We start from the raw sequence: 141,170 nt of genomic DNA, 5'->3' as shown, positions 1-141,170 counted from the left end.
ACTAATATGACTTCAGCTGAGAGCAATGACGTCTAGTAATAAGGTCTCAGAATTAACAGCAGCTCCAGAGATGCAGCACAGTTTACATGATGTGTTTTATGCTGTCAGGAGAAACAGTTCCTCTGCCTGTCCTGATTTTGCGACGGAGTTTAACCTTTAGTTAATCCTCCAGTGTGTTGTGTAATGCAGCAACATTTATATGGGTGGGAGACTTCACGTAAACATGTTAAGTTACTTAGCACTTAGCTTGTGTTTAGCTGGTACATTTAAAAAATACTTTTCACATTGGAATCTGGTGATAATAATGTCATAATCCCTTATCTGTGCCACAGCATCAGTACATTTATTAGTTTAGACCAGGGGTGTCAAACTCCTTCTAATTCAAATCAAGATCAAATCAACTTTATTTATATGGTACTTTTCATATGACATTAACACAAAGTGCCTCACAGAGGTCAAAAACAACAAAGATCCAANAGCTATCACTAAAGAGACATGGCCGAGCACCGAGACCCGAGGCAAGGAAAAAGCCACCTCGGGGGGCCGTCCACACTGAGAGGGCTCATGGTTCACGGCCACAGGGAGCGCCGCCATAGAGACCACCCCGACCCGGGCAGACAGGAGGCTCCACACCGAGGTGCAGTGCTTTCAGCCACCCAGGTCAGAGCGGTCTCCTGACGGCACCCCCATCGGGAGACCAGGAACAACTCTGTGTGGTAGGCCCCCATGAGGAAACACTGGAGCTAAAAACTGAGGGACTAAAACAATAAGATAGGATAAAAGGTATAAAAAGAATCAAATAAACAAAAATTGAGTTAAGAGCTAGGTAAGAATGATCTAAAACAGAGACATAAAATGCATCAAAACTAAAACCTATAACTAAAATAACAAAAGATAAAGGTTAATGAGATAAGAACGTAAAAAGAGGAAGGGTAAGAACATAATAAATAAAATAAATAAATAAATAAAAAAAATAAAAAAAATAGATGATAGCTAGATAAATTGGTTATAAAAGGAATTTAAAATAGATAAATGGGCAACATACAGCCCAATTTGATCACAGATAGGCCCGACCAATAAAACCATTGCACAATAATGAATAAGTACCATCAGCTCCAATATTCCGCCCTTTTTTGTGTTAAGAAGTACAGGTGCATTCTGTAGACATTCATCCTTTCACAAAACAGATGAACAGCTGTAGATGTCTTAAGAAAAATAAGTGCAACTTCAACAGTATGTCTCAGTTTTCCACATTCAGTCAGCCTACGTCTCACTGTCATTACATGTGCATTCATCAACACATTTCCTGATACAGATTCTTTTGAACTGAAGCTGTTGGTTGACAATATTTTGCACAATATTAAGTATCTTTAAACATGGCCACAGTAAGTATTCATTATTGCACCACTGTATCAACTGTATTCTGGTCAGAGGGGAAAGGCCTCTGAAGCAGAATGTGAAACCTGGCAAGTCTTGGTCTAGTCATCTAGTAGGCCGGATTGGACCCTTACGAGAGCCTGTTCTGGCCCACGGGTCGTATGTTTGACACCCCTGGTTAAGACACTGTATAAATGTATGAATGATTTTTTAAAGAGCATTCTCTTGCTCTATCTTCATCTGACTCTACAGTGATGTAGTGTTTGGTTATCATGAAATATTCCCATGGACTTTCTGTCCTGTTATTCTTTATATTATGTTTCCTGTAGAGACAGTCATGATCTAACTGCTTTAGTCACAATCACCTCATTGGCCAAGTCTGTGCACACATAGAAGAAATCCATATCAGTTTTTTTGCATTGTTCTCATGTAGGCTGCTTGCACAAGTATGGGCATAACCGTAAGAACAAGGACAACAAAGCTGGAAGAATAAAGGCAAAGAATATACAGGACTATTGTGTACAAAAGTATGTGGGAAAAAACAGATGCATATGTAAACATTATATGAATTAAAAAGCACCAATTACCAACAATATAATAAAAATAAATTATAAATATACAAGACAAGTGTACCATAAGTTGTAAACTATACAATTAGTGCAGTGAATCAATATGGACTGGATGATTATGTACAGTATGTACATTAATACATGTCAATATACTGTTTATACTGCATGCATAATCTATAATGGTGACAGTGATTTAACTGTTCATCGGCCTGTGGGAAGAAACTGTTCCTGTGCCTGGTTGTTTTGGCTTTCAGTGTTCTGTAGCTCCTCCCAGAGGGGACAAGCTGAAACGGGTTGTATCCGGGGTGCAAAGGGTCTGCATTGACACTTCCTGCCTGTTTCCTGACTGTGGAGGTGTATAAATCCTGAATGGAGGGCAGGTTGGCACCAGTGATTCTTTCAACAGTCCTGACTGCCCGTTGTTTTCTGTTCCTGTTTGGCGGCTGATCTGAACCACACAGGGATGGACATGCAGAGAACAGACCAAAAGATTGCAGTGTAGAACTGCTTTTCAATCTGTAAAACTTTTTTTAAACACATAAACACTAGTTGGCACTCTGTTTATGGATATTACACTAGTTCCCATTAAAAGCTTGTAAAAATAACTTTTACTGCTAAAAATATCCATTCATCTTCACTGTGTCATAATAACAACAAATCCTTTGTGTTGTTTGGTTGAACTGACCTTTCACAGGAAATTAGTGAAGCCAGGTTAAAGTGACAAAAAGGAAATGAAAGTTTTCTGTCCTCAGGCCTTTAAATGGGGAAGTGTCCTAAAACAGCAGATTCCGGCTCAGACTGCCCAAATTAAAAAACAGCATGTGGTTGTGTGGCCACTGTGGTGTTAAAAAAAAAGATGTTTGAAGAAGTTGTTCCTGAGTTAAAGATGACCATTGTTTGCACCATGAAGAAGGACACACAGCAGTAATGTAGCAGATGTGTGAAATGGAGCAGCACAAAGCAGGTATTCATCCACACGAGGAAGTTATGTAGCAATGCAAATTTACACATTTGCAACAGCACACACATCTGACTGTTATGTCTTCATGCCATGATGAATGAGAAACATTTGAGTTGAGAACAGGAAGCTGCACGCGTACTGTTAGAAAGAAGTATCTAGGTCAGTGTGGCAGTGACCACGTGATGTCTTTTACCTTGGGAGCAATCATTTTATTGGTTCTTGGAGCGCTGCTGAGCTCTCTGTGGACCAGAGACAGTCAAACTGACATGTTAAACATTGGTCGTCCAGCGCTCTTGGCTGGATGGATGGAAATGTTTTCAGGGTTTACTGTTACCTGGTCTTTTGGAAGGGAGTTCAGTTCCCTAAAGGCACAAGTAAAGACATTTGTCAGTTTCTGACATGCTCCATCTATCTAAGATGACTCTTGTGACTCCAGCCTGACCCATTTAAATATCACAAGCAGAGTAAGCTGGAAACGGCAAAGGGTCAAACAGAACAGCAGGGTACACATGTAGGAACATTAGATGCTTCAAAATTAGCCTGAGAGTTGGAGGAGTAACCACACTGATTTGATGCCTTTATAATTCCTCTGTGCAAAAATATAGTTTCCCAGTAGGTCTTTAAATCTCTGACGGACAAGTGTTAACAGGAATAAGTAACCATGAGGCACATGATGGCAGAGATCTGTCATGAGCATCAGCGGGACATCTTGTGAAAGGTACTGTTTTTTCTGGTTTGTGATTGCAGCACAGCCAAGTGGAAAATCCTGACCCTGGTCTTTGTTTAAGAATCTTAAGCATTTTTAAGTCTCCCATTGCTGCCTCTGAATATAGAAAACCACAAGATTATTATTATCATTATTTTCCTGGGAGAAATTCAGAGATGCCCTAAAGCTCTCATTTACGGTACTATATTATTATTTATTTTCACTGTTTGCTACAGAGGAAACAGTTTTTCATGCAAACTCTCCCCATAAAGTTTCCGAAAGAGGCTCTCTGTTTAGTCGGTCTCATATTTTATCATTAGTTAAAAGTTCCCTGACTAATAGCTCTGTAATGGTCCATCTTCTGTTAAAAATGTATCTATCCCGAGGGAGATTGCTGTGCAGCCATTGCAATAAAAGTAAGAAGCATGCAAATGTAAACTCTAAGATAAAAATAGGGTGCAAATCCAAATCAGGTTACCAGTGTTGATTATAGAAATAGTTAACAGCAGGGAGCAGTCTAGGTGGGTTGCATAGATATATACTGTATGTACAGTATTAGATCTAAAGTATAGGCAAGTACATAGTAGATACAGAATGCTCATGATTATGCCCCTTATATTGCATCAAATGTCACATTATACGCCCATAAGCGTGGGCGTATAATGAGACAATAGACAAAATCCAAAAGGCCCCACCACCTCTCCTACACGGGGGCAAGACCAACACATTCTCACTCCGACCTAGTCACATTTTGACGTTTAGTCACGAACCTTCCATGTCCGGATATGACATGCAAGGTACTCTGAGTGCGTTGGTTGTTGACGTTCTCGTACGCCAAAGTTCTGCCTATTACATGCATTGTTTTCTTTCAAAATACACTTGGGTTTTCACAGGAAATTTACTGTTTACATACGGTCTCTTTCAAAATAAATGCGACGTGAACTGACTTTTTTTTTTTTTTTCCAACAACAACTAACTCACATGGTTGGGTTCAGGCAACAAAAGAACAGGGTTTGGCTGTAAAACCTTATGAGACGCGAACACCGCTCTCCCTGGTGAAAGTTGTTGTTTGTTGGACCCATTCACCTTTCCGCCTGCCCTACTTGGATTCTCGCTGCCTTAATTTTCGTTCTTGTCCCGCCACATTTCCCCCTGATGCCGCCAGGTGCCATTAATCTATAATGGCGACCCGCCACGTATCATGCCGACGTTAAAGGACAACTTTTTACGTCAGTGTCTGATGCCAAAGTGTTGGATTTCAAGGACTTTGGAGTGAGACCACTTTGGCAAGACGCACAGACTTTGTGGTGGTTTTGCCTTTTCTTTTTTTCTTTCACATGTTTTTGTAGTCATTATGTGTCTCTTTGTGACTGTTGTTGTCCTTTCTATAGTTATTTTATGCATCTATTTTCCCCTTTTTCCACCAAAGTAGCTCCGGTACTTTAACTGGTTCAGTTCAGGGCCCCAGGAACGTTGTTGCTATCTGGCAATCCAGCCCACAGTTTAGAGCGAAACCATTGTAGTGAAGGAAGTCACCAACGTAGGATGTTACACAACGCACAACAGAAGTAAACAGTAGTAGCAAGATGTTGGGACCCATTTCCTGCGAGCTTGTGTTCTGTTATTACAGATAGTGTATTTATTTTCATCCGCAAATCAAGGTTGGCCCGACTATTACATGCTGCATGCTCTTTTCATGATGATTTCTCAGCTGACTTCTCTATTGCTGCCTTCTCCAGCCTCTCTGTTCCACCTGACGAATATGACACACCCACTGATATTGTCACAGTTTGCACTCCAGCTCAAGAAAAACCTGCTATTTTTCAGTTACAGCTGGGAAACAGCAGGTTCTGAACAAGATTATTTTTGGTTGAAATACTCCAGATGGTTCAAAATTTGGTATAGGAACCAAAACAAAACCTGTTCCATGTTGGTGGAAAGGGGGTATTTGTGTTTTTTTGTTTGTCTTTGTGGTCATTTTAACAATTGTTCTGGTCACCATGTGTTAATTTGAGTGACATTTTGCAGCTAAAGACCAGGGGGAACCCTGATACTCTTGGACCCGTTCAGTAATCCATCCCTGCCTGTGAGTTTGTCGTAAGGAGTTGGCTGTAACAATAAAAAATCTGATTTAGTAACAGTACTTTTTCTTAACTTTTATCCAAAGTTTTAGGGACAATAACTTCCTCTTAGTGCTCTGCTTGAATGAATGAGAGTATCTTTGAGCAACTGTAAAGGGCCAACCCAGGGTGGTCCACAGGGATCAGTGGGAGTTTTTTGCTTCTGCTCATACTACCCACAGGAAGCCTACACTTACCCACAGTGAGCTCTCGGGACCACCATGAAAAATCCTGTTTTTGAGATTTAATAACTGTTTGTAACTCCCGAGATACATTTTGTCCAACAGTACAGCAAACAACATCTGTAACACAGCTTGACATTTACACTCAGGCAAACTGACACAGGAGGCAGTGAGGAGGAAGTGGATGTTTCTGTGCCTTGCAGATTATCTGGCGAGTGTCCCTCTCAGTGTATCATCACTGCTGTAACATTGTCCAGAGCCATAACAGACAGGCAGAGGGATAGAGACATCCAGCCAAACAGAAAGACAGGCAGCATGACCCGGAAACTGTTTCTACAGTCTTCACTTCAGCAGTAATTATAACTAAATATAATGCTTTGGGCCATAATTTATGTGCACAGGCTACACAAGGTGAACACTTAAGAAGAATAAGAACTGAAAGTAAGTTAATCACACTTACCAACACTGGCTCATACCAGTGTCTAGCACTTGGCAGTTTTATAATTAGAAACAACAGACTGGCAGGGCAAAAGTCACAAAGCATTGGACAAATAAGATGACGGCAGTAGACAAATGTCAGGGTCATCAGCTTTATTACAATTCCTCCATGAATGATGTTACGAGATTCTGGGAAATTGATCCAATAGTTGAGATGTTTCCCATTAAAAAACTACACTGTAGGGAGAAGTTTCTGCCAGAAACAGATTTCTTGATTAAGGTTAAAATATTAAAATCAAAAAGTGCTGTTTTGATCAAAATGAATAGATTTCTACCAGGAAAGTTTTTCTGGCAGGAGGCCCCGAAGGCGACTTCTCCCATGTGCAAAAACTAGAGCATGGTCTCACTCTGAAGTCATCAAAATCCGGTGCTTGGGCAGTGATTAGCGGCGTCAGAAACCAACTAAAAAGGCATCCTTTGATATCAGTATGATACACGGCTGGTTGAGGTCGTCGTCTAACGGTGCCCGGCGGCGTCAGGGGGAAATGTTGCAGGACAAGGACAAAACTTAAGGCGGCGGAAGTCCGATTGGGGCGGCTGGGAGGGGTGGTGGAGAGCGGTGTTCGCGTCCTGTAAGATTCTAAAGCCAAACCCTGTCATTTTTCCTAAACCTAACCACGTGCATTTGTTGTTGAAGGGAAAAAAAATACTCAATTCACGGTGTTTTACCGAGGTTGTACGTTTATTTTGAAAGAGACTGTATGTAAACCTTACATTTCCTGTGAAAACAGAAGTGTATTTTGGAAGAAGACAATGCATGTAACAGGCAGAACTTAACACGGTGTCCCAGAACGTAAAAAACCAGTGCACCCAGGGTACCTTGCATGTTGTATGTGGATGTGGAAAGTCCATGACCAAATGTCTATATGTGTCGAGGTCAGAGTGAGAATATGTTGGCTTGTTGCAGAGCAGAAAAAGACAAGGAATAATGACATTAGGATCCATCCTCTGGGGGACACAAATGTCTGTGGAAAACTTCAAGGCAACTAAGTCTGAACCGAAGTGATGGACTGAAAAACCAAATAGATACATTTCCATCCTCTGAAAAAAAAAGGCCAGATTATTTGGATCCAGACCGGAGGTGCTTCAGTGCTTTTGTATATACATGAAGATAAGCAGTCTTGATATTTATGAAAACAGAACCAGACCCAGCAGGTCACAGTGTGAAGGTAATTCTTTGTCCAGTATCAGTTCCTGACAGGAAATACTGTTCTGTTGGACCATTGCACAAAAGACAAAAACAATGTAGTCTCTTATCATTTACAAATGGCATTACAGCTTAAATTAAAATGGCATTAGTAACAGTCTCACAGACACTTTTCTCCACATCTTGCCCTTTCAGACAGCCCTGAGAGGGAGGGAGGGAGGAGAGGTTGCACTTCTTGTGAAAGGAAGCCCACTGCAGCCACAGCAGGGGAGGAGGATGATCTCTCTCTTCCTCTCTGTTCCCTGCAGCTGATTGATGCTGGCAGCCTTTTACCTTTTAGTTTACCGGCACAGTGTAAGGCTCAGCTTTGTCACAGGGAGCTGCAGCAATCTCCGGCCTGCTGCTGGGCGCTGAGAGCAGCTCAGCTGAGACTGGCGACATTTACACCCTCCCTCTACCCAGCAAACTACACAGAGCAGACAGGGAGACAGAGCTTTATGGTCAGACGCCCTGACATTGGTGGAGACAGATAACCTGACCCCCGGAGGATCACAGATTTTAATCTGTGTGTCTGCAGCTGGGTTTTAACATTCACCCCCTTCCTGGCAGAGAGCATGACATGCAACTTTCAAGTGTTTCAAAAGCACGGAAGTTGCATGCAAATGCCAAAACGATAAAGGAAATCAAGACAAAGCTGCTTGTGGTTTGTTTTGTTGTTGATATCCAATGATGTGCTGTTAAAATGGTAAGTGTTATAAGCTGTAGCTTCAGCCTACACCTTTTATGGACTGCAGAAGTGTCTGAGTTATGCTGAATTACTTTATTTTGCACTGCAGTATTTAGATATCTGCCATTGTCTGTGAGAGGCCTATACATGAACTTGTAGATTAATACATGACTTTCTTATTTCTATTTGCAGACTGAAATAAATTCTAATTCCTAAATTCTAAAGAAAAAGCTTTGTATGTTTTTTTAAGTACCAAATCTCACTCGAGTGTTCATGGTACTTTCATGCATTCCTTTAAAGCATCAACCTGTGTAGCTGAAAAATTGGGCCTTTAAAGTGCCAAAACAGCAGTTCCTTGAATGACCACTTGAGGCAAAAGAGTGTCTTCCACTCCTCGCTCCTCCATAACTCCACCCTCTTGTCCAAATATGGTCACTTCTGATGGCCAAACTATCAAAATCAAAGCATTAAAATGGGAGTCAATGGATGATGTTGTGTTTATGTCCAGTCTGTAATTACTATTTGTGAATTGATTTCTCGTTATTAAAGGTCAGTTTTTAGGTCTCAGGTCTTGTTTTCTTAAGATCATTTTTTGGGTGTTTTTGCCTTTAATCGATAGGACAGATTAGCATGAAAGAGGGAGAGAAGGAGTAACATGCAGCAAAGGGCTGCAGGCTGGAATTGAATTCAGACCACTGCAGCAAGGATGAAGCCTTTGTACATGGAGTGCATGCTCTATCAACTAAGCCACCGACACCCCAGTTGATGTGTTTTCATTACTTTATGTCTACAATTCATGTCTACATAGGGAGCAGGGCCTTGTCCGCGGAGTCCACCATGTTGCACTGCCATGTTTCTAGAGTGGCTCAGAATGGACAAACCAAACACTGGCTCCAGAGAGTGAAACTTCTTTATTCAGTGTTTTTACTGGTTTTAATTACCAGATCCATTTGTTATTTGCTGCTGTTATTTGTTGAATTATCCACAGAGATAATTCAGCTCCTGGTAAAAACCTCCTGAACGTCTGGATCTTAAATTATCAGAGGAAAAAGGTGAGCACACATTAGCAGCTACTAGGGTAGTGGTCTGTCTGTGACAAGCCAAAAAACTAAAGAGAAGTACTGATTTATAACGTGAAACTACTTTATTCAGGGGTTTCAATCACTGGGTTCAGTTATTTTGGAGAGGAAGAGACCTTTGTGGATAATCAGGCGCCTGGTAAAAACCTCCTGAACAATGAACAGTGAAGGAATTCTAACCAGGAGAAGTTTCAACTGGATGCAGTCTGCATCGTCACTGCTAGATGCCACTAAATCCCCCTAAAATCTTACATACCGGACATTTTAAATACCTCATTAAAGAATAATCTCTTAATGGTTTTGTTGACTTATCAGGGCAAGAAAACTAATTTAAAACACAATAAAAAAATACAAAAGACAGCAGTGCACATGGACTGTACATTGTCCATTTTTGTTTTATAAGTAGGCCTATTAAAACAAGTCAAAGTGTATATTAAAACATATGTGTTTTTAATAGCGTCTTGAACAAAGCCAGTTGTGAAAAAGTAAACTTTCTTTATTTGATAAAAGTAATTTGCAGTTACAAAATTCTGACAGCTTGATTCCTTCACTAAAATCTATTGAGCTGCTGTGATTTGAAAATGCAGCTAACGCCCTATTCAGAGCTCAGTTGCTGGCAGCTTTAGTGTTGCTGCAAGCAATAAAACAAGGCTGTGCTGTATAAAGGTTTCATCTTTACTGTGATGCTGTCATGACTAATTCTGACACATAGATAGATAGATACATGGGGTTTGTTTTTTAATTTCAGTTGCATTGCTGTGCCATCAGCTACAAGACAGAGGACAGTAAAAGAACTAAAGCTTGTTGTGTGTCTGTCTTATTTGATGGGATTTCACTTTCTAAGCTGAAACAGGCTGATATCAGATTGCCCTTTACAGAGTCATACTGGGGGGCAAAGTTCTGACTATGTTTTATTATTGCTTTCATTTCCTGCTTCTTACCTTTTCTCCTGCACAGTGCTTGACGTCATGCTGTGCTCGGACATAAATCTGGACACACATAATAAAGAAACATTAACTCCAGAGTGTACCGCCCTGCCAATGCATCACTGCTTGTGACTGAGGAGGAAATGAGATATTAATAAAGCTGCGATCCCTTACGACGACAAGCAAACTGTCAGATTGTAAAACAGAATGAAAGATGTTTGCATCAAATTGCTTTGGATTAGAGCGTCATAATACAAGAGCATTGGCTGCACTTTAATGGACTGTGGCTTTAAACACTCTTTTAATGGCTGCTGCTCCACAGAAGAATTTGTGTAAGAGGATATTTGTTTTCTTGTGAAAGTCACTGACACATCATATTCACAACAACATTATTAGTTGAACATATATCTGAGACTTGTTAATGATTTAAGGAATGTCTGGACCCTTAATGGGTTCACTGCTTGGCAACACAAACACTTTAATAGCTAAGCGTGTGTTTAAACACTAAGAGTCTGCGTCTGCAGTGATGGACGCCTGTGATATTTGTCACCATATGTGTATTTTACATTAGAAGTCAATGGCTGCAAATCTTCCCAGGGTTTATTCAAACAGTGAAGTGTTTGCTGTAATAACTGAGGAGATTAAAGCGCTATTAAAAAGTAAGTGGAGCTTGAGTTGAGATTGTTTTGTCAACTGCTGTTTCCAAAGTCAACACTGAAGCGTCAAGTTCAAGTTTGAAGTTCACATGGATGAGAAGTCCTAAAGGTGTGTGGAAACATGATAAGTTTATGACAACTGAGCAGCTTCAGTGATATCATCAAAACATCCAGAACAAGTGAGTCAGTGGATGATAAATTGAGATTCTTTGTTAGCTACTGCTTCCAAACATTTAATTAGAAACTTAAACCACATATTTAAAGAGACAGTCCATATTTTTTTAACTCCAAATATTTAAGGGCTGTATAAATGAGTTTTAGTAATAAATGAAATATCAGCCAATCAACTTATCAAAGAAAATGATTACAGGGTGTTGTGTTGAAATTTTTTTTTATCATTTCATTTGGATGAGTGATTCTTCCTCTAAAGGTCCAGTGTGTGGGATTTATGAGCGTCTATTGGCAAAGATGATACATAATATTCATAAATATGTTTTCATTAGACTGTAATCTCACTGCTAGATGCCACTAAATCCCACTGGACCGCTAAAGGAACAGCCCAGCATTTTGAGGGATACACGTATTAACTTATTTGCTAAGTTAAATGAGAAAAGTGATACCAATGAAATGAAATAAAAAAAACAAGTCGTGCTTTTATATGTGTCATCAGTGCATCGTACCCTTATACAAAGGTTCATATGATATCTGAAGAAATGCATGTATAATGGTCTGTATGATCACTAATGAATTAGCGAACCACAAAGGGCTGGCTCATGATTACTTGGGCTAGATACAAATTCTGGCGCATTACTTTTTTTAGGTGTACGCACAAACGGTACATGAAAACAACCTGATCAGTGAGCTGGGGTTGAATTTAGTTACCTCAAGACAGAGCCAGGCTAGCTGTTTCCAGTCTTTGTGCTAAGCTAAGCTAAGCTAAGCTAAGCTGCTGGCTGTAGCCTCATACAGGCATATATTCACAAGGCACTTTATTAGGTACACCTTGCTAGTACCAGGTTGGACACCTTTTGCCTTCAGAACTACCTTAATAATTTGTGGTATGAATTCAACAAGGTGCTGGAAACATTCCTCAGAGATGTTGGTCCATATTGACATGATAGCATCACACAGTTGCTGCAGATTTGTCGGCCATGATGTGAATCTCCCGTTCCACCACATCCCAAAGGTGCTCTATTGGATTGAGATCTGGTGACTGTGGAGGCCATTGGAGTACAGTGAACTCATTGTCATGTTCAAGAAACCAGTTTGAGATGATTTGAGCTTTGTGACATGGTGCGTTATCCTGCTGGAAGTAGCCATCAGAAGATGGGTACACTGTGGTCATAAAGGGATGGACACGGTCAGCAACAATACTCAGGTAGGCTGTGGTGTTTAAACCATGCTCAGTTGGTACTAAGGGGCCCAAAGTGTGCCAAGAAAATATCCCCCACACCATTACACCACCACCACCCGCCTGAACTGTTGATACAAGGCAGGATGGATCCATGCTTTCATGTTGTTTACACCAAATTCTGACCCTACCAACTGAATGTGGCAGCAGAAATCCAGACTCATCAGACCAGCAACGTTTTTCCAATCTTCTATTGTCCAGTTTTGGTGAGCCTGTGTGAATTGTTAGCTGACAGGAGTGGCACCTGGTGTGGTCTTCTGCTGCTGTAGCCCATCTGCCTCAAGGTTGGACGTGTTGTTGGTTCAGAGATGGTCTTCTGCACACCTTGGTTGTAACGAGTAGAGATGGTTGTGTGTGAGAATCCCAGTAGATCAGTAGTTTCTGAGATACTCAGACCAGCCTGTCTGGCACCAACAACCATGCCACGTTCAATGTCACCTTTCTTCCTCGTTCTGATGCTCACTTTAAACTTCAGCAGGTCGTCTACATGCCTAAATGCATTGAGTTGCTGCCATGTGATTGGCTGACTAGATATCTGCGGTAATGAGTAGTTAAACAGGTGTACCTTTTAAAGTGGCTTGTGAGTGTATATGAAGGATGTATTAATCATCTCATATCTTTTAGCAAGAAAGCAAACACACACATTTCTCAAAATGTTGAACTATTCCTTTAAAAGGTAAGTTTTGTTTGTCATGTAAAAATGCATGTATGGCCCAGACAGATGCACTACGCTGACGTATATGAAAAAAATATGTCCACACTGCAAATGAAAACAGCTTTGCATTGTTTCATGTTTACTGCAGTCCTTGTTTAATCAATAGACGTATTGCTGTTTGAAGCAGGTTTAATGTGACTTATGAATTGTGAAATGTTTTGCAGTTGCCTTGCTGGTTCTCAGTTACAATATGAGCTTCACCAATGCTGCCACTGTTTGTCAGATGATTATCAGAGAGCCAAGCTAAACTGTTTCACAGTTTCACCCATCTGAAAACATCATGTGGAAAAACCACACCCCCACTTCTTTATCTGACTTCTATGAGGTTCTCAGTCCTTTTTGTTATTGTTAAACCTGATTGTTGAGTTATTTCTGCAAGTCTGCAAGGTTCCCTCATGCTTGCATTTTTCATGCTTATGCTCCACAGTGAAATCCCACAGTATACACAATACTGATAAACGCAAATGTTATGGCACAGCCACCGCTGTCCTTACACCCTGTGAAAGAGCCCTGTTGTAAATGGGACATCTCAGATAACATGGGAATGGAAGGAGAATGTTCGTACGTTTAAAGGCCTTCGAATTTTATTTTCTGCTCTCACACCTAAACAAAGAGAAACACATCTTGTTAATTAATTATTCATGTGTTGTTCTCCCTGTGAACAGTGTGATGTGTCTGTATCAGAGAAGCTGGAGAAGGAATAAAAAAAACATTACTAAAGACATGCAGGTTGCATTGAGCTCGACGCAGACACTGTGAGAGAAAGTGTGAAAGATTTAGCACATAGAGGCTGATATGAAGAAAACTGTGTTATCTCCAGCTCTGCAAATTGGCTAATTTGGCTCTCTTTATCTCCCTCCTGCACTCTGTGTGGTTATTTGTATGTGTGTGTGTGCGTGTGTGCATTTTGAGCACTTGGCTGGCAGAGTTTTCTTGCAGAAAAAAAAAAAGGCATGCATCAAGCAAAATGTGTTTTGGAGGTGGTTTTTATCAAGGACTCACACACACACACACGCACACACACAAGGTCTGTATTAGAAATAGCTGCTTGGCAGAGAAACTCCTCCTCCAAGAGGAACCAAAAAAGGATATTTAAATTTAATAAAGTGTTTTATGCGTCTTTTAACCAACGTTTGTGTCATCATTTCACATGGTCTGAATCTAATGCAGGAGACAGAAGGTACTAAATGGCGTCTTTGCCTTTTAGAGCAGTTTAAAGTGCTCACCCATCATTGTTTTCTCATGATAATTCATGCAACATGAAACACACTGTGAGGACAAATGTGTCTGATTTTGCTGAGCCCCAGTTGCTGTATTTTTTGTCGAGGCCAGTGGAGCAACTACATCCTGTTTCTGGAGATCTCACCAGAGGAAGAGTCGCGGTCGATCCTTCCTTTTTCCTGTCCAGATGGCAGCATCAGCTGACAGCAGATACGAGGTCTCTTGCAAAGACAAGTCTATCTTTGAAGTAGCTCATTGGTGGCAGAAGCGTGTGTGGGCGGCTTGGTTGTTGGGGGGGGTACGCGGGTGTATGTGTGTGCATCTTTGTGTGTATGTGCGTGTATGTCTTCACATGAATTTGTGTGCCTATAGCGAGTCAAGGAACAAATCAACCACAATGTCTTTTTTACAGTAACAGCTTCAGTGCTGCGGGACATCTGACAAATAAATGATTCATTTTGCAGATTTTTTTGTTACACATTTGTTTCTGAGCACACTCGAACAGCCCACACAAAGCCCTTTTCTGTATTAGACTTGATCCTAGGGATAGTTTGGATTTGTGCCCCAGGATCCCACAAGGGAACAGACATTTGATTACTGTACTTGTCAGCCAAAGAGAAATCCCCCCTCCTCCTTCCCATCCTGCCCAGGGGAGATAACAGAGCTCTTCTGTGCTGCAGAGAAAGACAAGCTCTGCCAGATGGGCTACCAAATTCTACTTTTGACTACAATTTATTGGCATTTATCTTAATCTTAGCATGAAATGGACATAAAGTATCACCCTTATGTAAAAAGAGAAGTCTTTGAAACGGCAGAGAACTTGTATAAAGCTCAGAGTACTTTGCATGATCTACATGGAGGGGAAATGACAATGTTCACTCTTCCTAAAGTTGGTTTCAGTATGATCAGTATCTAATAAAAAAGCAAATTCTCGACGGAGTTTTGAACTGAGTCAACGTGTCTGCATTTGGTGTTTTTTAATACCATGACTGATGGAAGCCTTTACTAGGAAACACATGACTTGACAGATTGCGACTGATAAAATGTGGCTACCGTGAAGTTAAGTTGATGCTACACTTCTGCAGTAACAAAGTTATTTAAAATCATTTCTCTCCCTCCTCTTGATTTGGTGACCTCTGAATTTATAATGTGATAAATGTCAGGTTTAATGTTAATAACAACATGATGTGACTTAATTCAGGTCAGATTCTCATCAAACCCTTTTTTGGAGGCATTTTAGTCCACTGAGGTCGTTTCTCATTCAGCAGGAGGTGGATTTGATGTCTAATGTGTCCAAACTTGCAAAAGTATCCCTGAGTGAGGTCAGAAGTGCCAAAAATAGGACAAGAGGATGTCTTCAGGGGATCAGACAACCATGCAAGGGCCTAGGTTTTATTTTAACACTGGGGAGGACACATGTGACTCTCCTCCAGGAAATTTGGAGCATCAAATGCTTAATTTTCTGCGTGCTGGTGAATTTGTATGCACTAATTTGTGCCTTTTGAGCATCAATTTACGATAGAAATGTCCCAAATGAAAAAAAGTCCACGGCTACTTTGATGCTTTTATTTGGGGCGGATGCACATGATCTTAATATTGAAGCATTAAAAAAAGGACAAAGCACTCCGTCTTTGGGTGAAATAATCTCATATATTTATCCTTTGAGCACAGGCAATCTAACAGACCAATGCACATCTACTCCTAAAGGTCTCGACACTACGCCTTCGATACACATTAGTCTGTTAGATTGCCTGTGCTCAGCGAATATATTTATGAGGTCATTTCACCTGAAGACAGAGCGCCTTGGGTGTGTTTCTCATGGTTGCCTGCACCATTTTAAGACTTTCTGGATCCTGTTTTTTGTACTTTTCATCAAAGAGCACCTGTTGAACCAGCCGTCAGAGCCAAGCTTTGCTTCCTCCTTGCATTTCGAACTATCTAAATTTAATTTTTGATGAATCATTTAGTCTATAAAAGGTCAAAAAATGTTGACAAATGCACATAATAATCACCCAGAACCCAAAGTGACGTCTTGAAATAGTGTCTTTAGTCCTACTAACAGTCCAAAACCCAAAGACTCTTCATTTACTGTCATAAATGACTGCAAATAACAGCATATTCTCATATTCAAGAAGCTGTAACCAGTAAATTTCTGCTTGAATAATGACTGAAATGACTACAAAATTATCAAAATAGCTCGCAACTGGGGGGACCATTAGCTCACCTGGTAGAGCAGGGGCCTCATGTACAAAGGCTGAGTCCGTCCTGCAGCATCCATGGGTTCAACTCCAACTCACAGCCATTTGCTGAATGCACACCCCCCTTAATGCTGTAACTGTCTTGTCAAATAAAGGCAGAATGCCCAAAAAACATCGTCAAAAAAATGCTGGCAATTAATTTTAATATTTTCTTGACTGAAAACTGATTAATCGACTAATTGTTGCAGCTCTACTAGTGACCGGAGAAAAAATAAAGTATGTTTGTGCTTACTTGCATGAAAATAACTGACAATATCTCAAGAAAAACAGATGTTAAGAAAGTTTCCACAGTGAACTCAAGGGGACAATGAGATGGATAGTGTTACAAAGTCACACTTTATTTGCTGTAGCTTTATATCTAAAAAGAAAACAATGACAACAGCTCATAGATGGCACATAACAATGAAGCACGGTGGAAAAAGTCCCAATGTGTAATCCTCTAAAGCAGCGATGCGGTGTGTGCGTTTATATAAGTGAATTAAACATATAAAGTACTGTATGGAAAATGCAACTTACTGTCTCCATCAATCCCCCAAATTAAAGACACGAGAAGCAATTAAAACATCTATTTACAGCACACATGTCCTGGTTAATGTGTTCAGAGCCTCAGTAGCCTCTCCACTATGACATGACAATGCAAGCACAGCCCAGTGAGGATCAGAAGAAACCAGCCTCTAACATTTCTGCCATGTTGGGTAACCACTTAAGTCATTTACTTAAAAACAAAGCATTCTCTGTTACAGATTTAAAGGCAGTGGAGCCAGCAGGGAGACTAAAATAACCCCTGTAACATGTCAAAAAAATTCTTCTCACTAACCAATGAGATTTATGTTGGGAGTCTGGAGTCCTTTTGCAGGGGAGAGAGGAAAATGGCAGAAAAGTTACACAGTGGCTGATCCAATACAAGAAAATGAAACTACACAAGGGTGAAAACTGCCAGTTTGGGATGTTGATTAAAGTAAGAACTATTATGACTGATGTTTGCTCCAAGTGTTAATTATAGTAAGAGGTGAGCAGGGAGCAGTCCTGCAGATTTCAGTCATCGGGAGAAGACATACTCGGTGTAACTGGTCCACAGTTTGTCTTCCCCAGGGTCGTTACTGGCGTATGAGCAGGTCCCAGTAGAGTTGCAGGCCACCATGTGGAAACCAGCCTCTGCCAGGCGGTCAAACGCCTGCTCCAGAAAGTTATACTTGAGGTAATACCTGGCGGTGTATTTGTCCGGCGGGCGGTCCGGGTCTCGGCTCTCATTCAGGGTGTCTCCAAACACCTCTTTAGCCAGAGAGATCTTGCTGCACACGGTTATTCTGGCCACCCTGCGGAATTTTGCGTCCGCCTGGATGTCCCTCCCGATGGTGTAGCTGCCTCTGTACCCGATGGTGATGTAGCCGGCGCTGGCCCCAGGAGAGCGCAGCGTCCTGTCCGAGGAGGAGGTGGTGGTGGCCGGGCTGGTGAGCTCAGCCTCCTCGCTGTCCTCCGTGTCCGTGTCTTTGCTGACGGCTGCCAGGCGCCTCGACAGCTCCGGCAGCTGGAAGAAGTCCGCTTCTCTCTGCAGCCTCCTCCTCTCTTTGAAAAACTCGGGCAGGAAAAGCTCAGAGTCCCGCAGATAGTCCAGAATGTAGCGGAAGAGAAAGCCGTCCCGGTCGAAGAAGAAGCGGCCCTTGCTGTCTTTTGGCAGGTCGCCCGGGGAGCTCTGGGTGAACTTGGTCCACAGCAGGGAGTTGGGCACGGTCGTGAGAGTCTCAAGTCGGGTCACATACACCTGTCCACCCACGTTTAACTCCACTATCTCAGGGAAAGTTGAACTTTGGCTGCCGGTTTGTGCCATGTCTGTGTGTCCCTGGAGGTGCCCTAACAAGGACGGGGAGTTGTTGGAGAGACTCCTCACTGTACTGAAATGTTTGTATTGGTTTGGCTGTGTGGGAGGAGAAGGAAAAGGACGGCCAACAGACACATTAACTGTTCACTGGAAAGCCCTGAGAAAACACAATGATGCCTTCAAGGGCTCTATGTAAGCCTCAACTTCCTCCTGCTACACTGATAAACAATCTTTATGTCATGCATGTGTGAAAGTGACAAATAGGCTACGCCTGTTTTACTCATGTAGGCTATTGTGCTCAGAGACCAAAATTTAGATGAGAAGATTAAAAACACTCAAATATTTGAACTCTAAGGTTAGTTTAGCTTCACATTAAAGGTCCAGCGTGTAGGATTTAGGCGGATATAACAGCATAACAGTGTTGGGGAGTAACTAGTTACATGTAACTGAGTTACTTAATAAGATTACACAGTTGATATAATTTCAATCCATTACAGTGACTGAGAAAGACTGTGTAATTAAATTTACAGTTACAAATCAAGATGTTGGTGATTACATGGGGGTTACATCCAAATATATTCTGTCAGTAAAAAGCTTAAATGTAGAAAATAATCCTCATTATACTGAAAAACTTTTAATAGAAGTTTGACAGTGCTGAGTACTGTTGTACCTGGTTTAAAATTTACAGTACATTTTTTAGTAGTTTTCAGTTTTATTGCCCAGGTTAAAACATTTAAAGTAATCAAGAAGTAATGAAATATAACAAGTGATATTACTTTGATGTAGTAATTAAAATAGTTATATTTCTTATTACATTTTTAACAAGGGTCTCCAGAAGCCTAATCTGTCACCAATTATATTTCAAAAGTAACCTTCTCAACACTGTAAATGAAATATAACATTCATACCTTTGTTTTTATTACTTTATAATCACCTTAAACTAAAGGTGCTTTCACACCTGCCCTGTTTGGTTCGGTTCAGTCGAACTGAAGTTTGCTTGCTCCCTAAGTGCGGTTCATTTGGGCAGGTGTGAACACAGCAATAGCACTTGGGTGCGCACCAAAACAACCAGATCAAGACCTTCTTGAAGAGGTGGTCTCGGTCCCGTTACAAATGAACTCTGGTGCGGTTCATTTGTGGTGAGAACGTGTTCCGACCTCGATCCGAACCAACAGCAGTCACATGACACATTGTTTGGGTTAAACATGAGCATGTTACAGTCCTGGAGGATTATTAATGTGCACCTCCTCCTGTACTGCCTTAATATGCACATTCAGCACATCCAATGCATCAAAACATTGTTTTCTAGTTGGAGCCGCGCCTCGTTTTCAAACTGTATGGTTTGTTTACTTCCTGGATTTTTCCCACATGGAAATTCTGACCAATCAAGAGCAGCTTTCTCATGCAAGGCATTTGATCTGGTCCGTGTTTAAATGCTGCCGTGAGAACATGAACCAACTCTAGGTAATTATGCAACTTTGTAACAAAATTAGTCCCTGATTGGACCAAAGCACGTGTTGGGACATACCAACACATCAGTGGAGATGATGTGTTGAATTAAATCATGTGGCTAATAAACTGCTCTTGTAGTTGGAAGAAGTCATCTCAATATTAGTTATATGTGGCAATATTCCCAAACATGGGGCAAAGGCATTTTTCTTTCATAGTACTCCTGTAACGTTATCCCCATCACTTGCAGTCACCATGTTTCTCATCTCAGCTGCCTGTTCCATCAGTAGAGACTGACCCCTGGTGGTGCATGCTGTGCACTGCATCGCCTAAATACAGCATCTCTGTGTAACTTTAATTGAAAGAGGTGCGTTTGTATTTTTGACAGTATTCAAAATAATTTCTAAACACCCCAGTATACTGTAATACTGCACAAGCCCATTACACATCAGCGATATAATAAAGCACTCACAGGGAGCACTCTGCTGCCTGATGAGTACTTTGCCCTGCTTGTTCTTTGGTGCTTCAGTCAAAATATAATCGCAGGACCTAAACTTGTGATGAGGTTTCAATTATGTGTGGTTAACAAAAGTACAGATCACACCTTCTGTGAAACCCACTCATGTAATGACGCCTGTAAAGTGCACTGTAAACTCACTTTTCATGACAAGTGAAGATTTGGAAACACTGTGGAGTTTTTTTAAGCTATGATGGATGGTTAATGTCTTTATTGCCTGCCCTTATGCCTTTACGACAGGTCAGGTAAGGATCTGTTTATCTCTATAGCAGGATGTTCGTGTCTTATTGCAGCACAATACATAACACGTAAAAAGGTCAAGGTGTAATGTTCATTTGCATGTATCCCATCAGGCTGCAGAAACAGATACAGTGTGGTCTGTTCAAGTTTTATCAATACACTCATTATGTTTACACAAAGCGCTGTGATGTTAACAACACATCATAACCTGTCACATAAAATGAGTGGAGTCATGGTCACTAAATGTGGGATTCAATGGTTGTTCTTGACTTTGGAAACAGCAGCTTCACCTCATGATCAATTTAGTGCTGCAGATGTTCTGGGGCTTTTAAAAATAGGCTATAATATGATCCTCTTCAGCAGGAGTCTCTCCAGGTGTCATGACATTGTAGTTGTTTAAATGTACTTTTTATTGAGGCCTGAAAGGACTTCTCGACTATGTTGGCTTAAACCTTGTTCCCAGAAAACAAAACCCCCCTCAAAACAACTGGTTACACTCCATCTGTCAGAAGACTGATAATATGTTTAAAAGCTGTACAGCTACTTAATGGACTCTGCGATTGTTTTGTCAACATAATGTCCGATGGCTGTTATTATAGGTCTGTATTCATTCATTCCTTATCTGTTACGGCCTTTCTTGGTGCAGGGTTGCAGGGGGGTGGCATTCCCAGCTGACACTGGGTGAGAGGCGGGTACACTCCGGACAGCTGCATTATAGATGCTAACTTTTTGAATGCATTATTTGTGTGGTGTTATGTGTTATCGGCTTCAAAGTGTGCGATTTTATTTCATGAATCAAGAAGTTAGGCTGCATGCTAAAGTTTTAGGGGAGCAGGGGCGTTACAGTATTTGTCATATTTGCCCTGAAACATTTTTCCTTACGGGCCCTCCAGGAATCAAACTCATCCTCAGGCCTCCCACATCTTAGTTGAGAATACACTACACTGCTGGCTTTTCTCATTTCACAATCTGGACAACCTCAATTCCTTTCCCTATCTCCTCTCCTCATGTCTTAGTCCCTTTCACCAGAGGTATGAGCTGAAGAGGCAAGATGGAGGCACAAAGAAAAAGGAGTTGAGAAAACAGGCAATTAACTGCCATTTTATTAAATATGAGTTGTGTGTCACGCTGGTCACGGCTCTTTTATAAATCACAAAGGAATCACCTATGCATCCATGCTTGTAGCTCCTCTGGCAAGCCTCCTTTCTTCTCGCTCCTCCCTCCTCCAGATGCATTTTAGGAACTGAGACATCCTTCAGCGTGGCTCTCTGAGATTGATTTCCAGATCACAGGCAGGAGTACGGAGGAGAGAGAAGTAGAGGAGACAAAATATAAAGAAAAGCCCCGACTTTGACAAGAATACTCAAATTCTGTTTTCATGTGATGAAGGTTGAAAACATCACCTTGGCTGAGAATCAATCCTTTGTTTCCCAGGTGAAACGCAAGAGCCAAACTTTACTGTACAACTGAGAGAGAGGAGAGGTAGTATAAATGTGTCTTTGGTCTCCCTGCACTAAAAAATAGAGTTACAGCGAAGGTCAGTCACACAATGTAGCAAAAACCTCCACTTTAAAAGGTAGGATAAAGCTGGTCGGACTGATGTGTGATGTCTCCGAAAATCCCTTCCAAATACTTTTCCTCAAATCCACAAAAGTCTTAACCCAAGATCGATTTCAGCTTAACACCAAAGAGCTCTTTGATCTAGTCTTGATGTGCAGTGCTGGCTGTATTCATATTTCAGTCCACACACACACACACACACACACACACACACACACACACACACACACCAGTTTTTTTCTGCTAAGGAGGACCACTGAGATTATCACAGATCATCTGTGTGAGATGTAATTGGTCTGTTATCTCAGATGTTTGATTTTGTTTGATGCATCAAAAGCATCAGTTATTTGTAAGAGAGACTGCGGATTTAGATCCATCTGTGTTGTGGAAAACAACAGAGTACATTTATAAATACAGCTGCAGCCTGCAGAGATGATACAGTATGTAAAAAACAAACATCAGAGTGGCATTGCAGTAAAATGGTTGTTGATTTTGCTCAAGAAGTGTCATTATGGAACAAATATTGCAGAAAATTAGCAATTCTGATTGGAAAAGCAAGTGTTACTTCAAGTATAACACAAAAACATAGATGGATTACTGACCACGCACAGGCTCAGGGGCCCAAAGTGTCAGGGGCCCCTTGGCTTTAACCTGCAAAATGTCACTCAAATTAACATGCACTGACCAGGAAGGGACACAAAAGACCACAAAGAGGTGCAAAGGAACTAGAAAGAGACAAAAAACCCTACAAAAACAGGACAAAAAAAGTCCACAAAGTCTGCGTGTCTTGCTCCAATGTAGGAGAGGTGTTGGGGCTTTTTGAATATGTGTACCCAGGGGCCCATTGTATCATAATTTACTCATGCACACAAATAGTATGCAACAGTGGAAATGCTGACAAAAAGTTTTGATGAAGCAAAAACATCTGGATATTGACTCCAAATCCTGGAATAATGTAGGTTTTATTAAAGCCTGTGTATACAAAAAATAAATAAATAAAACAATAACATAAAATAAAATAGAATAGGATAAAATAAAATAAAATAAAATAAAATAAAATAAATAAATACATAAATATAAATGCATTTTGATAAAAAAAAATTAAAACAAACAAACAAACAAACAAAAAAAACACTTAAGGCCCCACTGGGATAATGGTAACTTTTATGCTTTTGTCTTTCTTTCCTCTGCACATCGAACCCTCCATCATGTTAGGCATTGTAATGATTACTGGTGGTTATAACATCATGTCAAACTTTTGCAGCTTTAACCACACCACCTTGTTGCATGCCAGACACTTGGTTCTTGTTTTAGAGCACAAACTGTGTCATGACTGTAGCACCCAGCATTTCCTGCTGGAGACATTTCAATGTGTGGATTAGGGCGACATCTAGTGGACAGTCAATGAAAAAGCAGTTTGATGTGATACTGTGCTGATAATGTTTACTAAAAGTCACATTATCTCCCACTTTTTTTATGACCCACCTTTAAGATGACAGGTCATTGTTTGCAACTTATGAAAGAAATTGTTTACAGAATTAATTATTCATAAATTGAAAACACAAATGGAAAAGCAACTGTTTGTTTACTGGAGAGTAAACCGGAGTTTCCATATTCATAACACTAAAAAACAGATGTATCACAAACACTTTGTGATAATAAGATAAAATCTCTGCCTCCCTCTCTCTCTGTCTGCAAACCACACACACCTAACAGTCGTCCTCTGTCCAGTCTCATGACCTCATGTCATTGTTATCGCCGTTAAAGGTTACCATTTTTCTTACAGTCTGGCAGAAGATAATTGGATAGGGAAGTTATAAAGTTGAGCTTTTCAGCCATTTCCTCGAGAATATGAAGGTTAAGAGACAGTGTGGCTCCTTTACTCATCATGTGTGCTCCCCTCTGAGACAGTTCATGTGTTTATCTGCAGCTTTGGCTCATATTTTTACGACATGCATCATGTTGTGTTGAGGGTTGTTGATCCTGACAGAAAGACATTATAGGCTTTATGTTGATGTGACACATTAGAGTTGGATTTTTATTGTTTGGGTTGTTTGAAAGGTGGAAATGGCGGGGCAGCAACAACTTTGCACAGATGTAAAATCAGAATATGACATCATTTTACGAAGTCAAACACACGATAATGCCACTGGGTATATGCCTGTTCTCCAAAACTTGCTGTTATACTGCTCAACGACCCACTTATATGCAGTTAACATTTACCATTTTGCTTGTGGAGAACCACTCAAGGTTAAATCTAATAATCTAGTTTACAACAATATTCCTCAGCTGGCAGGCACCAAGGTCTTCAAACTGAAGCTTAAACTTCAGTGTTTTAAAGGGTTAGTTAAGTGTAAGCAGGTGGTGAAAACAGTAGACAAAAACTAAAACAATATACCTCACCAACACAGGGAGAAATAGTCATACAATAGAAATGTCATACTGGCACAACAATATACAAGTACAAGTTGTCAAAAAAATAAAAAGGCGTTCTTGAAGAAATTAAAATAGAGGCCAGTCCCTGTTTTAAGTTAGGCCACATATCTTTTCTCACCATCCCTCAGCTTCAATAAACTTTAATAACCTTGGTTATATGTATAATAACTTTCCAAAATAATCAGTTTTGGATTCTTTGTTCACTGTGGAGGCATGGGAGGAACAAAAAGTATTCTCACGGGGGGTGTAATTGATAAACAAATGTTCATCTGGGGGGTGAAATAAAAAATGTACATAGTTATTTTCTACAGGAAAGTTTCCACAGTGCAACTCATTGAGGTGACAATCTATGAGCTCATTGGAGAAAAAACCCCAAACTAAACTCAAGTTTAAGAAACGTACACGTAGATACCGCTTTAGAATTTACAACACAGAAGTTTCTTTTTTGCATAAAAACTCAAATACAAATGTACAAGCCTATTTTCAGTTCACCTGGCACCACCCAGTGGTCAGAAGATAAACTATTTTTTTTCTTTTCATACAAAGTATATCCACAGGAAAACAAAAGAGAGTAGTTATTAGACACCATCACATATTTACTTCTAGTTTCCACTTTTAAATCCTGTCTGAAAACACACCTTTTCAAGCTGGCATATTGATGCATACTGATTTAATGGTGACACACATGGCGGTGACACATTATTATGTGTCAGTGTTTGTAATACTGAGACCCTTAATAGGAAAAACTATCCATTTGCTTTATGCCGAGGTCAGAGCAGCTGTGAATGAGCAGCCTTCCAAAAACAAGTCAAGGATGGCTGAAAATATTTCGAAGTGCTGTTAGATTGTTGTGACTTTGCTTTCAATGCTCTTTCTCCATGTGTTTTTATATGTGTGTGTGTGTGTGTAGTGCTGTTTTAAGACTCTGAGCAATCATGTGACCTGCTTGTGACATGAGGCAGCTTCCTGATGTGACACACAGCCAAACACTGTCACTCTGCAGCTTGCTGGAGTGTGACCTCCTCAACACTGCCTCTGTGCTCCCTACAGCACCCGGCCCATCATCCACGTGGTGTCACCCCTCTCTCGCCCTCACTCAGCTCCTCTCCAGTGATCCTCTCCCTGCTCCCGTCTGACACAGCGACAGAGACAAGAGGCAAAAACCTTCTTTTCTTCTCTGTCAACAGAGAAACACTCGTCCTCACAGTTATTCTCCAAAACATATTTTGACTTATTGAGCATGTTCTTTCTTAACCCCCAGTGCACACACATCTAGACTTCACCATATCTCATACACATCTAGTCTCATTCCTCTCTCTGTAATTTACTTGTTTCCCTTTTTCTGAATAGGGATGATTGCTTATACTGTACTTTAAGTGTATTTTGGCATACTACATTTGACATACTATATATTGGGACATACTAAGTCTAGTCCCACTCTACTGTTCTATGATTGGCTAATAGCCTATTAACCCTAACCATGACCATTTTGCTCTAAACCATACACATATATATTAGCTTATTTTAGCATTGTGATCCTATGATTCAGATACTATAGCAAATAGCTGCTGTTAATGTAGTGTTAGCCCTTCACCTATTATAATGATATCTGAATCATGTGATCACAATGAGGGGTAGCTGATTCAAATAAATTCATAAGCCACAAACCATGGCAACACCAAGCGTATCCCAGTCATGTGCATCACATTTTAATGTCCCCTGGAAACAGTTTCCATCATGTTGTGAGTGTCTTGTATCACTTTGTGTCATCAAATTGATATTTTCATGTGTCATCAAAATCGGTAAAGTTGTTACTCCATTTGCTTGTCTTGTGTCTATTTGCACGTGTGTTCCTCATTTGGGGTGTGTTGAGCTCTCACAGTTTACTGTATGTAACTGAGTATTGTCTCTGCAAGGCTTGACACAGACTCTCCTTGAGTTCACACCCCGTTGTCAGAGCCTGAAATATAAAATGTTTAGTGAACACATGCCAAATGAAACATTAACACTCCTTGTACAACTAAAAGCTAACGCAGGAGGAGACTGGGGAGGTGGGACTGACTGAGTGCCAAATGTTTATATTGAGATACTGGGGATAGACATATGTGATTGGAGGAGGTGGCTGTAAAATGACTTCAGAGCCTGTCTGAATTACATTGAGGCTCCATACATTTATGTGCAATGAACTTCATTACATTGCATTATAATGGTGGGCAACCTGCTGGCTGTGCTCAAATGCTGAATTTATCTCCCACTGTTTAAAGTTACAAACCAGAGGATAAAACATAATAAACTCTCAATAAAAACACAGTTTAAAGTTAATAAGCCACTCCTTTAGAGTAAATTAAACTGCCTTAAAGAGTAACTGAAGAGCTGTAAAGCAGGGTTTCACTGCCCTCTCTGGGTACTTCACTGCCCTCAGTAATGTTACAGGATCCTGGAGTCCACCTGCAACAATATGAGAAGTTAATGTAAGTGAAAACAAAATTTTCAGGGGACATTAAGTTGCCCTCTAAACCTGCAACTGTTTTTTTTGGCCACATAGGGGCAGTGGTAACGAGCTGTAAACACAACACTGACAAATCATCACTTTACTCTATGTTGTTAATTGGTGATCTCATTAGTTACAATTACTTGTTTACACATCTGACAGAAGTCGAGTGTGTGGCCAGTATTTGCTCTCTTTATCCTCTGTTTTGGTCTCCACCAACTCCTGAGATAAATATCTGGCTATTTAGCTGCTAAAAGCTTCAGTATGTTCACCAGTTGCTAACTGTCTGTCTGTGAGTAAATGCCCTAGTATAAATAAGTTCACAAAGGGGGTGCGGACAGGAAGGTGGATGGGTCAGATGGACTCTGGACTTTCACCCAAGAGGCCACTGTTTGTGTCTCATGTGAAACCAAATATCAACTGAGATATTTTCATGACAGCATAGTGAATTAGTAGGTGTAGCATACCACTCTAGTGAGGAATGTAACGTGATGCTTTACGTTACTAACAAACAGTGGTGTAGTGGTGGTTGAGAAGGTGGGTGTACTACTAGGTAGAGGGGTAGGTTACAGAGGAGGAAGTGGGTACACTGTTCTATATATTCTAATGGCTTTTCATCTGTTAGGTGGGTATACTGTAAATGGCCAAAGAAAGAGGTGGGAAAACCCTCCATAACACCACTGCTAACAAACATACTTACTTATTTTAAGCCAAACCATGATGTTTTTTTTCTAAACCTAATCACATTCTTTTGTGGCCTAAACCCCAGGAAGTAAACCTAAAGACTAAGCTTTTTACCCTCATCTAAGTTTATCTGGAAAAGAGACTGTACAGAATCTACAGAAAGATTTTGGCCTCTGTATCTAATTTACCTTTTCATGACAACTGCACAGGGGTGAACTTTTATATAACTCACCCGTTTGATAGTGTCCTCTGCTTCTCAGTCAGATCCACTCCTCGCTCCTACACAGTGTCAGTTTGTTGTTGTTGTTTTTTAAAGGTTTTTTTTTTACCCCAGAATAAGATAATTATCCAAAACCTAACTGAAGATCATACAGCCAAGCAAACTGTACAGAGCATGACAAGTGGAGCCAGCGGTCCTTTTTTTCACAGAGGACATTTTGACACAGGTGTAAAGAATAACATTCATGATAGCTGAATTTAGCTAATTCAGCTGCTGTTACGCGAGCTGTTTCAGGGTCCTGGTAGTGTGCAGAGCCACCGTTATGATTGTTAATGTTATTAGTAACACCTCTGCTTTTCCTACCATGACAAACCATAATGAAAAATGACTGTTTAGAGATTGAAAGCCCTTGAACTCTGTCATTAGGCTTCCTTTTGTTTTGTTATCTCTCATATTTCACACACACACACACACACACACACACACACACACACACACACACACACACACACACACACACACACACCAGTCCTCTTACTTCCTTATTGTGGTTCAATTGCAAATTCATCCCGCCCTTATTTCTATTCATGTGTGTGCGTGTGTATACAGTTTGTGTGTGTGTGCTTGTGTGTGTGTGTGTGTGTGTGTGTGTGTGGCGTGGTGGTCTTGACTGTGCATGTCTTTGTGCATGTTTAAATGCATTGACATGGTGGATACGGCCGTTATTGTGGGCATTTCTGTGCTTGTGTGTGTCTTTATATGCCTGTGACATACAGTTGTTGCTTATGGCTATAGTTTGACTCATCTTTTATGTGGCTGGACGGTGTGTGTGTGTGTGAGTGTGTGTGTGTGTGTTCTTGTCACCTTCTCTCAGGGTTACGTCTGCACCCTTGTGCTCCTCAATCAGCTCTAATGGATCCTCTGGCTCAGACTCAGCCAGGGCACTGATTGTGATACTAAAGACGCTCAAACACACACACACACACACACACACACACACACACGCATACAAAGACACTTACACACATGGGATAGGACAGGGCGGGGCTGAAGGATGTGCGCGTCGTGATGAGCTAAGAGGTATGACGACCCGACTAACATTTTCTTCCTGTCTTTGTCCTTTGTTTCTTCTCTTGTGCTTCACCATTACTGCCCCGTAATGCTGCACCTCATGCAGTCAGTTTGATGTAACACTGTCATAATACAGAATGAAATTATGCAAAATAAAACAAAATTTAGAATGTGTTTTGGCCTTAGAATAAAAAAAACTTCTTCCTTGTCTCAAATCTTAGAGCTATAAATATGAGATTGTGTAACATACAAACTGCATTTTTACATCTTTCCCCCTGTGTCTTTGTGTCATCCACCCCCACCCATCACCACCACCACCAGGGCCCTTGTGTGTGTGTGTGTGTGTGTGTGTGTGTGTGTGTGTGTGTGTGTGTATGTGAAGAGTTCACATGAATCCCATCCACCCTCCCTCCCTCAACGTCTTCATTCAGAGAGTGAACAGGTCCCCTGGGGCCAATGTGTGCTATTGTATGTGTGTGTGTGTGTGTGTGTGTGTGTGTGGTGGCTACATTATTCTCCCCACTGACTTTCTATGGGATGAAAAAAAAAATGACTGTCCATCCAGTGTCCCCCTTCCCAGCTGTCTTTAGAAAAGACATGTGCTGAGGGGAACATGTTGTACAGCAGGGCAGCCCTCATACAAATAAAGACACACAAGTCAGAATATGACGATTAAAGAGATACGACTCTCCATAGTTCTGAATTTGGCCTTAAAATCTTACATATCACATAAAATGAAAACATCTGTATCAAACTGGATGTTTATTTTTTAAAAAAAATCACATTTTATATGTTCAACGCTGAATTTTAAACATAAATCAGTCAAAAATAAAATAATTCTGCCAGACAGTAACTAATTCACATGAAAGCTGATTTTGCAACAGTAAATTCAGAGATTATACAAATAGCAATAAGAAAAAAAATCTGCAGAAGTCAGTATTCAAACAGGAATCACTTTTGAAAACCTTCATTTTATTCATTAAATATGCTGTAAATATAGATAAAGCGGTCTAGAGCCTAACTTTACACCTCAGTAAATTGTGCACTCATACAACAAAATGATTATTTCGACTTTAAAGCCTCAGTGTGTAAAAATGGTGAGTAAAGGCCCGAACATACTCGGGCGGAGCGTACGCGGAACGGACTCCGCGGAGGTCCGCGCGGACTCAAAGCGGATGTCTGCAAGCCCTGTGCGCGCAAAGCTCAGATTTTACGACCGCGCGGACTCCGCTCCGCGCACCAGTGACTGCTCAGCATGTATTTTTCACATCGCGGGGATTTTTCACGGACATTTTTACAGGAAACTACAACGCGGAAGTGCGCTCGACTATGGAAGCCCGAATGACTGCGGACATTCCTCGCGGAGTCCGCTCTGCGTATGTTCCGCCCGAGTATGTTTGGGCCTTGACAGTGACATCAGGGGGCAAATTCTAGATTGCAGCGCTCACTCGTGCTCACTCACTCACCCCTCCCGTCGGGTAAGTGACGGTGGCCTCGTAGGACAAAAAGCCATGCGCAGACAGCTGAGTTTTTCAAGTTTTTCAGGAGTATCTAGCGACGAGGTGAATATTTATTCAGGAATCTAGACCATGTTACGATATGTTATAGCTTACCAGTGAGATATAGGTTATCTGTGAGATATATGTTAGGAGTGTTTTATTTCTAATTGTTTTGGTAACACGAGCATTAGCACAGTAATGCTAAAATAACACGTTTTATGTGATAGTCACGGCACAGTGCGGCAAATATAGGTTGGTACGATTATAATATATGCGTTTCCAGAGTGTTCTTCCACAGGACACAGGGAGATGAGGACAAGGGAGAGGATGAGGAAGAGGGAGAGGGGGAGGAGGAAGACCAGGGAGAGGAAGGGAGCGAGGGTGTAGAGGCGGTGCAGGAACGGCCAGGCGAAGAGGTGTGTCTCGGCTACCCAGAGGGAAGAGGAGGAGGACAGGCTGACAGCCTTCGCAGCAACGCGAGAGGAATCAACAGATTAGGCTGTAGGCTAGGCTAACCATTTAGCTGTAGCTCTGGGATAACGTTAGCCAAGGCTAGGATAACGTTACCACGTAAACGTAACGTTAGCCGTCACTCGAACTTAGACAAGAGGGAAAAGCAGTTACAAACATGAAGCCAAAATTATTTTAAAATATCAGATTGAATTACCTGTCTAGCAGAAAGCAGGCAACCTCTGCATCCCTTGTGAAATCCTTCTCCTTCAGGATTTCTTTCCACCTGAAATAAGCAACGCCGATATTCACTCGCGTTTTGTCCCGTCCTCGCTTATCTGATTTTTTTCTTTTATTTGGTGGCGTGGTTTCCCTCTTACGGGGCAAAACACGTGTGTTGCTCCTCCATTTAAAGTGCGACAGAATCATAAAAGTACAAAGCAGGTTCATGCAAAAGCGCTCCGGATTGATCTTCACCTTCTCTGTCTCCAGTGACGGCAAGTTCTATGTAAACGTGAAAGGTGAAGCGCGTATATCTCTTTCGGCCACTGTATTCAAATATGGCGACGCAAGAAGGCAGCCTCCAGCAGACCGCGCCCTGCCTGTGTATATATAGAGAAATCATTCTAAGCCTATGAGAAAGCTTCCATTTGTATGTGAATTGCATTACACTTTAGTAAATATATATTTATGAAAGCAATAGTTGATATTTGCTAATAAACAACCATGTAGATTACACATTGTAACTTTAACTTACCTGATCTGTATCAACCACAATGGCCCAGTCGTCACCAAACCACAGATATGTTGTGGCACCAAACCAGGTATTTTAAGCTAAAATATAATGTTTTCCTAACCATGCCAATTCTTTTGTGTGCTTAAACATAGACAAATGTTAACCATAGAGTTGTTGAAAGATAAAGTTTTAACATATCCGCTACATGATAATGTACAAATGTTACATTATCTGTGGTTTGCAGGAATATAAAATGCCAACTTTTATTCTGGGGAATTGGGTTAACCATAAAGTTTGTCTCAAAAACGTCAATTTAATTCAGTTCAATTCAGTTCAATAGAACTTTATTTATCCTGAAGGAATTTGTTGTGCCAGAGAATGCTTCAAATTACAGTAAAACTAAGTACAGTAACCACAATTTATCATTCACAACCAGTACCAACCAGACAACCAGTGGGTTCCCCAGATCAGGGTCACTCACCGGGCCCAGTTTTAGAACAATAGAGTGCAACCGCACTACCTGCACTGTCTATATTTACGCCCCTGGGAAGAGTCACTGGCAGTAATGTTCCAGTGCTACTCACCAGGGCAATGTTGTTAATATAAGGACAAACTTTTGTAACCTTAAAGTTCCGTATTTGGCTTTTTGCATTAAAAAGTTTGCACATTGAAACTCTTGTTAAAACTGAGCCAAATTTATTGTAAAATACTGTAAGAGTGATTTATTGTGCATCTTTGGAAAACTATAAAAATCAATTAATGTATTCGACCAAAACCCAAATTAAGAGAGAGGAAAAAAAACAGAGATAAACATTGTGATACACTGACATGACTGTTGGAAGACATTTGGATTTCACATGGTTTCCCGTCCTCAGTCTCTGCACCACTGACTCTCCATACATGCAGGTCCAATAGAACAATTAGATTGTCATTGATCCATTGGAGCTGACGGCTCTCCACCACTTGTAAAATCTAGTCTCGGAGGATCTGAGTAACTGTTTGACTCACAGCTCTAATTCCATATCAGTGAAGCTGATTCATGGCTCTGACTCATTAGGAATCAGAGGGGTTTGCTGATGGTAGAGCGGTCGCCTCATTCTTGTGGCGAGCTCCAGACGGTTCTACCTGCAGCCTTCCCGAGTGGAACAAAGCTGGTTCTATAATTAAGTTCTCGTGGATGATTCGATTTGAGCAGCCGCTACATTCATTTTGCTAAAGATGCTCCTCAGCTGCTTGGAGGGACTAATGGAGGAGATGGAGAGATATATGGGAAACAATTAGACATGACATTATCGTATGGTGTGTGTGTGTGTGTGTTTGTGCATGTGTCTGTAGTCGTGTATAAAAAAAGCTGTATGTTTCTACCAATGAATCAATAACCCTTTTTCCTCAACACTTATGTTGATACACCACACACATACTCTCTCATCTCAGACCTACATCTTTCTCTTCTCTCCTTCTCCGTCCCTCGCCCTCTTCCGATGTTTCAATTAGCTAACTTGCAATTAAATTACAGGGCACATTACTTAAAAGGGACATAAATAGTGGCCAGCCGACATGATGGTGCCTCAGCCACAGATGAGATATGAGTTGCCTTGTGTCACGCTATCTGGACATGAGACGGTATGATCCTGAAATCTTGTTTGATGCTCTGCAACATGTTCAATCACATATTTTCACCTTTGTCTGTGCTGACATTAAAAAACATTAAAGCCTCCCTCCACCTAAAAATGTGTTAATACATCATTACTTCACTTTAATATTTGACCTTCACCATGCAGAATGAAGGGGGAAGTTTCTCTGTGCTCAACGTAAACCTGAAAACAAATACGTACAAGCATCATTTTATGACATCACAACATGCCTGGAAGCCAATCATGATCCAGTATGCAGCTTACATAGACTCTTACGGCCATCCTGATGTCGTGAGCTCAATATTCTGATTCTCTCTGTATCAGTCTGGCCCCGCTGCCGCCCCAAACACTTTCCAGAAATTAAAATCCAACAGGGGCTAGTCAGGGATCTGCACCGTGGTTGACAATGTAAGCAGCCAATCAGGGGCTGCGTTGTAGTTAATGACACAAAATGCTGGCTGCAGCTTGCAGCAATAGTGGCAGCTCCCACTCCTTAGTAAAGTAAACACAACAGTAAGGACAGTTATTGCAGAAATAGAGTCAATTACAACAATCAAGCAAGAACAAGAGTAGGTACTTGTTTGTTGCTGTTCTTCCAACTCGATTTGGCAAAAGCTTGGTTTATCAACTGGGTCCGTTGGTGATGAAGATGTTCCCCGGTGTTTTGTTATGCTGATTGGCTGAAGGAGTTTCTGTCAACGTGAGTTCTCACGCCCACTGAAAGTGTTTGAGGTTGCAGCAGGGCCAGACTGATGTATAAATACACTTTTATAACTCTTATTTAAAGCAGATTATTTCTCATTTCACTGTGTTTAATGTGTGGTTATGTTTAGGCACAAAAACCATTTGGTTATGGATGTTAGGAGGAGATAATTTTTTTGACTAAATACCTGAAACTGGCCACAATTATGGCTGAAAATGCCATCGATGTTAGTTATCTGCAGCTTGGCAGCCATCTTGCCTGCCATCCAGGATCCCCTCCACCTCCTGGTGATAACTTGAGGACATACACATGTAATCAGAGGGTCATTTAAGAAATGGTAGGTGAGAAACGTACAAAGGTAATGTCTCCGTAGTCTGCAGAAACATACACCGCCGACATTTTCTTCTGCTGACTGCGCTGATGTCTTATAGCGTCTGAAGTTTTCTTGGCAAACAATAAGAAATATTAACGCTGCTTTCCAACCTGCGTTTCACGCTGAAACACTCCTGACAGGACGGTGTTCAGGAGCAGGGGCTGTTTGGAGCTTCAGTCACATGAAAACTGTCTGAAGTCTGAGGTTGAAGGCGCTGCCCCACTCAAGTGCAACTCTGTATTTCACAAAGCTGGGCGACTTGTGACAGACAGATTAAAAAAGAAAACGGAGGCAGCAGAGACTAAGTTTTATGTGCTGTTATGAGTCAAGCTCCAAAAACGTGGGATCCTAAAATACTCTTAATGGATTTCAATAGACCGGATCACTGTGACGTCACTCTAACAACAACAGTCACTCCTGGGTAGACTAGCAAATAATTACAATTGTGGAGATATGTGAAATCGGCAAACTTGCTTATTTCTGTAGTCATTTTCAGCCGTAACTGTTACGTTTAAAGATATAATTAAACACTAGGATCTGACCTATCTAACGTTTCTGCTGTGCTTCTTTCTTGTACTTTGTTGCTTTGCAAGCATCTTTGATAAACCAAATCTACCAGCACGGAAGCTAAACAAAGTACTGCTGTAGATGGGGTCAGAGCAAGACATATTTTAGCCACTTAAAAAAAACAATATCAGTGTAAGTGTACACTATACTTTAATATTTGCTCTACTTTGCCTTACACACTGACTGATCGAAGCAGAGGTAGACCACCAACTCAGTATTCTGACTTCTGAATCTGGTGATAAAACAGCTTCAATTCCCCATCTGACAAAGTAAAGTGGTGAAAATATTCTAAATATAAGATAAACATTGATTTTTTTGGGTGAAGGGCCTTTTTTAGGTGGCTAAAAAAAATGATTTTATCTATCTAAGATTTTCTACCCAAAAGTTATTGTAAATAAACACTGTGATTTGGTCTATAGTGTCTTTCTTTAGATGGTCCCTGTCAGTTAAGGGCCCATCTTTAAAATTCCTCACCCCCAGTTGGTATTGCAGACATTTAGCTGTTGTCACAGGCAATCCTTATGGTGAGTACACTGATTTATATGTATATAATTGGTGGAGTGTCCCTTTAAACTAAACATGCAACCATCATGATATTGTTGAAAAGGGGTCTTTATGAAATGTGTCGTCTTTAAATTAATCTAAATGTTTAAGTTTTGTTGTGACACAGGGATGTTGACTTTTTGGTGATGTTTGAGGCCAATTACATTATATGAAATGAGATAAAATTAACCAAACATTAGGCTATGCAAATTTGGGTCTGACCCCAACCTCCTAAATGTTAAACAAAAAACATTCCATATCACAAATAACATTTCCGGCGAGCAGTGTGATACCTGGACAGTCTCCTCGCTGTGACTCGTCTCTCTAAAGTTATGCAAGATATCTATCTGAACGCACCGTCTGCTCGCTGTAATCTCATCTCCTCATGTCCACGTCGAGGGAAAGTGCCCTAATGGGACCTTGATTCCCAGAATTCCCTTTTTATCTCCTCAGGTTGGTCTGGGAAAATGAGGCAGACAGCTGTAGCAGATAAAATGTAGTGAAGGAAAAATGGCTCAATTTAACATTTTGAAACATGTTGTCTGTCCAACAGCCAAAGTTAAAGTCTGCCGCTCCGCCTTCTGGGACCTAATTAGATACTCAAAGAATCTTCCACCAAGAAGAGCAAGAAGGAAAGACTGCAGCTGTATGAGGGGTTCTCAGTTTGTGACTAGTTGATCGAGTCCTCAGGGGTCTTAAGAAATAGGGAAGCAAGAAGTTAATATGAGCTTTCATAGAAGAGAAGGGAAGAAATATATGTCTAAAAATGTGTCAATTGGAGATTATTACAAATGCAGGACAAAAATCTGCACTGGCATAATATCAATGACACCTGGAAAGTCATCACAGGACGTTCTAAATATAACCAGTCGTGATAAACGAATGAATCTGTTTTGGTTTACATCCAAATGCTCTCTGGACGACAGCAGAAACCATCCCCCAACCTTCTCCTCCTCACCCGTAAAGCCTTAAATAAATGGATTGACTTTTGGACAAGCGACAGTTTTCCGTCATAATTGTTAATTATCATGAGTGCTCTCTGAGGTACTTTCGATGAATGGAGATGGGACGCTCTCTCTCCTCCTCCACCCTCTGTTTTTTTTAATGGGATTGGTCTTAGTTCTCAAGGACGTCAAAAAGGACGCTGGCGATGGAGGGAGGAGGTGCGACGGATGGGTGGGGCACCTGCGTCACTCCTGCGCATCAGGGGTTGGTGGATTTTATGGCAACAGGCGCCAGGAAGCTACACCCCCTCTAACCTCCCCCCACCCCTCAAGTCCATCTCCCCTGCCTGACCACCAGCAGCCCCACCCACTCCCTGAGTGGCTCCTCCCTGAGTCCGAGACAAGAGAGAGTACAGCACTTAAGGTAATGTAAATAACCAGAGAGTGAGAGCTATTTTAAGACACTCTCTTTCACTGTGGCCGCGGAGGGGGACAAAGATGCAAGCCAAGCGATTGTAATTTCAGTCACGTTTTCGGACATGTTCTCTTTCTCCGTCTACCAGCCAGCTAGCTGAAGGGCCTGACTGCTAAGAAAGAGCTTGGGCTGGCTTCACTCTCAATGCGAGCCTTTTTCTACAGAGAGAGACGTTTTTTAAAATATAGATTTTACAGTAACAGACAGCTGAAGGTCTGAAGCCTGAGATATCTCATTTGAACTTAAAATTTCACACAAAATGTAGAAATTCTATAAATTAGATCCTATAAATAAGCCATCTTCCAAAAGGGAACGTAAGAAAATCTGAGGTTCACAGAAACATGTACAGAATTGAAAATAATGACAATTTCAGCACACAAAAGTGTACTCTTGCTTTTCTTCTGATCTTTGTTTTTTTCTTTTTTCTTTTTGTAAATAAATCAGTTAGGTTACATCTTTAAGCCTCTAAAATGATAAACACAACAGTGAAAAATTACTTTTTGGTTGAACCCTGGTCAACATACTGTAGCTCTGTTTAAGAAATCACATGCCAAGGAACCTCGACCCTGGAGGACCATGATGCTCTTCATGATTCAGCATCATGACCAACAAAAAAACAAACAATTAAACAAAGAACAACGACAACAACCCCCCAAAACAGCTTAAAAGACCCAACTGTGTATACTACAATCTAATTTAGTAAAAATTCGTAAAGAAAATTTGTTTTTCTCACATGCCTCCATGAAAAACAGCCAACATATTGATTCATATTGACTGACTGGGGACCACCTTTATCAACAGCAAAATTATATCAAACTCACACAATTTTTGCAGCATAATCCAAGTCTCATTTATCCAGTCGTATACTCAGTACTTCCCAAACATTTTCACTAAAACCTTAAAACTGAACTGAAGGTGAAACTTATCCATGCTCTCTTTAAAGTCAGACTCCACTGCTGAGGATTTTTAGATGAAATGCATGTGTTTGCTTGTGCCAGAGAATGCTTCAAATTACAGTAACCACAATTTTAACCATTTACAACCAGTAAAAACCAGACAACCAGTGTTTTCCCCGGGTCATGGTCACTCACTGGGCCCAGTTTTACAATAACAGAGGGTTAAACATCTGGCAGAATATACAAATATACAAGATAGAAGTGTTTTACTGGATAGTGACACTTGGATTATATTATGTGAGAGGTTTTTTTTCTCTGATACAGTTTTGCTGTTGTTAAATGTGGACCCCAATCAATCAGTAAATCAATATGTTTGCTGTTTGTTGTGGAGGCATGTTAGAAAAACAAAGAGTTTATGTCATGAATTCAAAGGTAACCCTGCATGACTAACTGATTTACAAATGGTCGTTTTGTGGGTGAACTATTCCTTTAAGTAGAACCACATTTTTAGTACCCTCAGAGTGTCTTGTTGGACATGAGTCGGCAAACAAAAAATGTGAAATACCAATTTAATCTTCTTCCAAAAGTAGAATTTATATATCTTCCTGAAATAATAGTTTCTTTTTTTATTGTTTGATCTTTTATGACATCAAAAATAAATAAACATTTAGACAGCATCTTTTCTATCTTATATCAACAATATTTAACCAGCATGATTTGTTACCTGTGTACATATATTTTTTTCCTCCATATTTATACAAACATACACATCACAGAGAAAATAATCTGTACACTGCTGTCGACAACAAACGAAAGAACAGACCTGTGAAGCAGAACCTGCCGCCACCTTGTTCTGCAACTGTTACTGTTTGACTTTGCGAAAATCACAAACAAAAACATACACAAACAGCAGTAGAAGTACACTACTTGATATAATCAGATCTTTTTTTTGTAGAGGTTACATTCATATTCAAGTCTTTGTTCGCTGCAGTCTGACCACAGTCCGGTCGCAGCTGTGGAAATTAAACTGTTTTCATGAGCTTCATTAAGGCAGTTGAATACAAGATCATTTTAAACACTAATTTACACTGATTTTTATGATTAAAACGGCTTCTACACCTGACGTTAAAGAGAATATTAGCTAATGCTTCAAGTCAACTACCGTCACTACAGCTTGTATATTTCCTAGTCAGCATGATACATGGATTGTTTCTTTCTTGATTCACAGTCATGATGTGTTCATAACAAGAGACGTGATTGCCTGTCAAAACCTGTATGAAACTAAATCAGGTCTGGGTGTTGGTTAACATGTCGATGACATCACAGTTTATTTAATGTCTTAAATCATGAATCAAAACCTGATTATTTCAGTGCTGCAAATGTTCATCACACATAACATAAATTTATTGGCTTGATATGACTTAATAAAGCTTCTCCATCATTTCTTCTTGTTGATGTTTTTTACTTTCTCACAACCAGATATTTGTAATAATTGCTGTACAGGTGTTTGTGTATGTGTTATTGCTTTCATCTATTTGATACTACAGTAATGTCTTCTTCCAGACTATGGTTGTGCTGTCAGTCGCATCTTATAAAGTGTTACCTGTTTCATTCCTTCTCATATTTCTGATAAAATATGTCACCACTCAGTAGATGTTTGCAGCATCTCTTATCTTCACTCATCTGTTTTTTGTTCTGCTTTTTCATTAGTGATAAAAAATAAAATTTAATCAAATTAAAGCTGGGGCAGGCAGAAATCGCACGCTCCTCCTGCAGCTCTCCCCTCTCTGTCTTGAGCTCCTCCTACCAGACGACCACAGGCATATACACGCTCTTCATACAGTCACCAAGTGTTTCCCGTACATTGATTTATTTCATTCTACAGTTGTGTGCTGCGCATTAGCTCAGCCCCTCCTTGTTCCTCTGTTTCTCTGTTTATCGAACCACAAATGAGACAAGAATTAGCAGCCTTTGTCCCACTCCCTGCCACTATGGACTGCTTCCGTCATGAGGAGAACAGGCAGCCAGCGCAAACCCTTCCAGCGCAGGGTGTCACAGCGCCATGATGGCCAGCAGCGGCACTGGGTCTGACTGTGTAACCAACATATTCTCACTCTGACCTCGTCACATATGGATGTTTGGTCATGGACTTTCCATGTAGAGATATGACGTGCAAGATACCCTGGGTGTGTTGGTTGTTGACATTCTGAGACACCATGTCACCTTCAACCTGTTACATGCATTGTCTGTTTTCAAAATACACTTCCATTTTCACAGGAAAGTTTTCATACAGTCTCTTTCAAAATAAACGCACTACGTCAGTACAACACCGCAAATTAACGTCTTTTTTTTCCTTCAACAACTAATGCACGTGGTTAGGTTTAGGAAAAGACAGGGTTTGGCGTACTCTTACAGGAAGCAAACACCGGCATCCCAGGTGAAAGTCGGTGGCTGGTGGACCCATCGACCACCTCTCTCGCATGCCCTACTCGGACTTTCGCCGCCTTAACTTTCATTCTTGTCCCTTCACATTTCCCTGATGCCACCGGCTGCATATCATACCGACGTGAAAGGACAGCTTTTTTTGTCAATGTCTGACGCCGGAAGTCACTGCCCAAGTGCCGGTTTTCGACGACTTCCAAGTGAGACCGGGGCTGGGGCTGTCTGGTTCCCTGGATCTAAGGTTTGTGCTGGCTGGATTCAGGTTGCTGTGGCTACTGACAGTCTAGTGGTCTTCTGAGCTGCTGCCCACTCTCCTCCCAGAAGGCTGGTTTGTAGTGGTGAGGAATGAGGCAGAGGACACACAGTGATTCGAGGCTCTAGCTAATGTTAGCTACATAAGCATAAACTTAGAGCTGCAGCTCTGAGCCTTTGGCTTCGGTTGGCATAAAGCTAAACTATTAGCAACATTTTCTCTCCATCTCTGAAATACTTTGCAGATATTAACACTTGTTTTATTTCATTTATTGTCACACTCTCTTTTAGACTCTTTTTGATAAGCCCTGCTTCCTTTTTTGGGTTGCTTTGCATTGTCGGTAGTTGTTGTCAGTGCTGAATTAGCAACCTCTCTGCAGGATTCTCTGCCATTGAATCGGGCACATGCATCTGTATTTCTAGAACAGCCAGTGGGAACACCCTCTCTCTGAAATGACCTGTGATTGGCCAAAGTCTCCCATCACAACCTAGATTTTCCAAAGCCTGAAAACAGAACCAAGAGGAGGTGCAGACGTCTATCTTTCCCTCAGACCTTTCGAAATACAATATGCTCAGAGTTTAGGATGAGATTTTTAACCAGTGACGCCAAAATTAAACTGCCTACCCCAGCTTTAAGTCTGTGAACACAGTTTTCTTTAAGTAGATCTCCAAAGCAGTTCGTAAAAGGATGAATATACAGTACACCCAGCTATCTATAAGTACTACATGAGTGAATGTTTGATGTACGTCACAGAAAGAACTTCATGTCCGGACAATCAGCAAGCTGCTACACTATATATCCCAACATGTGGCTGTTATCCAGTCACCACATGCTGGATGTGGTACTTTTGTAGTCCCAAGGGAGGATGTTTGCTCGTAGTCTCTTACGTCTTTTTGCAGGATCTGACAGAGTAACCAGTTCTCTGGCTGTTCACTCACATGTTCTTTTTTTTTTTTTAAAATCACATCCTGAGTTTGTTATTCGTCATCATGGTGAGAGGAATCGGGGCTGGACTCCTCCTCCTCCTCCTCCACTGTTTCTTTTGGCAACGTGTCACGGCGTGTGAAGGCGGTCGCCAAGGTCACGCTCAGCCGCGATTTGACAGGCGCCATCTCCGACAGCCCGATGTTGTTTCCACGAGTCACAAGTGTCGTCTTATCCATAATCTCCCCACTGTGCTTGGACACCACTGCGTCGAGAAAGTCATATTTGTGTGAAATCTTGCCGCTTTCAAACAGGTACTTTGCCAGGTAGGAGAACGCAACGTTGCCCAAAAAGGAGGCGATCATGGAGACGGTCTTGAAGGGGAACTTCTGGACGATAACTTCCTCCTTTTCTCCAGTCATGTGGTGTATTCTCTCCTCAGTGATCCAGCCAGGGTAATAAATGAAAGGAGGCAGCCGCAGGTAGGGCTCACCTCCACCTATACGCAGCACCATGCCAAACAGGTAGGCAGCCACAGAGCCGTACGTGTTGGTCCCTTTGACAAAGAGCACACTGAGCAGCTGGGGGAAGATGATGACGTAAACCAGGTCTGAGCTCAGATACCAGAGGCCGTAAACTGTCCCGGTCACCAGCGCCATTACTGTGGCAAGGCCGCCGAATACAAAGATGGTAATTCGCATCACCCACACGATCTCACGGTCAGAAGCCTGAGGAGACCGAGAGGAGTGGAAAAAGGATTGTGACGTGTGCAGAACAGCCAAAAACAACCCAAAAGAAACATGGATTTTGACTCCAGGGAACACGCATGTACTCACCGACTGTCTGAAGGCGAGCTGGTAGATGTTCCGTGCAAACATGGAGCTCGCTGAAAGGATGGAGGAGTCTGCAGAGGACATGACAGCTGCAGACACGGCACCCAGGCCGAAGAAAGAGACAAACGGGGGGCAAAGGTACTGGAGCACAATGGGTAGAATCATGTCCGCTTGTTCCTTCTCTTTAGGAGAAATGGCGCCATAACTTGTCTGGTTCCAGTCTGAGCAAGGGAGAGATGTAATGACACATCCAATATGGCCAGTATACGACATATACTATAGCATAAATAAATAACCACGTGGCCTCCAGAGAACTTTTTGAAATTTCTCAGAAATTAAGGTAATTTGCTATTAAACATTCATAATACTGAAATATAATGATTTAAAAACTAAATATGAAAGCACTGCAACATTTCTTTCTCATATATTTTGGTTTTGTAATTTTTATTTCATTAAAACCAATTTTGCAAAGGTGTGAAATTAAATAGGATTTTATTGATGATAGTAATAAGCAAGGTTGAACATCAAGCCTGTCTGCATAGATAGAAAAAACCCTATAATTTTAATTCTGTAATGACGGCTCATGTTTTTTTCCCCCATTTTAAAACAGCATAAAACAAAGTTGTGTATTCAGGTATTCACCGAGAAATCTGACGCCTAAAAATCTGGATATCAAACCTCTAATTTGGTCCCTTGCCTCCCTCTAATGTAATATTTACACAGCCAGTGTGGTTATTAAATAGATTGCTGCTTCATTATGGATGAGGTGAACCAGCTGCTATTTACCAGGCTCTCTCAGATCTAAGGGCAACATGGACCCATCCAGAGCATTCCCCTCCCCAAACAAACACACACACAGACTGTGCATATGTGAGCTCATGTGTGAGGCTCTCTAACCTGTGGAGGCCCCGATGGCCCCGATGAGAACGGAGGGCACAGCCATGACGAGGCACCCGAAAGCAGCCAGGAAGGAGAGGACCTGGGCGTAGGTGGCCGAGGAGGCGGACAGAACTCTCTGGAAATACACCTGCCAGGGTATTCCTCCGAGCATCTGCAGGACAGTTAGAAACCAGAGGATAACATTCACAAAACTCAAGCCTAACACAGATATGTCAGTTTTATTCAAATCGCAGCCCCTTCATGACAAGCAGCAACAGATAAACACTGATTTACAACATGAAACTGCTTAATTCAGTGTTTTTACTGGTTTTAATCACCTGGTCTGTTTGTTTTGGAGAGGAAGAGACCTCTGTGGATAATTCGGCTACCGGTAAAAACCTCCTGAACGATGCACACTGAAGGGATCCTAGCTGGGAGAAATTTCAGCCGGCTGCAATCTGCAATCATCACTGCTAGATGCCACTTCATCCCCCTAAAATTCAAGGTCCTCAATAGGCTTCATCGGTAGGTTTGCCAGAATCTACCCGTGGTCAGACCCAATTTGGCCCACATGTAACCAAGAGTCAGCCAACAAGCCATGTTCAGAGCCATGTACCACTCTGACCTCTGACTTAGTATAGTTTTTGTCGTTTTGTGTCTCTTTATGGTCATTTTGTGTCTTTCTGAGGTCATTTTGTTTCTTTTTGAAATAATTGTGTGTCTTTTTTTGGTCATTTTGTGTCTCTTTATGGTTGTTTTGTGCCGTTTGTAGTTATTTTGTGTCTCTTTGCAGTTCCATCATGTCTCTTTGTTGTCTTTTTGTGTTTCCCCCTGGTTGATACTCATTAATTTGAGTGACATTTTGCAGATGAAGGCCAGGAGGGTCCCTGAAACTTTGGGCCCCTTGCCTGTGAGTAGGCCTGTTCAGTAATTCATTCATGTGAACACACAAATCAGGCAGAGGTTATGGCTTTTTCCACTTTACGTTATTGGCTAGACAACTGATTGATTTTAGTTAGAAGCAGGCAGCACCACTGTCCTGTAATCGCTTGGTGGAGGAGGTGATGGTACACTTCCAACTTGAGCACCCTAAATATGTTTTCCCTTTTGTATTACTTGCCATATAGCTCAATTAAATGATTTGATAAAGAGCTGTAGTATATTCACTACAAGTGATGTGGCTGATGTTTATCACTTGTAAATTTTCTGTAAATCAACCAATAGTCTCAGCATGATGGTATTTAGTTCATCAACACAATCAGCTTTAGACCTTTTGACCTAGTATTGGTCTAGTGGACAAAATTCTGATGAAGTGAGGGATGAATAACTCATGTTGACTGTACCAGGAGGCAGAAGTTGTCGATCCAGACCCAGGTGTCAGTCTTGTTGACGCTGCCTCTCCAGGGTGACTGGTACACCTGCTTCACTGCAGTAACGGTAATGTCCGACACCGCAGGGTTGATCAAAGCAAAGGGGACACTGATCCACTGTGGACGTCAAAAAACAAGCACAGGAAAACAAAAACTTAATGGGATTATAACTTAAGCTCTTTGTTTATCTCACCTTAGTTTGTTGTGAGCCCTTGGAGCATTTGTGGCTATATTTGTGCAGAATTCTTAGAGTGACTTGGCATATTTTCAGTCAAGGTCAAAGTACATCTGGTGCAACAAATACAGTAAACCTACTCAAGATGTGTATCTGACTACACTAGTTGCTATCATGTACTTTTCATTTCTGCTCAGCTTGAACCTACCAGGCCAACAAAGATACAGAAGAGCTGCACGACGTCAGTGTAGGCCACAGAGTAAAGTCCTCCGACCAGGGTGTAAAAGATGGCAATGAGCGCTGAGATAACCACTGACATCTTAATGTTGATGTCCACGATGACACTCAGTGTGGCACCTAAGATCATGAGCAAACAGATGAAAGGATATTATGACCACTGCAACATCACATCAAAAATCTGATCTTATTGCCCACAGGAATCTTTTCTTTTGTTGCCTATAGAGACATGAACTCACCGAGGGCTGATAGGATAGCAGCAGACCAAAAGATCTCACCCATCAGTGCGGGTATGAAGAGGAGGCCACCCATGCGTTTCCCATACAGCTGCTGGAATGGGTCCAGCATGGTGACGTAACCTCGTGAGCGCATGGGCTTAGCAAAAAAAAGACCACCTAGGACAAAGAGTGGAGACATTACAGACTGAGGAGGAGGAGGGCACTCACCATCCAGAGGCCCTGAATCAACTGGCTTTTGTCAAGTCTACATTTATACATAGTCAAGGTTACTTGATATTAATGTTACAACTGACAGAAATCATAAAACAGATGCTTGAACAAACAGGTTTAAGACTGAACAAGGATTTTCCCCTGCAGAGGTGAAGTTCTCTCCCTCAGAGGGATGAATGGAGGACCCAGTGACGGTTTAATTAGCACCTAAACTAAAAATCTCAATCAGGTATGTGGTCAGTAAGTCAGTATATTAATGTGTGGGGTGTGTTGTAGTGTGAATGTGCATAAGGACCCAACATCCCCTCTTATGTTCCTGCTAACAAGGAATGTCCTACCTCTATTTTACATTGTTTAAAACCACTCACCCACAACGAGACTGAGGGCATAGCCGAAGGGAGCTTGAGCCCAAGCCAAGCCATAATCAGGCAGATACACATACTCAGCTGTGCCATTTATATATCCTCCTCCAACCCAGGTCGCTGAAAACACCCACACACACACACAACCAGGATGCCACATGAGAAAATCAGACAAAAGAATTTCATATATTTGGCATTTGTGCTAATAAAAATATATATAAAATGTTACAAAATGTTGGCAATTATTTCTAAAGAAAACATCCTGAAACAAGTTAGAATAAAAATTAAACTATTAAAACAGATCTGTGGGTTAATTTTAAAGCCTTTTTAAACAGTCTTGGTAACTGAAATCCTGTGAGACTGAGTCATAAATACAAACTTTACCTGTCATGGTAAATCCACCGACAAATAATCCAATGTCTCTCCCTCCGACCATGATGGTTTCGCTGCGGTCGGTGCCCTCCGCCTCCCCGGAGTGTTTGTTCTTCCATGCCGCCCAGATGCCCACGAACAGGATCAGCAGATAGAAGAGCGCGATAGCCACAAGCCCCTCTACATGGATGGTCATTGTCGCACCGGTCTGCCGCTAGGAACGGGAGGGCATGGAGACCTGCTTTGGCGCACGGAGAAAAAAAGGTTCAGATTTTGAAGTTTTTAGTGCAGTGCGTAAAAACAGTAATTTGGCGTGTAGTTTTCTACAACAATTTGATATTTTGCTTCGTTTGAAACCCACAGAAAACTTTGATTTTTAGCAGGTTTTAGTTGGATTAACTGACCATTCACGCGTTGACTTGCTGAAATAGAAAATTAGAATAAAAATATTGCATGAGAGAGAATTTAATCTGCTTACTTGCTAGTTTTAATTCGCTCTTGTGGCTCTCAAAGCTGTGTTTTTTTTTTTGAAATATGACTTACAATTAAGTGCAGGTCATTTGTGGCGATCGTCTTTCTACATTTTATAGCAATAAGGAAAGTGAACATCTGTTGAAAAGAAACCTGAGTCTCTCTTTATATTTTTTCTTGATTCCTTCAGGCAAAGACATTCAGTAAGCGCCATATAGTTCCTGGTTCAATTCAAACAAATGTCAAACAATTCCCCAAATAAATTAGAATAAATTAAAGAAAACTGTGAGATTAGTTCAAAAATACATCCCAGTTTATCTTTCATTTTCTGACTTTGTTTTTTCTGTCTTTTCTTTTGTCCTTCTCTCCGTACACTCGCGCGTAAAAGTCAAATTACGCACAAGATTCATGATAAGAATATGACCACCCAAAGCTCTAAACATGTGTCTCCAAATTTTGTTGCTGATAAAGAACTTTCACCTCAACATCTCCACTTTTGTCATGCTCAAATCAACAATATATCATCCTCTAAAATGTCATTTGATTTAATAAACGGACCTAAACAGTTTACTAAAGCTTGGAAAACACATGCAAAACTCACCTCAAGTGTTTCTAGAGTCATGTGCTGGGGCACCTGAGGCAGAAAACAGTGAGCAGAACAGTTTGGACGGTTTATTAGGAAACCTCGTCCCCGTCTTTGCACCGGCGAGGAACAGTTAAATGACACGTTGGTGGAGGTCTCCCGGGTGACTTACTGGAGCTTATAAGGGGGCAGGTGCCGTCAGAGGACTGATACACACGTCAGAGAAACCAAACGTCCCTCTTAATGAGCACCTTGCATGGAAACACGTCACAGTGTACCGGATGATCTGAGTGGAGGAGGAGGGTGAAAGAGGTTCCTTCACTCAATAACGGGGATGGATGGGCAGCTTGTTTTTTTTTTTTTAAACCACTGAATGGCATGACATGAATTTTAATATCAACGTTGCATTTTTACACATTAAATAATCGATAATCTGTGGGGGAGTTTTAGTCTCCATGTGGCTCCTGCTCCTTCAAACTGCGTAACAGCCGCCTAATTGCGCAGCCATACTTCATGTGGCCTTTTATCCGCTGTCACTCTCCACAGCCGGCATTTTACCTTACAACCGCAATTAACTTTGCTCCACAGGAACAGGTTTTTTTTGCGCGACTGAGAGGGAGAGGAAGTCGCCCTGATGCCCTCATTGCTTTGCAGTGAAGGAAACTGTGGAGCGATGTATTTATTGGAAAACAACAACTTAAATTTAATACGCATCAAGTGCATTTTACAGGACTTCACCTCTGTCAAGCTTGTTAATCTTCACCACTTTCTGAAACAGACACCGTCCACTCTTCTTCCTGATTTGGGGCCTAGCATGGAGGGATTCATAGACTAATATGCTCCCCACCTTTGAGCAATTAGAAATCATTTAAGTGCACTGTGCCTGCCACTTTCCCTTCAGGGTTTATATCAGTGAACTGTGTCTTCTTAATGGCCGTCTCTGCCTCAAGTCGTTTAATCTGGGCTACTCTTGTCAAAACTGACAGACATCCAATTAGGATGGATCCTGAGGAGCAGCAGGAGAGATTTAATGATACAGTCTGACTTTAAGAAAAAAACTGACACACACGCACACACACACACTCACACACACACCCATACACACTAAGCATGGGACAGATGCACAATAGTGTAAAGGAGAAGTTATTTCCTAAAGAGGGCCCAGGTGTTTGCTCATAAAGAGAAATGGTGACAAGTTGCAACTGCTGGACGCGCACAGCGCCCCCTTCTGGCGACAGAAGCGTTTCAGCACCATGGACAGAGGTCTGTAAATTTGCCTCACTGTACACTGTTAGGAAACGTTTAAATTGAGCTTAATTGTACCATTTGATGGAACTGCAGCACATTGTGTGATATGAATCGTATGGTCATTATTTGGTTTTTATTGAAGAAGCAGAAATTATTATTGTAATTATTATCTGGCCTCTTTAAAGGCATTTTTGGGGTGCTTGGCATGCTCGAAAACACATGAAACTTTGCACACTTGACAGAAGTGCTGAAAATAATAGATATCTGATATGGGGCCTGAGCATGGGCGTGGCAAATTTGCTTAAAGTAACAGCCCCCACCTGTAAATTTCATGTAGATGTTTGATATTTGGAAGGTAAATGTAACATCTGCAGACACACAAATAAGCCTCAAGGAGACATACCATAAACCCAACAGGAAGTCAGCCATTTTGAATTTATTGTGCAATTTTAGGGCCTTTTTCCACCATTTAAAAGCACTTGAGTGTTCAACAGGAAGTACGCTTTAATGATGATGATGATGGTGAAAAGATGTCACCGACTATTTGATTTTGTTGATTGAACTGTTACATTTAGACCATATTTCCCCAGGATTTGCAATACTGACTTAAATTTGGATGTGATTTCTTAGTGGACAAGGATCCAAAATGATGACAGACTAATATTTGCAGACTCTAGAGAATGAAAAATTTCACTATTGCAAATTGTGAAATATGGTCTAAATGTGAACGTTCTATGACATCTTCAAACAGTCAGTGAAAAACTTTCACCTACCTATTCTGAACGTCTTTTCACCAGTGACTATAGTCGTTTTTTAAACGTCTTTTAAACTGAAAAGTGTTTGCTGAGTTGTGTGACAATCATCATTTAATTTATATGAAATTTTCAGTGTGGTCTTGACTTGACTCTCAGCAACAAAATGCATGTTGGGTGCATGTTTTCTAGTGCTTCCTAGTTGATACTGGAAGTGATACAAAATGTATAATACATCATCTCCACTGTCTTGTGAGAGAAGGTGACAGGGCCTTGTTCATCGCTGCCTGCAGCTTTAATTTCTGTCTATATTTATATTTTGACAACACAGTGATAGTTCATTTTTCTGGATATGTCAGCCATTTCCTTAAGCAAGTCATTTTTTGGAACACCAGTTTTAATTACTTTGTTTTTACCATCCCTGCCCTGATGAAGATTCTGTGAGGTGGATACTGATCAGCATTTTAACCGATATACTCCACTAAATGAAAGTTTGTAATCAGAGGAATACCATAGTTACGATGGGCCCCAGTGCATGCTATTATGACAGGCCCTTATGCGCCCTGTTACTAGTTATGAAGCACACACACAGAGTTTTAGGGCACATTTGTATTTTACCAGCAGTGGGTCTTACTGCCGCTTTTATGTTACATCCACTTGCAGATGTGTCAGTCTTGAGAGATTTTGCACCTAAACTAGCTACTGTAAATCATATTGTCTCGTTACATTGATATTGGAAAACATCAACAAATTACTCAGCGTTCATCACTACATATAAAATAGGAAATTATTAGTTAAACTTAATAGTTTTTTTTATAATTACATTATAGTTGTTAATAGTTTATGTAGAATAAGCTTGTCATTTTGTTATAGATTGATACTATCTTACGAAAACAGAAAACCATGATGGAGAGTTCTTCTTTGAACACGATGCTACACACAATGCAACTGCATTGCCTGCACTGTCTATATTTAAGCCCCTGTTTGTAATAACTTCTCTTCGCTCAGCCTGAGAGCACTTGAGGACCATTTTCCTCTCCGTTATAATAATGTGTTCATTTAGGAATACTATGACAAAACTACTTGACTCTGCTTGAAAGGCTTAACAGTGTTCTTCAGTGCTTTCCTGTTTAAATTAACCAAACATACAGTAACAAACACAGACAATGAGAATAGTTGAGCAACTGAAGCATTAACTTGAACTGGATTTTGTTTGACATCTGACAAGCGATTCTGTGTGATACTGATGCCAAAATCCAAATTAACCGGCAGACAGCTGGAAAGGTTTCTAACTGCATGTTTGACAGATGGCTGCCACATGACCTTGACACTTTCTCAAGCCAAACACTGAAGCTAAAGCGTGTTTACAGCTTGATGATACTAACTACACACACATGTTCCTTAATGATGTCAACATATAGATCCACAAATTTACACAATTTACAAAAATGAACAGGTGTGCTACATATAATAACAGAAACCCTCATAAGTTCTATAAATGAATGTTTATGTTTAATCAAATAAATTCTTCAGTGCTCAAGGACTGGAGGTTTAATGAGCAGCTGTTGCTGGCAGCCCTCAAGATGTCTGAGAGAGAGAGAGAACTAGAGTGTGTGAGAGCCACACAGAGGAAGAGAGAGGAGATAACACCACAGTGACATTACTTCCAAAATCAGGAAACAATACTCATTTTCCACAGTATTTATTCTTTGAAAAGTAACACATACAATGTAATAAACAGAACACACATATTTGATAGTAACAATCTATAAAGTCTCTGATACTAAAGTGAACTTGTGCTCACAGAGTCTGTTTTGAAATAAATGTCTGGAGGACTTGACACACCTCTCCTTGTTTTCAAAATATGAAGTGTCTGAAGGACATGAAGCTCATCCCAGTAAATCATCACTGACATGTTTGTAGAGTTAGACATAGACAATATATTACAAAATCAATGTTGTGTCCTTAAAGCAACTATGAGCGGGAGGATTTGAATATTTTGGACTTGGGCGTCACCCAGTGGACGTCCGAACTGGGACACTGATGTAACTGGGCTGAACATGACACACAGACTAATTTTCACTGGAAATGTCTTCTTGAAAATGTTAGACAGTAAAATGATTCAGAACTTTCAGAAGCAGAATTTTTAGCTCATGTTTCTTGTCTGTGGTTGGTAAATCTGTTGAAATGAATTCACTTTATCTGATTCACAACTAAAAGATGTAAATACATAAAATCTAACAGGAATAGTTTTGTCCTATCCATCTCATACACTCTGGTAATATATTCTACAGTTAATATTTTAAACTTAAGTGAACAAGACCCTTTAAAATAAGACATAACTGTCTTAATGTCAGTCAAACATCCTAGATTTGCTGCGTGGTGCAGCCCTAAATGTGACCAGGACTGTAAGGACACCCATAAGTGATTTTATCCTGATATTTTCTGTCTATATTCGGTTTCATGTCAAGTGTTATTGGAGGAAAATATTTTTGAATTGTTGCAAGGCCTTTTTGGGGTATCTTAGAACTAAAAAGCAGGTTTAAATGAGACATTTGTGAGCACGAAACCACAGATTATATAAAATAAAACACTATTATCTTAAATATCTTATCATACATTTTTGTCAGTTGTTCCCTTTTGCCTTGAACTTACTCAAAAACAGTGAAACGCCCCACACAGCTCGGTTGCAGCAATGCACCAAAACTAAAAAGCAACCACAAACTCTGATCTGTGCAGAAATTGTTTTTAATGCAAGCTCTCAGTCCGAGACTGGAGAAGAGGATCAAAGGCTTGCATTAAAAACTGCGTGCAGTCTGAGCAGACGACTCTTCCTCTCAGTTGTCTGCCTTTGAATCACCGGAGTACCATGAGTACATTGTACGACGCATTTTGTTTGATTACTTTTTTCTTTTTTGAGCAATGAAATAAGGCAAGGATATAAACACTGGTTGAAAAACAGCTTTGTAAAGACGAGTTTTGACTTTGAACCAAGCTAATTACCTCGACATTCACTTTATGACAAATTGTTTTATCACCTGTTACAGCTAAGTTAACTAGACATGTACACTTAGCTACAAGTACAACAAAATATACAGGGTCCCTTAAAACATTTAATTCAAAATGTATGTTTAAAGCTACTCAAAAAAGAGCAGCATTAATCAAACATGAGCAGAGCTGCATGAAGTTTTAGCTGCAGTATAGATATAGTAGTTCTTATTTTTAATGTGACAGTGAGATGGCCCTATATGCAAGTCTGAGAAAGGCGATGTGCTCTCAAACGCATGACACAAATACCAGAAAACTTGCTTCTGCTGAAAAAGTCAATTATAGTTAACTGAACTGTTGTGATGGTTAAACGCAAATAATAATATGTTTCCACAGAAGCCCTGAGAGACATAAGAAAAAATAAAAAATGGAGCATTTGGCATATTTCAGAGGTGGAAACAAATTCTACAGTGCCTTCCTTACAAGTCGTCTTGTATGTATTAGCCCATTACATGTAATAGTATTGGTATGAAAATGATAAATGTCAGCCAGTGGACAAACAGTGGACCTTGAGTTTGCATCACTGGTGATATCATGTGATGCCAGTGTGAAAAAAACAGCTGTGAAACGTGTCTGCAGGGAAGCTGGCACATAGTTGAGGGCTAAAACATATAAAATAACACACCCAACAATATGTCCTCTCTATAAGACATCCCGGGTATTCATGCTCCCTAAAATGAAGACAGCACCAACTAACATAATGTCACAGATCATGATCCCTGTGAGCCTGCACGGCAAAGCTGTTTATCACTTTGACCTCATAACGCTTGCATGGAAAATTAAGAATATGTCCAAAATAAATGTATTTAAGTTGCCAATTTGTATGGTTCCCTTTGACTCTGCACTGTTAGTGGATGCATCTTTACGGCTGTGTTATTACTGGTACCAGGGAATCAAGTCGTGAACTCATTTGTTGCATGAAACCACACACATCTGAGAATCAACGAAATACCCCATTGAAAACATTTCTTTTCCGTGGTACCTCTGAAAACTGGGTCAACTGGTCTTTCAGAAAAGACTTCCTGGTATGCTGCTACTTCCGGTGTGTCCGTCCTCACGCCCTCACGTTCTCATTGTTTTGATTTGATCTGGAAAAACATGAGAAATGCAGTTAAGCAGCAAAATATTAGGCAAGTTATGAAAAAATCTAAGATAAATCTGTGTTATTTATTGGGGATGCAGATATTGGATTTTTTGCCGATATCCAATATGCCAGTATGTAACAGCTTATTTGGCCATAACAGATACTGAAATGGATATGTCCATTTTTCCCCACCTAATTTCAGTGATCATCAAGTCTCTTGAATCAGTGGATGTAGTAAGGAGTACTGGAGGTGATGAGTTTTAGACATACTGTGCTAGGGCTGTGACGGTATGAATTTCATACCATGAAGCTCAAAATAAAGAAAGAAAAAGGGGTGGTGACGATGATGACCTCATCATCGGGGTACCTTCACGTACCGCTATCGTATGGTTATCGTCACACAACCTTGACATTGACTCAGCTACTTTAGGACAACAGTCACAATAACACAGTAAGCATGGTAAGGAAAAAGTAGGGGAATTATTTTTTCATACAATCTTTTACAGCAGCAACACAATAAATAACACGCCACATATAAAGCAGCCAGTACTCACTGCATAATTTGATCTATGGAAGGATTTGAATGAGAGCATTAAAAATAATACAAAGAAAAGCAAATGATGTTGATGTGGTGGAACATTAACACAAAGTTATGTGCAGCGTATCTTTCAGTCGTACATGGACATGCATTAAAACAAACGTGATCCATTCTGATGTGGAGAAAAACATTTTTAAATTCTACAGATTTGTAGGATTACGAGCGAAATTGTTGGTGCTTAAAATGAGGGCGAAAAATGGAAATACAAATTTGTTCTGGAAAATTTCAAAATTATTAAAACCTAAATGACACCGTCCAACAATAAACTAATTCAGCCAATTGTTGAGAGTTTCAAGAAATATAAAAACACATAAAATGCAACGTAGGTTTTGAAAATGACCACTAAGATCCTTGCTGCTTATTAACTGTGGTTGTGTCTGCATTAGGTGGCTAATATTGAATTTAAAGTTATACAACTAATATAAATCCGTAACACAGTGAAACAACTTTAACATTTTTGGTTTTCTACAAATGACCCGTAATAAAATGTTGTGTTCCTTGCCATCATTATGTCCAAGTAAAATTTAGATGCTAGTTTAGCAAAGATGACAAATGTCAGACAAAATGTGGCAGATACTTTGTTCCTGTTATTTTGCTCCTGTACACACAAACTCAACATTTCTTACACAGATTTTTTTAATTGACTGCATACAATGTAGGTAAAAGCTGATCTGATATACATGTATTCTACATATAACAGTGAATAAAATCTCATCATACCTTGTAACCAGTCGACTCCCTCCTGTAAACCTTCTCCTTTCAGAGCATCGGTGGCACTGAAACAAATCAACACATTGTGTTAAAAAAAGCAACAAACCTTTAGGTCCTTTTTTAAACATCCTGGCAATTAGCGGAAATTAGTGTACATGTGTGTTCATACCAGATGTGCCAGGGTTTGTCTTTGATGTTCTCCAAACACAGCAGCTGTGAGACCTTGACAGAAGACAGAGCATCCCTGACATCCATCTTGTTAGCAAAGAACAGGATGGGGATCCTCCTGTGTTTAATATCTGTAGTGAGAGTGAGAGGGATGACGTCAGAAAGTTAGTGTGATAAATCTGTAATGTCATTTGGTTCTACTAATGTGGAACCATATTGTGAAAAGCTTGAGAAAAAAGAAGACAGATGTGCTATTGGCAAAACCTTAAGTGTGCTCATTTTTCAACAGCAAAAACAGCCCTCATTGCTTAATGCACAGTTTAGACTGAAAATAGCCCAAGAAAGAGACAGAACAGCACAACGATTTACTGGGCTGGGATTTAAATCCAAGTTAAAGAATCATGATAAATGTACACAAGCGTACCAGGATGGTTTAGTAATGTGTCCAGTTCTTCTTTGGCTACTACCATCCTCAGTTTGTCAGCACTGTCAATGACAAATATGATAGCCTGCCCTTCCCTGAGAAAAACAAAGAGATCACAGGAATTATTATGTAAAACAAACAGAAAAAAGCATTGGTGTTTTTTGTAGCACTGGTTCACTCACTTGTAGTAGTGTTCCCAAAGGTTTCTGTATCTGCCTTGACCAGACATGTCAAACACTGTGAAGGACAGACTACAAGAAGAGAGGAGAAGAGAAGACAGAAAACTTTGATGCACTTATTGCAATTGTAGATTAGGGTTGTCAAAAACAGCATAATATATCCGAATAGCTCCAAAATTATTTGAATTTACTTGAAACAGAAATATGCAACTGTTAGAGGATGACACAACATCTTAGACTACTATTTTTTAAACAACAGACAACAAGCTGTTGTTTCATGATGAGCTACCTGGATGTCTTGAACTTCTCTATGCTGAAGCCAATGGTTGGGACGATGTCTTGTGCCTGGGCCTGAAAGATAAATGCAGCATATTGTAAATAAAAACCTAAACAAGTGACAAGTAGACAGCCATAGTAAAATGATGGCTATAGAAAAACAAAATCAGTAATATGGAATATGGGTGTGTAATCCCTTATTTGGTAGATACAAGTCTATCACATGTGTATCTGTGTGAATAAATAACATTTCTGACATTAGTTATGTAAGAATTTCACTTTGATGCTACCTTACTCCTAAATTTGCAACATCATTATAGAAAACACTGGGCAGACTTACATTAGTGGGCTTGAGCTGGTTGATGATGGTGGTTTTTCCACTGTTGTCCAGACCAAGACACAGCACATTCACCTCTTTCTTCAGACCCAGCCATCCTGCCAACTTGTCAAACAGCCCCATTGGCTAGCCAGCAACCATCAGCAGCCTGTCTGATCTACAAGAATAAGACAACAAATACTCCAGTGGTTAGATGATAACAGCATCTCTCGCACAAATTGCAGCTCAGTTGTCTGAAAGGTTTAGACACCAAAGGCATAGTTGCACTTAAACACCGACATTTATTCAGATTTCTTGCTCTGGATAAAAGATGTCATGTGTGACCCTCCACCAGACCGCTGGTGGAAGTAGTCCACAGCTTTTAGTGTCAATATTTTAGCTGTCTTTGGAATACTATGTCTTTATCCTCTGTGGATATCTGCTTAGCGTCACAATATAATATCACTGTTTCAAAGTAATAGTTCTGTCTTACTTTCTTACTCTGTCTTACTTGTGTCCTCTCACCTTTCTTATTCAAAATGGTGGCAGCGCCACAACTTCATATTTCCTTAGCATCCCCCCTTCCCTCCTCTCTTTCCCATTTCCCTTTTTCCAACATATAACTTACAGGCATGAGTTAAATGAACGTTAACAACCCCTACAAAACCCATCATTTGTCAAGACAATAGATCACTTTAAATATACCTTTTGAAAACTTACAAACTTGTGTTCAATATCCAAAACTTGTCATGACAAGTGTAGTTAAAGAGAAGAAATAAGTTAACTCAATGGAGCTGTCTTTTCTTTACAATTTATGTGTGATATACAGCTGATATTAATGCAGCAGAATCAGAAGTTTTATTGCCAGGTAGGTGTTGTCTGCATACCATAAACATATTAAGTGGAAATCAAAATAAAGGCAAGGATCTAAAAAAGTAAAAAACATAGAGTAGAAAAATGTCATTGTTTTTGAATGAGAGCTGGACTGTTTTGTGCAGGATGAGCACAAGTACTGATCAGGGGATCTGCAAAAAATACACATTATTCAGTATTATTTCTGCTGCTTTGAGGCAAACTTGGAGTGCAATCATCAATAAATGGACTTTTACACCCTACTCAATGCGTAGCGTTTAACTGATTTATGTTTTCCAGGACCATTTAGCATAGTGAATTAGCACATCCACCCTCTCCTGGTAAGGCATATAAACTTAATTAATGTCAACGCTGAGAGAAGACACTCGTGTTTATTAGCTACAGAGCTATGTCTCATTGCAGCTATAAACACGACGACTTTTATTCGGTAAGCGTTAGCTTAAGCTAACGTGCTTAGTGGGCTCTAACCAGGTTCTAACGTAATTAACATTCGCTAACAGCTATTTAGTTAATCTCTTGTTGTCACTGGTGCTAGCTAGCCTTAGCTAACGTCTAGCCGCTAGGTTAATTACTTCAGCTTGCTGGGTCTAAATGGGCTGTATCTAACGTTAGACAACTCCTCTACAGCACATTATATCTATGTTTACAACATAGCTACATTAGTAAGACAGCATGAATAAAGCTGTTTGAAAGCTAACTTAGCTAGCGTAACGTTATAGCTTCACAGTTAAAGCTAATTTTAGCTAGTGACGATATCGCTAACGTTAGCTTATGTTGTTCTCGCCCAAACTGTTTTATAGAGCTGGATTTTACCTGTAGTATTGTCGTAGGGTCTTGCCTCCAGGATGCACTAATGCTCCCTTAAACTAGCTCATTAAATAACCAGGGTCAAGGCAGTGTTTCATTCATTTCTCCTCTACTCTCTCATGCTCTCTAGCCAACAGAGGAAACACCGAGATATTTACACTGTGTTGCTGGGAGACCAGTGTGCTGACTCAAGGCTGCCCTCTGCAGGACAAACAAGGCTGCCTTCTTCCTGCTACTGCAGCCCTGCAAAAGAAATGTGACTGTAATGATTTTCAGTTTTTCTCATTTGCTTTAACACATTTGTCTCATCAGATTGCAGGCTGAATTTTGCCCGCAACTGCATGTTGAGGATCATTGCAGCACACCTTAAGAGAATGGTCAAGCAGAGAGTTTATGTTGAGTGTAATGCAACTTTACCTTTTTCAAAAATTAAGCTTTTTATTTACCTGTTTTCTCAGTTTTTTCTTTTTCCTGTTTGAGTTGTATCCCTGCAACTGCATTTGTAAGTTACTTTATGCAATTTTTATGGATAATTATGGAAAAATACAGTGTTGGGGAGTTGTTAACTACATGTAGTTCAATTATGGGTTTAATTACATTTTAATTACTACATTCAAATGTCAGTAGCTTGTTTATTTGTTAACTTTGGGTCAAGTAGTTTATGAAGTTATTTACGGACTACCTATTTATTATATTTTCATGCCGTTTTTTGCCCTACATAGTGACACAACACCACAGCTAATTGGCCATAGTTGTCATTAAATGACAGTCACCAGCTGTTTGACTAAAATCACCTCTGGTTTGCAACCAAGATGTCTGCAATTGCAAAGTTTAACTTATTTTCATTGTGAAGTAGCTTGTAGCTTAATAAATGAAAGATTTAATGTATTTTCCTCAACACTGGTAAAATCTAGAAAATAAGATGAAAAACATACGCCTCAGTAATAAAAGCTTTATTGTGAACAAAAAGTGTGTGCTACATATTTTGCCCTTGTCTTTGTCTCTTTCAGTGTGTATACCTTGAATCTTGAACCTACCATAAGGACCTGTTTGACAAACTCACCTGACGATTCTTCATGTCCAGAAAACGTGTCAGTCTCTCGAGTGACAATTAAGAGGACACTGTTATTGTGCATGTGTGTTTGAGATGAGAGAACATGCATCCATGGATACCTGCCTGTGTGTGTGTGTGTGTGTGTGTGTGTGTGTGTTAATGAGCATGAGTAATTAACGGCGCGCTTTGATGTTCAGGCCCTGGGTGGTTAAAGTCTGAGAGAAAACGAAGTATTAAAATAGGGTTGTTTATTAAGGAACAAACATACTGAATAAAACATACAACTTTCACAAGACTTTTTGTACAAGACATACTGCATTATCATGAGGATAGAACGTACATTTCTATAAAATCTTTTGACATTCAGCGGTCTTCAGTTCAAAAAACATGATTGTATTTACTTTTCTGTCGATCTTTATCTCTGGTGAATTTGTTTTATTAACCAGCAGGAAAGGTTGTTATTAAAATCACATACTGTACCATTCGTTACCATACCTCCTATCCTCTCCGCATCTTCTCTGGTCATGAGGTAACTGACTTGAGACCATTCAAAGTCAATAGAAACCATTGGATTGTCACTTGGAAAGAGAAGAGGTATCGGTGAACACTTGAAAAGACACTAGAGAAAAGAAGTCCTAAATTCAAGTGAATGCTAGTAGTTGCTGAGATAATAAAGAGACCGCATTTGGCCAACGCTGACAGAGGTTGGTTGTTGTGGAGGCTGTATTGATAATGATCCATAAGATGATGAGTGTGTGTGTGTGTTAACTAGACCACGTGTGTCTAGCAGCGGACCGCTCTCGCATGAGCAGCGTGTGGTACCTGCTACACCTAACAGTCTGGTGTTTGTGCAATTAGTTGGATGACGATGCCAAGGAAGTCTGGTTTGTTTCCGGCTCAGTGTGTACACACAGTCTGTCTCAGCTCCGTGGTCTCACACTTGAAAGCCACTCTGTTGGATGTGGTGGAGCTGCAGGCGAAGGGACTGTATGCTGCTTATGATTCTCCTCTGGTGGCCAATCAAACAGATCCCGATACGCCTGATGTCGCTGAAGGGGAGAAGAGGAGTTACAGTTTTAAAGTTATAGTTTGAGAAGAACTGTAGACCTACTTATAAATCATGACAAGCATGCAGTAAAGCTGTGAATGTCACATAAAAAAATACTTCCCTGTAATACTGTAATACTTGCAGTAGTAGTAATATAGTCACAGATCATTTCTTGCCAGAACTTAATAGTTAAATCAGTTTCATTACAGTTTCACTACTTTTTCTGTTCCTTCGATGCTACTTTGTTCCCTTTTAGTGTCTGATACTGTAGCTGCACTCTGTATAATCTTCACTCACTCTATGCTCATGGTTGAAATAGAATCCAGTGTTGTGTATCCTGCTGCAAGGAAGTTGTTCTTATACTGGCTCATTTTGATGGAGTCGAGCCAGTCGCCGATAGAGATGAAAAGAGGGTAGTCTGGCATGTCCTCTGGGGAGTCAGGGAAACTGAGATGACAAACAGAAAGTTAAAGAATACATGGAGAAAAGTTAGCAGATTGTTTAAGGATGACAATCGGTATAGATGCTATGTTACTGCTAATCGTCTTTCAGTGCATAAACCTGCCTTAGAAAAATGGTTTTAGTTCACTGTATGAGGTCTGGTATGCAATTTAACTTGCAGACACTTGCAGGAATTAGCGGCCAATATTACAGCTTTACTGATTTTTCTCCTCCAAAGCTACATTATTATTGAGCTGGGGTAGTTTTAACATCTCTACCTGTTGTTGTGGTGTTGTGTCCAACGCTTAGGATTTACCTGCTTTTAAAAGACATACTTCAGCTACAAAATCAGTTTCTCACCCATTGTTATGTTGAATTCATGAAGAAAACTTTGGCTTGGTCATGCCTCTGCTGAACTGAGAATCCAACAAAGGAGAAAACTCTTGGTGAGTGGGAGTCAAACGGAGCCATGATTAACAACTATAAATCTATATCAAAATATCCCTCTACTCATATATTCACAATCAAATTCAAACCTTTTCTTCCACCTCTCTAATTTCTGTGAAGGCTCTTTGGGAGGAGGATTTGGGGCGAGAAGATCTCTGAGTAGCTCGAATGTGTACATACCTCACCTGTTTGCACCAGACATGGGTTGATTCAATGTCAAACTGTTCATCACACTTGTTGGACCAAAGCGAGACTATTTAAAATGTATAAAAATTTGGCCCTTCTTGTGAAAAATTTCATCACACACCTGCAACGTATGCACATATGTTTTGGTCATGTGCGTCGCTGCATAACTACTGGGCTGCGATTTTCAAATGGGACACTTATCAAGCCTGATGCCATTACAGCCCTATGCTCGGAGAGATCTTGCAGCTGTTGTAAGATTCTTGGCTAGACGTCTACGTCTGAAGTACTGAGCATGCGACTGGATAAATGAGACTTGGATTATACTGTGTGAAAGTTTGTAAACTAAACTTCGATATAGTTTTGCTGATGTTAAACACAGGCTCCTTCACCATTAAGAACTTTCTTCATTTTTGGATTCTTCATTCACCATGGAGCTCTCAAATTCAAGGTAACACAGGGTGAGTCACTGATATGCAAATTATCATTTTGTGGGCAAAGTATTTCTTTAAGGCACGAGAGATCCAAATATACACACTCTTTTTCAAGCCAAACTGAATAAATATTCAGTGTGTGGTTTCCCCACAGTATCTGCAAGTTTTTAAGTCCGTTCAAGATGATCATTATTCCCTCCTGACACTGAAAGGAATGGCTGCCTGGAGGGTAGAAAAGCAATAAACCTATACAGTGCACTATGCTTTAAATAGTGTTGTTAAGTCTAAACAACTTAAAGTAAATGGGCCAAAATCATGCAAAACCACCAGTGAACAACACCTTTCACAAAGTGTCTGTATCCACTGATACTTACCTCTGCACATCATTCACCAGAGTGAGCAGACTACTGGGATTAATTATGAGTTTGTCCAGGAAAGAGAGCACATTGTTGAAGCGTGGGCGCTGGTTGGACTCCTTCTGCCAGCAGTGCAGCATTAGCTGGTGCAGTGTCACAGGGCAGCCCATGGGTGCTGGCAGACGGTAGCCTTCCTCAATTGATAAAATGACCTGAGATGAACATCAGTAAGTTGAATACAAATGCAAAATGATATTTGTGTTGATTATGTTTAAAGCCCAGTTCAGACCAAAGATTTATGACGAGATAAACTGATACTTGCAGCTACTTTTCTTGGCACCAGTCTGCAACGTTCAGACCACCTGCCAGGTTACACTGATATAACTAGAGGAGACAGTGTATCGTCTCCATAGCAACAACTCAATGTACTTCCTTTCTCACTCACAGCTTTTACATTCATTTTGTAGCTGAATATAATTTGTAGCTTCTTAAAATATGAATGAGGATAGTGATAGTGAGATACTGGCTGCAGTTGCAGTTTTAGTAGTGATGAAATGGCAAAAACAAAACGACCTGAGCATCAGATGGACTCATAATACTAGGCCACAATGATTTAAATAACCAGCACTGATTAATCTGTCTATGAATATGTGGTAATACTTAACTTGAAGGTATCTACATAAGGATGACATGACACTGTCATAACTATGACATGACACTGTCATGAACCTGTCATGAACATTATGTACATGTCATAAACGTTTATGACTGCTGTCATTACGTGTCATTCGGTTTTTGTAATGACAAGTTGACATTGTTTGGGTTGTCTTGATTATGACAAATTGACATTAATTAAAGTGACATTACCAGAAGTTGTCTTTGTCATAACAAGTTGACATTAAATTTGTTTGGGATGTCCTTATAATGACAACTTGACATTAACCAGGATAATGTCATGAACATTATGTACAAGTCATAAACATGACATTACCAGAAGATGTCTTTGTCATAACAATAATAAACATTATGTCAACTTGTCATCAACACAAAAAGAGGTGCATTTCTTGTTAATGTCAAGTTGTTATGACAAAGACATCTTCTGGTAATGTCATGTTTATGACTTGTACATAATGTTCATGACAGGTTCATGACCGTGTCATGTCATAGTTATGACAGTGTCATGTCACTCTCATGTAGATACCTTCGAGTAAAGTGTTACTGAATATGTTTGTGTGATTGCTCAGCTGAGTGGCTATTGAAACAGATGACATGCAGTACTTTTTAAAACCAGCCACTGGCAACTTGACAAGCTGAGCCCCAGGTGACACCATCAGCAGCTTCAGTCGAGCTGAGAGCAGTCAGTTTATACTGCTCCAACTTTTTTCTGCAAACACTTTCATCTGGCCCAAATCTCTGATCTGCACTGGGCTTCAGTGATTATGGAGTTTTAATGTGATCAGCAGCTTACATCTTGATTGGACATCTCCCAGTAGGGCCTCTCACCATATGACATCACTTCCCACATAACAATGCCATAGCTCCACACATCACTAACTGTGGAAAATTTTCCATAAGCGATAGCCTCTGGTGCCGTCCACCGTATCGGTATCTTTCCTCCCTGGCACAAAACAATAACAGAATAAGCCTGTTAGGGAGATATTCATCATTTCTATCTGCAATAACTGTCAGATTGTAATATGCCTGCACTAACTGCTGGACCCACACTCACTGTAGCAGTGTAGGCTGCCTCAGTGTCGTCCTCAAGGACTCTGGACATGCCAAAATCAGACACCTTACACACCAAGTTTTCATCCACCAAGATGTTGCGAGCGGCAAGGTCTCTGTGAACATAACCCATGTCTGAAAGATAGGTCATGCCTACTGCGATGCCGCGCAGCATGCCGACCAGCTGGAGCACTGTGAACTGTCCGTCACGTGTCTGGAGATGTTGTGAGAAAGCGAGAGGAAGAAAGGACAAATATGATATATGGAGGACAACAGTCTCAGGAAACAGGTGTACATCTGTGAACATGTTTTCCTCTCACCCGGAGAAAAGAATCAAGCGCTCCATTTTCCATGTACTCAACGACTATCATTACTGGTCGGCCTGAGGAGAAGGTAAAAGACAGGATTTTAGTGATGAATAGAGAGATGAAACTAAAGTAAAGATTGCTGTGAAGTGATGCTGAAGAGACGAACACCACAGATACACAAATACGTGAGCTTACTTCTGGTGACCACTCCCTCCAGTCTGATGATGTTGGGGTTGTCAAACTGTCCCATGATTGAAGCCTCACGCAAAAAGTCTCGCCTCTGTTGCTCCATATAGCCCCCTTTAAGTGTCTTTATTGCTACAGCGATGTCCATCCGTCCAGGTATGCGCAACCGACCGCTACAGACTTCTCCGAATTCACCTGTCAAAACAACACAACACTTAAAAGGGTGTTGGCAGGAGAAGCACACACTCGCCAATGTATAGTTTGTTTTGTTCTGCTACTTTTGACGAGAACTTTCAAACTGAATAACAATGGGAAAGTGACATGGGTATACTCAAACACAGCCCTCAAAAATAGCACTAAAATATCAAAAAATATGTCAGCTAAGGATTTTTGAAAATAAAGATAAAATACAGGGCTTGAAGTACACCCTGCAAACTGAAGAAAATGGATCACACATTATCCAAATTGTGCTGACATGGTTGTGAGGCAGTTGCTTTGGCACTGTCCTCTTGTTTAGCAGCATTGTTAAGCTATTACTGAAAATGTGCCATGTTTCTTTACCCCTTTGAAACCTGGAGCAACATCACTTTTCTTGTGCTGCTTTCAGACACCTTTCGCAAGTATTCAAACCTTTGAAGATTGAGCAACTTGGTGTGATTTTGTTCAAAAACATGGGAAAAAAGGCAATGAGCAACTTGGTAAGAAATGTCCCACAAATTGCTAAATGAATAAGTAAAAAAAATAAAAAATAAAAATAAATAAATAAATGAAATAAAATGAAATAAAATTAAAAATACATTTAGAAAATTGTTTTAAAAAACTTGGGAAAAAGAAAAAAAGCAAGGGAAAAATATATTTATGAAATATTATTGCTATTATTATTATTATTATTACATTATAAAACTGTGTTACTAAATAATTATCATTTTTAGGCACTCTTTCCAAAATTTCTTTCTTCCCCCTTTTTTTATAGCTAATTTCCTTGTTTTTAAATTTTCTCCTTTTTTTTTGGTAATTTCTTCTTTTTGTTGCTCATTGCCTTCTTCCCATGTTTTTATATTAATTAAGCCAATTTGCTTAGGTTTCAAAAGGGTTAATATAGATATTAAACCTTCCAGTAACTAAGCAAATCAGCATAATGAATTGGAAATAATGCAAACCAAAGTTTTTTAGCATGGAGAGCTGGTGTAAGGACTTCGTGGACTTGCTAGAACATATTTTATACTTACTTATACTTATACTGAATCTCTGGTGTTACACTGATTATTGCAGTCACCATTTTTTTGTGGTAAACATGAGAAAAATGTGGATACACACACAATATACTGCAGCTGCCTTGCTGTTTTAACATCTCTAAATACTTCCTGCCTCCACCAGATGGAGCCCATGTTACAGAAACAAGACAAATAGGAGGCACCTTCATAATTACTCATGGGCTAAACAGCAGACACAATCTGTTCAATTTAATGAGCCATCGAACATTATTATTCATAGTCAGCAGCACTGGCTTTGCTTCCCTAAGGTACAATACTATAAATTACTTTAAAATCAGCTTGCTAAGAGTGGCTGTAAAGAATTTTAACTCCAACTTTATGAGGTTTAACATTTCTTATAAAATAAAAATGTTACTCAACATAAAATGTGACCATTTATCACAGGTGCTTGGAAACCATCAGTTGGACATTTTTACAATGTGCCTGAGTAATCCTATTTGGGGATTTAAGAAATAATACCCATATTGAGATAATGGCACACACTAAATAGCCTCTTCTATCTGGTGACCTGTCAGGTATTCTAAGATTTTCTTTCTTTTTCTGCAAAGAAATGACACCTGTGCTGTTGTCAATACAGGAAACAAATGTATAGTATGCAGTGTGAGTAAATGCTTGCGTGTGTGCCCATTTTACCTGCACCAATCACCCTCTCGATGCATATGTATGAGGGGTCTATCTCTTTGGTGAATTCCTCCACAGCCTGAGCAGGGTCTTCATATGTGTCTGGATCCACATAGGTCTTTATCCCGGAGAATGGGACTGGAAGTGAAAAGAAAAGTTACAAATACAGTATTTTACATATTGTATTGGAACATGACACTTTGACAACCCCCAGACAGTTGCATTGCAGATATACACTTGGGGCAAGATAAAAGCAAAAGGCTGAATACAGACACAGGATTATTATGACACTGATTCACATCTCAAACACACTGACGATCTGCAGAGCTTCCCATGGGGAACGCTTACAGGTTTCAGCCCAGAACAAAATGTTGGCATTTTACGTTTCTGCAAACCACTGATATGATATACCTGTATGTTTCGAATGCATCATATCAGCATTTCTAAAATGATGTAGTTCTGTTTACATGGATATAGGAGCTGAGTTTCCTATGAGGAGGAGGAGAGGATGGTGGATGGCGAGACACTTAGGTGAGATGGCTGCCAACAAACGGAAGGCAGCAGACCACTTTGGAGACCAACAAAAAACAAATGGTTATTTTTAATGACACATTGGGACATTTTTAACTGTGCTTGTTGCAACAAAATTGTGTACTTAAAGCTAAAATATGAAGTTTTCCCAACTCTAACTAAATTACGCTCTAATGAAAGTTCAGTCAGGACGACAATACTTTTATTTTTCAGGCTAAGTTTTCTTTCTCATTCTGCCATTTGCTCCTTGCACACTTGCTCACTCACTATCTCTAAATGTCATTGTCTGGGTAGGTCAACTGAGTCATCAGCTGATTCACAATCAACCAATAGCACAGCGACACACCTTCTCTGTCAGCCTATCATCTTACTGCTCCTCATTTTAAATATGGTACTTCCTCCGCCATAGTTCTTTCTTGCTGTAGTTGTGCATGTCCCCCACCTCCCCATCACCACCTAGTCTTTATGGATTCATCAGCCTCATCTGCCTCAGCAGTCAGCAGCCACCACCACCACCACCAGTGTCTGGACTCCATGGGGGGATTTATCTTGCTGCTCAGATGTTAATCTGTACTCTTCATTCTTCTGTCTCTCCTGATTGAAGTGGTTTTTGTGCCTAAACCCAACCACATGTTAACAACAGCGTTGTCACAACATAAAATCCCTATCCCTCTTCCCTCATGGCACAGCTGCTGTTCTTTTGGGTTTCTACACATTTCTACACACCCATAAATGCAGACATGACTGATTACTGACTTTCACGCCATTGGTTGTTTATCGTTATTTTGTGAATAAACAAGCTTTTAACTATTTGCACACTCGTCTAGTCTCCCGTCATTGTTGCAGCCTAAGAGCTGGTTGGTAACAGAGCAGATTATTTGTGCATCCCTTTGGACATTACAACATGATGCAATCAAGCACTATAGAGCTTGATTATAATGTATTTAGTGAAACCCCCTCAGTGTGTTGGCAGTTTAAAACCACAGGTTCCCTCACCACACTTTAAAATACCTTTCTTAAACACGACCTTAATTTATGTAGACAATAAAGTCTTGCATTTTACTCTACAACATGTTTTACACCCTTACCCATTATCCTATCCACTTTTTTGTGTGGGTTTTGTGAAACACATTGTCCTCATTTTCCTAATTTATTCAAAATGCAGAATAAATCTTTCATTCCCACATTTTGCCTGCATTAAGACGTTATCTTTGGACTACAGCCCTGCGGTAAATTCTGATGTACTGAAGCATATAAAGTAATTTCTGTTGAGAATGTGCAAGTGAAGTTGATTCTTGTTTCGACTGTACGAGGCCATAAATAATGGTGTATTTGCTTCCATTATACTGTAAGGTTTTTCTGTTATTTCGTCAAGGGATGGAGAAAAACGGGGAAAAAAAGGAAAGAAAGAGCTCGGAAAATGCCCCAGAGCAGCGTATAAAGACATTGCAGGCAGCCTAGGCTTCAGCATCCTCCTCACTGGCTGAGGCTGGGGACGTTACTGCAGTGAGCACTGTGCATGATGACTGGCACAAATGATAAGTTGAAGCAGCCCCTGGTACACCTCGAGCAGATGAGCAGGGGACTAAATGTACTTTATAGCTGTGTCAGCTCATATTGTGGAGGGTTGAAGGCTTCGTCTGAGATAGATTCCAGTTTGGAGTCTACACTCTACCTCTGTCTCCAGGGTGTCTAAGCTCAGCTCTATAATAGAACAAGCCTTTTCTTAGAGTTTGTTGAGCCTGCTGGCATCCCCTGCCTGGGTGATGCCTCCACAGCACACAACAGCAAAGAACAGACAACAAGGAATGACTGTGGGAGGTGAGGATTATTAGTAGTCAACTGATTTCCATAATATTTGAAGAAGAGGCTCATAAATGCATATTGTGTAGGCAACACTGTTATCAGTTTTTGTCATGTGCTGCAAGTAAAACTATGCCATGATATGCAGAATTAAAATAATAAAGTATGACTAGATAATTCTGCAAAAGTACATCCAACTTCCTGCACTCTGGAGGAAAAGGAGAACTTACGAAGACAAGCACAAACTGTAAAACTGCACTCAGCCTCGTGTCCGTTTCTCTGCAAAGGCACTGGTACATCAGCATGTTACAGTATTTTTTATTCACAGTGCCTTGTTTTCTTCTTGGATCAATTGCAAATCCCCAAATCAGGCCTGCAGATGATAGAATGGTTGGATTTATCTCAGGAGTCACACTCGTGTCCCTGCAGGCCTCGGATCGAATCCTACAAGAGCTCTCACTGAACTGTCTAAGTAAATAACAGGACACCATTTTGTTCCCCAAGAATGATACGCCTCCCCTGCGGGGCCAATCAATAACTCTGTTTTTATCTGTAATTGTCACACCGCACTTGGGTCAATCCTGTAATTCCTACAACGGAACAGCGGTTACCCAACTTTTGTCACAATCCAATAATGGGTGTATGAGATACTGTGAGTGGGGGATCATGATAAAAACTGCATTATAAAAAAATTGCAACTCGGAGGCAAACTGTGACCATTTGTACAGCTTGTGTCAAAACGAAAGCCCTGGGAGTTGGAGCATGCAGTCTGTTGGAGAATGCATGCTCGCCAGCAAAGCAATTTTAAAACAAACACACACACACACATACAATAAAAGACATTGTACACAATACCGTGGCCACTGTGAAAGCGAGTCCTCCTCTTCTCCTCTGACTTCATCCTTGCTTTTATGTACCCTTGACACCTGTGCAGGTGAACCAGTCAAAGAGAGAGAATAACCTTCATCAACACTTAAAACACCCCTGCACATCCCCTGTCTTGTTCCTCGCCGCCTTGTCTCTCTTTTTGCTAACAACCCTCTCAGTGTTTTGTGCTCAACACAGTGACTTAGTTGACATTATCAGCAGAAGACAAGTATGACATCTAACAGATTTACTGCCCTGATGGGAAAGAGGGGAGAAGTGAACATTTGTTCTGACAGCAGAAAACTGCTGCCACATCACCAGTCTTTTTTGGTTTGCAAAGATGTCTCTGGTGGAAAATACAGGCAGCCATTTTACTCTTTTCTATAACCCATTCTTTTAGTGCAATTTTTCTTCTTGCCTTCTATGTCATTTTTTTATATTTTCTTCTATTTCCCAGCTTTTATCCTATTCACAGTCCCACACATTCAAGGCTTTCAAGGTTCGGTCTCCATAGAGAGGGGGAGCCAGGACAAAAGTAACAATCAAACTCTAGCATTCAGCAAGAAGAACAATTTGCATCCTCTGTGTATGAACCACACAGAAGAAGGTTGTCCTTTGAAAATGTAATCATAATGCTCTAATACTTTTTAAGTTCTGAGTTTTAGAAGAGTTTATTTGTATGAAAATAGTTTATAAGCGCCAATATATTCCTTACACATCTCATCTACTGTATATATTCAGAGGGCTCCGTCGCTGCTAAGCAACCTCTCTACGCCTCCAGCCGACTGGATTCACTCAGCAATTATGTTGGGTATGGAGATCATTGTTAAAGAGTGGAAATCTGTTGATTCACCTCCAGCACATGTATAGTTCTCTCAGCTTGAAATTTTCGCAGCTTATGAGAAATTGTCTTTTAGGGATTAAAAATGAGGTGGGTAGATATTGCCTGAAATGGAACACATATTAAAAGCCCTTAAAACCTTTCACATTCAGTTATAGCAGCCCTTTTATTTGCAATTTATTATTCGCAGTCAGACGCTGAATAAGCTCCACATTGCTATGGCCCTGGACCTTCAGGCTGACATTATAATTCTCTCTTTAAAAAATATATACTAATAATAATAATAATAATAATTTATTTTTTAGGGGCAGATGTGGCTCAGGAGGTGGTTCAGGAGGCTGGTTTCTTCCCTGGCCCTTGCCAGACTTCATGTCCTTGCACACAAAACTGTTGCTCAGCAAGGATGGGAGATACAATCCAGTTGTTTATCTAAATCAGTATGAATATTACTTGTATAAAAATGAAGCTTCAGATAATATATCAATTATGAATCATTCATTTGATCTAGCTCCGACAAACCGCTGTCTGTCAGAGAGAGGTTGAAGGTTGTTATGTCTGTTTAAAAACCAAATAAAGTGTTGAACATAAGAAATCAAAGTTTATAAGCTGCTTTTAAGGAAAAAAAACACCTTATTTCGACTCAGTTGAACCTGGGTCAATGAGAAATACGAGACAAAGCACGTACTGTTATTCACATACTTTAATCCTTTTGTATTCCTATGGCTCCCATTATTGGCACCTGAGGAGGCTAAACAATATATGAGGATTATCCACTTAAATTAATGGACGGGCAGCAGCAGGCTTCTGACAGATATCAGGTTAGATGTGATGTTGGCTCGTGTATACAGTAATATTGTCCCCAATGATATACAAGTATATTTCAGTTCAAAATGAGGATTGGGTTGGTAGAATTCAAACTGCAGTATAAAAAAGGCCTAATCTTAAAATACACTGGCAGAATTTCTGACATATTTAATATATGTTGCAAAGTGGACTACACAAACATCTTAAAGGGACATGTTTGGAAACTGTATCTTCTAAGATCTCATGCAAAAACCACTTGTATGAACAGTTCTTAAGAGACACCAAGTGATTTCAGAGATTTTGTCGCATTCATCAATTTTCTCATACTTTGAATTTTAGTTTCATGTCCTGCAAAAGATGTGCAGATCTACTTTCTTCCATAAAGGGAAAAAAAACACTTGTTTGCCTTAATCTGAGTTTAAATATGACTGGTTAACATTTTTGTTAATGAAACTTTTTCACAAATTGAGCGCAGCAGCCTCATAAAGCAGCTTAGAGGCTGTGATTATGCAAATGATCATATCTTACAAATGTGCACTTGGTTGTTAACGAGGGGTTTTTGTTAAGTTGAAACTAGCAAATTACGGCAAGTTTGTGCAGTTGAAAGTTTTGTGAATCTGACTTTGAACACTTGTATGAGCAACTTGCAGAAAAAAAAAGACATGGGGGACAAAATGTTCTTGCACGAGGCCCGACTGTGTAGTCTGGGAAGTACCTGAATCTAGGCTTCTCTGTAAAGTGAGACACATTGTTCCCCTTCCTGAGCTCAGATTTTTTCAGTGTATGACATTTGCAGACTGTGTGATCAAAGATTATCACGTTAGCTTGTATAATAATCAGGTAAAAATCCAGACGAATTACCTTCACATTCTGGGCCATTTTTCATTGTTTATTAATAAGCGCCACTAATGGTAAAACTCTGTGAACCAGGGGCGGACTGGAGACAACAGTCTAAGCTAACCTGTGGAAGTTAATGGAATGGAGCAAACTTCTGGTACATGCATTACATGCTGAGTAATTAGGCAGAAAATTGGTTCAGCCATTTGGAAAATAAAAGTGTCTGCTTGGTGGCAAAAAGAGAGTCCATTAACAGACTTCTGGTTGTAACGTCTCTCTGGAGAATATGAGAGGAGAAGCACAGAGGTGTGTGTGTGTGTGTGTGTGTGTGTGTCTGTGTCTGTGTGTGTGGTGTTAACGATAAGCCGGCACCAAGGAGAAGCAGTGGGTGTCTTACCGTCCAGTGATGAGGAGGAAGAGGGTAAGGATGACCAGCAGGGAGAAGCCTCCTACAGACGCTGTGACAACCACAAGAACTTGACCCTGGTCAGCGATATCAGGATCTGAGGAAAGTGAGAGCAAAGCAAAGCCAGAGCAGTCAGTACCTGTTCATACCACCAGAGTTCAAATAGAGAAGTGACACACTGCCTGGTGATACGACGCTGTCACAATTTACTGAGCATAATAAGTGGAATAAAAATGATATTCAGTTTCTGTGTAGCTAAATTACAACTTTGTCCATATGTATCACCATAGAAGGCATCCATTTCATTCATAAAATCCCTTATGTATCACTCAGGTTTCCAGTCTTAAACATTCCTATGAACAATACAACAGCATTAATCATATCGATCGTATAAAAGCTGATTAAAATTCTTGTAATTGCTCTGCTTTGTTCTGAACTCAGGGCCTAAATCAGACTCTACTGTGATAATCCAGAAAATAAACAGACCGAGACACACAAGCAGTTCATCATGTTCTCTGAGAAATTTCACTGTTGCACATAATCTATTCAAAACCACGACTTCTTGTCCTTTTCCACTGGTATGTGGAAAGTAATTTTGCTTCTATGCAGCTCCTACATATCAAACTAAAAGCAATTTAAAGTATTCTGAACATTACCAGTGAGCAAACAATGAAATGGTTTTGTTTTCATAGGCAAAATAATCTTAAGAAGAACATTTTGATAAAAAAGGTCCTTATAACTCAACTTAGTGACAAATTGCTTTGCTAATTGGGATAAAACTGAACATGAGATGGTACTGGTAAACTTTACTAATTGTGCATTGTTGTGTCTGGCAAATATTACCATTATTTTTACCGGTGTATCTCTCTATTTCTGACAAAAACCTGACAAACAGGAGCGGACAGAGGTCAGAAATATTTCTTAATGGACTGACATCTCAGTGACATCTGTTAAAGTGAATACATTTATTCAGTAATCCAAAGAGACATTATTTTTACATTTAACTGTGGATAACTTTTCAATATTGGTGGACTTCTCCAATGGTTGGTATAAAATGAAATTTTATACAGGGTTCATCAAGAAATTCAGTGACTTTCAGGTACTTTTTTTAGCACTATTTTTTAATTTACAGGGACTTGACTCAAAGCAACTATTTCGTTTTTAAATGTTTTTCTTATAAAACATACTGTAAATAAATGATAATGACTTTAGTTTTTTAGTCTTTTATCTCAGACATGTGTTAGGATGTTACATACCTTGACATGTTTCGGTGGAAACTTCCGCCTTCCGCAAAAGTGTCACTTGGTGTTGGTTGTGACGTGTCTTTATCAGCTGGTCTGTCAATCAGCCGATATTAGGGAGACGTGACAGTGACCATCCTGTCAGTTTTGACAAACACCACCAAGTGACACTTCTGAGGAAGGCATAAGTTTCCGCCGAAACATGTCAAGGTATGTAACATCCTAACACATGTCTGAGATAAAAGAACAACTAAAGTCATTATCAGAAACTAAAGACATAATGAACACCATTGAACTATAAATAAATGATGTGATCAATGTCAATCAACTGTGAAAAAATCCTCAATAACACATCTGAATGGCACAAGCTATGGTGCTGCTTATACTACACTATAATACATCATGAAAAGTTTCAGTCCAGAGAAAGTTTCAGAGCAGGAGTGTCAATGCAACCATACAAACACTCTACAACAGAACTCCACGATGGGTGTTCTCCTGCCTGCTCCACACCTACTGACTGCCTGCACATGCAAGAGGGGAGGAGACCCCATTGTGCTTGCATGATGTTAGACAAAATTGTCAAGAGAGAAACAATGGCAACTTGAACTTAAGTTTCAATTTCAGTGTTTGATGGAGCTATAATATTAGAGCACAGCTAAAGAGGTTGGAAAACAAATCAAAATCTGGCTTATTAAGTTAAGTCATGTCAGGTTTTGTAATGACAACATAAGCCTACTGCTTTTGCTGGGGTTTTAAGAGCGGAGCAAAGTAGAAATAAACTACAGTGTTACGTGGGTCATCAAAAAGGCCAGGAGGAAAGAAGATGGAGAGCATGCCCTGGGCAATGGAGGAAAAAACGGAGCAATTTCTGATGCTGAGCAATTTGATATTAATGAACAAACTTTGGTCGAAATCAAAGACAGAATTGTGTGGTTCATTTCAAGGACTTTTAAGTACGTTGTTAGAAAGGGAGCACTTTTCAAGGAATTCCAGGACCTTTTTTCCCCCCTCAAAAAGCACTTCGAGAACCATATGTGAACACCGTGTATAAGAAAACAGTCTAGATACATAAACAAAGTCTAGATCACTACATTCTGTGAGAGTATGGGTTGAATAAGGTGAGAGAAAAGACGGCACATCTGTAGAAGCACAATCCGAGTATATAAATGGACTTGTGTCATATGCACTGGCATATGGGCGCATGAGAATATGAAGGTGGACATCTACATATTCATCACCTTAAGTGTGTATCTTGTAGGAGGATGTGCATTCTTGCATATTTCAGGATTAGAATCAGCAGAGCGTGCTGTGTGTGTGTGTGTGTGTGTGTGTGTGTGTGTGTGTGTGTGCATCAGGAACTTACAGAGCTTATAAACATTTAAATAAATGGCTCATGCCTGAAGAGGCACTGATGAGTTTCACTGATCCATAGCAAAGAATGACCATAAAATGTCTCCGGGGATTTTATAAGGTTGTTGATCAACACCGATGACTTCACATCGCTGGATTTAAAACTCCTTTCTTCTCCTGTGCATTGTTTTAAAGCAAAACTACATATCAATTGGGCTTTAAACACAAATCTAACTGACTGCATGACTGAATATCAGATCTGTTCCTCGCTGAAACAAAGGCAGTATAAAGACAAATGAAAGGCACAGTACAGACTACAGTCGTACCCTCAGCTGCAGTAGCAAACTCAAAGTTGGGGCTGTACGCTGTGTAGCCAGCAGCAGTGCGAGCGCGCACGTGGAAGACATAGACAGTGGAGGGTCTGAGGCCCGTTACCACCACGCTGGGGGATTTGGTTCGCGTTGATGAGTAGCTCAGCTGCTCTTGCTCCTAAAAAAAAAACAACAAAGAAATGCAGAAACAGATTGCCAGAGACGATAAACAAAAGCAAGTTTTGGCAGGACAGACAAACATGTGTTTGCATAAACCCATTATCACAGCAACGTTTGAACAAAACACATCATTTTCATCCTATTAACTATCTGAGCAGATGGTGAGCAAAGTGGAGATAGCAATACATTATGGATGCTCTGCACTTACATTTGGGTTTCTGTATGCCAACAATGCACATTGTTCTGTGAGCAGTGACTGTTCTGTGTGTGTGTGTGATCACTTGTGATGTGTTTCAGTGCTAAGATAAATGTAACACAAAACAGCCAAAGCTAAGCAATGAACACATATGGTGTATAAACTTAAATATCAAATGATCTCATTTAGTGTGATAAAAGTCTTTACCTTCTCAAAGTATTTGACTTCATAGTCCACTATGTCTGAGGGCAGCTTTTCCACTTCTGACCAGGAGAGGGCGATGCTGTTTTGAGAGGCCCAGTCTTTCCTGACTACACCCACCAGAGCAGGACCTGAGGATGCAGCCACAGAGAGCAGGGATTTCAGCTGCAATTACAAAATAATCAGCTCATTTGGCTTAGTGACTGACTGAAGGGTTAGCTTACTGAAATGTATATGTTCAAAAGGGTGATTCTTGACATAAAAGTCTAAGGATTGGGAAAGAAAAAACAGGAGCAAGAGAAATGGCAAGTTTGCAGCAGGACTGAGCCACCCAGAGTCACCTGTCCAAGAGGCCTGGGGAAATGAGAAAATGAGCGGTTCCAGCCATTTATAGCTCGAGCCACTGCGCTGAACTCTAAAGTGAATCCACTGAGTTCAGAGACATGACTGCAAAACACTTTTTAAAAGTATCTTCAGCCATCAGAAAAAGGATGTCAACACTGAACAAAAAAGTTTCGAAACTGAAATTGAGCCTGAGAGAAATGGATTCAGTACTGTAAACATATCTTCTTCACTCTCCAGCTTACAGAGGACAATCTCGAGAAAAACAACTTTTGAGAGATGTAACAACTTCGTTGCCAGTTGGAAGAGAAATTGTTTCAGTCTCACAGGAATACCCGGAGGGAAAGGCGGGCCGAGGAAACGAGCATTTTACTGTCCAGCTCCAGCATGATGTGCGGCCTGAGAGAAACGTTTTTGTTAACCAAACAACTAAACCTACAGCAACTGTTTATCATGTTTGTCATTATTGCTGAATTTGGGGGAATATTTTGTGCAAGGCTGCTGAGGAGACACAAAATCACCCAGCAGAGATTCAAATATTTACCATCAATTATTCATAAAGCCTTCGCTTGAACAGAATATGATTTGGCAAACTAATAGATCCAGTCCCTCTGTTGTTGAGTGTGCTGTCTGAGAGATCATTGTTGGAATACAAATTCAAGCCCAGATTGATGTCTTAAACTGTCCTCATGCTCGGAGAAGCAGATAAACTACTACACACAGGAGGCCTCAGACCGGATGGGGCACTTCAGAAAGGTGACGTGTCGCTGCATTTAGGCGGACGCATTGGGCTTCAGATGCAACTTGGCCCAGACACGACGCTTCACAGTCCAGCAGCTCAGCCAGTTTGACTTGTATTCAGACAAAAAAAGAGCAGAGAGAAAAATGGTGCACACAGGAAGCAAGAGTTTGATGCTGACTCCTGCAAAAATGCACACTCGAGGTGACAAATATGTAAATATAAGGTGTGTCCGACTTTTGAATTACAATGCACAGACTCAGACTCCTGACTTGGGTCTGTTTGGACCCACATTTCCTCATGAACTGAAACTGCGTCCTGTTTGTGAAACTGAGCCACAAATCCTTGCATTCTCTCCTGACAACACAGAAACGAAGGTGTGTCACATCAATTAAAATTTTACACTTCTTACAGGATTATCCGAAAGAGATAAAAACCGAGTGTGTCAATCATTCAAATACCAACACACACCCTATACACACAGCACCACACATGGATATGATAGGATCATTGGACTGTGCTGTCAGTCTGCACAGCCATATCACACATCAGCCATGTTATTCCAGGTAACATGTGTCCTCTCTATCTTGGTGGCAGGTGGTGCCTGAGCTGCACAGAGCGCCTGGAGATGTTGGGGGAATATCTCAAGCCTCTCAGTCTGGCTGCCTGCTGCAGTTATTAATGGCAAACAGCAGACACAACAACAAAAATATACACCATGTATTGACAGAACACTGCAGTGCAAAAGTGCACAGGCAAGGCAAGGACAAAATCTACTGAGTTCCTATGCAAATGTCACCTGTGCCATACCTGAAGACTATCTTAATAATGACTAGTGCAGTGTCCACGTGAGAAAAAGAGCAGTCATTATTACAACACGTACGATATTTAACACCACGTCCTTTGACAAATCTTTTAGCAAGTTCAGGTGACGGCATTTATCCGTTCAGTCTGATTGTTGTATGACCACATTGACGATACACTGTGTACACTGTTATTCTAAACCAAAACAAATTATGTGCACAGTGGGGCTGCAGCTAATAATTATTTTCACTGTCGATTAATCTGCCAATTATTTTCTTGATTAATTGATTCATTTTTCATAATTGAGGCGGCTGTGGCTTAGAGGTAGAGCAGGTCGTCCACTTATCGGAAGATCAGTGGTTCAATTCCAGGCTCCTCCAGTCTGCATGTTAAAGTATCCTTGGGCAAGATAAAGTATCCTTGGGCAGTATCCTGAACCCCAGATTGCTCCCTATGGCAGTTCCACTGGTGTGTGAGTGTGTGTGAATGGTTACTGAGTAGCAGGTGGCACCATCTATGGTAGCCTTAGCCACCAGTGTGTGAATGTGTGTGAACAGGTGAATGTGACATGTAGTGTAAAAGCACTTTAAGTGGTCAGAAGACTAGAAAGGCACTATACAAGTACAGTCCATTACCATTTTTGATCTAGACCATGTGAGAAATTGGTGAACAATGGCAATCTTTCTAAAGCCAGTGTCTTCAAAGTACTTGTGTTTCCTGACCAGCAGTCCATAACCCAAACATGATCAACGTACTATCTCATAAAACAAAGAAAATTAGAATTAGGATGATTGGGCAGAGATCCCTCAGTTGACTGAGGTTTTGTCAGGTCCCTGGTCCCAGTGTCAGTGTGGGTTTTCTCTTGGTACTCCGGCTTCCTCCCACAGTCCAAAGACATGCAGGTTAATTGGTGACTCTTAATTGGCCGTAGGTGTAAATGTGAGTGTGAATGTTGTCTGTCTCTAGGTGCCAGCCCTTCCACGACCCCCGACAGAATGAAAACGAATGAATGACAACTTGAAGCAATCTCAGTCCACTGAGAGGTCTACGACTGACGATTCGAATCCGCAACTTTCGAGGGGCAGTGATGTTAAAAATAATTGGAAATTAATTTTCTGTCTAATCGATTAAACTTAGCTTAGGCATTCAGAACTGACAGGCGGAGAAACATCTTTAATTATCCTCTGCACGTGCAAAACCTGAGGTAAACATCGACTAATCTGAAGAGGAGCAGCTACAAAATACATGTCGATCAATGTCAGACGAGCAAAGATGTCAAGAGTCAAAATCAGGTCCAAAGTCATGCTTTGTCACTCTGTAGTTAATTATCAAAACCACTGTACAGAGATCCCAAACAAATCCTGAGTGAGTTAGTGAGAGCTCATTATTAGTTTTAAATGTAGTTAAAACCATAAAAAAGAATTTCTTGCATGAAATTCTCAAAATCCTGCATGAACATATCCCATAATTTGAATTTGTAACTACAGTATATTTGCTTGTGATTTGAATGAATCACGAATGTCATGTTTTTAATAGGAAATGATGATGTTTTCCAGCTGGCACCAGTGAAACCAGGCAGATAAATATGCATAACCCACTTAAGGGATAAGAATGTCCGCGAGAATCACATTACCAGAGGGGATTTCTGTCTGCAGCATACAGTATAATGTTATGTATCTATCACCAGGCCTGTGTGTGTGTGTGTGTGTGTGTGTGTGTCAGTGTGCTCGAGAAGTGGAATTTTCTGTGCGTGGACATTTCTGCAGTGTGAGAAAACTCTGAAAACCCTCTAAACTCTTATGCAAGAAGCTATTTTAGGTTCAGGATAAATCAATCCACTGGTTAGAAATCCACTACGTGAGCTCAAGGAAAACAATTTCGGTCATTACAGCTCAATCACAACTCACACATCAAACGATAATTGAGAATCTTTGAGCTCTGTGGTTGGGTTTATTGGCAACATGTAAAAATAGGTTAACCCTCGACTATGGCTGCTCAAACACATAAAGAAAGGACAGAGGGGGAAGAAGAGCGAGAGAAAGAGTGAACAGGGAGAGCTGTAAAGAAATCCCATGAGGTTGCATCTCCCCAGCATCTGAGCGTATAAATAGACGTCAGCCTTATTCCCAGAGCAAAGGAGATGAAAACAGAAGAGAATCCACTGGGGGAAAAGGGAAGGCTCCGAAGAAAGGAGCAAAGTAAAAGAGAGAAAATCTCCTGAATCAGGACACCACAGAACAGTGGGAGATATTCACACGTGGAATACGCATGTGAGACCTTTGCATGACTCCTGTTGTTGTTTTGTAAAAGACATATTTAAGGTGGTGAAGATAACCAAAGTCAAAACTGTTTTTTGTTTTCATGGAATTTGTAGAAAATTGAAAAAAAAAAAAGACGAAACAACAGCCCGTCATTTCCAGTGTGAGGTGGCCTCGAGTTTCATATGAATTTTATCTACATAAACCTTGTGAGGAACCTTTCCACCTCTGTTTTAACTGGTCAAACTAACAGCACCAGTCCACTGAAAGACATGCGCACAGCACACCTGGCACATTTACATTCACAGTATATGTACATTTTAATAGTGCTCTTCAAAGCTGACCCAAATGCTGATGGAATGGTTATAAAAAAACAAAACGTTCACCTATATTATGCACCGCTGTGAGAGGGTATAACTAGCTAGTAGTAAGGGTTTGTAAACATTTTTATTCCACTGTTAAACTAATCAAACATATGCTCAATACAAATTGTGAATGTCTGCTAAAAAGCTGCAACTGAAACTGTAAGTTTTTCCCTTGCACAGTTGTCAGCCTGTGGTTTCTTGTTTGTATAAAAAGAAAAGATGAAGGTAATAAATTAGCCAAAAAAGCACTAAATGAGAGAAATGGCTGATTCCTTAGACAGTTCCCACAGTGCCAGGCACAGCAAAAACAAAAACTATATGCTGTGGACCCAGATGTTCAACAAAGAGCCAACAGTAATGGTGTAAATATCAATCGTGCAAGCAGTGTGGCACAGCGGGGCCCAGAAGCTGTCAGGGGCCCATGTAGGAAGACAACTTTTTGCTGCTTGGAGAATTCAGATTGTGGTAGTTAGAGTTCAGGGCATAAATGTGTTTATAAATGTGGCGCTTCAGCTGCTGTCCGTGGTGCTGATACAGGGCTAGTTTGCAAGAAAGGACAACACATTCTCTGACCTCGACGTTTGGCCATGGACCTTCCACATCCTGATATGACGTGAAAGGTACCCTGGGTGCGCTGGTTGTTGACTTTCTGGGACGCTGTGTCAAGTTATGTCTGTTACATGCATTGTTTTCTTTCAAAATACACTTCTGCTTTCACAGGAAATTTACCATTAACATACAGTCTCTTTCAAATTAAACACACTACGTCAGTACAACAACGCGAATTGACGTTTTTTTCCCCTTCAACAGCTAACGCACGTGGTTGGGTTTTACAGGGTTTGGCTTTCAATCTTATGGGACATAAACACTGCTCTCCCAGGTGAAAGTCGGTGTTTGTTGGTGTTTGATCCCCCTGACGCTGCCAAGCACTGTTAGACTATAACAGCAACTGGCTGTGTATCACGCTGACGTTAAATTACTGCTTTTTTGTCAGTGTCTGACGTCGCAAGGGACTGCCCAAGCGCCAGATTTCTACGACTTCAAAGTGAGACATTGTTGGAAAGGAGGGATGCCCTTCAGGTCAATTACAGCACCAGCTGTTTCAGTGTACACCATTGGGCAGTGGTGTAATTTGGCCTTACTTCATCGGGAGGAGAGCGGGCAGCAGTTGACCATCGGTGGCTGTAGCAACCCGAATTAAGCCAGTTCAAACCCAACAGAATGTTTGCCAGTACAGCAAACGTTATTGCCATCCACACATCAGACATTATCTGCCTGGGTGGGCAGCCCAAGTAGAGCCAATGTGCTGAGGATAAGCCCCGCAAAGACCACTTTGGTCAACAGCATTGACCGACTAATGTCAGATTGGAGGGTACGGGCTCTAAAATGTGGCCATCCCAAAACAATGTCATAAAGTCAAAAAGTGACTGATTGGGAAAACATATGTTAAAGTCATTTCTCAACAGTGAGTCAGAGGACAATCCAAAATGTAACATTAAAAGGTACTACTAATTACTTAAGAATAGGTACTTATGGGGCGTCAGTGGCTTAGTGGTAGAGCAGGCACCCCATATACAAGGCTGTTGCCGCAGCGGCCCGGGCTCGACTCCAGCCTGTGGCCCTTTGCTGCATGTCACTCCCTCTCTCTCTCCCCCTTTCACACTTAACTGTCCTGTCGATTAAAGGCAAAATGGCCCAAAAAAATATCTTAAAAAAAAAAAAAAAGAATAGGTACTTATGGGGCGCCTACTAGCTCACATGGTAGAGCAGGGCCCCAATGTAGAAAGGCTGTGTCGCAGTGGCTGCAGGTTTCCATGTCATTCCTCCTTTCATGCTGTGGCTGTTCTATTGAACAAAGGCAAAAAGGCCCAAAAATATCCCAAAAAAGAATAAGTACTAATTTTTCCGATCTGAATTTTAAAAAGTAGTATGGTGAACACAAGTACAATCTGCTGCAGTGGAGTGGTTGAGCAGTGGAGTCTGGAATGAACGGAAAGACAATGAGCACAGCTCTGTAGGGATTTAACCATTTAAACCAGCAGCTATTCGATTTCGATTATTTCAGCAAAGGATCAATACGTCATTAAATCTCACATTTTGCGAATGATTTGATTTATGTTATTCAATTAACTTTGATTCTTCAAGGCTCCAGAAATAAAAACCTGCACCGCCGACAGAAACACATGTAAACTTCAGAAGTGTAATATTTAGTCCAAACTTTCAAAAGCTCAACATTTATTTTCAGCCTCTGCTCGGACAGTCGTCTTACATAAGGATTACTTTTAACACAGACTGAGTCTATCTTTGTGGTTCTCTCTGCTCTGCTGTTGTACGAGCACATTCTTCCTCGGCGCAGCAAACACCTTTCACAAATTTGCACTGATTTCTCTGTGTCTCTTCACAGAATACTGCAGTGAACTTTGTGGGAGCAATCGTCAGTGAGAGACGCTCTGCTGAGCAATAACTACAGTGTATTTTGAGCAGAGTGCAGTTCGCTGTTCGTAAACAGAGATCATCCTGCTCGCATTGCTCTGCGTTGCTGCCTTGAGAGACGTTAGAAACAGCTGACCTTCATCAGCTTCAACAAGCAGAAAACCAGCAACCTGCTTTACAAAGTGAAATTAAGTGTGGAGGAGAGTGCGCACAAAGAGGCATTCAAGATGATCAAATGTGTCTTCTGAGATTCTGTGACACAAAAAAATAAATACTGCTCAGCTCTTACGGCTGCAAAACTGAATGATAACTCGGTGGATCATAACACTTCACTCTGTGCAAAGACAGACTGATCGTGCATCTTGCTTAACCGAGTATTAGGCTATAACTTATCAAGGTTAGACAAGCACACAGGCAATAGGGAAGAGAAATTATTAGTAAGTCTGATAAATAGGTTTAGCATAATTAAAAGCATAATGAGGCATTAATATGCAATTTACAAACAGATAGCATGCCAACAGAAAATAAATCTTGCCCCCTCCTTCTCGCTAAAAAAATCCAGTTAATTGCTAATTTTGCTTTTGATTGGCTATTATTCCATCATTGACACAATATCACAATCAATTACACGAATCACCTTGCAAGCGTCTGCGTTAATTGCCAATGAGCCTGCCCATCCTGGGTCCATCCAAACATAAGTTTGGACAAGCACAGATTTACAACAAGCCTTTCTCTCAACCTAATGAATGTTCCACCTCATTTGAATTTATAGTACGTTCTCCAGTGCTTGACGAATGTTTTGCATTTAACAACAGGCATACGGTGCTTTGAAGTGTTTAAATAGATTTTCCAACGTTGGTCTGTATTAGACGTCATTAAAAAGCTCCCTGGAAGTATATACCCTATATATGAAAAACATATACCCTATATATTAAATGCCACATGCATGTTACCTGCTCATTTGCATTCATGGGAATTATTCATTAAGAATTTAGCACATGTATAATATTGCGAATGATGCTGTGGACTGATGTAAACATTTCAGTCCAATAAAGTGCAGATAATGTGCCATGGAAAACTGCATTCAAACCGCATGAATGGTCTACAGCGTTCAAACTTACAGCTTTCTTTGCTTTTTATTTAGCCTATTTATCACTTTAAATGTGAAGGACGGATATATAGTTAAACTATGTGTGTGTGTGTGTGTGTGTGTGTGTGTGTGAGAAAGAGAGAAAATCAAGAGCAATCACATGGAAGAGCTGGTAAATAACTAACCGACCACCATATGCGTGGCTGTAGATGCTACATGGGTGAGGCAAATGTCATATGTGTATGGATTTGTTTCCCCGCTTGTTTGCATGCGTGCCTGGCTCTGTGTGCATACAGTGTGTCTGCTGAGGAAAGGCAGTTTGACAAGTTAATCCATTCTAAACATCCGCATGGAAACATCCCCACAGGCTGCTTCTCCTCCTCTACAGAGATTATTTTGCATTCCAACTTCCTCCCGTCAGTCTAGCTGCCTTTGCCAGAGAGACGAGTATGAAGTGACACACACACACCTGACATCTGGTTTCCATGATATGATGACAGCCTATCAGCAAAACATTTCTAAAAATAATACTTTGATGCAATATTTCTTCTCTGTATGCTGGGGGAAAATTAGCCACGAGAAATGACAATTGGGTCCCCACTTACCGACCATGTGCTCCATATTGCCTGAAACAAAACCACACTAAATCCTTACAGTGAGCCAATAAGCACAGAAAGGTTGGCTGGCATTGATAATAATTTTTATAATTAAATGGTGGTATGTTTGAATGGGGCAGCTGTGGCTCAAGAGGTAGAGCAGTCGTCTTCTACTCAAAAGGTCACTTGATCGATCCCCTGCAGTCTACATGTGTCCTTGGGTAAGATACTGAGCTTTAAATTGTCTTTGAATGTGCGTGTGAATGGCAATCGCTCCTCATGAGCAGGCGGCACCTTGTATGGTAGCTTCTGTCATCAGTGTATGAATGTGTGTGAATGGGTGAATGGCACTTTTGTTCTAAAGCAGTTTGAGTGGTTGCCTAGGCGAGAAAAGCGCTATATAAATGCAGTCACTTTCCATTCAATTTCACTTTAAAGTCTGCAGCTTAACCAACAGCACTTACCCAACTATTAGATGGACTGCCATGAAATTGTTTACAGATATCTATGTTCCCCACAGGTTGAAATTAAGTTACTATGGTGATGCCTGACTTTTTTTCTCTAGCACCACCATGAGGTCAAAATGTTATTTTGGGCATTACTTTGATTTATTTTTAAACAACCACAAAATAATGACATGAATCCTCAGCTCCACTATGTGTTTAGTACTAATTAGCAAATGCTCGCATGCTAAACTAGGATGCTTAACATGGTAAGCCAACACATTTTCACTCCGACCTCGTCACATATCAACGTTCGGTTATGGACTTTTCACGTCCAGATACAACGTGCAAGGTACCCTGAGTGCGTTGGTTGTTTATGTTCTGGGACGCCGTGTCAAGTTCTACATATTTCATGTACTGTCTTCTTTCAAAATACACTTTTGTTTTTACAGGAAATAGTTTACATGCAGTCTCTTTCAAAATAAAAGCACTACGTCGGTAGTGGAATGACTTCAACAACACAAATTGCCATTTTTTGTTTAGGCAACAAAAGAACATGGTTGTTCTTAGGTAAAAGAATAGGGTTTGGTTTTGTAACCTTATGGGACGCGAAAACCACTCTTCTAGGTGAAAGTCATTGTTTGCTGGCCTTAACTTTCGTCCTTGTCCTGCCACTTTCGTCCTTGTCCTGCCTGTCCCCTGCTGCTGCAGAGTGCCGTTAAAATATAACGGCGACCAAACACCACTCTCCCAGGTCATTGTTTGTTGGACCCATCCACTACTGCTTCAACCCACCCCACTCTGACTTTTGCAGCCTTAAATTTCATTCTTGTCCCGCTGCGTTTCCCCCTGACATCACCAAGGGCTGTTACAATATAATGACAACCAACCAGCTGTGTAGCATGCCAAGTTTAAGGACAGCTTTTTTCGTCGATGTCTGACGCCACAAGTCACTGCCCAAGCACCGGATTTCGATGACTTTGGAGTGAGACCATGTTGGGTAAGCATTATACTTGCTAAGCATCAGCAAAGTAGCATTGTCAAGACTTAATCTTGTTTAAATGTAACAAAACCGAGAAATAGGAATTCAGACCAGTGGACGGTCTCACAAAGAGACTGGTCTGTAGTGTTAGGCCAGCCTTAATATTGCTCTGACATAAATTTAACCCAAGTTAGACAATCTCACGAGGATACAGACTGACTTCTTTTAAACCTAAAAAGTTAGCCACAACAGAGGCTTGTACTACGAAGCCAGTTCAACACACCCACGGTATCTTTTGTTTATCTGGCTTCACTAACCCTGACACTGGCAATTTGAATAACTGCTATCACAGAGTTAATAAAAAGTGATTAAAAACAGCAGCAAACATTTCAGTCCTTGATCAGCACTAATGATAGTCAAGGACTGAAACGTCTGCTGCTGTTGTTTAATTACTTTTTATTATTTTTTGCACTTTGAGCACCTTTCTTTTTGTGCGTGGACGTTCTAAATAAATTGTTCTCAGCCTGTGAATCTTTTTTGTGGCTGTACAGCCCTGATGTATTGGTGTGCAGGTATCTCCTCTGCCATCCTTGCTGGATGCTTATTAACACATTTTTCTACAGCATGAAAAACTCATTACACATTGTTATTTTTCTTTACCTGGATTTTAAGAGACTTTGTTCCAAGCCTGCAGATTAGCTGTATATGTGTGGCTATGGCTCAGAGGTAGAGCCAGTCATTCATCCTCCAGCCAGCATGTGGAAGTGGGCAGGATACCAAACCCCAAATTGCTCCCAATGGCTGTTCCATCGGTGTGTGAGTGCGAGTGAATGGCTATCGAGTAGCAGGTGGCATCTTGTACAGTAGCCTCGACCACCTGTGGTTGAATGGTTGACTGTGACATGTAGTGTTAAAAGTCTTTGTGTGGTTGTAAGACTTGAAAAGCACTATACAAGTGCATTGCAGTCTACTTATTGTCTCTAAAAGTGGAAAATATGATAAACCTTTGTGTGATATGTAAATGTTCTTTTCATTCTCCTCAGTTTCATTAGGAGCCAAAAGTATTTTTCAGATTGTCTTCTGCTGAGCTACAAATGGTAAACCGCAACAATCTCTTTCGATTTAGCACAGATATACCCAATTCTCTATTTTTATATCTCAGACACTGATGAGCGTCTGCCTTGTTCTCATCAGAATTTCATCTCAATACTAACTTGCTGCGCTTGCTGAAGGGAGAGAAAATGTGCACATACAGTACATCTCAGTATAATTTATTAATCCACTCCCTTTCCTTCCTTCATCTCATCCTTCTCCATCAATTATTCCATCAATATTCTTGCCCTTAAAATATCAGGTTCTGTAGTTGAACTCAGGTCTCTTATTTTTCCCCAGTTCAAGTCTAAGACACCGCTGCCTTGAGGACATCTATCTGTAGTTGATCTCAGGTCAGCCGGATACTGCTAATTAGGACTAGGTTCAAGTCACAATAGCGCTGTCAGCTATTCAGGGGTCAGAGATTGCTTCACCTATTGACACGTTAAGCTGGAGGGAGAGACAGACACAGGGGAAGCACAGGGTGCTCGGGAGAGACAAAGGCAAATCTAGCTGCAAAATAAATAAAACTTCCTGTTGCTGTAGCATCAACATCTCCGTCTGCTCCAGTGCAAACACAGCGTTTGTGAGCTGTGTGAGTCAGGTATTATGTAACTACAGTGTATGCATATGTCAAGCATAATCATCTAAATTTAATCTTTATATATAATTTAGAGCTAAATATGGCTAGGTGAATGTTAACCCACGGCAATCTGTCCAGAAAAAGGAGAACATATGGAGTACGTAAACTGCAGATGTCCTGTAAACTAAAAGGAGCCATTTTTAGGAAGAACTGCAGTTTCTATGTCCTAAAGCCACTGTGCACCAAAGTTATAGACTTTAACTCAAAGCCTCGAGACACAGTTTAATGTATCAAGTACAGCTGACGGTCATACTTGCAGGAATCAATCTGAGCATTTGTTTCCTTACATCCAGTCCACAGATGCCCCAAAAAGGTGAATCGTGGACGAACAGACTACAAGAAATGCACATAACTATTTCTGCACATAATATTTTGCTACGGTAATTTTTGTGAACACCTTTTTAATGCTCATGTAAATTAAGTAGTTAGAGTATTGTTGGGCAGCAATAGTTTTTGGTTGTGCTCTTTCGCAAGTTTGTAAACTTTGTTTTTTATCGCTTTTGCTTGGCTCCCTGCCATCCCACAGGCTGAATGGTCCACTGGGAAAATTCCCACTATTCCAGATGGCCATTTTGCCCATGCCAGCAGGATTTAAATGATGAATGTGTTGAATATTTTGTAGCTTACCATGTACTATTTCAGCCTTGCAAAATGTTTTTTAAATTGATCTCTGTAATTACAAAATTCCATGGCTGCGACTAACACCTGTTTTTATTATTAATCTTTCACATTTTTTTTAAGTCATAGGTTAATCCAGAAAATAGTGTTCAAATAAGACTGTGGAGCCCAATGTGAAGTCTCTTATTTGCTTTTTTTTTTTTTTTTGCACGACCAACAGTCCAATACCAGGAATTTTTTAATTACAGTGATGTGAAACAAAGAAAACCGGCAAATCCTCACATTGGAGAAGCTAGAGCCAGCGAATGTTTGGCGCTTGGGCTTAATAAATGACTTTCTCTAGTGATCAATTATATAAATTGTTTGTGATTAATTGTCTGTCAGTTGATTAATCAATTAATCTGTTTAAGCACTCACAAAATAAGCAATCAATTGTGAATCTTATCCAAGTCAAGAACCCATATCAATAAATCAATCCTGTAATTCCCCTGGTGGTACAGCTGCTTGTCATCAGCGCCATAGTTGGATCTGAAGACAGAAAGTTGCACTGAAGAGCTCTGCAACTCACCGGCTTGGTGTGTTTTGACGGTAACATTTGCCAGCGAGCGTGCAGACATCCCCAGTCCAGAGACGCCATTCGCGGCCTCCACGTGGAAAGTGTAATTGGCGTGCATTGCAAAATCTAGTATTGCCACAGAGGTACCAGTCAGACCAAGCGGCCGTGGGATGAACCGCAGGTCTGGCTCACACGGCTCGCACTGTGTCACACCACTGTCGCCGTCTCTTCCATCACAGCGCTGGCACAGGATGTTGTAAGTGATGTCCTTCCTGCCACCTGTGTCGCTAGGAGGCATCCACTGCAAGAAGAGAGCCGTGTCATTGATCAATGAGACCAGGTTCCTGGGAGCTGACGGAGGCCCTGAGGAGAGAGGAAAGGTATTTAGAGAGAGATTACTTATTGATAACTCTGATTTATTTTTAAACAAATATGCTTGTACAAATAAAGCAACAGACATACAGAGGGGTTTGATTATTGTCTGACTGAACGTTGAGTGGACAAAACACATGATCTGTGATCACTGGTACCATTTCAGACTCTGGAGACCTCTTGGGAGAGTGACTAACAGTCTACAGTTTACTAAAAATGATGAAATGAGCAGCAATAACATCTTACTTCTGGCATACTTCTGTGCAAGAAAGAAGGTTTGTTAGTACCAGTATTAAGTATAACAGCAAATACACCACTCATCTGACCTTGAGGATGAAGCTGAAGTGGGCCCACGTTGATCAAAATCTGTCAATTTAAGGACCTTTTGCAGCAAGTGAGTCTAATTTGAATCTGTAGTATGCGTGTAGGTTGGTGTGTGGGTGGTTGGCTTTCAACTTGTTCTACAGTATTTCATTCCAACAACCTATGTGTCAATTTTCTGGATAGAAAACAGATCGGATTTTTTTTTTTTTTTTTTTGCCCCATTTTTCACAACTGTACAATGTCTGGTTTGGCAAAGTGATCAGAACTGAAGTTGCAAGTGTGACTTTGAATAACCGTGTGCAGGCATGTGGGTGGTAAGCTTTCCGAGCGCCCCAAGTGTTTCATTCCGGCGTGCTACTTGTCAATTTCATGGATGCTACTGTCAGAATTTCCCATATCCATGAATGAGGTACATCATAACAGATGGCTTTTTTAAGTTGAGATATAGAGGGAAGAAGTTATGGAGGCATATATCTAAATTTAGCTCAATCATATTGTGAAAAAAAAAAAAAAAAAGAGCAGATGGATGGGGGGAAAGATGGCACAGCAGACTAAAATAAATTACAGATATGCAAACAGAAACTAAGAATGTTTCCTTTGCTTGTTTTGTAACTACTCTACTAACTTGTACAAGCCATGGTGGAGGAGTCTTTTATAGCTCTGTAGAAGCCTTTGTCGCAGTGACAGATGGTGGCGGCCTGGTCATGGCTGGAGCTATGTGGAGGACACTTGGAGCATTTAGTGTTCCCAGCATATGCCTTGAAGAAGCCCGGCTTGCATGCTGGAGAAAAAGACAGGGGAAGGAAGAAGCTGGTTACACAAGGCTAATGTTCCTCATGCGATTGCATTTCCATCAGCACACATACTTTTAATTACATTCCCAGCTGCTTCTCTCCTCACCTGTGGTCTGACCTTATTTCTTAAGATACTATGGATCATTGTCACCTTCTTATTAGCTCACTAAGCAACATGCTTATGGTGCTGTCCATTGTCCAGCCTAACAAATGGCACACACCTGTACTGCCTCTTCTCTCCCACAACACACACACACATGTTTTGAAATAAACAGATTACAAACAGCTCATAGCATTTGTGGTGGCAAAGCTCAACAGCAGGCAAGACAAGTATTGGAAAAGTTACTTGACAGCATTAAGCTAATCAAAAACTCTCAAATAATCAATCAGTTAATGAGCAAGTCACCTATCACATTACTTTTCAAATTACTTGACAGGAGGTACATAAGGCTAACTTTACGTGCTACCAAGCTAAAACTGTTAACTGATCATCAATGGCTTACGTAGCACAGGTCAATGTACACAACATTCCCAAACAAAAGTCCTGTCCTCACTTCTTTGTACATTAGTCATACTCCGAATTAGGATGTACCATTGGTAAGCTAGCTAGCGTTAGCTACAGGAAAACTGCAAGCAACAAAAAAAATTTGAAGGTAGTTGAATGTAACGTTTCAGTGTTTGTCCTCTTTTGACGTAGAGCAGAGGCCATATTTATAACCATTGCTTACATACAAAAAAGGGATTTAAATATGCATACGCCACTTTCTAAGCATAAATTGGGATTTATAAAGAAAAACTTGATGAGGAAATGTGCCCAAATTTAGGAAAACTCTGACCCATGTGTATGCACATTTTGAAGACAGACATTGGCGACACAGGTGGTGAGGTGGTGAATTGAAGCCAGATTGTGGAAATTAGATGTACTGTAAGAGGAATCATTGTACGTATAATGATCTCTCACACATTTAAATTTACCTCATGTCACATGTTTCTCATACATCCATGTCATAAACATTCAAATGCAGCAGCGTTATTTGTGTTTCTGCCAGTGAGCCATAACTTTTCCATAAGCAGCTTTAAATTGCAAAAGATATGCCACTTTAAATCTAAAATCAAATCCTGCTTAATATTTTATTAGCGCTGTCTCACCATCACATTCCCCACCACTGGAGCACCGAGAAGAGGGTCAGGGCCGGATTGTGTGCTGCTGACACTCATAGTCAGCTGTGGAGATCACCAAGTGCAGCTGAATGATGCCAGGCTGTGGCAGGTGACAGGAATCAGGAGAGTTTGGCTTTTCTTAACCCGATAATAAGCGTGAATATACTGAGTAGTTTCCACACTAAACCACTTTAACTAGGTTAACTGATGAAATTAACGTTGTCGGTTGTAGAGATCCAAGTTAACATCAAACAGCATTAAATAACTGCAGTACACTGCATCAACAGTTTTCAATAATCTCCTCTAATACCATGCATATATCACCAAGAATGATTTTAGTTGTCAGATAGTTTTTGTGTGTAAAATGGGTGCAGTGAACACAAGTGTGCTGTCAGGTGCAGAGAGTGCAGTGGAGACACCGCGGTCCTCTGCTCCTCACCTGGCACATCCTCACCACCTGCACATATGGATTGTGTAAATTAGCAAATACATCAGGGTGTAATTTTTTTTTTTTGGCATCCATTAAAAAAGAAAGTCAGGTAGTGTCCTGTCCTAAAAGCGGCAGCAACATGTTGCCACTTGCTGCTTATGGACTTTGTTTTGGCGGTTTCTGTTTGTGCTCCTTGTTTCATGTAATTGATTCATGTTTAATCTACTTCCTGTTTTATTTTGTAGATTCTCTCCTCATGTGTCGTCACACCTGTCTCGTTAGTCCTTCCCTGTTCCTACAGTCTTCCCTTCACACCTGCTCTGTATTAGTCTTGTTTGCTCCACCCTAGTGTTCCCAACCACACCCTTGTTAGCCAATCTCCATTTCCCTCCTTTTGCCTGTGCCCTCCTACTCCAGCTGTGTCTCATTCTTGTGATTAGTTTTCTGTGTGTTTCCCTTTGTTCTTTGTCAGTTCGTCTGGTTCGTCATTTGGGTCCTCCTTGAACTGTTACATGACAAATAGGCTATGTCCTTTCTAACCTCCAGCTCACAAACAAGCATCTCAATTTCTGCGTCAGTAATATTTGTTTCCTTGGTTTTCCTCTCGGTCGTTGCCATGATTTACCGTGAAGAACTATTGATCAGCCAGCTCATGTCTATGCATCAGCATTATTGAGATGCTTTGCTGAGCGCACCCAACTCTCAGTAAGAGAGCTAACAAGGCACCCTCCAAAATATGGGAGTAATGTGTAAACACTGTGATAATAATTGAGTTTTTAAATTACACTACTGTTGAAGAAAGACTCGTATGATTCAGAGACACTCTTGCAGCCTTGCGGGACTTTATTGAAGACACAACGTACAACTTCACATACCGCAACAATGAGACAGCCCCATAGAGCAGTTCACCGAACATTCTTATACTCCTGCTCAGATAAACATCATACCTAACTTTCCTTGTGTATACATCACAGTGTTTCACCATCACAATGTTTGCCAGGTCACTCTGCTCTTAGACTTCTCCCCAGAGTGAGACCATTCAGGGTTGCTCAATCTTAGTAAACATGTTTTGCTTTTAACTTGACCTTAAGGGTCAAATATTTCTAGGCCTTTTCACCACCACAATACTTCTTTAATTAAGACTTAAAGCTATTAGCAAGTACCAGATATTTTACTGACGTAAAACAGGTAATTTAACGTTAACGTCAAGTTAGCAAGACAAGATGGAGGAGCTGATAATGCTGGTGTCTGAATACCCTGAGTTATGGCGCTAGCAACGTATGACAACAACCAGAAGAAACACTGGGTTGGGATAACATTTCCGTCACACCTCAGATGAATGGTAAATTGTCCAAATATCCAGAGATCTTTGGTAATTACAGTGATTTCCATTGTTCTCCTACACTATGCAGCTACAAGCTACCCCGCACTTCTTCCAGCGTTCACCGAAGCACCTGCCCTTCATTGCAGCCGCAGACTGTAGTGGTTGTAGTCGCTTTTAAAAATACTTTGCTTGCATGTCGACGGTTTCCTGGGCAGTTACCACATGGCGGTGTGCAATCAGCTCAATACAGCTAAAACAAAATGGTGTAACAACAGAATATATGGAATATCGTCTTACAGTGTACACAAATACATATGTTTAAGGCTTTTAAGTTTTCAGGAGTTTCAATGGGGAAATTATAGGGGTAAAGGATACTGTAGAATTAAGCGATGGAAAATACTCTCGAGTCCATTTGTTTTAATCAGCAGGTTTAATAAAGTCCCCACTCCCAAATTCCCCTGAATACACACAGAGGAAAGTTTTTATTTCTCGTCAGGCGGGTTAAAGAAACAGGCCTACATATTAACATACAAATAATGTATTATGAAAATGCAATTATAGCCTGCTTTCAGTCTAAAACCTCCATCCACTTACCTGGTCCGTTTTGCTGACCTAAGTATTCTTCAGTTTTCCATCCTCACCATAGTTCACTTTCCCACCTCATTACTTCCTCCAGGTCTCTCCTATTTTACCTTTCCATTTCCCTTTTCCCCCATCAATTCAACCAACTCTCCTTTCCTTATCTCTCCAATATTCCTCTAACTGTTGTGCTCTGCCACAGTTCTCAGTGGAGTTTCTTGTTTTTTTTTTCCCATCTTCCAATATTTTTCCTTTTCCCATCTCTCCACACGCTGTCCTTTTTTTCCCTTAAGGCTTATCAGAAGAATGCAAAACCATTGCAGATTGCCTCCTTCTTCCCAGACTTATCTCAGCGGAGAAAAATAAAGCGCTATTAGTGTGATTATATCATATTCTGGGAAATCTGGGGATAACTTTATTTCAGAGTGCTTTCTATGAGAATAGATGTGCGTGGGCGGGGTAATAATTTTCAAAATTATCAAATAAATATGCCAGCTATATGACGGAGAATGATAGAGGAAAAAAGTAACTCATTTGGGGAATTCAATCAAGACTTTACTTCATGCCAGACAGCCAGCAGGATTTTATAATTTTAGTATTTTGATATTTTTCCCGAAATTACTACAAGTAGGGAGCCTCATTTATTTATTTTTTCCTCACATCATCAGTGACAAACCATGTTACATAATTCTGTTATTGTCTGAGGCATTATTACCTCCACTGAGGAAACATTACCACTATAATCATTCTGTTGATATCAGCCCTTTTTATTATAGAGTGATAAGTTTCATACTGTGCTACATGAATGATGTCCAGCTGCTACCCCGTACAGTATCCGCTACTGTGCCCAGGACTCCTCGTAAAAAATTATTGTCACTGAGTGGGTTATCATTGGTGAAAAAAGTAAATTGAATTAAATTGCTTGTAATATTCATGCAGTGATGAAGATCCAATAAATTCAGTAGTTGTAGAAACACTAAATCCCTCAGATTATAATGCGGACCAAGTGATGCAGTGCCTCTAGTATCTAAATATTTGTCAGCTTGGGAGACCGGTGGGAGAGTACTGGTTGAGTGAGGATAAGACTTTCCACCTCGGGCTAGATTGTTGTTACGTGAGGCTACCCGAGGCTAGAAACTTGTTAAAGTATTTCCAGTCGCACCATCAGCAGTTCAGTTGCTCGTTCAGCTGATAATACAGGCCTTTGTGTGAAGACCCTGCAGAAGTCTGTCACACCAGCCTGGAAAATTATTTTGAGAAAAGACAAATAGGACTGTTTTGAATACGTCTCCCCTTGTTCCCCTCCCACTGAGATTGATCTGGCCGAGCTTTGACCTTCAACATTTTTCATCCATAATAAATCCAATATGAGCGAGTGGAATAAAACTCATCTCTTGTTCCCAGCTAAACTAAAATTATATCATGATACCCCTGTTAGTATAACTATACGCTTTAAAATTCTCATTTCTGATTGGCTTTCAGGTCTTCATAAATTATATATAAAGGCACCTCAAGCTAAAAATACCAATAACTTAAAAATTGCCAACCTCTTTTTGTCTTTGTTTGATAGAAAGATGTTTGAAAGTACATCTTTAAGTAAAACTTTTGCCAATTTTTCCAGTGTGTGCAGGTAAAAATCACCAGTTCTGGCTTCACCTGACCGGATTTAGTGCTACAACTAACAATTATTTCTGATGCGGATTAATCTGTGGGTAATTATTTTGATTAGTTGTTTAGTTTATGAATTTTAAGTTACCAGTGTTGAATGCTATTCAAATTTGCTTTCTACATAGCTATGTATTCTTCTCCATTGTATTTTACACAGCTTTATTTCCTTAGAATGCAGTGGTCAAAGGTCAGTAAAGTGCATTTCTTTAAATAGCAATGGTCAGTGTTTTTAAATGAGGGAGCGAATGAGAGATGACATGCACAGCAGACCGAAAATGAAATATGCAAGAAGTAAAAAAAGATACAAGGAAAAACAATCTGCATAAACAGGTGGACATAATTGAGTATTAAGATATGTAAAAGGGATGAGACGAAAGATTGACACTCAGACAGAAATCCGCGCCAAAATTACCGTCGCTGCTAAGCTCCTAATGAGAAGAGTAATTTGTCACCCAGCTTCCAATTTTTGAGGCACCTCAGTCACTTGGATATTACTTTCCTCCTACACTGAGCTCCTGCCAAAGGCAACAAACACACAGATTCATTTGAATTTCCAGCTGCTCCCTGCTCTCTGGTATTCGCTGGGAAGAGCACCACCAAAAAGCAATTACAATACTCATACCACTATTTCTATCAAAAAGTTTGAAAACATCCCCCCACACACATGTGCACACACAGGCACATAATGAGATCCAATTTGTACACTATCAGTTGTTTGGCTTTTTGTCATGGAACACATTCTTATTCATGAAAAGGACAATATTGGCACCGAATCCCATTCAGAGCAAATCCTGCTGTACACACAAAACACACAACAGTGACGCAGACACAGTACGTTTCACCAGTTAATAGCTTCAGGACTGAAACGGACATTCTTTTCTCATTTTCAATCACTCTGCAGATTATTTTGTTGATTATTCAATTAATCATTTGGTCTGTTAAGTGTCAGAAAACAGTGAAAAATGTCAGGAGATTATTTTCAGATGTCTTGTTTTATTTGTCAAATAGTTCAAAAACCAAAGACATTCAATTCACTATCATATATGATGAAGGAAATTAGCAAATCCCTACCTTTGAGAGGCAGGAAACAATAAATGTTTGGCATTTTTGCTTTAAAAATAACTGAAATGACTAATAGAATTATTTAAAAAACTAATTTTGGTTATTATTTTCCACAAATAGTTGCAGCTTTAAATAGCTTGGGAGTCTTTAATTGATGACACCTGCATGCTACTGGTCTTGATGATATACTGTGAATGGTGTGGAGCCATAGCTTCTCTTTGACTCTTAAATCCTATTTAGCTGTGAGTGTTACATAACAAGTAACACTCTTTTCTGTTTCCACTGTGAAAAGTTGTGGATGGTACCAATGATGTCGTTCCATACCGTTCCCATTTTTGGTCCCCCCTCTGTTGGGGTACCTAGCACACAGATCTGGTACTAAAAGGTGGAGCTGTGAACACTGCAGTCCGTTGATTGGTCAATACTGGTTTGAGGCTCATGTAACCACTGTTCATGCCGTAGAGAGTTTCATTAGCACTCTAACTATAGAATGAAAGGATGTTTTTCTGCCTTTAGGAAAAGAAAATTAATTCACTGGGCCAACTGCCAGCAAGTTTTAAGAGGAAACTTTAACTTGTAATGTTACTCAGAGTTTACAAGCGGAATCGATCAATACACCTTAAATTTCACTGAAACAACTTTGTCCATCACTTAAGTTTTTATGTGACAGAAAATTTTAGTAATGAGTGGCTCTTCAAGCATTTATATATATTAATGTGGACCAGGTTATGTTAACTGAATATATCCCAGTCCTCACATGGAGAAAAAAAAAGCATTATGGAGCCTTGTTCCTGTGGGCTACGGCAACACCAAACCCCCGAGCTTGCCTAAGAGGGACTAAATACACAAACCCGCTATTTTTAAATATCTCATTGTGGCCTGTGTCATTTTGTTGTGAAAATGTCTGCGTGCAGCCTCGTTCTGTGGACAATAAACAACCCTCTGTGTCACCGGTAATGAGGAAATACAAGGAGTGCTGGACGGGGAGTGACAACAACCCTGCCCACGTTCAAGAGTACTGTTTGCAGTGGAAACGCTACTGTAGGGTCTAGGTACCATGTCTGAAGGGTTACTTTTGGTTCCAAAGGTACCATACCAAAAGTGTTTGGCCACTTGGGGGCGGCACAACAAGCTGTAAAGACAAGATTGTTACATTATTACTTTATATGCACCAGATATGGAGCTACATTTGATAGAAAGAAAATTCAAAAAACCGAGGCACTCAGGGAGTAGAAAAATAAAAAGCCTTTATTAAGTCATGGCTTTGTTCTGATTAAAAATGTCGACATGTTTCGGCCGTGTGGGCCTTCANGATGAGTCAAAGATTTAAGAAAAGAGGATATAAACACAAGACTATAAATACAGCATACAATAAAGCAAAAAGTGTCACTAGAGAACAGCTACTGGTTAAAAAACAGAGGCAACAACAGAGTTCTAATCAAATGTATTTTGTGACACAGTATAGCAGTGAAGCAAATGAAATTAAACAAATTATTGAAAAAAACTGGGACATATTGAAATGTGACAGTTTACTCAGAGAGGCACTTCCAGATTCTCCAACCATTAGTTTCAGGAGAGCTCCAACACTTAATGATAAGCTTGTAAAGAGCCATCTTCCCCCTGTACAACAGAAAACCTGGTTGAGTACTAGATCAGGTAACCATAAGTGTGGTAATTGCAATCACTGCAGTAATATGACAAAAACTAACTTTTTCACAGATGTTACATCAGGACGTAAATATAATATCAAGTCATTTATTAACTGTAATACCTCTTTTGTAGTTTACAGACTTGAGTGTCCATGTGGTCATTTTTATGTTGGAAGAACTAAACGCAAACTGAAGGTAAGATTGGCTGAACACAAACAAGCTATAAGAGCTGGTAATCCATTGTACCCTATGGCTCTGCATTATAAAGAAGTTAACCATGGAAGCTGTGATTCTTTAAAGATTTCTGGCATTGACCACACTGCAAACTCTATAAGGGGTGGAGACAGATTAAAAAGGCTCTTACAGAGAGAATCTTTTTGGATATATACATTGAAAGCGACCCAATATCCAGGTTTAAATGGAGAACTGGACTTTTCTCCCTTTTTGTAAAGTGTTTGGGCTCCCTGTATTATAAGGCATATTGTTTTCTTTGTTTTTGGTATTATATATTTTTTGAGGGTTGTCTTCCCTCAGTGCACTTTCAAATTTCAGAGTACTTTTTCTTTATTCTTTTTTTTTTTTTTTCCAACTAAATAAATCATTTGCATTCTAAGGTCATTTAGAAAAGGTTCGAAGATGTTTTTGAGAACATAGTCATAGTCTTGAGAAATAATTGTTAGATCTTCTATCTTAAAAATCTTACTTATATAAATTAAAACAATGAATTATTTACTTTATTATTATTATTTATTTATTTTTTTTCTTCTGCCTGGCAGTGTTTTTATGCCTTATACACTTTGAAGATATTACTTTAAAATTGAAACACTTAAAAAATTAAACACTTAAAAAATAGAACTTTTTCATTGAGAATCTTTGGTATTTTGTATTATTGTTGTTATTTTTGCTATTATTGTATATTTCTCTCCTGCTTGTGATGTTTTGATGGTATGATGTGTGTTCTCTCTGTTGCTCCTAATTGATCTGTTTGCTCACCCCAGTCAGGTGAAGAGATTCCACCTGGCCACGCTGATCATGTGACTGTTCACTAGTGTTAAGAGGTTGTCTGAAGGAGAGTCTCTTTATTTGTCTTGATGAAGGCCCACACGGCCGAAACATGTCGACATTTTTAATCAGAACAAAGCCATGACTTAATAAAGGCTTTTTTATTTTTCTACTCCCTGAGTGCCTCGGTTTTTTTAATTTTCTTTCTATCACTTTTTTGATCCCCACACCGAAGAGCACCAGAAGCACACTTTTTCTACACCCAGCAGCACTCCATGCACCTCATGTTGTAATGGAGCTACATTTATTTGGAGTTGAGTTTGTGTCCAAAATTCACTCCCTCCACCAACTACTAAGGGAAGTAATTGGCTCTTTAGCTGCTAAACACTTGTGCCGTTTGGTGCTCGGCAGGTTGCGAAAAGTGCATTTTGAAGAGTGTTTTCCCATGAAAAAGGCTGCCTGCCTGCTGTAAACATTGCTGATAAGAGCAGTAAGTGAATCAAAACAGTAAAGATGCGGGCCGGAAAAGCAAAACAATGAGCTGGAAGATGCTGCACAGCTCCGCAGAGCTGAGGGAAACTGCCGTCTGGTGATAATTAACTACGGGTTCAACAGGTGATCCCTTTTAAATTACTCACTGTAATTTGATCCTTAAAAAAAGACACTTTTTTAAAAAACATCTTGCAATGATTAAACTTTGCCTTCAGGTTATTGCTTATGAACGATTGAGAGTGGAGTGTCAACAGATAACCTACAGGGGGCTCGGTCAAAGGAAGTTCATCACCTCCACATTTGCAGGAAAGTAATGACGTGCCAACTAAGAGATTTTGAGTTGTTTGGGTGTGTTGTGTTGGAAGTTTTCTCTTGGCTTTACGTTGTCAGAAACAGATGGAGCCAGAGACTATGTTTACTCTGGACTCTCAGCTTTGATATGCAGATAGGAAGTTCACAGAGAATGAGTGATGCTCTAGTCTGGCTGAGCTGCGTTAGAGGCCGGAGTAAACACAGTCCTTAATGGACAGAAGAGGGGCACAGTGGCTCAGATACAACTAAGAGAACGTATTGATTTCCTCATTTCCCATTCCACTTTACCTGAATTCAAGGTCACAAGTTTGTACTTTTCCTGCCTGATCAATCTTGTGTCTCGAGACAGCAGAGGTCATCAGTGAGCAGGCTAAGTATTGTCGATTTCTGGAGAACTCTGTCACGGATAAGTCACGGGTAAAAAAGAGAAAAGGGAAAACACTAATGGACTTTTTGTGCGATTCTGAAAATCTCTGTTAACTTGCTTCCTCACTATTTGTTTTTACAGTAAGAAGAGAAACCGGGCTGCGTAGGTATCGACTCTGTGAAAAGTACAGGAGGTGTTAGCTGCAAACATTATCACTGAAAAGGTTTTGTTGAGACTAGAATATTTGAATATAGAAGATTTTTCTGCTATTGTATATAATCACTTAGCCAACTGGTGTTTGGTCTTGTCTGCATATTTATTCTGATTCAAATGAAATTCAAAAGGACTTCTCTATTAGCTTCCCCCACAATTCACTGCCTCCTTTTGAATATGATGGTGTGACGAAAGGATGTGGAACAAATAGCATTAGCACTATGATGTTGCCTTATCTAGGTCATGATATAACCAGCCTATCTCTGAGTAATCCTCTTGTGGCTGACACTGAATGAAAGGAATAGAATAATAAAGCACTCGATTGAGATGTCAAAACAGTCTGGCAGAATGCTATTGGGGTGGAAAGCAGGGTTTGATAAGCGCTGATGCCTTTGTTTAGGCAGCTGGGAGGGAAAGATGGACGTGTTAGCGCAGAGCTCTGCTTATATTTGGGAGCGTTGGGGTTTTCCCTATTCTCTCTCTCTCGCTCACTCTCGAGCGCGCTCTCTCTCCCTCTTTTGCTCTTTCCCCATGCTGCCTCTCAGACAGCTTTGATCACAGTACCCTTTGAAGCAGTGTTCCAAAATGAAAACGAGGAGAAAGCAGAAGTCACCGCAAGTTCATGCCTAAACTTCCTGCAACTACTTGCAAAGTGCACATCTTCAGCACAGCACAAGCTCTGCGAGACCTATGGAAATTATTGATGAGGAAAAAAAGAATTGGCCGTAATTCATTAAAGCCCATAAATCATTAATTGCAAGGCCATAATGTGTTGTTAGCATTGATCACCTCTGCTAACCTAATGTTAATGAGTTCAAAGATGCCGTTTGAGAATCGCACAGCAGCTCAAACTCAATAGATGGTCCCTGACATTTCTGAACCCGACTATAACTCCTGCACAGCAAAACAAAAGAGCATAGCAATATCTCTGGATTCTTTTACCCAGGATGCTACAACAGTATTTCAGAGAAGGCTGAGTCTTAAAGGAACAGCCATTTTGGGAAATATACTTGTTTTCTTTCTGACACAGTGAGATGATAAGTTCATGTCTGTTCATCCAGTGCAGAGATAACTCTGGGAAATGTGTAGCAGACACAGAAACTCGACACAAGGGGAAACTGCCAGACTAGCTCTGTCAAAAGTGGAAATATACTGTAGGCCTCAATTTTCAAGTTTTATTTACAGGGCATGTTGGATTTTGCTAACATTGCACATGCAGTAAAATATCAATTATCATCACATTGACTAAATTTTCTAGTAGTAACTGGTCACAGCTATCACATAGGTACCTTTGTATAGCTCTGTATCACAACCCTTGTCAGCACTCTTATTGATTAACCTTAACGCTAGTGTGGCACTTTGCTGTGCTTCATTGTGTTAGTTTTAAACTCTGTATTAAAATATTGTGGTTGATTACATTTTTCTGTGATTGTAATTAATTATAAACTAAACAATAGATGCATTTAGCTGTGCCCGCTAAGGCTAATGTTAGTACTGAGATTATAGGAATGTGTTTCCACAGCTATTTTGCAGCCATTAAGTTACCAGTGTTTAACTAATTTTCTAATTTTAGCATCATGTATACACATGCTAGGGCTAACTTTTATGTTCAGTAATTAAGAAGGTAGTAGTGACAGTTTATTATTTTTTAGAGACAACAGATTTATATTGTATTGTATTATATTATACTATATTATATTGTATTGTATTGTATCGTATTGTATAATTTTATATTATTTTATATTGTATTGTATTGAATAATCTTATATTATTTTATATTGTATTGTATAATTTTATATAATTTTATATTGTATTGTAAAATTTTATATTAATTTATATTGTATTGTATTGTATTGTATAATTTTATATTATTTCATATGATCTTATTTTTTATTATCTATCTTTATAGTCCTTTATTTTTGTTAATTTAATTTTATTCTTCTTTTTCTTAATTTCTTGGGATTTCCAGAAACTATTACACAGTATGTCTTATAGATGCACTGATTCTTCTCTCTATATATTTCTACTCTTCCTGATACTAGTGGTTTCTTTCCACAAAATTTAATATCTGTATAACTTGGTGGAATTCTCATGTAGTTTTCATGTAATGTACCATGAGGTCAGGGGTTGCTGTGGCACAGCTTGCCATGCTTGAACGATAGCTGATAGCGGAAACACTGAATCTTATAACCACACTGATAAACTGAATTAATAATGTCAGTATTAGTGCTGATGTATCAGATCATGCAGTATGTGGGCTACATTCACATATATTATTATTAATGTGCAGCTTTAATGCTTGGAATTATATTGCAGTTCTCTTACTGCTGACAATAAAGCCATAATGAACTTTGTGCAATAACCGTTGTGTACTACACTTACTATTTATCATATATTTTGAAAAATATAGATATGCATGCATGAATGATGCAATGAGCGAGTGTGTGTGTTGGTGCTTGTGTAATATTTATATGCTGCTAATGGATTGCTCCAACAAAGTTTCATTGTATAACATACAATGATAATAACGGATAAAGGAAAGGAAGGAATAAAGTGTGATTTTGTGCTGTCTGATAGAAGCTGTTCACTACTGTTTCACTGAAAATTATCCAGCTATTATTCAAGGTTTAATAGCAAGTCCAAAACTAGAGTTGCAATAATACCTGCAGTCTAACAGATACCAAACACCAAGAGAGAGTGTTTTTTTTTTTTTTGTTTTTTTTTTGAGAACCCTGAAACATCCTCAAATCTTCCTGAGCTCAGTTCTGCCAACTGGAGTTGGGCAGCAGGATGATATACTGTGTACTGTGAGCCGATACACTGTACATCTGTCAACTGTCAGAGATATTGCCATAGCGTTTATACTGAGGTCGGAAGCTGTCCTTTTTAATATCTCTGGCTGTATTAGACCATTGTGAGCAGTGTAACGAATCAATAACAGGAGTGGTTTATGGCAATATTATATTTCTACACTTTCTTTCATGAATGTGACAAAATACCGGATTTTTCAGTTGTTTAATTTGCTGAATTAGCTGAAAACAGACATTCCTGCCTGGTTATTTAATGCATGAGCAGTTTCTAAATAGATTTTAGGTAAATATTATATCAAAATATATGTCAGTGTTGCAGTAGAAAATTGCATTACATTCCTACTGTCAACTCAGTAATGTGGATATAATGACTAAGTGGGTAAAGGCAAATAATAGAACAGCTAGAACAGTCTGGTACGTTCAGAGAATTGCATCACTTTAAAGTAACGCAGCCTTTAAAACCAGGAACAGACAACACTTACGACATTACAATATCCATAATCTTAGACAATATCTCGTCTCATATTGATACAGTATCAATATATATTGCCCAGCCCTACCTCAGAAGTCTGACACCTTAGTTTTGTTAGTTCGACTGAGTACGACTGAATAAACAGACAAACCGCATTGTTCTCCAAATGCCAAGTGGGTTACTGCTACATGAGTTACTGACCCATTCATCGCAGCGGCTGCCAAGATCCCCTAGACACTGTTGCAACTACAGTACAAACGGGAGAAGCAACTACTGTCAGCCAAAGGGGAGGAACGGGGAGGATATAGATGTAGGACATATACGAGGGACACCATGAGAGTGCTGCTCCTAAGCTGCCGTCTCATCAGTAATCTCTCTTGACAGGCTTCTGTGTTGTTTAACTACATCTTTGAGATGATTGAGAGCAAGAGAGAGAAAGGATAAATAAGAAGCAGATAAAAGAGAAGAAGATAAAAAGAAAAAATTATACCCGAGGAGCAAATAAAGGAGATATTACAGCCTGTCCTACATATCAGCTGTGCTAATGACTGTTGGAGTTCTCTCTGTAATAACCTGAGTAACCACATCACCACAGGGGCACTACATGAATTTTACCCCAACCAGCTGAGACTTCTGTAAGTCTGCAAAACGTAGCGAGTAACACGAGGTGCACTCCAATTGTAATCATGCAGTGTGGCTCCATTTAGCACCTGCCTTAATTACAACAGTAAGTCTGAGCTGCGTAAATGAAAGAGAGGGTTGGGGGAGTTTTTAAAAAAGACTAGGTGCGGGCTAAATTAGCTGTGAAACTAACAAATGAAGGCAATTAGCCAGCTAGCCCCCAGTCTGTCTGCACAGTCAAATTGAGAAACCAGGCCAAAGACTATCTGGAACAACTCAACAGTTTCTTAAACTTTTTTTCATAATCTGTTTTGCTGACAATGGAGCACATTTGGGTAATGCTGATACGACTAATTAGTGAGGAGGCATCCCAAAAAAAAAAGGCTTTTATAGAGGCTTTGTGGTATTTATCAAAGTTCTTAGGTTTCAGAGTGTTTATGCAAAGGTTATGAGGGAAAGTGTATGCAGTCATCTACCAAAACATGGCCTTTATCAAGGCAGCAGCAGACGTATAAACAGCAGAGAATCCAAAAACAGCTTAATATTACAAGAAATTACTTTCCTATTTGAACCAAATAATTGATAGAGTCCAGAGAGTTCTCGTGAGAGCCAAAGTAATGATTTTGAAATGTCAGGAAGTCCTTGGTGACATACACTAATCTTTTCATACTCACATTGTTTAGGATGTCATAGCAGAAAAGGATGGCGATGAGAGTATGCAAGCGTGAGAATTAAAAGGGGAAGAATGAAAAGAGAGCAAATAAAAGGGACACGGAGGAGAAAGAGGGGGGCGTAAGTGAAGCGTAAACAAAGTGGACAAGAGAGGAGAGAAGATGATGAGGGGGAGGTGGAGCTGTGAGGAGATGAAGAGAGATGTGGATGGAGAGGATCAGACAAGGCTGCGGGATCTTAGAAGGAGAGGAGGGAATAGCAGTTCTGTAAACTCAAACTCCTGAAGATGACTGGTGAGGCCCTTGAGATCTGTTAATGTAATGCAATGCCTTCTCTTCCCACTCCCCATTTCTCTCTCTGTGTGTTTGATTCCTTCTCCGTATCTGCAGCTTCAGTGCACTGTTGGTTAGATTCCTGCTCTAAAATTAGTGCAAACACAAACACACTTTCTTACCCCGGCAGTAGCCATCCATCTCCTCGTGGCCGATACTACAGACGCAGCGGCCCAGTGGTACCAGCCAGTCTCCATCAGCACCACAGTACAGTTTGGGCGTGTCCCTTTCTTCTGCATTCTCCACACATGCACCCCTTACTTCCACCAGAGAGGAGGAGTCCATGTGTGGCACCGTATCAGGAAATGCTGCCAGGTTCCTTAAAGTCGACGGGCAGCGTTTATAGAAAACCTTATGTGAAAAGGAAAAACAGGATGTTGAAGCACTGCCAGTCTTTTAAAAAGAAACAGAATTGACAGGTTCATGGCTGTAGTTCATGCAAACATAAGCTGCACCACCTCTGTTCACTGACCTTCACGGACACAAGCGCAATACAAGCTCCCACATCTTGGAAGGCCAAGTAGAAGCCCTTCTGTGTCACCGGCCCCACCTCCCTGACCTCGGTGTTGAGACGAAGAACACGATCTCCGAGATCTGTCTGTGTAAAACTCTCATCCGCCGCTATGGTGTCCACCTTTAAAGCCAACAAAAAAACATATAAGCACAGTTCATCACTGCTGAATGACACCAATGGCACAACAGTCTTTTCATGATACAGCTCAGATAGCCAACCTTAGCATAGTCAGTAGGTCGAAACCGTGTCCCTGCAGGAAGCGGATCTTCTGTCTGCAGGTAAAAGAGGTTGAAGGTTTCCTTACAGGTGCCAGAAACCCAAGGAATGGAGTTGCAGTCTCTCAGTGTGAAGCGCAGCTCCACATATACCTGAGGTAAGATACAGATAGAAAAACTGATTGATCACAAGCTCATTAGACTTTACAAATACAGGCTTTTTCAGTTAGCTCTTCAGGTTTAGATATTATTGACCTTTTTACATTTTAGAAACATTATGATGTTCGTAAGCATGTGCAAGGAGGATGGCAACGGAAGTATGATGAAGTGCATTAACTTGTCAAACTATGCAAGGGCATTAACCACCAAAAATCATGACATACTGACTTTGACAAATGGTGATCAACTTCCAGATCCGTGTACCATTAGTGAACGGTTAGAAGACATAAGCAAGTGGCTCAACATTCAGTGGTTTACAGATGTTTATGACAACGTTATCTGTGGTCATGTACTGAATGTCAGACACCATGACTCAGAGACGTTTGTGTCTTTAAATCAGGAATCATCCCTAGCCCAGAGACAAGGAGACAAGACTACCACGTATGAGGCTCACTTTATAATCAACAAACCTGAAAACTATGTCTTAACAGAGAATTGCACCTGCATGGCACAGTGTTTTTTGTATTGTTGGCCTTCTAGCTAGTTCAGTGCTCGATGATATAGCTGTAATGGTTACAGCTGACAGCTGAGCCGACATGAATTCTGCTTCTGTTTTACTGTACCAAGAGAATTTTTGATCGTGTCCTCAGGCCAGTGGTAGTCGACATGTTTAACAGCTTGAAGCCACAGACGCCGCCGGTATTTGAGTTTAACGAGTAACCGTGCTAACAGGTGACCTTTAGCCTAATGTGTCCGTCTGTAAATGCATAGATAATAAACAAAGATGAGTATGTATTTAGAATTGATTAAAGTAATATTGGCGGCACGGTGGTGCAGTGGTTAGCATTGTTGCCTCACAGCAGGACATGATAAGCGGTTACAGTTAATGAATGAATGATAAAGTAAAATTGAGGGCTTTTACAACGACACATGCATGTTTTGTTCGTGTTTTCAACACCTGCTGTCAAGACAAGCAGCGCTGACATTTTCGGCTGAGTCACAAGTTAGCACAGACACTTGTTAAAATGAAACCTGTTGCTCTGAAACAGTTGTGATCGTGTTGGAACATTGATACTGACACCCAGTTTTAATTCAATGTTTAAAGCTTTCTAACTCATCTAGATGGCTAGGGCAAAACGCCACTTCTGTTACAAACATGGGCATGCTTATCTTTAATGATGTCGGCTGTAAAAGGGTCTATAAGAACCAAAAACAACAACAATGAAACAATGACGCAAAAAAAAATACAGCATAAAATTACAAGCAAGCAATAGCAAAAATATAAAGGCTTCTGCTTTTTTGAAATGCAGTCGTTTGAAAATCTGATATAGTGGCAGACTTAAAGGGTTTTTAGTAGTTTGTAATCCAGCTCTGTTTCAGACATAACGAGCAGCACTCCAATCAGTGTGTAAAGAAACAATCCTGCATCATCTTTGATTTTTATTATGAGTTGTTCTGTACTGACTTGAAAATCAGCAGCTCTCCATCACAGTTAAGTCACGTTTTTTATTGTGTTAAAGTACTTGTGCCTGCCTCTTTTTTTCTTCCCTGCTGTGTTATGTAAAAGAGTGCGTTCCCTCCAGTTATAGGTCGATACTTTCCCATCTCTTAGACGATGTCACAACCAGGCCCTGCTTCAAGACTACTTCATTTGATTCAAATATCTGGCAAAGTACATAATGTGTTTGAAGGTGTGTTGTGATATGCTCCAGACCCTCTGTGCAGCCTGCCGCTGGATCCATCCAGACCGTAGCCAGTTGTTCTGGTTTGGCTCCATTACATGGCAAACCTGGAAGGTATGAATAGGTCTATTCTGCTCATCCATCTCTGTGATCGCGTCCCACTGTAGATAGAAATATAGAAAGCAAATATAAGTGCGTAAGTAACAAGCAGAGTAGTTAGTCAGTTCATTTGGGTGAACTGACCCTTTAATACGGCAGTAATTTGTGTGTTGGTGTGAGCAACTAGAGCTGGCTGATATGCTATTCTGTATCTATTATATTTGTGTGTACTGGGCTGCAGATTAGTGTAGAAAAAATGGAGACTACTGTATGTTTGGAGATAACAGTACATGCATGATCTGGTTTCAGAGCTGCTCCATGTAATGTTCAACCTGTGCACCTCCTATTGCATGTAGTGAAACTTAATTTCTATAGAAACATGACGTTTGAGAGACACCGAGTTAGTTTCACCAATGTTTTCAAGCTGTTGCATCAGCCAGACTCTCTCATTTGTCTGCTCCGCTTTAACGGTGTGATGATCAGAGCTTCAAAAGCCCTAACGTGTATTGACAGAACTTCTTTCTCACAACTCCTCTGGCAACAAATGGGCAGCTGAGATTGTGTCAGATGCACAGCTGGACATAATTATATCTCGAGAGCATGAGATACATGGGCGAGCTCGTGGGCGCTTTTTATTTGTTTAACGTGCCATCGTATCCATCTGTTTTATTGGGGACTAATGGAGAATTGATTTCCTGGATGTTGCGTTCTATTAGAATTCATTAATATTTATATAGCAGTAATGCTTTTTCACACCAGCTCACTATTTACACTCTGATCAGGTCAGCTGCAGTGACCACTTTATAGTTTACAGTCATGTCATGGATTCTCTGAAGGATGCAGCCCACAGAGGGGGGTTCTTGCTCCTGCTCCTCAGAGAGATCAAACCTAATGGTGCATCTGTGTCTCTCTCAAGCCCCAAATTCCCATGGTCAAATGCATCACTAAGTTGCAGAAGAAGTTACATTCAACAGTGCAGTGTGATAAAAATCCATAATGCAAACAAGAACTAACAGCAGAATTTATACCTGCCCTCCATCATTTACAGCAGTGCCGTTTTTCATCTGATGTTTTTATCCCATGAATGAGACAAATGAAAGAGAGAAACGCCTGAGACTAAATTACAGATGAATACAATGCAGTTATGTGACCTTTACATTGACAAGGATCACTCAAACGCTCCATTAAACATGTGATGCACAGTGGAATTATAGGATCCTGAGGGTTGTAAAAACTCCATGTGTTGTGTCCTCCTAATGTGAGCGAAAAAGGCTGCATATCTCAGCCATGACTGGAGCAACCCTGTCAGATTATAACAATCAATGATGGATGACGTACCTGAAAGCCACACTTGAATAGAAGTACACATATCTTAAGAGCCAATGACTTTGGTAGAAGTTAAAGTCACCTATGAGAATATTACTTAAGTAAAAGTCTAAAAGCAATGGTTTCCAATTGGTTCACTGTACTTAAGTATCAAAAGTATGTTCATTATATTAAATGCTACTAAGAATTGAAAGTAAAAGTATAACTATACAGTCAGCATTTGAGGATTGTGAAGTTTATTTCATCTTAACATGTACACCACCTTAAAATGGAGCATACACTACACTTGAAGAAAAACTAAGTGTTCTTCATACCTTAAAGGACTTAAAGAAACCCCTTGACTATCACGGGCTGACACTGCAGTGGAGCAGTCACTGAGCAGTTATCTGTCACAGATCTATATCCTTGAATCATTACTCACACTCCCTGCTGTGGGATGCCATTTTCTGCTTTAATCGTGTAGTCGCTAACAGGGAGCATCTAATCTGACATGCAGCCTGGATTTAACTGGAAATCTAAACTTAACTAAGAGCACTTGTTTGCACTTCCTCTATGTGATTAACCTATGATCTAACTTGCAAGCTAGAGCCACTGATTTGCCAAAGCGTCCTATTTTATGTTGTAGTAAAACTTGTAGAAAAGACTCCTGCACACTGTCTAACTTGCAAAAATAATGATTTAATGCTGCAATGATGCTGCATTGCTGTCTGTAAGTTTTATTCTTCTCATCCCTCTCCTATGCACCTGTTTGGAAATAGATGTGCGAAGTATCTTACTACGAAAACTCTGTCTGTGGGTGTGTCTTTGTGTGAGTGTGTCTGTGTGTCTTTTCCATGTTTTTCTCCTCACTGACTTGGTCAATCCATATGAAATTTGGCACAGTGGTAGAGGGTCATGGGAGGATGCGAATGAAGCAATATTACATCAATTGGCCAAAGGGGGGCGCNGCGCTAGAGAGCTAATTTCTTATCTAGGCCTAACCGCCACATCGATTTTTACTAAACTTAGTAGATGTGTAGAACAGGACGCCTCAAGGTGACTGGAGAAATTCAACTCTAACTGGCAACTGGGTGGCACTATAACAACAGAAAAATGCTTAAAAATGGCTAAAATGCGACCGATCGCTGTGGCCGAATGTTTTTTTTTTTGGTATGACTAAGTCATGGTATGGTATGCTGCACCTTTCCCATGTGAACTACCAGTGCGCCCCACTTTTAAGTCAGTACAACATATAAACACTTTAACTATCTGCCTTTCAACGTGCTACCTCAACTACTAATGTACAGTTTTAGCCCGCTAACTCTCCCACTACTGGCAATGGTACTACTGTACTTTCAATAAAGCAGTCGTACTGTCAAATTCACAAAAACTCTGTCTGAATACATTGGTCTTCTTAATGGGTTCACTTGACTATTTAATCTGCAATTTCCTATGACCTGCATCCCAAATACACACCATGTGAAACTGTACGTGGGCAACTGTGCACTCAATGGGTATGGACTAGTTCCTTTGATTTATGTTGTACTAAAGAAATAACAAAAATGCTATGGGCATAAAAAAACATAGATATTGAAGTAAAATACTTTTATTCCAATGTATAAAAATGTATTTGAGTAAAAGTATACAATTTATTTAGGAAATGGAGTAAAGTGAAAGTTGACAGAAATATAAAAACTCAAGTACTCCCAAAAAATACTTAAGTATTGTAACAAAGTATTATTATTTTGTTGCATTACACCACAGATAACAACCTATTAAACAGATTTCCACTGAAGTGATGTCACTATCCAGTCAGGATGCAACAGGATGCATAGGATGTAGCCTTCCCTCCTCTCTTCCAGTCTTCTCGAAGACACTAAGGACTAAAGCTTCCTCCATGATTGCAGACTACCATCTCCAGGTCCACAAGATGGAATATGGAAGACGTGAGAAAGCATAAGTAGCTAAATGGAAAGCACTCCGAGACTGCTTATTGATTTCACTCTCCACCATGTTTGGTACCTACATTATGTAATTCTGTATCTGCGAAATGGGGTGTTCAACAGGAGAACATTGTCCAGAGCTGCTGTGTTGAATGTGATATGCGTTTTTTTTTTTTCATTTTAGAATACACACACACACACACACACACACACACACTGGCGGCACAGTCCTTGAGGCACCCAGTGGAGGTGGTGACAGACAGAGTTGAGTCGTAGAGGAAATTGAAACAACTGAGGTAAAGTGTTCTCAAATATAAATTATTAAATAACACTTTAACCTTGACTAGAGCGTGCAAAAGCAATTAATCTAATATTAATTAAGCTATCTAAATTAGCTCTATGTGACACCCAGGGGCTAAATGATTAATCAATCATAATCACTTCCTCTTTCATTTGGAACTCCAGCCAGACAACAACACTATGCCAGCACCTTATGATGTTAGTGGACTCTGAGATAGTATGTAAGCATGCATATATCAACACTATAGGAAACAAATAAGCAGAATCTAACATGGCATATGCTTCATGACATGTGATTACAACATAATTAATCTATAATATTAGCATTTAACGCAATTCTTTTGTGTTACCTCCTACTGCCATACTACCAGGTCTGTCAGGCTGTGAGGATAGGTTCACATACGAACAATGAAACAGGTTTTGCTTGCTGTAATTATGCCTTCCTAATGCATTTAGTGTTGGAAACACAGGGACAAAATTCACTGTCTTCATTCTGTGCATCACTGCAGTCTCAGACAAATCAAGCAGATGTGTTCCAAAGTTACAGTCTTTTTGGTACAAATAATGTTTTTTCCTTTGTGTTACCATCCCTCCTCTGCAGCTCAGCACAGAAACATTGTCTGGGGAAACAAAAAGAGAGAATATTACACCGAAAAGACTGTAACTTGGGAAGATACACACTTGGTTTAATTAACTCAGGCTGCTGCGGCCCAGTATTTTCGAAAAACTTCTAATAATCTTCGGATTACATTTTGTTTTTGTTGCACTGAATGAGAACTGTGGATTTTGTCCCCCATCACTGACTAATTAAAGAGCATCTTCGGAAGTGATCTCTTCATGGCCAGCGTGAGCAATAGAAGAGTTTCAGCAAGCAGAAGTGGTTTTAATAGTCATAAGGGCAATTGGCTGTTATTTATAATGCTAGCATGTTGATGTTTATTGTATAACATCTTAGGTTAGCGTGTTAGCTAACGATGGATCTACATGAAAAGTCAGCGGTTTAAACATCTTATAGATGTTGAGATATTTCAAACTGGACCAAAGTGGTGAAGCGACTGACAGGCCGACATTCCCATCCAGCCGTATCACTAGCATGACCAAAGATCTAAAATTCATACGTTCATTCTGTGTTCACTAAAGTGAGAAGCAGCCCAGTATTGTACAGTATAAGACTGCAAGGCCGCAGCCCTTTGTCACATGCCATTTAACCTGTCATCTCTGAGATTTTCTGCTACTGTAGAAATGCAGTAGAAGTCCAAGAAATAAATTGTAACTTAAAGCAAAACTCACACACTTCACATGAGAGGAGTTTCTTCAACCTCTACACACATTTCAGTGCCCTCAATACAGACCAGAAACAAAAACTCAGTATCTTTAAAGAAAGCAGGCTTTCTGGTTTGCATAAGATCAGCATTAAGTAATTGAAGTTCCATTATGCATACAAACAAGAGAAAATGGTAATTTGTCACTCTGTGTGCCTCAGTGTTCTAAAATGCCCCCTTGGGATGTGGCATGGTTTAGAGCAGAGAAAACAAATGCAAACCCAGAGTTTGAAAGATGAGCTCCAGCCCACGCTCTCTGAGGCAATCAGATATGCACCTACTAATCGCTCTGCCTATTAGCCCCAAGCTTAGCAGCATGTAGCAGACACAGACCCGGTTTTGAGTATGGGGTGTAGAAGTTATGAATGTGTTGAACTCAGGCTGCACGATTAATCACGTTACAGGATTGTGATCTTTACTCAGGCACGTACGCAATCTGATTTGTAAGTGACAATGATTTTGCCATATCTGCTTTGGATAGTTGAATATATCTGGAATGAGTGTGTACAAATGCACTACAAGGCTGAGGGACTCTCCCTGAACATACCACTTTACCAACACTCAACCAATCAAATTAGCCACAAAGCTATCTGAGAGGTCAGGCCAGGCCACTGCAAAGAGTGTCCAATCTTTGGTGGCAGTTGTGTGGGTGGTGGACACAAGCCTAGCCTGTAACTTTTCTAACTTGCACCAACGTTACTGTAATTGTTCACTCTACCAGAGATACTCAGGGCTGTCCCTGCCATGACGGCTTAGGCACTGTTTGTACGAATGTAAAAACAATGTGGAGAGCATCTGAATCAGCCGAAGCACAGGATGTTACTGTTAGCTATCAAGCTAACTAGCTGGCGTATAATTCACCACCAGTGTTGGGTAAGGGTTACTTTAAAAGTAATCAAAGTACGTTACTGCGTTACTTTTTTTTTTTTTTTAAAAAGTAACCAGTTACTTTAATGCGTTACTCCCTGAGTAAAGTAACTCAATTACTTTAAAAGTACTTCCAACGTTACTCCCTGAGAAAAGTAACTCAAGCACTTTTAAAGNAACAGCAGAGGCACTTTGTCAACAAGCTGAGTTAACGTTACTGTCATTAGCATCAAGCTAGCAAACAATGGTACATCCTCACGGTCGGACATAAAGTAATAACATTAACAAATAGCGGCGGGGCTTTTACTCACCACAACTGCAGAGGCTCCCAGCTTCATTTGAAACAAACTACATTATCGACGGTCCGTTATTTATTAATCCCTCTGTGTGTTTATATATTTACTTTTTATCCACTCCGTTGTCTTTGTAAAGTTAAAATATCGCACCGTCATTTCAAACTCAACACTTGTTTCAAATTAAAAGCCCCTTATAACCTCGCTAGAGAATCCCTCCATTTTCTAAATAGGCTTTTATTCTGAAACATTTGTAGGAACTTGGTTGTGGAGGATACAGTAACTTGATGTTTACATACGGTGCTTCAAATGTCGCTCCTGCCATCTGCTGGCGCTTTTAGGTGACTACAACAACATGTCGGCTGGCACATGAACAGACACAGTACTCAAATAATAGTTAAAGTAATAACAATAGGACAAGAATAACCCGATGACATCACACACGCCGTGAAAGACGACCGGGGATAATTGGTGAGCACCAGCGTGTAGCGTGTACCAGGCATAATGCAAGTCCTGAGTCTGAATTATGTCTGTCAGCGAGTCCTACTCCACCTATTTAGACTCCACCATAGACAGCAGCAGCATTTCTCCGACCACATAGCGAGCCACAAGCCCCGTGGCTTCTTTCAGACTGATAGGTTTAACGTTATCTCCGTTATTAGAATTAACGTTATCTCCGTTATTAGAACCAAACGACAGCCGTTGCTGTTTCGGAGCTGAAGGACCAGCAAAAGTAACGGAAGTAACTGATGTCTTGTTTGAAAATGTACTTAAGTATTTGATTACTCAAACAGCAAACTAACGCGTTAGGTTACTCGTTACTGCAAAAAGTAATCAAAGTACTTATACCCAACTCTGCCCATGACTGCATCACCTCTGAGTTTGCTAAAAATGTTCTCACTTTAAGACTGTGACACACAGGAGGGCAGTTTATTAATGCTTTTTTTTTAACCGTTGTTTTGGCATTTCCTGTTAAAAAAAGTAATGTTATTTATGTTTTAGAATGAGGTTGATTTGTTTGAGGTCTCTTACTGCAAACAAATGCATCAAACAATCACATTGTGGTGGACGGACCTCATGTCACAGCATATTGAAAATGGCGGACCTGTTGATCATTTTTGTCTCAGCACCCTGTATTATGACAAAGTGTTTAAAATTCTTTAGCACAGATTTTTATATGACAGCCTAAAATATGACAGGAGACGGCAATGATAGAGGTTCAGCTCCTGTATGAGCCAGTGGAAATCCACTTCTCCTTCTCTACCTTGTAGGATGGGATGTACCCAAAATCATTTCTATGTGTGAGGAGGAGGAGGACAAAGTCATCATCACTAGATAATGTCAGATCCATCCTTTTTTCTGAAGAATGAGCCGACATGAATCTATTCAAACCTTTTACTGAACTGGTGTTGCAACTGTCGTATATTCGCATTGCTGCTGGTATGAATAGTTTTAATGCAAAATATTCGCAGGCAAGTATTTCAGATTTTCGTGCTGTTCATTTGTCACGCCCCTGGTGTGTGAAGGCCTTTAATCCAAAAAGCAATTAAAACACTTTATATCAACACTATGACACTCACACCACAATTAGACCACCTGGCCCTGTTAAGAGCCCTATTGACTTTTGCTTGTTCAGACGCACTTTCTCAAGGTCCAAAGGGATTTTAACAAAGTTTGCAACACAGCAATTAATGGCTATGGTGTCTGCATACAGATGATTTGAAGGAGAGAGTGGGAGAATCATGGAAGACTTCATCATTATTGCTTTGTAGATGACCATTTACTTCAAGAGTCTCAGTCCCTCTTCAGAGTTGAGGTTGACACACAGCCACTGCTCAGTTTACATCAGTTCATTATGGCAGCCATATTAATGAATTGGAGCAGTACTGTGTGAATTAGTACTTGTGGTTAAAGCGATTGTCCTTGTATGGAGCATCCTTAAAGGGCAACTTCAGTATTTTTCAATCTGGACTCTATTTTCCCAAGTTTTTGTGCGTAAGTGACTAGTAGGCACAACAATTATTGAAATTGGTCAAGTATTGAGAGCATTGCAGTTGGCAGCCACGAAACAGGTTGCAATGTACCTCTCCGACCACTTGTGCACCATCGAAGGACGTCCACTACTTGGCTTGACACCAGACTCCATTTAAAAAAGCAGTAATTTTAGGGTAATTAGGGCCAGAGCATTTTCATATCTAATTAAGTGATTTAAGGGTTTTATCAAACCAAATCAGAGTTGGTGATTATTGGAACATTGGATAGATGAACCAAGATGGTTACTGTGAGTTTAATTTTGTTTTCGTCTACTTTGAATGAAGTGTGTTTTATGATGATTAAATTAGTGTTTATTTAAATAGAGTCTGGTTGGTTTGGGGATACAATTCCGGGACTGTTTCATGTTAAACAAAAAGGATCTTACTCTTTGATAAAAAGGTCTATCTCTGGAGGGATCCTTTCCGTAATGTTGTCAGACACTTAGATAACAATCTGAGCCTGTCAGTGACAAAAACAAGTCATTTTAGTAGACTTAAAATTTATGGTGCACAAATGCCCTGGGTTGTTAAATTGCAGACTGTTTAGCTGCTGATGGCTGCATGCGTCTTGCTTAAAACTAAACCAGTTTCAAGAATTGTTGGTCCCATTTTAGACACAAAAACACGGGGAAAATTGAGTCCAGGTTAAAGTAACACAAATCTTACCCTGTTAGAGTGGAAAATGCTGCATAGATGCAACATACAGGACACTTGTTGTATTGTTCAGAGACACATTTATGCTTTTACCAATGTAAACTATTTTTCTTTCTGCTTTGAACATGCCTTGAGACAGGAAGTTCAATGAAAAAAAAGAAAAAAGAAAATCCATTTCAAATCCCCTTTTGTCATGTTACTGCAGGAGAACACACATATTAAATGTCTTGATCAAAATGCAAAATGCAGTTGTCAATGCAGAGTTATGATCTTTCTTTGTTTTGATGATCATTTGCCTTTTGAAAATTGGGTTTGTAATTAAATTGCCATTTTAATCAATCAGTGTTTCTGTTACTTATTTATAGTTGATTAATTTTTGCCAGCGACTGCTTAATGTGAAACACAATTGTTGACTTGAATGCTGCTGGAACACAGTACGGCCTGTTTTCTCCCACATCTCCTGCCTGTACTGTTTTCGTCCCTGTGCTGAATGCAGGGCAGAGCAGCTGCAACCTGTGCATGTAAATCCCAATATGTTCATTCCCAGTCCTGTCTGGACAGAGCTTCAGAGCGGCCTACCTACCTCTCAGGTAAAGCAGCGTTCTGCATCCTGCTTTGAAAATTGATGATGCTAGCTTTTAACAGCCCCTCACTGACTTCACAGAGGGACACATTTCTCTATGACATTCAGAAGCAGCTGCAAAGCCATTGTGCATAGACATTCACACATTAAAAATTTGTGGTGAGTTTCAAACTCTTATTGTTTTGACGTCTTTTCTCTTTTTTTTTTTTTTTGGCACCATGGCTCCCGGCAGCTTAAGGTCTGCACTCAGCTGCTGACAGGAATCTTTGACAGCCACTGAATTCAGTCAGTGGAAAGTTGTGAGGAAAGTTGTTCATTGCTGAAAAGAGGCTCAGATGGAACTTTTTCCCTCACAGATAAAGACATCATCTTCCAAATCAGTGATGGCTTTATAGAGACCAGCAGAAGCCATTCCTTCCACTAAAAGTGAGACAACCTGGCTTCAGCTAATTATCACCATCGTTATTAATAGTCATATTTAATGCACGTGTCAGTTTTTAGAGCCAACATTCAATTAGGTGGATAAGTGTATTTAATTTGGCTCCATCATTAAATATTTACTGATGATTTATTTCACCTAGAACTTCACTGGAAATACAGCCAGGTGTGAAAGTATGACCAGAACTTTAGATTCATTTCTAAGTTCAACTCAAGTCAGCTGTAGTACTTTCTACTCTTGCCTCACACGACTGCTCTTCCCAGCTGATTGCCTTTCCTCGCCCACTCATGGCTCATGTATTTTATTAAGCTAACTACTCTGCCTGTGGTGGTAATGGAAGAACTATGAGCAAAGAGAGTGCAAGAGAAAGGGAGCAAAAGAGGTGCTGTTTATAGCGATAATTTAATGCTAATTCAGTGCTTTTAATGCTGAACAACACTTAGACACTTCAGTCGAGCTTTTGCATTTGGCCTCAACCTATAAACTGCACTATGTAATCATTTTAATAAATCATACTCACATACTGACACTGAACAATTACTTGTCTCAATATCACAGATTATGTGAGACACAGGTGGCAAATACCAGCCAAAAATAGCACATCTGAGCACTTTTCATCATAATGTGTGTGAATTTGGGTTGGTAGCGTTTAAACTTTTATCACCAAAACACAGGACAGAGTGTGGAAAGATGGGAACCCCCAAGTTTGACGATGCTATTTGCCTCTTGATGAAAAGGGCCACTCCTTATTCCTCACATGCTTGATATCAGTCGTTGACAATCGAACTTGAAAATCAAGTTTGTAACCTTGGTTACATGTCCATTTTCTATCTGCTACAGACATATCAAAAGCAAAAAAGCAGCATTTCCACTTGGAGCTGCAGTATGAGCTACGGCGTCGGCTCTGCATCAACGCAGGACCAACACCATAACGTATGCCATAGCCTGACGTGCACCTCAGCAGAAATGTAACTACACACTGCAGCGACACAGACCTCTGTCTATTTTTGTAAGCTGAAAACCATTTCCCTCAGTGGAAACAAAGCTTTAATTACATTTTTTTCACAGATAAGAAACAACAAATTGTGAAGAAAGTAAAGCCTCCACAAAATAACATTTTAAGTCTTGTGTGTGATTTATCCTGGCCTCATATGAGCAGTGGAAAACTCCTCTAGCTGCTAGGCTAATTTTTACAATGTAAAATGCCATAGGCTTGTGCTAACAACGTTAGCATGTTGTATTTGCTTGGAAAACATGTTTAGTATAAGACAGTTGTTTTTTCGGTGAATCTAGTGAGTTGTAATGGAGCCAAATTATGTAATGCTAAGGCAGATTTATTCTTGTGCTTCAGCTCTATACAGAGCTTACACTGTAGTCTACACATGTGGCCTGCACTGCTTTGTTAAATGTTACTGTTGTCCCTCACTTTATAAGAGTAGAGGAAAAGTCCGCTAGCCACTAGGCTAATTTATACAATGTAAAATGCCATAGGCTTGTGCTAATAACATTAGCATGTTGAATTAGTGGGGAAATTGTGTCCAGCAACTGACAAATGTTTTGTCTGTGAATGCTGCGAGTTATAGTGAAGCCAATTTGTGTCCTTGTGTTTGAAATTTTCTCTATTAAGCCATGTTTAATGTGTGTTTTGAATCAACTAAACTTTACAGCACTTCACAGAAACCCCACCGCCGACCAGTGTTTTGGAGGTGTAACTGCAAAGTGACACAGACACACCTCTGCACAAGTATTTGCTCACAACGGCGTAGCCACGTGTGTAGGCTCTGCAAAGAGCTGACACACAAGTATAAAATCAGCCTTAACAGTGACCGTTTCTAAAAATTGCATTTAGAATTCCAGGGTTTGTTACGTCAACTTGCGGGGTGAGGCTTTCCATAACGCTATGACAAAAAGAGAAGTCAGGTACGTGACTTCACCTAGTCCTGCCCTACTGTGCTGTGATTGGCTTTTACCAACCTGAACCTCTTCACCCTAACCCTTACCACCTTTGACCTTGACATGTGGACGTGATGAACACAGTAGGGTGGGACTCGGTGAAACACGCGAGTTAAGTTCCACTTAACTTCAACTTTGGGGACCAAGAACAAGGTTTATCTAACATTAGCAACACATTATTAGCTGCTTGATAACATAGTCAAGCTCTGGGCTCATGTAATTTATTATTGTTTACAAGCGGAGGTTTGTGTGTCTGATAAGCAGCGTCGAAGGTGAGCAGGTAAGCTCAAGCTGCAGAATGGAAGCTGAGGGGCGGGGTTAATTTGCATTATATTGATCTGCGAATACTAAATGATGCGCAGGAGTTGTATAAAAGGCATTTTAAGGCGAGAACTTATAACGATTTTTTAAATGGAAAAACCTCTTAAATATGTAATGCTGATGAACAGGGATGATTTTTTTAAAGGTTTAATCAATGCCTGGAGAGAAACTTTACACATCTTTGCTTTTGAATAACAGTCGGTTCATTAACCTTTAACCACCCACTGTTTCCTGTGAGGCAGTCGAACTTTCACTAGACTTTTAGCACTATATAAAGCTGCATTAATAATACGACATAAAGAAGCAGTAGATCAGTCTCTCCTCCTTTCAGCTAATTTTTTTATTTTTTTTACAAAACAAAGCCCTTGAGGTGTCTTGAGGGGGCTGGGTGTATATGCATTCACTCTCACATCACACACTTAAGCAAAGATCAAAACTCAATATCAGTGCTAATCTTATTAACTTAAACCCCATCAACTAGTGCCACCAAATATGAGAACAAATAAACCAATGAGCACAGACTGTGATACATCTCAGTACGCTTTCACCGTGGAATGAGATCCCATGTGTTACCATTGTCTTTCTATGACTGGGTTCATGCCTCCTGGACCTGGGGCTGCCGTGGTCCGGGGCCGACGATAGTCCAAGAACATCACACACCAACCAAAAAATAACTAATACATGTGAAATTCTAGCCTGACTGCCATTGTTTCATGTCACTGTTGCATGACATTAGCATATTAAGAAAACCGACACACACACACCTACTGTACCTTCACTGCACAGACAGATAGTGTTGTATTAACAACAACGGTGGAGGCTAAGAGGTGTGAGGTTTTGATTAAAACAAGACACTTTATCATTGTCAGACTAAGGGGACAAGAGAGAGAAAGAGGTGTTATGAAAATATCATTAAATCTCTGTAGCTGTGATGAATTATTGATTTGGTGTGAATCTGGGTGGTGGCGTCGTGTTTTTGTTCACCCAATTAATGGTGCTGTTGCTCCCCGTAGCAAAAACCTGCTCAGGCTGTGTGCAAGGGAGGATGGGAGCTGTTTCAATATTGGTATTTGGCCCTGAAAATATCTCAGTATTTTGTTTCTATTTATTGGTTTTGCTCCAAAGGATTTATTACACTTTTAATAATAGCCCGAAAGCACAAACAGTCCCGCTACCACCTCGTGTCCCGAATTAGACGCAACATCATAGAAAAATTATTGTTGTTGCTGATGGTTGCTCAGTCCCAGCTGAAATATTTGTAAGAATGAAATCTACAGCATCCCCGCTTCGGGGCTGAGCCCTCTAAGAATGATATGCTACAATTAAATTAGTTTAATATCGAGATATTCTAAAGGCTTGATCAGATCTGTATTCACTGCACGTACACATTGTTGTAAGTGTTTAATAAAAAACACCAGCGGAGACAACTAGAGACTATTGAGTCAACGTTTTGTGTTTTAGGAGATTTAATCTGCCTTTATGTTTTAGAAATGGTCTCTCAGTGTGTTGTTTGTGGATTCTTATTTTTATTTTATTTTAGGGCAAAGAAGAACTAGACATGTAAAAAGCATTATGCAGGTGTTTTTTTTAATTATTTGCTGAACTCATGTGCATTAATGATCTGCAGTACTCACGTTTAAAGCTTTAAATAGGCACGACCTGCTACCTGCTGTCCAGAGGGTTCATGTCAGCTTCATTCCAGGTGGAGATAACTAGTGGAGATCCAGCCTTTGGGGACTGGACTGTTTACATGCACACAGTTGTTATGAATCTGTCTTGTCCAAAAGATATGATGGTTACATGGGAAATAACGCAACCCAGTTTCACTTGATAATAACATTATCCAAATGTCTGATCACTGTCTAAGGAGGCATGTCATCAACTCAGTATAAACCCACTTAAACTCAGATATTTTATTTAATTAAAAGTACCAGTACAGCAATGTCAAAATACTCAATTACACATAAAAGTCCTGCTGTCAATATCCTAATGAAGAGTACAGAGGTATCAAAATTAAACACACCCGTTCTGCAGTAAAATGTCCTCTGCGACTATATGACATTATTACATTTTTTACACTGATGCAATCATGTGTAAGCAACATTTTACTGTCGTGGCTGGTTGAGCTGGAGCTAATTTATTGACTATAGATACATTCAGATCAGATAAATCTGAGAATGGATTATTATTGGGTTTGGAAAGACGGAAAAATGAAGTTCTGCTACACAAATCTGTATTTATTCTTTTCTCTTGTGTTTACTTTTTAGTGGAATATTGAGTAATTTTACCTCTTTGGTGCTCAAACAGTTATTTAAATGAAACCATCTGAGAATTGTAGAGGGGAAATGCCTCTTTTGGGGAAATGCCTCTTTGGTGGAACTGCTAACAACTCACATACATGGGGACCCAACCAGACACTGCTTTTTTTCCACAAGCCAAGTGGTTGCCACCACTTATCTTAACAACCTCCTGGATTTGACTTTGTATTGCTAAAGCTACAGGATGACAGTGACACATGAAATTCAATGTACCCTCCATGTACGCTGGTGTCTGTGGTGGCTTTTACTTGTACCAACACACAGGCTGTGATATTGTTAATCATACTGTTTGTTTCTTTGGCTAATTACTTTGTCACTTGAGTCAACGACGTGCATGTTCAGACAGCCATCAGGAATCCTGAAGCTGAATGTGGTGTTTGCCCGACACAGTGCTCCTGTTTCTCTTTGAGAAAGCAGGATCACACATTATGGTTTCCTCAAACGTAAGATAATGATGTGTCTGGGTTTCTCTAACAATGACATGTTTTCTAGCACAAACATGTAAACAGGATTTTGAAAAGCCGCCGTCAGAAATGGCAGCTTAATTTGCTTCTGTGTTCTCTGTTTAATTGTAGTAGTAAAACAAAATAGCGCATTAAGTCCCTAATTTTCTAACCAACATTTTAGCGTCCCTAGACCTCTGCCATCTTACCCAGTGAGCATTGTTTTGGTGACTTGTGGGTGAAAAAACACAACGTCTCAGTTAAGTTTGGTTAAAAGTAAATTATTTCAGATGTTGAGGTTGCATACATATGGCTATTGTTTAAATTGCTTTTCAATGAATGAAGCGAAACCTGCAAGCATTAGGTCAGTCACAACTTCAGCCACTATACCTTTCTCAACTCCTAAATTTAGTGGCATATCTATTAGAAATTTTAAAAAAGTGGGTGGACTTAAATGTTTTACTCTTCAGTGCTGATAAAACCGAGCTATTAGTTGTTGGTACAGCCGAATATGGGCATTTGTAGGTTAATTTGAGTGTTAACATTGGTGGCTGTGTTATTTCTGAAAGCTCAACCATTTGCTATTTTCACCCAACATTCGGTTCTCATATCAAGGCTACCTAAGGAATACCAAGACTGCATATTTTCCATATTAGTAATATTGCCAAAATTAAACCTATTTTATCACTGTATGATGCTGAAATTGTAATCTATGCATTTGTACCCTTTAGACTAGATTACTGTAATGCCCTTTTTTCTTGGTCCTCCTTGTTTGCTGCTACAAGTCTTCAGTTTGTCCAGAATATTGCAACCAGATTGTTGACTAAAACTAGAAAATCTGACCACATTACATCCATTCTGGCCTTTCGTCACTGGTTACCAGTGCAAGCTAGAGCTTCTAAGGCCTTGCATGGTCTTGCGACCCCTTACTGAGCTAATTACACTATTAACACTGGCACGCCCTCTACGATCCCTTGATGCTGACCAATCCTTCAGTTTAGAAAAAAGGAGGTTGCCTACCGCAGCGGCGATACAACTGCCTTTTTATGGGCATTTACAAAAATTGTACGTGAGGTAAAAGTGATACAAAGTTCTAATGTTAAGGACCGGTCTGCAGAAGGGGTACAACTTATTCAACTCCCAGCTCATCAAATATTGCCGTTTTGTCAGTGGACTTTCGCGTGTATATATGATATGTTGCCGTGTCAATTATCGCTTGTTTTATGCATTGTGTCTTTTCAAAATATACTTTAGTTTTCACCGGAAATGTAAAGTTTCTGCCGGTTAGATGCATATATCTTTTTCAAAGAAAACTTACAAGGTCAGTAAAACCTCATATTTACATTAGTTTCCTTGTGCAACACAAGCACATGGTAAGGTTTGGAAAAAAACGTCTTGGTTTGGCTCAATGTTTAAGTGTACAGAGACCTCCAGGGTGAAAGTCTGGGGTATGTTTGACCAGTCCACCACCTCTTCTTTATAGGGACTTTTCAGCTCCTGATATTACGTTGTCACAGGCAGCATAATAAACTGGCAGTGCATCATATTGCCATGAAAGGTGCCTTTTTGTGTCAGTGTCTGATGCCAAAATTACTGACAAAGCGGCGGTATTGATGAGTTCGGAATTGGAACAGGCTGGTTCATCGGTGACTGGTCATCACAGTTACATGATAAAGCATTGATGGGTGTGGTGGAGTGTGTGTGGAGAGCGTTAGAGTGCGAGGAGATGAAAAGAAAAAAGTAAATCATTATTGTTTATTATTGTTTTTTATCTAAGCTGTTTGTGTTTATTTCTCATTAGCTCTTGCTTTTGTTTGTAATAAATGCAATAAGTACAAAAGATAAGGGGGTTGCGGGGTGGTGCCAGGGGCAACTTGCCGAGGGTGCTGAATGTGCTCTGTCTGACACTGACCTACCATGCCCCTTTCCTCTGGCTTTCCGTTACATGTTTAAGGAACAAATTCAGCTGAAATCTTTAAATCAAGACTGAAAACCTACCTTTATTTACTTCATTACAGCCTACCCTCGAACTCAATCAGGTCCATCATCTACTTAACATCCTTTAAACACTAATGATTTTAATGTGGTTGTGTTATTTTTAGTTTTGTTATTTTATTTGCTCGCTATATGCTTTGTACTCTGTACTCTGTTTAATGGTAAAGTGTGCTGGGACCATACTGCATTATGACTCTGCACTTTAAGTAACCCTTTCAATCATGGTGGTGTACTTAAGCCATGAAAGCTCCGCGCACTCTGCATGGCAGCTGCCACACCTGAAAGCTATGCTGTCACTTACTGCCACCGCTGCCACTGTTCATAGCAGCATTTCAAAAGCCCCACCTCCACCCCAGCATCCACCTGTAGGCTCTGACTGTACCTTCCATCGGGGGGTGGTGGGGTGGGGGGGGGGGGTTAATATGATTGCTCCTTAATATTGTTCACTTTTCAACCACATTTACTTTAGGTTATAACCTTGACATAAAGACATTTTTTTCTTTTTTAACCTGCAAATTGAGAGATCAGTGCTCACTGGATGACACGTTGGTCTGACTACTGTCAGAAGGGTTGACATATAAAATATGTAACCTGCTGCCTGTATGATTTTTAATGAGACCCAGGGTCCTGTCTCCTGCCTGTGTCAGACTTAAGCGCAAAAAAATTTGACTACTCTGGCTCAAGAGTTCAATTTTGAAAAGAAAGGGTCGTAGGTCAGGTTATGGACAGTTTGGATGTTCAGATCTTTACTAAATGAGTAAAATTCGTACATCAGACTGTTTTATTTAATATTGGCTGTGAATTGTACGAAATGAAAAAAAAGAAAGAAACTGCTTTATTGAATAATTCTATTTTAAGCTGATGTCACTCACCCCATTGACAGGATAGGTCTTCCAGTCCAGTTCTCCTAGCACTGTCGTGGTGTCCAACAGAACCACTAGAGAGAGAGAGAGAGAGAACAGGGAGGTGCAAAAGAAAGTCATGTAAAATGGAGGAGAAAAGTTGGATGAGAGAAAGAACGACAGTATAAGCACAAAGAGTGACAGGAGAGAGCAGAGAGGGGAAGAGAGAGAGTGCCAGAGAGGTTGCACAGTGAATTTAAAAAGAAGAGAAATGGAGGTGACAAAATAGGAAGAGAGCAGACAATAGTTATCAAGCTGTCAATGAGGAGCTGACAGAGCTGTAAAGCCCTTATCAGATTCAACCACCTATGAAATAACAGCTCTTAGGAGAGTCTAGGACAACACCAACACTAACACAGATCCGCCCTCCATCTGGAAGTCTGGAAGATTAGTACTCTCCTTCTCAGAGGTCAGGAGTTTTCTGTGCTACATGACATCAAATATAAGCCAAAGATGAATAAAGGGGAAAGACGGAGGAAGTATGGAAACTTTAAGTATTTAACTAAACAAAATGTGACTTAATTAAAACGTCTTTCACAAAGGACTTGAGTTTGCCTCCTGTAGCAGACCTGCACTCAACATAACATTTTATTAACTGTAACCATGATTAATCCCTAAACTTAAACATATAATAAAAAGCCTTTACTGTCATTTTGCAATGAGTATATAACAAGATTAGGAGTGCTACATCTGATCAGAAGCCAACTAGTCATGAAAATTAGCAAGTAAAAAACAGATGTGTTTTAGCCTGACTCTAACCATACCTTATTCCTTTGCCATAAGTTTGAATTGAATGTTAGACCAAGAAAAAAAACCCTTTTCCACTGAAAGTCATCCTGGGTTTCGCAGAATCATCCAATACTGATGTTCTTGTCTGGCAATATGGTTGGGAAGCAGCAGCTATGATGTGTGTACAAGTTTTGTCAAATTTTAACAGCAGCATTAAGTAGAACAACTTGATGATTAGTGAACACATGAAACACATGATGATCTTGGCCTCATTTTGAAAATACAACATCATAGTGGGGAGGTTATTCTCCAAAAGTAAACAGGTAAACACATGTTAAAGTCTGAACAGTTCAATGTCTGATATACAGATGGATGGACAGACAGACACAAGACACAAGTGTCCCTGCTAGTTTGTAATCAACAGTTGTCATTTTCACAGCCAGTGCCCACGTTGTGTAGGTAGCAAACGTACATGTGCCCATCTGTGTGCCCATTTGCCTGTAGGTCTTAACATGAGGTGCAGTCAGGCACATTGCTATTTTGAGGCAGCAGAAAGTGATTGCGTTATTGACCAAAAAAACCCAAAACACACAGTATTTTCCTGCTATTAAAGGACGTATTATTGAGACAGTAAAATGCGCCTACATAGACGGATTTATGGGAGATGACACTTTGATTGATTGTATTCATGTTATGCCCAAAAACACACCTATGATTATTTAAAGGAGCAGTGTGTAAGATTTAGGGGATTTAGTGGCATCTAGTGGTGAGGATTGCAGACTGCAACCAGCTGAAACCTCTTCCAGTTAGAATTCCTTCAGTGTTCATTGTTCAGGAGGTTGTTACCAGGAGCCCAATTATCTGCAGAGGTCTCTTCCTCTCCCAAACAAACACACCAGAAGATTTAAACCCGTAACAAGACTGAATAAGGCTGCTTCAGGTTTCAAGACGGGCCGCTTATCCAGCACCTGCAAAAGTGTGCTCACATTTTTTCTGTAATCACTTAAGACCAGTATGTTCAGGAGGTTTTTATCAGGAGACGAATTTTCAGCAAAGGTCTCTTTCTCTCTAAAACAAATGGACCTGGTGATTTGAAAAACAGTAAAAACACTGAATAAAGCAGTTTTACCGTTTAACTAGCAGAAGTGGTTGGACAGACACTAAATGCACTTGCGCAAAGCACTTAAGAAAATGCACTATAGATATTTTAAATAGGGCCCTGAGACAAATGAAAAGATGAATCTATGACTTAATGATGAGGGACACTCACACTCACTGCAGCCATATTTGCATTATGGGTCAAGTGTGTTCAAATCTGTTTGCTTTATGCGCAACAATGGCCGAACTGTCAGACTTGGGACATCACTCATTTTATCCACTGTAGTGTGCATTAGTGGAAAATAACTGAGGCAGCATCTGGGACACTTTGTGACGCCCTACCAAAATGACTCATCATGTTTGAGCTTGTTTGCCCTCTTTCACCAAGTTTTGCAATTTATACGTCACTGCTGTATGTCTTGTAAGTTGTGAAACACGGCATCTCTGACTGCTCAAGGTCTAAAGTTTAGTCTGCTGCGACTCTTGGCAAAGTCACCCCAATAATGTAAGACTTTAATAGCTTCGCTGATGCAGTCATTATTTCAAAAGACAAAAATATAGTGAAATCTAATCTCACCATTAGTGTTTGGTGGTGTTTTCGTGTGAGACGTTAACAACTTTGTTTCTTTGTGTGCATCTGTGAACACACTGTGTACATACAAGTGTGACAATCTCAAGCTGTCTGCACTCCGGTCACGGCTCAGGCATGAAGAGAGCCATTATCTGGCCCTCGCTAAGCCCCCTGAGCCAATTTGATATGATGAATGTGCAATTTCCTTTGTCTCCACACAGCCAGTTAATTACAATCTCTATCAATAAAGTGCGTCCCACTTCAGTGGTCGACACTATAGACCAAAGAGTCACATCTTCAGACGACCTGTCACTCCAGCGCATGGCCGACTTTGCCAAATCTGGACTAATTTAATGGGGTTGCCACTGTTTTGAGAACAAGTCAGATAACCAGAGAAGATACACTTTGGTGAGACTAAATGAACCGCTTCAGTATTTACAGAGACTTCATTAGCCTTGATCCCCTGCTGGTAATTAAGGGCTGAATTATAATAAGATGGCCTTGCGTCTGTTCAAAAGGAGGACATCGAGAGAGGGAGGGAGGGAGAGAGACTGTGAGACAGACAAAGAGAGACGGAGATATATTGATTTTTGACAAAATTAGAAAAACAATCTTTCATAATCATGAGCGATGTTCCATACCATGTTTGACAGCGCCAAACTTTTTCTGCCAAGTCCCTTCCCTGTCTGTCCTTCCCTCTGTTACACACAAACACACGCAAATATACATACACAGTAATGAAGTCATAAAATAATTAAATTCCTGCAACTGTCGTTGGAGCCAGGAAATAATAGATGACCCAAGACCACAGTGCTGAATTTGATACACAGATTTTCTCACTCAAAACACACACACACACACACTGCACATGCATCTGCAGACGAGTATTTATCAGGAGGACAAATCACATTACTCTTGTCTGGATATTGTGTCTGGAAGCATAATAATCTGCAAGTGTCCTTCCTATAGGACCACAGGAAAATGATCATGTTTTAGAAAAAAAGGTGGGCACAAATAACATATATATATATATTTATATATAGCAGTAAATTGCAGCAGTTTCTCTTGTGCTTTGTCACGAATACATTTGCACTGAAACTGCAGACTGAGGTGTTACGTCAGTACATCAACAAACAAATATTCCACACTGAATCCTCAAGCTGAACGCAGTGTATTCACTTGCTTTCAGCATTGAGGCTCCCATCAGTGAAAGCATCATTGTCAGCTCAGCGGTGACATACAGTACATTTCTACCTGGCTAAAAGCTCAGTGAAACACAGAAACAGTCACAATGTGATAACTCTGATGTCGTTAGGTGGTTGCTGAGCTATTCATCTTAATAACAGTGCTTGTGTAGGCCTGGTTTTGTAAACGGAACAAAAACCTTTTTCTACCAGCAACGTCACGACGACTCCGATGTTACAACAGAAAACCACAGCTTGTTCCTTTTTCAATTTCTGTTTGTGTACAGAAACAAACATTATAGTATGTTGAATACCAAGCTTTAGAGGAGCTGGTGGGCAGATTTTGGCTTGCATCCAGTTTCTATGCTAAGCTAATTTGATGCAGCTTTATATTTACCATAGAGACATGAGAATGGTATCAGTTTTCTCTCAGGAAGGGTATGTAGTAGGGCATGACACGGTGGTGCAGTGGTTAGCACTGTAGCTTGGTTAGCATTGTCCGATTCCTGGTCCGAACCCCCGGGGTGGTGGAGCCCTTCTGTGCAGAGTTTGCATGTCAGCATGGGTTTTCTCCGGGTACTCCGTCTTCCTCCCACAGTCCAAAGACATGCAGGTTAATTGGTGACTCTAAATTGCAATCCAGGTGTGAATGTGAGTGTGAATGGTTGTCTGTCTCTATGTGTCAGCCCCTCTCGCCCAGTGTCAGCTGGGATAGGCGCCAGCCCTCCGCGACCCCTAACAGGATAAACTGTTTCGGAAAATGAATGAATGATTGAATGAGGTGTATTTCTTTTAATAGACAGTTAACCCCCGAATCAAAAATGCAAGTTTTAGTTACCGCGTGTTGGAGATATCCTAGACATGTCTGCCTTGTCTTGAGCATATTTGACCTACATTTCCGGGTGGATAATTAACTGATCACTTGATCTGAACAGAGTTGATCAGATCAGATCGTTGGATGAAAGGAGACGCTGTTGCATGGGCAAGTGAAAGCAAACTTTTAAACCCAGGGCAATGAACGGTTACGTTTCACTTTAACTGCCCCTGATGTACTGCTGGTCCACCTGTGCCCAGAGTACGCTCTGTGCACTGCCAGTGTGATACAGTGGTGTACAATCCGACAGCACTAGATGATGTTTTCATGGCGGGTTACCACAAATAAGTGAATGTGTGGGAAGCGCTGGCACTCTGCTTGTGGTGCTTAAAGTGCCAAAAGAAAGAAATATATTTGAAAAACTCAACAGCAGTATCTCTCTCTAGAAATCATGTCCCGGTTAGTCAAGATAATCCACAGACCTTGTTGTGAGCAGTTTCATGTAGGAACTATTTTCTTTCTACCAAACTACACCCGACAGCTATATTACTGCACAGAAGAAAGTGTGCATCTACTCATGAATGAGAGGCTTGTGCAACTGACAGCGCGTGATGTTAACATTAATGGCGTGCTTCTCAGCTGAGCTGTGATGTAAGGAAGCCCAGTGGTGCTAGGTGAGCTAGCAGTAGATGCACACTTCCTTTTGTGTGGTGATGCGGTTGGCGGGAGCAATTCTGTAGAAAGAAATAGTCCCTACATGAAACTGCTCACAACAAGGTCTGTGGATTATCTTGAGTAACCGAGTCATGATTTGTGGAAAGAGACATTGCTGTTGAGTTTTTTAAATGTGTTTTTGGCGCTTTGAGCACCACAAGCTGAGTGCCATCTAGTTCCAATTTATTCAAGAGAGGGCAGTCATCTCTATAGTTGATATCTCCAACACTTGGCAACTCTCACAGAAACAATCTAGATTGATAAATAGCACTACAGGTAAAAGGAAAAAAGCTATTTTTGATTTGGGGGTGAACTGTCCCTTTAAGTGTCACACTATTCTACTAAAGAAATGTTGTATCTTCAGTTACACAGATATCATGATCTAGTCATGTCCACAAAGTGCAGGAACTTTGTGATTTCACTATAAAAAAGCCTCACCTACCTATTGTACATCCACACATATTACACAGATCTGTTCAGTGGCAGGTACACAGATTTACTGAGCAGCAGTTTTCAGGAAATTGCTGAATATATCTATGGGTGACACCTGACTAAAACCTGGGCTTGAGCTGAATGGGAAAAGTCTCATATCTTCCCCACAAGAGGCTCGTGAACACTCAAAAGCTAGACATTAAGTCTGAATCCTCAATTATTTAAGTATTTGGTTGAGGATATTCAAGTAGACAAGCACTTGACTGTGATCCCCCAGAGAGACAGGCATTTCTATAAGGGCCCTTGTGTTTTTTTTTCCCACTTTCCAGGATGTGGTTTCAGAGAGCCACTGGGAAAGGAAGAATCATTATTTTCTATATGAGATGATAATAAAAGTTGACAGCAGCTTCTAATTCACCTGATCATGACCCAGATGATGCTGCATCCTTGTACTGAAAGCTGCATCTGCCTCAATGCTACTGCTGCGTTGGGAGGAAATGGTTACAGAGATGTCAGACCTCTACTTTTATGCTCTATGTAACAGAGAAATGCTAAGTATTTAGTCAGTTCAATTGACAGAACATTGACAGTTTTCATGACTGATTCGTTGGTGAGTTCATCAAGAGAAAATATCAAGTACTTGCTCATTTTTGCTTGCTTGTAAACTACGGGAGACCGGGGGCAGTTGTGACATTTCAAATGGCACAAATCAGAAACAAATGCTTTCAAAATATGCAGTGTTTATGAATCAGAAGTTGTCTTAACTTTACATACTGCCATAATGGCAGGAAATCAGCATATTTTTCAACTATGATATGATGTTTGTAATAGTGTTGCATGGTATACTGGTACCAACGGTAGACCGTGGTACTTAAACTCCATGGTACATATGATACCATAATGTTGGAGTACCGTAGTACCACGGTACCTCACAGTACCCCTACTGTGGGATAAGTTCAAAGTCCAATTGTAAGAGGGTGAGTGTCCATGCACCGTCCAATAACGGCGTGCACTGGCCATCTGGCACTCAATATGCTGCTGCAGTGGTTTGTTTTCCACTGACATGTCAGGTATTAGCTGAGCTATTGAGTGTCTTTAAGCAGTATTTCTTTTTACTTGCAGGCTAGATTTGTTTATATATGCTACAATGATTTGTTTTCCACAGAGCTTTTGCGACTAAAAATAGTTTTGTGCGAGCAAAAGAAATCTGTACTCGCACAGCATACTCCTGAATGATTTCTTTTGCTCGCACAAAACTATTTTTAGTCGCAAATGCGAGTAAAATGCTCGCACCATAGAGCTCTGTGGAAAACAAAAAGGCGAATCCTGCTGGTTGTGGGTTGAACGGGGGTCACAGACAGGAATATGGCGGAGCACTATGGCCACCGCAAGATAGTGGCTTACCGGCGACCGAGAAGCCCGGCTCAAGGTCCAATAATGTCCTCTTCATTTGTGTCATGACTTCCCAGAAGTACCTAAACAGCTGAGTCGTGGCGGCACACAGGTATGTGACGTGTCAGAGGCCCACAAACTTCACCGCACTTTAGGGACTGTTCTTTACTTATGAAGGGACTGTCAGGGGAGGAGGGTGGCTGGTTGATTTTTATTTTATTTATTTATTTTATTTTGATCCCCCCTATGTTAATCACTTATTGATGCTGTTTTTGAAGTATGAATAAGTCAATAAGTAATTTATTCCATTGAAATATCATTGATGTATTATGATGTGATGATTTATCTTGTTATAAATGACAAAAGGCACATCTGCCTCATTTTTGCTGTGGTATTGTGATACTACTCAGAACCGTGATACTTTCACTGGTATCGTACCGTGGGTCCCAATTTTGGTACCGTGACAACACTAGTTTGTAATAGTAGCGTAAAATTGAATTACTATTGAAACTGAGCAGTATTGAAAGGGATATTTATAATATCTCAAAGTGCACCGATCAGAGACAAGACTCAAATTCTGAACGTGCTCTGTGGTGATCCCCCTGACTGCTGCTGACAAACTGATGTCTCCTACTTGTCAAAGTTTTGCTTTTATGAAAAATTATACTGCTTTAATCAAACTGGAACTAATTGTACAATGGATATTAAAGTGTTTTAACTATATCTATATTCTTGATCGTTGATCGTTGTCCTTAGTATTGCAACTGGTACTTACAACTGCCCCTACATGCTGTTACGATCACCCTTGCATGTGGGGGAAGATGTAACATTTGACCTCTAGTGCTGTAATTAATATCGTGACTCTAACATTGGTTGTCAAATTGGATTGGAACATTGGATGACTGCTTACAAGTAAAAGTGGCAACCTCTGGGGCGGAAAAAATAAAGCCAAGTTTTCGCCAAAAATTGCACTTCCTTGAATGGCCACTTGAGGCTGGCTCTGGAAGCGACTCAATCCCCACAGACGCCTATGATAAAATGTCGAAATAAACATCTTTACAGCCTGGTACAAAAAACGGTTCATTCTCTAAAGCTAATTCTAACATTCATGACAACTTTACAGGAGGTACATTTTTAAATGACCCGTAAACATTCTATTTATTTAGGCTTAAAGTTAGGTATATTTAAGGGCAGGGCTGCTTGAGTGACAGGCTTCCTGTGAGGTGTCGCTACATATTAAACATCAGATCCATCCCATGCTCCTTCACACCTCCATCCTTTTGTCCAAGTATTGTCATTTCTAGTTCTGAAAATCCAAGATGGCAGCAGCCACAATGCCAAACTCAAGGCTTCAAAACAGGAGTCCACAAACCAATGGGTGACGTTATGGTAGCTATGTCCCCTATTCTATACAGTTCATGAGCATAACACAGATACAAGTTACGTACATTAGAATTGCATCCAAATAGTTGAAGAGGTTTTTGAGAAATAGACTCTTTTGGGGCCGACATCACAATGCTGTCATTTTATTAGCTGGAGGCAAAACATGACTCGCCACCACAGGGCTGTAGGCTTCATAGGAGTCTTAAAATGTCCTCTTGTGGTGTTACTGAGTGCCAGAATAGAAGGAGTCATGGCTCAAAACTTAAATTTTATCGCATACCAGCCGCCACAAAAACAATGACAACTATGGTTAAATATGATAAGACAAAAGGACTGGACTCATTGGTTAGATCTTTATCTTTTGATCATGAAAACATACTGCTTGTAAAAACAAACAAGAAAGCCAAGCATCAGCACAGGTTATCTCAAGGGGAATATAAAAGAAACAACAGTTTAATGTGACCTTTTCCCTCATCAAAACACTGACACTACTTTCACACTGCAGTACAAGAACAATGTTGCTCCTCTATCTCCATGTATTCGACAGTACATGGTGAATCTACAACATGTGAGGTCTTTTCCCCCCATAAGACATGTAGCTTTTGCCTGGGGCTTTTAGCATAATATCATGTATGTAGCCATCAAGTGCATATTTAAAACCCTTTTCACAAGTGTTCCCCTTTTGAGACCAGTCAACTGGAAACATTAACAAGTCGAGCAGTGACTGCATTTTCAAACAACTCCTGTAGCCAACATTATCTTATTTAGCTAGCAGGCGACAGTGGACATGTCGGTCTGCATGGTTTTCTAACCATGTGTCTGCATCTGTATGAAAAAAGGACCGATTGTTTCAAACACTACTAACAATTTTGAGCTGTAAATCTGCCACTGTTTTCATTGTTAATTGTATATGCATGACAAACATATATCTACAGTAACTAAGGGGGGCGGTAGCTTGGAGAGCAGTTAACTCTAACAGTGTGTTCACACTGGGCACGAGGCGAATTTTTCGCGTTTTAAGATTACATACAAAGTCAATGTAAAGACGCGAATAGACGCGAATTTGTGCCGGCAGCGCGAATGGCGCGACGCGAATGACGCGAATGGAGCGAACACGCGAAATTCGCGTCATTCGCCTCTTCGCTCGAGTTCAAAATATTGAACTCGAGCGAAATATTCGCTTGATGCTGTGTCGGGGCAGCCTATCAGCGTTGAGATTTTCCTGTTGTCACCAACGTCACTGACGTGCTGCTGTCCCGCCCACCCCTGCCCCACGTTGTTCCGAAAATGGAGGACAAGCTAATAATAGCTGTTTGTGGCCACCCTGAGCTTTATGACGTTACATCCCCAAATTATAAGCTTCGGACCAAGAAAGACCTGGCGTGGAGGAAAGTGAGTGAGGAGGTTGGTCTGCCTGGTAAGTTTTGAAAATTGATTCCAACTATCGGCTGTACTTTTCTATCAACAAAGTTAGCACTAGCATTAGCCCCTCCTACGGAAGCCCAAAGGGCCATCTCCCGTACCCTCCTCTTCTCTTTGGGCGAATATTCGCAAGTTGTGTACTCTATTACTCGCGCGAATGACTTGCGTGAATGTCGCGAGTAAAAACAAATATTCCAGCGGTCAAACTGGCGCGAGTAGAGCGAGGCGAATATTTTACTCGCGCCCGGTGTGAACACACTGTAAGACATCACATGGACAACTTAAGACGGACATGTACAATTATTCCTGACATAATTTATACTAAATGATGTTTACATTGACTATAAACAACCAAATGACCACTAAATATCCTGCTACATAAAGACTACATCTCGTCTTCCTCACTTTCATTCAGTCTGAGAGGACACACACACACAAGTGATTCACATCCAACTAAAAAACTACCTCAGATATATGGCGCTCGGCTAACATATATAAGCTTGCTATCACTGTATTTTAAACTCCTCACGTTGTCAGGTTTTTTTTCAAGTTTCCCCTGTGTGCATCCCCTCCCCTTCAAGCCTGTCACCACCACAGGCAGACAGGCATCCTGTGGGGAAACCGAACACACACACTCACTCACACACTCACACACACACACACACACACACACACACACACACACAAAACACACAGAAAAATGAAGTGAAGGAGACTTTGACATTTGGCTAGTGAAAGGGCTCCTGTCGTCTTTGAAAATGTGTATCCTAAACATTAAACATTCAGGAAGGAATATTAAACTGACCTCTGCGAATGTGCAAAGTGGAAGATGTCGAGAACAGATTACATTATGGCAGCCGTTTACCCATGTGACTTATGAGTACGACTGAGGGGAGATAAAATTATTTTGTGCTGTGTTTCTCATACATATGCAACTGTACACACTGTCCACGTGACTGGAAAATGAATTTTGAAAAGTGGGAAATTATTCTGATATATTTAGTGTGTCTACCACTGGACCAACATATTACGTATATAAAGTAAGTATAACGCAAGTGTATGCGAGGAATGCTCCCGGGACTGCATGGGCCGAAATCCGTTATATTTTTATTCATGAATGTATAACTCATCATAGACGACAGAAATAGGCAACTCAAAAGTATCAGTATAGCTGACAGAGTGTGCCAGAGGCTGACATTTACTGTAATGCTGTGTGGTCCCTATAGCTGTGGCAGTGTTTCTGTGCACTCAGATTTTGGAGGTGAAGTATAATGTCAGAGCCTCTTCCATAATTTGGCTGATGGAGCTCCTGTAAGAGCACACAGAGCCCAGGTATATATATTTTCTCATTTTGATGCTGTAAATGTGTATTTCATTGTATGTTTATTCCACAATCCGGAGCAAAATGAATCCATTTAGAGATGATTTCGGTTGGAAATGGAAGAAAGCATGAGTTTCGTTGCCATATTTAGTCTTTTAAAGATGTGTACTCTAAGTTGTCCAGTATTTGATTTTCACTACAGATATATTTACGGAAAACAGATAGTGAAATGACATCTCTTTGCTCATAATGAGGCTGTTAATGTGTTTTATATGTGTATTTTTTTGTACAATCCAGTGCAAAGTTAATGTAATTTTAGATGTAGTGTGTTGGAAAAAGTTGTTTAACCATTGTTATGATCATATGTTATGATCAGCGTATTTGTGTAGTAAACTATCGATGACCGAATTAGATTAGATCTAACAAAACGAAGAGGGACATCTCTTGCTTGAGGCAAAAAAATGAACAGTTTTGCATCAATGGTGAGACTGTAAATGTAAAACTGTGTATTTTTTGATAAATTCTGACTTGTAAATCTTAGATAGATTGATGTATTTCGTTAGATATGAAACAGAGTACAGTGAAAAAGTAGCTAAAAGACGATCACTTCCCAAGATTACTGTTGTAAAATATACAGTATCATTGATTAGGATGACAAATAGAGACTTACATCTCTTAGTTCAACCACTAAATCAAGTACTTAACACGCTTTGAGGCTGCAAATCTTTTAAAGTGTATTCTTTGTAAAATTCAGAGCCAGTACCCTTATTATTATCAACAATGCCATGTTCAGTCTCTCGGAGATGAACAGTATCAGGGATCAGGGCAGCAGATAAATGTACTGAAACCAAGACTGTCTTTTGGTTCAGCCAACATTTTGGGCGTGCATGTCAAGGCTGTACATGCATTATTTGATCAATTCAGAGCCAGACATAATCTACAGCTGTTAAAGAGAGTGGGAGGAAAAAGTAACAAAACATTATTATGACTGCCGTGTTCAGTCTTTCAAAGAGCTGTTGTGTAAGCTATACAGTACCAGTGGTTAGGACAGATTCACCTCCTGAAACCAAGACTGACATCTCTTGGTTCAGCCAAGAAACTGACAATTTTGCATACATTTTTAGGCTGTATATGCATTTTTTAATATATTTTCTGATGCTGTAATTTGATTAAGTCCAGATAGACCCACTTTCTTGTCATGCCAAGACCTTTAGACTGAGATACACTGGTTCAACTAACAAACTGACATTAGAGGTAAATAGCAAAACACCTAAAGTAAAGAACATCAGTCACCCAGGTGTTATTCTGTTATCTAATGTGGAAACAGCCCATAATCACCTGTAAAAAGATGACACTGTACTGCCCATTATGGCAACCATGACCCATGTAAGATAAGTGAAGGCATCACATTCTTTAAATCTGGTTATTTTTGTTGTAAGTCTTTAATATGTGACAGTAAATGAGACTAAACTGCAAAACAACATGAAGTTACCTTGTGTTTTGCATGTGCGTAATGGAGGAGAGCAGAAGATCAGCATTGTTGGAAAAGACTTTACAATGGTTACATGTTGGTGCATCCTCCCCTCTTCTAAGTCTGTGGCTCAGATGCTCTTTCAACTCACCTTGGTTTGAGGTTCCCGGGTCCGACAGGATACTTCTGAGCAAGAACAAAAACACACAGTATTTCCCACCGGAGCACATCGTTGAGTCAGACACAAGTGCGCTCTGAACTAAAACGCTGCACAGACTCCTAAGTAGATCCCCAAAATGAAAAGGTAAGGTGGTTTCATCAAAGAGGCTGCTGAAATCTTCCCGGTATCCACACTCAGAAGGTCACTCTCGCATCCACAGGAGTTCTTGTGTGTTTAGTTTGCAGCCATCCCGAACCTCTCAATGTGGAGAAGGACTGATGCATGGAAACGACCGGCCATTGCGCACAAAAAACCCGACGGAGCTGTAGCAAGTTAAAAATAAATAAATGGAGGAGTTGTCTGGAAGCTCAGAGCACGGACAGGTCGGCAGGTGCAGACTATCCCGAAAAGTGTCCAAAAGCGAACTTCCCTGATGAGTGTTTGCGGTAAAGTCGGTCTGTTTGTCATTTAATGTTTTTAATCCCAAAACGAGACAGAGACAGGGAGAGAAGGGGGAAAATCCCGGACTTCCCGCTTCACTTTCAGCCAGTGCATCCCTCACTGTGTGTCTGTATCACTGCGTGTATCTCTCCCTCTTTCTCTCTGTCTCTCTCTCTCTGGCGCAAGCACAGGATTTTTTTTATACCACAAGTCCATGCGTGCAAATCTAACTTGCTCTTTGTAATACTTCTCACTTTACATCATGTAAAAAAAAAAAAAATGCGCGGGTCAGTCGTTTCCATCAGACGCAATGTGTGGGCTTCTCTTATTGATTCAGGGGGGGACGCTGGGGAGATGGAAGGAAATATGAAGCCATTATTAAAGTCGGTGTATCACTTCTGTGCCATGATGTAGGTTATACCTGCATTGGATTATGTTGTAGGAATAGTAATGTGTCTGGGCCAGTTTCTATTTATGGTGGCAGGGGGAGGAAGGCGAGCAGACAAATAGAGTATAACTTGGTATGGCGTGGTGGGTTGAAGGTGCACACACACATATTCATTTACATGCTCCTGTGAGCTACTTCATGGTTGTGAGAGAAATTTTAAAGCAACGCAGCCCTTTCATGTACTGCATGTAGAGTTCATTGCATAGATTGATGCAATGAGACAGTGAGTCATTAACATTAATCAATTTTGAAGAGTTTTATGTTACTCTAATTTTGCTGTTTGTGTGTTTTGGTTATCCGGGGAAGAAACTGCACGCACATGAGGGGATTCATGTGAATCCATCAGTAGCAGCAGTTAATTTGAAGAAGACAAACAACAGGAAATTCGACTGAAAATTGCAGTGCAAATACACATCTTGGCAAAAAAGAACACACAGTTGCCATTTTGATACTTAAATGTGCTTGTTGTTCCATATTTTTGTGCGATTACGGTCGATATGTCTCAACAGTGGGCACCTGCTCATTAGCAATGAACCCTCTCAACACCTTTATAATGTAATTGAACTTTCATCCTTGCTTCAAACACTTCTACCTGTCCTGACTAATGGCCTGTGAGCTTTAATCTGTAACACAATAGTGGAGCTGATTGTTAATAGTCCACAGGGAGGTGGCATAATGACCCTTTGGCCTCCAGAGTTAAGCCCGGGTGTTGGAGGATAAAGGTGCTGCTTGGGCTGATGGGTTACATCAGCCACTCATTGTCTGTCTGAGTGATGGCTAAAGTAATTGGTGGCTGCATTGACAATGGCTTTGCAGCATTTAGACAGGGCAGAAGTTCAACAGTGTTTGCTTGTGGTTGCTGACAAGAAATGCCATCTTCTGTGTTGTTTATAGTCTCGCACAGAGAAGAAATGGTGCAGCAGATACACAGCACATATAGACATGTAGGTTGCTGGGCTGGTGCAGACACAGTGAGTCACCAGGATGATTGCTGAACCTAACTTTGTTGCCTTCTTGGGCTGCAACAGTTTTAATGTTACTGCTACAGTGAACTCTATCCCAGAAGCCAAACCAACACATCTGCGAGGTTGCTAATCGGGGCTGGCCTGTGGCGCAGACAATAAAGGCAAACTGTTGGCCTATTCACACCCATGTGTAATGCTTTGTTTTTTAATGCCTTTGTAGTCGTGTTTCTGCGTTCACCTTTATCCAGGTTGTAGATAATTCAGTCATTTCTGAGCAAATGGCAAATGTTTATTTTTAGAAGTTACTTTTTGTTGCCTCCCTGAGTCCAGTTTTCTCAGAGGATTTTCTTTGGAAGCATAGAAACCTGTCCCTGCAGTTACAATACAGTTTATAAAATATCTGGAGACCCTTGTTGTATTTTTCATACAAATACAGATGAAGGAGAGGGTGGATACGCCCCAGCTGTAATCAGCTGACAGCCAGCTGATTGGACCATTGCCTCTAAGGTGGTCCATTTAAATATGGCCTCCTACTCCCTGATCCCTGCTACACTGTTGCTGCCACACACCGCTGCTGCTGCTGCTGCTGCTGCTGCTGGCAAAACTTTGCCTCCTCCACCCCAGCCTCCACCCTCCTAATTCCTAACATGGCTTAAAGGTTAAAAGGGTATTGTATGTCTTGCTTTCGGCCCACTCTTGTCCACCTTGGGGGTTTCTGCATTGCGCTCCCTGTATTGGTTTAGTACGCTGCTTGTCTGATCCAGGGAGCATCTTACAAGTGGAGCCATCAACATCTATGACGAGAGTGTTCCTGACTGATAGTAATTTAAAAAGGTACTATTCACTTCACATGGGGCTCCCAAAAAGCAAAAGGCTGGCCCCTTCCAATGATGGAAAGAGGGCTCACCTGTTCTCTCACCGAGTGCGCCAGGGATGATGTTTTTCTGATTTTGGATTATTGCTGAAAATAAGCTCTGTGGCAAACCGGTGTTTAGGATTCTTGCATGTTTTATTCAGCAAGATAATCCTCAAAAATGAGCACTACTTTCATGGTTATTGAAGCCTAAATGCAATCACCAGAAGTCAAAAGCTAATGTTAGGCTATAAAAGTACTATAAAAACTATGGTTGCATGACCTTACATCACCGCCATAACAAGACTGTAAAGCCGTGTTGGGTGCAGCTTGGTGTTATGTAGTTCTGTAATCTCATTTAGCTACTTGTGCTAAAAGCACACAGAAGCTACGGAGTTCACGAGTGGGGTATTTACTGACATATTTTATGTTGTAGAACAAAAAGCAAAAGTCTCTTATTTCAGGAATCTAACAAA

General features: G+C 40.3%; 4 protein-coding genes across 5 annotated transcripts; all 4 read right to left on the bottom strand.

Annotated features, from left to right (window-relative positions):
* Positions 1-16,870: 16,870 nt before the first annotated feature.
* Positions 16,871-18,538, bottom strand: LOC126394656 (BTB/POZ domain-containing protein KCTD12-like). Its single transcript, XM_050051599.1, has one exon. It carries the CDS (start codon positions 18,379-18,381, stop codon positions 17,593-17,595), a length of 789 nt encoding a protein of 262 aa, XP_049907556.1. The 5' UTR covers positions 18,382-18,538; the 3' UTR covers positions 16,871-17,592.
* A 19,905-nt stretch (positions 18,539-38,443) lies between these two features.
* On the bottom strand, positions 38,444-47,381 carry slc5a7a (solute carrier family 5 member 7a). 2 transcript variants are annotated; one of them, XM_050053992.1, is made up of 9 exons: positions 47,229-47,381; positions 46,169-46,397; positions 45,791-45,904; positions 45,213-45,368; positions 44,945-45,093; positions 44,535-44,678; positions 43,210-43,363; positions 42,316-42,533; positions 38,444-42,207 (listed from the first exon to the last, which is right to left on the bottom strand). In XM_050053992.1, exons 2-9 carry the CDS (start codon positions 46,350-46,352, stop codon positions 41,533-41,535), a joined length of 1,794 nt encoding a protein of 597 aa, XP_049909949.1. In that variant the 5' UTR covers positions 46,353-46,397; positions 47,229-47,381; the 3' UTR covers positions 38,444-41,532. The 2 variants fall into 2 exon arrangements, with proteins under 2 accessions (XP_049909949.1, XP_049909957.1); XM_050054000.1 differs by having other exon boundaries at positions 46,169-46,394.
* Positions 47,382-50,897: 3,516 nt separating this feature from the next.
* arl6 (ADP-ribosylation factor-like 6) lies at positions 50,898-57,878 on the bottom strand. Its single transcript, XM_050051556.1, has 8 exons — positions 57,701-57,878; positions 56,039-56,192; positions 55,712-55,773; positions 55,426-55,494; positions 55,244-55,338; positions 54,821-54,950; positions 54,661-54,716; positions 50,898-53,346 (listed from the first exon to the last, which is right to left on the bottom strand). The coding sequence occupies exons 2-8, from the start codon at positions 56,156-56,158 to the stop codon at positions 53,321-53,323; spliced, it is 558 nt and encodes a 185-aa protein (XP_049907513.1). The 5' UTR covers positions 56,159-56,192; positions 57,701-57,878; the 3' UTR covers positions 50,898-53,320.
* Positions 57,879-59,108: 1,230 nt separating this feature from the next.
* On the bottom strand, positions 59,109-138,491 carry epha6 (eph receptor A6). Its single transcript, XM_050043637.1, has 20 exons — positions 137,979-138,491; positions 125,267-125,331; positions 107,559-107,687; positions 105,689-105,838; positions 105,429-105,590; positions 105,079-105,307; positions 89,622-89,777; positions 88,313-88,663; positions 75,346-75,470; positions 74,778-74,940; positions 71,852-71,957; positions 68,961-69,031; positions 65,784-65,909; positions 63,886-64,071; positions 63,703-63,764; positions 63,387-63,596; positions 63,126-63,275; positions 61,676-61,869; positions 60,094-60,243; positions 59,109-59,797 (listed from the first exon to the last, which is right to left on the bottom strand). The coding sequence occupies exons 1-20, from the start codon at positions 138,055-138,057 to the stop codon at positions 59,683-59,685; spliced, it is 2,979 nt and encodes a 992-aa protein (XP_049899594.1). The 5' UTR covers positions 138,058-138,491; the 3' UTR covers positions 59,109-59,682.
* Between the last annotated feature and the right edge of the window lie 2,679 nt (positions 138,492-141,170).

The sequence above is a fragment of the Epinephelus moara genome, chromosome 1 (genome assembly GCF_006386435.1).
Source record: "Epinephelus moara isolate mb chromosome 1, YSFRI_EMoa_1.0, whole genome shotgun sequence".
Lineage (NCBI taxonomy): Eukaryota > Metazoa > Chordata > Actinopteri > Perciformes > Serranidae > Epinephelus > Epinephelus moara.
Note: the sequence above shows the minus strand (reverse complement) of the source record. Positions and strands in the feature narration are given on the sequence as shown.

Bases quoted from the DNA above. Each gene is read 5' to 3' on its own strand.
- LOC126394656 (XM_050051599.1), bottom strand. From the start codon at position 18,381: ATGGCACAAACCGGCAGCCAAAGTTCAACTTTCCCTGAGATAGTGGAG.
- slc5a7a (XM_050053992.1), bottom strand. From the start codon at position 46,352: ATGACCATCCATGTAGAGGGGCTTGTGGCTATCGCGCTCTTCTATCTG. The intron at 45,905-46,168 runs GTAAAGTTTGTA...GGGTGTTTTCAG, and splicing joins CGGTGGATTTACCATGACAG to CGACCTGGGTTGGAGGAGGA. The intron at 42,534-43,209 runs GTTAGAGAGCCT...TCCCTTGCTCAG, and splicing joins GGCCATCGGGGCCTCCACAG to ACTGGAACCAGACAAGTTAT.
- arl6 (XM_050051556.1), bottom strand. From the start codon at position 56,158: ATGGGGCTGTTTGACAAGTTGGCAGGATGGCTGGGTCTGAAGAAAGAG. The intron at 55,495-55,711 runs GTAGCTCATCAT...CTCTTCTTGTAG, and splicing joins GAGAAGTTCAAGACATCCAG to TCTGTCCTTCACAGTGTTTG. The intron at 55,339-55,425 runs GTGAGTGAACCA...TGTTTTTCTCAG, and splicing joins CTTTGGGAACACTACTACAA to GGAAGGGCAGGCTATCATAT.
- epha6 (XM_050043637.1), bottom strand. From the start codon at position 138,057: ATGTGCTCCGGTGGGAAATACTGTGTGTTTTTGTTCTTGCTCAGAAGT. The intron at 89,778-105,078 runs GTAAGAAAGTGT...CTTTTTCTCCAG, and splicing joins GATGGATGGCTACTGCCGGG to CATGCAAGCCGGGCTTCTTC. The intron at 74,941-75,345 runs GTAAAGACTTTT...TTTTTTTTTTAG, and splicing joins AAGTCAAATACTTTGAGAAG to GAGCAAGAGCAGCTGAGCTA.